The sequence below is a fragment of the Papaver somniferum genome, chromosome 3 (assembly GCF_003573695.1).
Source record: "Papaver somniferum cultivar HN1 chromosome 3, ASM357369v1, whole genome shotgun sequence".
Taxonomy (NCBI): domain Eukaryota; kingdom Viridiplantae; phylum Streptophyta; class Magnoliopsida; order Ranunculales; family Papaveraceae; genus Papaver; species Papaver somniferum.
In genome coordinates, this window is record NC_039360.1 from 187,722,397 (window position 1) to 187,866,575 (window position 144,179).

General features: G+C 37.0%; 3 protein-coding genes and 4 long non-coding RNA genes across 25 annotated transcripts; 3 read left to right on the forward strand and 4 right to left on the reverse strand.

Moving 5' to 3' along the window:
* Positions 1–23,819: 23,819 nt before the first annotated feature.
* LOC113360435 lies at positions 23,820–24,874 on the forward strand. Its single transcript, XM_026603944.1, has 2 exons — positions 23,820–24,140; positions 24,233–24,874. The coding sequence occupies exons 1-2, from the start codon at positions 23,820–23,822 to the stop codon at positions 24,872–24,874; spliced, it is 963 nt and encodes a 320-aa protein (XP_026459729.1).
* A 38,785-nt stretch (positions 24,875–63,659) lies between these two features.
* Positions 63,660–69,566, reverse strand: LOC113358286. 8 transcript variants are annotated; one of them, XR_003364424.1, is made up of 8 exons: positions 69,342–69,566; positions 68,954–69,036; positions 68,318–68,727; positions 68,076–68,228; positions 67,793–67,846; positions 67,048–67,642; positions 65,215–66,942; positions 63,660–64,250 (listed from the first exon to the last, which is right to left on the reverse strand). It is a non-coding gene; the product is annotated as an uncharacterized LOC113358286 (long non-coding RNA). The 8 variants fall into 8 exon arrangements; XR_003364421.1 differs by having other exon boundaries at positions 67,793–67,915; XR_003364419.1 differs by having other exon boundaries at positions 67,793–67,932.
* Positions 69,567–71,831: 2,265 nt separating this feature from the next.
* Positions 71,832–75,687, forward strand: LOC113358289. 7 transcript variants are annotated; one of them, XR_003364430.1, is made up of 5 exons: positions 71,832–71,878; positions 72,153–72,884; positions 73,123–73,641; positions 73,752–75,251; positions 75,428–75,687. It is a non-coding gene; the product is annotated as an uncharacterized LOC113358289 (long non-coding RNA). The 7 variants fall into 7 exon arrangements; XR_003364429.1 differs by having other exon boundaries at positions 71,834–71,878; positions 72,116–72,884; XR_003364427.1 differs by lacking the exon at positions 71,832–71,878 and having other exon boundaries at positions 71,968–72,884; positions 73,123–73,191; positions 73,279–73,641.
* A 3,695-nt stretch (positions 75,688–79,382) lies between these two features.
* Positions 79,383–80,309, reverse strand: LOC113360437. Its single transcript, XM_026603945.1, has one exon. The coding sequence runs from the start codon at positions 80,307–80,309 to the stop codon at positions 79,383–79,385; it is 927 nt and encodes a 308-aa protein (XP_026459730.1).
* Positions 80,310–85,942: 5,633 nt separating this feature from the next.
* Positions 85,943–101,481, reverse strand: LOC113358290 (dnaJ homolog subfamily C GRV2-like). Of its 2 annotated transcripts, XM_026601816.1 has the most exons (21): positions 100,470–101,481; positions 99,575–99,808; positions 99,315–99,402; positions 98,930–99,138; positions 98,302–98,403; positions 98,172–98,234; positions 95,779–98,019; positions 95,223–95,585; positions 94,463–94,603; positions 92,599–92,991; positions 92,010–92,504; positions 90,867–91,090; positions 90,437–90,781; positions 89,476–89,770; positions 88,534–89,332; positions 87,970–88,443; positions 87,623–87,834; positions 87,405–87,529; positions 87,190–87,313; positions 86,994–87,062; positions 85,943–86,627 (listed from the first exon to the last, which is right to left on the reverse strand). In XM_026601816.1, exons 1-21 carry the CDS (start codon positions 100,929–100,931, stop codon positions 86,418–86,420), a joined length of 7,668 nt encoding a protein of 2,555 aa, XP_026457601.1. In that variant the 5' UTR covers positions 100,932–101,481; the 3' UTR covers positions 85,943–86,417. The 2 variants fall into 2 exon arrangements, with proteins under 2 accessions (XP_026457601.1, XP_026457600.1); XM_026601815.1 differs by having other exon boundaries at positions 87,623–88,443; positions 100,470–101,480.
* A 10,524-nt stretch (positions 101,482–112,005) lies between these two features.
* Positions 112,006–113,588, forward strand: LOC113361970. Its single transcript, XR_003365459.1, has 3 exons — positions 112,006–112,201; positions 112,646–112,904; positions 113,338–113,588. It is a non-coding gene; the product is annotated as an uncharacterized LOC113361970 (long non-coding RNA).
* Positions 113,589–130,779: 17,191 nt separating this feature from the next.
* On the reverse strand, positions 130,780–134,178 carry LOC113361971. Of its 5 annotated transcripts, none has more exons than XR_003365461.1 (8): positions 134,042–134,178; positions 133,750–133,871; positions 133,543–133,660; positions 132,991–133,164; positions 132,145–132,236; positions 131,794–131,861; positions 131,466–131,673; positions 130,780–131,215 (listed from the first exon to the last, which is right to left on the reverse strand). It is a non-coding gene; the product is annotated as an uncharacterized LOC113361971 (long non-coding RNA). The 5 variants fall into 5 exon arrangements; XR_003365464.1 differs by having other exon boundaries at positions 130,851–131,106; positions 131,529–131,673; XR_003365463.1 differs by having other exon boundaries at positions 130,851–131,215; positions 131,529–131,673.
* Between the last annotated feature and the right edge of the window lie 10,001 nt (positions 134,179–144,179).

Sequence of the window (144,179 nt, forward strand, 5' to 3'; positions counted from 1 at the left end):
TCTCTAAGAAAGATGAAATGTTGCTGAATGATTTCCCTTGAATGCCTTTATTTCCTTCCCAGGACTTTTCCCTTTAGGTGTTTTGGAAAGACGAGACGTTCCTTTGTGGTTTGATTTGGTTTTGAACAGGTAGGCGGCTGCTCTTGAAGAATAGAGGTTTTTGTTTTGTGACAGAAATGGTGTTTCACTGAAATATTAACTATGAATGCAAATCGGTGCAAACATTTTGGATGAATTGTAAGTATTTGTAGATGGTGGATTTTCGACAAGGGTAAAATCGTAAACTCATAATTATACGAAGATCTGATCCAGCAATCATACGTGAGTATTGAGACACGAGTCTTTCATCGAATTCTCAACGGAGAGTACTTTATCTCAGAGTACATGTAGATATGTAGTCTCACGACTGGACAACGGCATATCTCATGAATACTGAACACTTTCAATGATTATTTCTATATAGTATCACGAGATGGACGGCTCCTAGATAGCTTGCTCTGCTAGTATAGAGCGATAACGTCTTCAGGAACAAACAACGAGTTTACCCTGACTATATAAAGGATATGACTTACCGACAAGCCCATATCGGGATAATTAATGCTCCTAGACAACTTGCTCTGCTAGTATAGAGCCACAAAGTTAATTATTCCTAATTAAGATTAATTATGTCGTGACATTCACTACTGAATTCCCAGAATAATCTATTATTGCTCTTATTCCATGGTCGAATCCACGACTGGTCCCATGGAATGGAAATAACAATTTCTCCAATTCCATGGTCGAATCCAAGACTGGTCCCATGGAATGGCAATAAACAATTGTTCTGGTTCTATGATCGAATCCACGGATTGATCTCATAGAATAGCAATAACTATATTATCTCATTACTCCAATCATGATCGAATCCATAACTGGTCTTATAAATGGTAATAGATAAATCTTAATTACTCTGATTCTATGGTCGAATCTACGATCCCATGGAATGGTAATGCTCACTTTATTATTCTGAATTCGTAGTCGAATCCTCAGCTGATCCTATGAATTAATTCCTAAGTTGTTTAGTTTACTTACTTCGTTGACAAGAATAGATTACAATCAGAACATAAACATCTTATTACTCAGTTTTGTGAATTATTCTCCACTGAATTCCACAATTAGTAATAAATAATCAACAACCGGGCGTATGAGCTACCTCTAAGTAAGCCCCGACTTATATGGTGAAAGTGTATTCAACGACAATGCACTAACAGTCACCGCACGAACGAGTATTTCAAAATACGACGAAACGATTAACCTATTGCAAAATAGGAAGAAAACAATAAATAATCAGAATATTTACTAAGGCGCCAAGGGATTGGACTCATTGACTGGCCGACCGTGCCATGACCAATCCCACGCCAGTTTTATATTTTATCATATTTTTATTATTTTCCTTCATCTGATGAAAATCCTTTCATTTGAACAAATCTCCTTCGTCTCGAGGAAACTCCTCGACTTCATGGTGTTTTCATAAACCCATGAAAATAATATAAAATTAAAGAAAAATAGTGTGGGGAGTGACCATTGGCCAACCAGACATGCCTTGGTCCCCAGCCGGCCCCACACCTTATGGTTCCTCATTATTTTATTATTATTATTATCATTTCTCTGATTTCATGAAAAAACTCCTTGATTTCATGGTATTTTGCAAAATCAAATAATATAATAAAATTATGAAAACTTGTGGGACCGGCCCTAGCCGGCCGGCCATGCCCTAGCGGTCCCACACGCCCTTTTTTTATTATTATTTCCTGAACTTTATCAAATTCCTTGATTCATGGTATTTCTCTCAAATTAGGAAAAATTCCCTCAAATCATGAAAAAATACCTAAAAAAAATATTAAAAATTATGAAAACTCGTGGGACCGGGCCCTAGCGGCCGCGCGCCTCCACGGTCCCACACGCCCTTGTTTTTATTATTTTAATATTTTTTGCTTCCTGAACTCATGAAAACTCCTTCAATTCATGGAAACTCCCTAAATTCATCAAATTTCTCAAAATTCATGAATTTTCATAAAATCATCAAAATATTATAAAATTAAGGAAAAGGCACCACGGGACCGTGGCCACGACCGGACGACCATGCCTTGGCCTCGGCGGTCCCACGCCTCCTTATTCCTTATTTTATAATTATTTTCCATCATCTCATGGTGTTTTCCTCAGTTTCGTCGAAACCCTAATTTTGGCATATTTTCTCGAATGGATGCTCAATTGCACGCCAGAAAATATCAAAATTCTCAGGACTGAGACACGGACCTTGGGGACACGAGCACGCTATCTTGACCGACCAAGATTGGCTCTTGGCTTACAGAAGCCGGTCCCATCAAGTTTCAGCAGTTTTGACCTAATTTGCACAATTGCACGTATTAGGTCCAAGACTCTTCCAAACACTTTGGATTTTCATGAAGTGATCATCAGGCGGTCACGTGACTACCCAGGGCCGGTTTCATGACCCCATGGTCGGTCCCTCACTCCGTCATAATTAATTAGGTTTTCTCACCTAAGGCTCAGACGAGCATTTTCGAATAAATGATTAAACCAGCATTTAATCATTCTTTCACCAAAAATCGTCAACTCTTCAGGAGTTCTTTGTATTTCTCACGTGAGCATATGGACACTACATGGTTGATCCACGGTCCCATGTAGTCGCTCCCTCCTTCGTCCCATGGTTAAATTCTGACGAACCATGAATTGATCATCAATTGATCAAATTAGGGTTTCTGAATCCAAGGATCATCATCATTCCATATTCCAACCTTAATAATTTTACGACGACCTCATGGTCATTAATTTTATTAATTATGCTCGGTTCAACGACCAGTATTCTAATTAATATTTTTGGTACGCTGCCAATAATCCATCAGATGAGCAACACATGCTCAGACGATCAAATATTCAATTCATCACATGAGCAACACTTGCTCAGATGATAAATATTTGCTCAAACCAAGGAATATTGGTTCAACAATCAATATTCAACGATCATCATCGAATGAGCAATACTTGCTCACTTCATCGTAAGAACTATACCTCTGTCTCATGACATGTTCAATCATGAGTTTCAGAACATCATATTCAACTCAGCAACTACATGGACTCATCGTCCCATCAAACCACGAAGTCATCAATTGACTAACATACCACGAGACGTCAATCGTGTCACTTTGGGGGATATCACTTAGGGTTTTGGTCTGGCGGTCTACGCACGTGTTTCAAACACACGATGGAATGTGAGCAAGTCGTGCAATCAGTTGAAGGAATTCACGAGGTAGTGGGTGGAAAATCGACCAAGTCTCCACACGTTGAGCAACTGGTTTCAAACACGATCTCCACTTCCCCACTCCTTGATTCCATCAACTGTCACACTTCATGGGTCATGGTGTCTAAATTCCAGCAATATAAATAAGTCTCTGAATCATGATTGAATCATCGCATCAACAGTATCATCAATCTCACGTCTCATCGACAACACGAGATCATCAACTCATCAATTGAGCAACTACTCTCAATTGAGCAATTTCAATCATTCAGAGCTTATCATATTCAGAATTCACACACCCACAATCTTTGATTACCATTGATTCCACACATTTCCCAGCTTCCCTCCTACAGATCAACCCATCCTCTCTTGTGACCGAATTTACTCTGGAACGGTCATTGTCTTGATTTAGGCCGGAGTACTACAGATTGATCTTCGAATCTAAAGCACCCCCTTTGCAGCGGTGCATCTGTGTGAGGTTTAACATTTCGCTCGGTTCGAGGAGTCTCCTCCGTACGGTCGTCTCCTCAATTCCTTAAAAACCAGCAAATCGTTTTTCCCATCTACAGATTGGCGACACAGTGGGAGATTAATCTCTCGGTTGCAATCTCAAGCTTTCAAAGATGGTTGATCTTAGGTCACGCACGATCGCAGATCCTAACATAAATGATGCTAACACAGCAACGACACTAATGATGATATTCCAGAAACCATTTCTGCTTCCAACAATGGCGGTGGCGTCACTCCTCATCAGACTGGAGCACATCCCCTGTTTGGTCGTTCCCCTGAGGAAATCAGAGAAAACCCACCTACCATTGCTAATCTCATCAAAGTGCAAGAGAATCTTGCAAAGAATCAAACCGATATTGCTACAACACAGAAGGAGCTATTTAATCAACTGAAGGCTCTCACTGATACAATGTCAGGGAAGACCCAAGGAAAAGGAAAAGAGAAGGAAAAATCCTCAGACGCTGATCCTGAGGTAAAATTCATACAGTAGATGATGATGAAGTCCGCAAAGCTGCAGACGATACATCGGCGAAGGAGTCATCAAACTTCATCACTCGGGAGGATTTGGAATGCCTTCTGAAGAACCGTGGAAAGGACAAGACCCCACATATCCATCGTCACCAGCCTCCATACACTGCTGCTATGCAGAGGATTCCTCTTGCAAAAGGTTATATCTCTCCAACCTTTACTTTGTATGACGGAACCGGCAATGCACGGGAACATGTTTATCGGTTCCTAGAATCTTTGGGTGAACATGAGCATAACCATGTTGTTCGCCTCAAAGAATTTTCAAAATCCTTGAAAGGGAGAGCATACACCTGGTACAACAACATCGCACCAGGAACTATCAACGGTTGGGGAGAAATGGTTAATGCTTTCTATAGGAATTATTTCTTCGTTTCATAGAAAATTACCCTCTCTGATCTCGGAAGGATGTTTCAAAGGAACAACGAACATCCTAACGATTATGTGAAAAGGTTCAGAGTTCAAGCGTTGGATTGCCATGATCCGAACGTCACGGAGCAGCAACTGGTAGACTTGTGTATCAACGGCATGATCCCGGTCTACAGAGCTTTATTGGAAAATATCCGTTTCCATACCTTCTCAGATCTTCATGAAGCGGTGAAGAGACCGGAAACTACTGCACCCGCTTTACTGGAAAGAACAAAAGCTATAAAGGCTGAAGAACCGCGGGACACTCGAGGTAGCAGACGTCTGATCAAGAAGCAGTAAAACCTCCAGCCTTCCACAAACACTGTTGCATAAGGGAGCAAACGGAAAGCCAAACCGCCGCGCAAGCATACCTCAGCTCCTTCAAAAGCACCAAGGAAGGATAAGCGAGACGCACAAGCCTCTGACCAACGCACAAGAGTTCCTGATCAAGAAGCACCTGACTTTCCTTTTTTCATTAAAGAGGTGATCGAACTCCTGGATGTCTGGGTACAAGATGGTGCAATCAAGTTTCCATATGTCAAGAAAGAACCAACTGAAGAAGACATGGAAAGTCCTCGTTACTGCCGCTTCCACAGGTTCGTCAATCATCCCACAAGCGACTGCGGAGTTTTGAAGCACATTTTCAAAGATAAGGTTGATCCACAATAGCTTCAACCGGGGACTGAAGGAGTACACAAGAATCCTCTCCCAGTCAAAACCTTACACTCTCTGAACAACCTATCAAAGAGGCCATCCTTGGTCGAACATGAATGCTTGGTTATCTGTCGAAGGCACAAAGGAGAGACATGTTCACAGTACTGAACCACATCGTTTTCAAGAAGTCCATCAAAAAAATACTTCTTGAGCCTCCAACCACAGACCAAGATATGTACGGACTGGGGATGCTTACCACAGTCAATCTCAGAAGAACGAATTTGGAAGAACGTTGATCGATGCTGACACCTCCATCAACAAAATTCCACTGAAAACCATCGGATCAATGCATCACTCGACAAGAAAATACTCATGCTCCATCTCAATCAGAGACCTTTAAGGAGCGCTCGGAAATACTTATGGCTACATCATTCTCAAAGTGAACATAAGTTCAACCTGGACAGAAACCAAGTTTCACCATAATCAATAAGAAGATCCAGGATATGACATGTCCTTCAGACGAGCGTGGATCCATGCTGAAAAGATGAGTACTTACAAAGCGCCTTTGGTTACACATCTCTCCCAACGAAGAAGTTCTAACCCAGAAGATTGAGATTTGACGGCATTCCTTCATCAGAGTACTTTGAGTAATTTCGACGAGGTTGAAGCAAGAACCTGCGCAAAATATGCATAGACATTCATCAAGAGGTTCGCGCTCAGGCAAGTCTCATTCCATGTCTATGTCATTTATTTCCCCACATGCTATCCTAGCATGGGGACTTAATTATGCTAGCAACTCTACAAGACGTTATGAATGGTAGCTTCACCGCTTAGTATTTACCAAGTGGTTGAATCTGACTTTCTCCGAATCAAGCACTGAAATATTCATTATTGACGTCCAAACATGGCAAAGAACACTTTGGGAGTTTCTCCAGCAAGTCCATGTGTTCCACAAAATCAGAAAGCTCTGATGTCTGCACAAGTGTCGAATCCCACTACTGCAACGAAAGGGATGCTGAATCAACAAAAGATACTCCAGGGCCGAGACGATCAAACCCCTAAGACATTCGATGATTAAGGAATATACGTTTCAACGCTCAAGCATCTAAAAAAGCCATCAAATTGTACTCCCAATCAAAGAGTACAGCTTCGGCACAAATATCTCGACGATGACACATTGATTCAACACCAACACGATTAAAGTGTAACTAAACGATAAGTCTTCATTATCCCATGATAAGACTTCTGAAGCATATGCAACATCATGGATGGCGCTAACTCCTTCAATATACACCGGGAAACCTGAGGTGATTCCGTGAAACTTCATCAACGGGTTTCCGCTATGTCACAACCCCCTGCATGATTGAGGAACTTTCTCTCTTCACCAATCACATCCAGTATGAAAACTCTTGATGTCATCTACCGCAACAATGTCAACTCACTGACAACGCTAGTTTGTGGTAAAGTTATGCTTTCAGGAGCATTCAGGTTGAACTCTCAGTACACCTTCATTTTACGGACGCTCAACTCATCAACTAGTTCGTGAATGTAAAAGGCTCACTGGATGAAGTAGCAAAGATTATATCTATAATCATGGTTCTAGCCTTTTCGGTTTTTGGAGCAACTTCATCCATCTTCTTCAACACGGCATCACTGGTGGTGAAAGGAGTGTCACCTTCCACTGCTTTCCTGATAGCATCAATCTTTTGACGAAGCCATTTCAGATTGAATCCAAGTTCTTCATCTTTCTTCAAGTTGTACTCCCAATCAAAGAGTACATCCCGGGTGACAGTATTTCCAGCTATGATGCGGATATCATTTATAACACGCAAGATGACTTCTACTTGCCTCGTCAAGAAATAACTATGCTCAAGATCCTTGGTAACGACGATGTGCCCATACGTCTTACACGGTTTCTTGTACATAGCAGCATATCTAATGGGAACGCTAAATCCACCAACAAACCTGCGATATGGGAGTATCTCACCAAATGAAGGAGTAAAAGCAGTCCATGCGTTGGGATACTCATGCACTATTATCCGGTTCTCAGTCGCTGGATTACCGTCAGCAATCATAGGAACAACTTCGGTTGAAGCAGCTTCTTCCATTCTCGATTCGGGTTCCACCATACCACACAAAATTGGAGTTTCAGTCACCTCCACGGCATCAACAACAAGATTTCCATGACCTTGAGGTACAGGGATGGAGGTCTCATTATCAACGGCTCCATAGTTTCTCAAGTCATCATTGTTGGATCCATTATTCCCAACTTCAGCATTTGGCACCTAATGTGAAGATTACATGGGATTAGACTGATTCAAGCGTGGAAACCCAACAAAACAATAAAATTCAGAATGAAAGTGAAATAACATCATCTAAGTTCCTTATTATGCACCCAATACATGCGCAAATAGTGTAGAAGTCATGAAACACGTTTTCAAACAAGCTCAGCTGAAGAGATTTTACACTTCCATGTATTCAACGGATAACTGTGAGCAATTAATAAGTAATTTAAGGTTGGGTCGTATACCATTATCTTCGTATGTATTTTGACTACAACATATCAAATTTTCATATCAATCGGATGAACGAGCTAACAGATGTGGTCAAAACATCGGACAACATGCAATCTGGAAAAGTTCTGAAGGTCTCCTGGAAGTTCACTATTTCGCCTTTTTCAGGCCCTAAACATGCTCAAACTTCAAAGATCTTCTTTTCTAAAACTTGGAAATTTCCTGGGATTGAATATACATATGCCAACCGAGAAAATCTGACTTCGGACGAGGTAACTACAACGTTTCTAGTAAAATCTGAAGTCTGAAATTTTCTGGTGACGTATTTCGGCAAAGTTATCCATAAATTCACATGGATTTTCATTCATTCATTCACGAATCAGCAATATCATACTTCTTTGAAGAAATTACAGGAGATATACTTACTAAGGGAGTCTCTAAATCATTTGAAGTCTCTAAATCATTTGAAGTCTCGACAATGCCAGAATCTCCGTTGACAACACCACTATCTCCATTCGATTCGGGATTTCGGGAATTCTCCATATTCCCATGTCCGAAAGAAGAGTGCGCTTCATCAACATGCTTCTTATCTACAATGGTTTCTTCCTGGATTCATCAACAAAATTTTTTATTATTTCATTCAAGGAGATGCCGTGATCACCTGCACGAAAGAGATATTTACATCGACTTCTTCATCAGTACTGGATTCCTGAATTGGTCGTCTGGGAACAAGTTGAAGACCGTCAATCGATAGAGAAAAGGTCTGAAAAGAAATAACAAAAACTTGGTCTCGTGATCCTAATTGCACGGGAAGGAAAAAGTCATGACACAGGGAGCGCTAACAACTCACCAAAGAAACGGCTGGGGACTGCAAGTCATTTGCTAACATCCTGTAGTCCTTACTTATGGGTGCTCCACCCCGAAGACTTTCTTCCATTTCCGAGGAGTCTACATTGATCTGAAACCTCACTACACGATCATCCTGTGGTATAGTTGATGAAATAACCAGGAGTACAACTCAGTATGAAGGATCTCTCACCATCACTTAGAGGTCCCAGAAGTACCATTTCTTGAAGTTGCACCGCGGAGATGTCATCCCTGGAAACATCGTCTTTGAAAGTGTCATCATGGGATTCAGTCATTCTTGCAAAGTGTCTGTGACAGATGCATAACATTCAGCGCATCATTCAAAGTGCAGGATTCAACAAAACAACGAATCATGGAATAAAGATGCTCACATCAGCGTCTGCAAAAATGGTAACTTTCAACTCTTACATGTTTACGATTCCACTAACAGTACATGAGTTAATACTTCAAATCTTGCTCGTTCCTTCAAACCTGCTAAGACGAGCAAAATTCTGACATGATTTTCATAAAACCGTGAACAACCCACATAAATTTTACAATGTGAACATTCACTGGTTTCTCATAATCTGGACAGACGTCCATTCTACGATTGTGAAAACTCACATATAGACATTATTTTACCAAGTATGATGGTCTACATTCAACAGTTGTTCAAAATCAAAACATGATTCTACAAACTATATAAATATTTAACGTGAAACTCACGTAAATTTGGAAAATATATCTATATATTTTTGCTCCCTCGCACGAGCATCTGTCTCTGAAGCGAGAGTATATTCTCAAAGATTTTTGAAAGATCGAGATAAAATTTTTTCATGAAAGCTCATAAACAAAATTTTATTACTAACAGACGCACATCTATTTAAAAAAAAAAAAACTTTTCTCTCGTATGAGCATCCACCTTTGAAATGAGAGTTTATTCCACTTTGTAAAATCTCACATATTTAAAAAATAAAATTTTGTTTTTCGTGAAAGCTTATAGACAAAATTTTTATCATTAGACTCAGGTCTATTTTGTTGTTTCTTAAACTAACGAACGAACGAGCGTCCGTGCTAAAACGGATTCCTTTCTTGGGACCGGCCCGCGAATCCTAAACAACCAAGGTTCCATCACCAAATCATCGGTGCTACCACTTTATGCTCATCAAACGATGCTCCAATCATGACATCAAACGATGTCTCAACTTACTACTAAGTTCAATTACTGGTATTATTAGTTATGGCCGGAAAATCACCATGCTGACTGAGGAACACCGCTTTCCTCAGTAAGCAGGAGACTTAATGTAGATGGTGGATTTTTGACAAGGGCTAAAATCGTAAACTCATAATTATACGAAGCTCTGATCCAGCAATCAGACGTGAGTATTGAAACACGGGTCTCTCATCGAATTCTAAACGGAGAGTACTTTCTCTCAGAGTACATGTAGATATGTAGTCTCACGACTGGACAACGGCATATCTCATGAATATTGAACACTTTCAGTGATTATTTCTATATAGTATCACGAGATGGACGGCTCCTAGACAGCTTGCTCTGCTAGTATAGAGCGATAACGTCTTTAGGAACAAACAACGAGTTTACCCTGACTATATAAAGGATATGACTTACCGACAAGCTCATATCGGGATAATTAATGTTCCTAGACAGCTTTCTCTGCTAGTATAGAGCCACAAAGTTAATTATTCCTAATTAAGATTAATTTTGCCGTGACATTCATTACTGAATTCCCAAAGTAATCTATTATTGCTCCTATTCCATGGTCGAATCCACGACTGGTCCCATGGAATGGCAATAACAATTGCTCCTATTCCATGGTCGAATCTACGACTGGTCCCATGGAATGGCAATAAACAATTGTTCTGATTCTATGATCGAATCCACGGCTTGATCTCATAGAATAGCAATAACTATATTATCTCATTACTCCGATTTCATGATCGAATCCACAACTGGTCTCATAAATGGTAATAGATAAATCTTAATGACTCTGATTCTATGGTCGAATATACAATCCCATGGAATGGTAATTCTCACTTTATTATTCAAAATTCGTAGTCGAATCCTCAGCTGATCCTATGAATTAATAATAAACATCTTATTACTCAGTTTTGTGAATTATTCTCCACTGAATTCCATAATTAGAAATAAATAATCAACAACCGGGCGTATGAGCTACCTCTAAGTAAGCCCCGACTTATATGGTGAAAGTGTATTCAACGACAATGCACTAACAGTCACCGGACGAACGAGTATTTCAAAATACGACGAAACGATTAACCTATTGCAAAATAGGAAGAAAATAATAAATAATCAAAATATTGACCAAGGCGCCAAGGGATTGGACTCATTGACTGGCCGACCGTGCCATGACCAATCCCACGCCAGTTTTATATTTTATCGTATTTTTATTATTTTCCTTCATCTGATGAAAATCCTTTCATTTGAACAAATCTCCTTCGTCTCGAGGAAACTCCTCGACTTCATGGTGTTTTCATAAACCCATGAAAATAATATAAAATTAAGGAAAAATAGTGTGGGGCGTGACCATTGGCCAACTGGCCATGCCTTGGTCCCAGCCGGCCCCACACCTTATGGTTCCTCATTATTTTATTATTATTATTATTATTTCTCTGATTTCATGAAAAACTCCTTGATTTCATGGTATTTTGCAAAAATTAGGAAATAAATAATATAAAATTATGAAAAACTTGTTGGACCGGGCCCTAGCCGGCCGGCCATGCCCTAGTGGGTCCCACACGCCTCTTTATTTTATTATTATTTTCCTTGAATTTATCAAATTCCTTGATTTCATGGTATTTCTCTCAAATTAGGAAAAATTCCCTCAAATCATGAAAATATACCTAAAAAAATATTAAAAATTATGAAAACTCGTGGGACCGGGCCCTAGCCGGCCGGCCGCGCCTCCAAGGTCCCACACGCCCTTGTTTTTATTATTTTAATATTTTTTGCTTCCCTAAACTCATGAAAACTCCTTCAATTCATGAAAACTCCCTAAATTCATCAAATTTCTCAAAATTCATGATTTTTTCATAAAATCATCAAAATATTATAAAGTTAAGGTAAAGGCACCACGGGACCGTGGACACGACCGGACGACCATGGCTTGGGCTCGGCGGTCCCACGCCTCCTTATTTCTTATTTTATAATTATTTTCCATCATCTCATGGTGTTTTCCTCAGTTTCGTCGAAACCCTAATTTTGGCATATTTTCTCGAATGGATGCTCAATTGCATGCCAGAAAATATCAAAATTCTCAGGACTGAGACATGGACGCCTTGGGGACACGAGCACGCTATCTTGACCGACCAAGATTGGCTCTTTGGCTTACAGAAGCCGGTCCCATCAAGTTTCACAGTTTTGACCTAATTTGCACAGTTGCACGTATTAGGTCCAAGACTCTTCCAAACACTTTGGATTTTCATGAAGTGGTCATCAGGCGGTCACGTGACTACCCAGGGCCGGTTTCATGGCAATGGTCGGTCCCTCACTCCGTCAAAATTAATTAGGTTTTCTCACCTAAGGCTCAGACGAGCATTTTCGAATAAATGATTAAACCAGCATTTAATCATTCTTTCACCAACAAATCGTCAACTCTTCAGGAGTTCTTTGTATTTGCTCATGTGAGCATATGGACACTACATGGTTGATCCACGGTCCCATGTAGTCGCCCCCTTCTTCGTCCTATGGTTGAAATTCTGACGAACCATGAATTGATCATCAATTGATCAAATTAGGGTTTCTGAATCCAAGGATCATCATCATTCCATATTCCAACCTTAATAATTTTACGACGTCCTCATGGTCATTAATTTTATTAATTATGCTCGGTTCAACGACCAGTATTCTAATTAATATTTATGGTACGCTGCCAATATCCCATCAGATGAGCAACAAATGCTCAGACGATCAAATATTCATTCATCACATGAGAAACACTTGCTCAGATGATAAATATTCGCTCAAACCAAGGAATATTGGTTCAACAATCAATATTCAACGATCCATCTAATGAGCAATACTTGCTCACTTCGTCGTAAGAACTATACCTCTGTCTCATGACATGTTCAACTCATGAGTTTCAAAACATCATATTCAACTCAGCAACTACATGGACTCATCGTCCCATCAAACCACGAAGTCATCAATTGACTAACATACCACGAGACGTCAATCGTGTCACTTTTGAGGGATATCACTTAGGGTTTTGGTCTGGCGGTCTATGGCACGTGTGTTCAAACACACGATGGAATATGAGCAAGTCGTGCAATCAGTTGAAGGAATTCATGAGGTAGTGGGTGGAAAATCGACCAAGTATCCACACGTTGAGCAACTGGTTTCAAACACGATCTCCACTTGCCCACTCCTTGATTCCATCAATTGTCACACTTCATGGAGTCATGGTGTCTAAAATTCCAGCAAATATAAATAAGTCTCTGAATCATGATTGAACCATCGGCATCAACAGTATCATCAATCTCACGTCTCATCAACAACACGAGATCATCAACTCATCAATTGAGCAACTACTCTCAATTGAGCAATTTCAATCATTCAGAGCTTATCATATTCAGAATTCACACACCCACAATCTTTGATTACCATTGATTCCACACATTTCCCAGCTTCCCTCCTACAGATCAACCCACCCTCTCTTGTGACCGAATTTACTCTGGAACAGTCATTGTCTTGATTTAGGCCGGAGTACTACAGATTGATCTCTCGAATCTAAAGCACCCCCTTTGCAGCGGTGCATCTGTGTGAGGTTTAACATTTCGCTCGGATCGAGGAGTCTCCTCCGTACTTTTGTCTCATCAATTCCTTAAGAACCAGCAAATTGTTTTTCCCCATCTACAGTATTGTATGAAAACAAGGGAGATACTAGGGAAATGGCAATATAATATTTCAGGAACTGACGGGAGCTATCTAGTGTGTATTGCTACTCCTCCCAGTTGTCAGTACCAAGGAGTTTGCAATAGTCACCTTGTTTAGTTTCAGAAACTAGGTAAGGCTCCTACTACTTGACCTCTGGACCTCTTATCCTCGATCGAGACTTCTTCTAAACATTTGAAAAAATATTGACAGGGACCAGCTTCCTCTTCACATCGCCTAGTCAAAGTTGGGTTGACGATCGGATCAAGTCCCCAGTTCTTGATGAGATGAGGATTAACAGACTTTAAAAGAGGTTGTTCGATAAGACTTACTAGTGCGTTTGAGCCTCTGGATATACGATATGGAGCTTCTGGACTTCCCTTCTGAAAAAGCGGGGGTCTAACAACACCACCCAATATTTCGATTAGCAATCTGTATGGACTAACTCCGAAATACTTTGCTAGAGAATCAACTAGACAGTCAGACTCAATCTAGATAAAAGTATCTCAAGGAGTTAATATATCTCTCTTGATTTGATTTTTACTCAAGATAAAAAACAATAGCGAGTCTTTATCAAATACAAGGAATACTTGGACGGTGCCAAAGACCAATGTCCAAGGATCAATCAATATCAATCAACAACCAAAGGTTGGATTTCCAATTGATGATCACGAACGCACAACATGTATTATTTCAATTATATAAAATATAATGCGGAAAAGAAATAACACAGACACCAGAAATTTTGTCAACGAGGAAACCGCAAATGCATAAAAACCCCGGGACCTAGTCCAGATTGAATACATATTGTATTAAGCCGCTACAGACACTAGCCTACTGCAAACTAACTTCTGACTGGACTATAGTTGAACCCCTATCAATCTCCCACTGATACAAGGTACAGTTGTACTCCTACGCCTCTAATCCCAGCAGGATACTGCGCACTTGATTCCCTTAGATGATCTCACCCACAACCAAGAGTTGTTGTAACCCAAAATCACAGACTTGATAATAAACAGATCTGTCTCACACAGAAAAGTCTATAAAAGGATAAATCTGTTTCCCACAGATAAACCCTAGGTTTTTTTCCGTCCTTAGATATAAAATCAAGGTAACAGGAACCAATTGATAATCCGGTCTTATATTCCCGAAGAACAACCTAGATTAAAAAATCACCTCTCTACAATCCTTCCTGACTACACAAGAGGATTGTCGAGGAATCACAAACAGTGAGACGAAGATGTTTGTGACTTCTTTATCTTGCCTATCGGAGAACTCTCAAGATCTCAAGACAATCAATCGATTGTACTCGTACGATAGAAGATGCAAGATCAGATAACACAACTACGATAAAGTAGTATCGGTCTGGCTTCACAATCCCAATGAAGTCTTTAAGTCGTTAATCTGATTTTAGAGAAGAAAATCAAAGGTTAATGGAGATCGACTCTAGCGGGCGCACTAGTAGCACACAAACGTGTGAGGATTAGTTTTGCACAATTCTATATGTCTCCTTTATATAGCCTTCAAATCAGGGTTTTGCCTTAGTTACAAAGCAATCCATATTCACCGTTAGATGAAAACCTGATTTAGATTCAAGCTAATATTTCTCAACCGTTAGATCGAAAACTTAGCTTGTCACACACACTTGGGTAGACGTTTACTGGGTTCGTGAAAACCATACCCAAACGTGTACGTGTATGTTGGTTCAACATAGTAACCCAAAAGGTTAACCATATGAGCATTTCATATTAACCTTGTTCTTCTTCACCACAACTAGTTCAATTGAATCAAATGAACTAGTTACAGAGTTGTTCAATTTCTATGAGATCTTATGTAACTACACAAGACACAATTGAAGCAAAGATGACTCGATTCCATTGAATCCGCTCATGAACATTATAGCCACGATTTGCATAAAGCATTCCTTAGTAATTTAATATTTCATGTTCAGAGCACATCTTTAGATTATAACATCTTAATCTCACAAACAAGTTCGCGGACTTAACCTAATCGGTTGAGTTTTCCAAACTCAGCAGAAATTCTCGGAAAGAGAACTTCCGCCAGTTCGCGGACTCATCACACAAACGAGTATTTGGAAAATTCCGGCAGAAATTTTCGGTCGAGAACTTCCGACAGTTCGCGGACTTGGCAAGCCAATTCCACAATACTCCCGATTTCTCTTGATCAACAAAGTTCGGAAACTTCGGTTCAAGGAATACATGGTTATGTAATCTAAACTCTCATTTCAATCATTGAGACATTCTCAGAGGACGCTATGTAGCCGTTATTCACAGACCGATTCACGTCAGAGCAATTCTAAAAGTGATTGAAACTTTTCATGACTTTCGTCTCTAGGTGGAGATAAACTTGATCAAAGCGAAATGCTTTACCAACACACGATTTCGAGATAAAAGATAAGCAATGAATGCTCAGCTCGAAATGTCAAATGTGTATGATGTAGTCTATATAGCATACAACTTTTGTCTCATAAGAAGTAGGAGATATAAGAGATAGACTTTTGAGTGATAGATAAGTTCAAGTCTCCACATACCTTTTTGTTGATGAAGTTCCACGGTTCCTTGTATAGATCTTCGTCGTTATATGATGAATCGCCATGAAGTCCTTGAGCTCAACTACACTTTTTTATCCCAGTCCGATACTTAGCTATGTAGGCTAGAAATCAAGACTTATAGTTTTGATCACTAACATTTACAAACATGCTTGAGATAGCAACGCATGCGAGGTTGACCGAGCTATGCTCTAAAAATCTCCCCCTTTGTCAATTTTAGTGACAAAACTATTAATACATATGGAATACAAAAAAGATAAAATTTAATGGCTCCTATTCCATAGTCTAATCTTCAACGTTCCTTGGAATCTTCGTCCTTCCAAGTACTCTAATAATCCCAAAGGTTGTAAGTTTAGCACCATCGTTGTTGAAGATCCGTAGCTATAACAATGAGAGAAATCGAGATTCTCGATCATTATTATACAGTGTCATAGTATTATTATATAACATCAAAGTCCAATTGTGTCACGACTTTAACAATAATACTACGGTGATATGTATCACTCCCCCTTAATCAATACTCCATCTAGATCATGGAAACCACTCCCCCTTACACAATGATCCGAAAACCATATGTATTTGTAGTGTGAACTACAATATTTCTCCCCCTTTTTGTCAATAAAATTGGCAAAGGTACAAGAATGGAACCATAATGAAATTTCCACAAGAGACATTTCATGACCAAAAGAAAAATACATACCAACTTAATTTAGATACAATCTAATAGCAGAAGCTAACATCATTCATCAAGGAGTTTTAAGATACAAGATAACCCCTATAAAATTCCACATCCGCACTCCCCGCAAGATATTACCATTAAGTACAATTTCAAAAGAACTCCCCCCATTTGATGTCATTCCCGAGAGAACAACAAGAGTGACCTTAATTTCGAAAGAAAAGAAGGATTTTTTATTGGACACCAAAAACCATAGGAATGATTTTCTATATCCAAAGCTCAACCAAATTAACCACAAGTAAACCCATGATTAATTCAACTGGAATACGCAACTAAATCACACCACAAAAGTGATCAATTTAATTGAAAGTGCTCAACAAGTAAACTCATGGAGCTACGACTAAGTCAATCACACGAAGATGACTAACTTAACCGTTCAAATACTCAACATAAGGAAAACCTTACGAAATATATGACTACATTAACCAAAGAACATGATAGTGTAGCTTTTCATATACTCAACACAAGAACTTGTGGAATATATGAAAACTCAACTAGATTAATTACAAGAGAACCAATAATTAATCTAATTGGAATACAAACAACCAAATTAATCATCGAAGTAATCAATTTAATTATTTTGGGATCAACATAAGAGAACTTATGGAACCCCGACTAAGTTCATCATAAAATATGACAACCTTAACCGTACATGTACTCGACATAAGAAAGAAGACTTATGGAGTACTAACCAAATAATCAAACTAGTTGATTAATTTAGTTCCTAATGCTCGACATATAGCATCTTATGGAACAACCAACAAAGCCAAGGTAAATCGACTTAGTTGTAAGGTGCTCAACATAAGACACACAATGGAGCCTTCGCGGTAAAACATAACAAAATGGATCAATGAAGATCAATATCGTGGATAACATACAAGGATCTATTCTATTTTCCATCATAACAACATAATAGACTTTATCCTTGTTGAACAAAAGATTTTATCCTATTTTCCATCAAATACATGATTACATAGGCTTAACTTTTGTATATGTCAAAAGTTCATTCGTCCTTTCATCAATAAGAATACCGATTCATGAACGACTTTACTTTTGACAAAATATGGGACCTTCAAGTTCACGGACGCAAACAATACATATCCCATAAAAATATTGCAATATCACAAACCATTAAAATACTGCAATAAACATCATCCTCCAAATATTTTTAAAATTTAAAACCAAAACCTAAAAAATAACATAAGAAGATGAAAACAAAAATAGCTATGTGTAGTCACAATCATCGCTATTCAAAGCACTAGTTATTCTTCCATCTAATCCAAAAAGAAGACATACTAGGCATATAAACTCAACAAAAACAGATGACAAGCTTAAAGGGAAATAGATCCTGGTGTATCCTTAACAGCGAACAGGGACACAGGAGGTACAGAATCCATATGAGACATGAATTCTATGAGCTTGTGATCGACAGCCTTCTCAGCATCAACGGAGAGATGATTCTCTTTTCGAATATCCTTGATTTGAGATTTTATGAGACCAAGGTCAGACACAACCTTTTCCAACTCAGTTTTCACCATATCAAGACCTTTAAGAGTATCAACAAGTTGTTGTTTTGCTTCCCCAAAGTACTTAAGAAAGTCATGAACAACTTCAGCAGAGATCATATCATCCTTTTCAGCATCTTCATGAGTATAAGCAAAGATGCATGAGGCATTGGGATGATCTTCATCTACAAGTGTTCTCTTCCTCTTAGATTCAACCTCAACACCTTTGTCAAGAAATCCTTTTGCAAAACCACCATAGCAAGAAAAGGAGGAAGACATTCTTGAAAATCCAAAAAACCACCAGGAGTACATGTACGTGACTTGTAACCCTAAGAGGTTGGATAATTCATCTTTGGGGACAACAATTTAGGGTTTTAAAAAAAACTGTTGACTCGGGCCAGAACGGAATCCGTTCGAGTACAACAAATACCCTAGAAATAAAGTCCTTCAAACATTTTGAAAACAGGACCTAAAAACAAAATTTAAGACAGTATGCAACAAATTCTTTTGACTTAACCAATACTTGATCTTAGCGAATCTGTCAATACAAGTTTAGCTATGGACGATAAGAAAATAGCTTAACTTAACAGATGCAAGCAACAAGTATACATGTTTTTAACACTACTTACTCAACAAGATTTTATATGAGTAAGTTCTCGAACCTTGTGATTAATTAGCACAAGTACGAGCCACAGGATCATTACGAGGTTTATGTCTTTGGTTAAGTTTGTTTTTCCTCTTAGACTTAGAGAGGGATCCTGTTTGACATGAGAAATTATCATAAAAATTATTGTCATCAAAATAAGAGACATAGTTAGAGTTCTTACCAGAAGTGTCTTGACATGAGGAAGAGGATAATCTGTCGACAATCTCTTTATATCTTCCAACTCTCTTTTTAATATCTTTTCTCATCTCATTGATTTTCCTTTCTTCTGGGATGACTCTCTCAACAGGATCAACGTTGCTTTCAGAAGCACAGCAGTTAACTTCCTTAGGATGATGTTTATTAAGACGTATATTCTGCCTTTGAACATTGAAGGAACTCACTGTACTGACATTCCTGGTAGCATTCACAGGATAGGTACGAAAACCAATTGGCTCAATCATACGTATGTCAGTCACACCTTTGAGAATCAAATCTAGGGTGTGTTGAAGTTGAACTAAGGAGTCTTTATTCAACTTAGGGTTTCTCTTTTGTCTAACAGAACTCTTGGTCTCACTGACGATACATACCTTTTTATCATAAGAATGATTGGAGGAGGTCGTCTTAATATCATCATCAGAATATTTGTGCTTTTTACAAAATGTCCTAAGTTTGGTGGAAATATTAGGAACACCTGTTTTTACTTCTGAATGTAAAGCATCAGAAGTTCTTGGTATATTAGATTGCTTTGAACAACCTTGAACGGAAAGTTTATTCAAACGACATTCAATATCCAAGGCATCCCTTTCGAGGCTGGCCTCAAGAGTTAAGCACGAAGAATGATCTTCAGCATTACCATGGACTTTGCAATCTCTTACAACACCAAGAAGAACATTGACATGGTGTTTTAGCTGATCCAATCTGACAGCTTGAATTCTAACAAGATTTAGAATCAAATTACTCTCTTCAGCTGTATCCCACTCATTAGAAGAGAAGGTCTCTTTCGAAGGGAGATCAACAACACACCTGCCATTGTTTGTCTATCTCGTCGAACCACAAGGTTTTTCTATATTCGAGATAGAATAGCTTTTCTCTTTAATAGAATTAGACGAGAGAGAATCTTTATTACTAGTGAAGCGTTTATCAGAGATAGTACTCTTTCCCATAGAGTCAGATTGCTACAAACACGGACTTGTTAGGTCTTAAACGTGTTTGCCTACTCTGATACCAATTGAAAAAGCGGGGGTCTAACAACACCACCCAATATTTCGATTAGCAATCTGTATGGACCAACTCCGAAATACTTTGCTAGAGAATCAACTAGACAGTCAGACTCAATCTAGATAAAAGTATCTCAATGAGTTAATATCTCTCTCTTGATTTGATTTTTACTCTATCTAAAAAACAATAGCGAGTCTTTATCAAATACAAGGAATACTTGTACGGTACCAAAGATTAATGTTAAAGGAGAATCGACTCTATATAATACAACTAGTACCACACAGGAGGTGTGGGGATTAGGTTTCCCAGTTGCTAGAGTTCTCCCTTATATAGTCTTTCAAATCAGGGTTTGCAATCAATGTTAGCTTAGTAACAAAGCATTCAATATTCACCGTTAGATGAAAACCTGATTAGATTCAAGATAATATCTTTCAATCGTTAGATCGAAACTTAGCTTGTTACACACAAATAAAATGCACGTTTATCTAGGTTTGTGTAACCGTACCCAAACACGTACATCTAGTTGGTTCAATAGTACTTAACCAAATGGTTAGCCATATGAGCACTTTCATATCAACCGTATTCTTCTTTACCACAACTAGTTCAAATGACTCAAATGAACTAGTTAGAGAGTTGTTCAATTGCTTAGATCTTTATAATAGACAAAATTGAAACAAAAACGATTGGATTCACTCGAATCGATTCATGAACTTTATAGCCACGGTTTGCAAACTTGCGTTCCTTAGTTTATATAAGTTTAAGTTCACAAATAATCGTTTTTAGAAAATAACCAACTTAAGTACGCGGACTTAAGCACCCGTAATAAGTTTGCTTTCAATTCACAAACTCCAGCAGAAATTCTCGGGATGAGAACCTCCGACAGTACGCGGACTTGGTACGCGGACTCTAGTTCTGGTTTTCCTGAGCAGCAAAGTACGCATACTTTGGTTCAAGGAATAAGGACTTATACATGTATGAGTTACCACACAATGGTTATATCCAACCATGGTTATATAATCTAAACTCTCATTTCAATCGTTGAAACATTCTTAGAGGACGTTATATAGTTGTTGTTCACAAACCATTTTTCGTCAAAGCCATTTTCAAGTGATTGAAACTTAACATGACTTTCGTCACTAGTAAAGATGAACTTGGACAAAGCGAAAGATTACCAACACATATTTCGAGAAATAGATAAGCGAGATAAAATCGTCTCGAAATAGCAAATGTGTATAATCAAAGTCTATATAGCAAAACGACTTTTATCTCAAGATAGGAGATAGAGTAGATAGACTTTTGAGTGATAGATAATTTCAAGTCTCCACATACCTTTTAGTCGATGAAGTTCCACCAGTTCCTTGAGTAGTTCTTCGTCTTGAGCTCAACCACACTTTCTATCCTAGTCCGAGACTTAGCTATAAGTAGACTAGAAATTAAGACTTATAGTTTTGATCACTAACATTGACAAACATGCTTGAGATATCAAAACATGCGAGTTCAACCGAGCAGTGCTCTAACATCAAGTCCTAGCATTTTCTACGTCGGGTGAATTAGGCGACAAAACGATTGCTTTCTTAAAGAGGTTACGAAACTGTCTCCTTAGTCGTGATGCTAATTACAAGTTTTGTAACTCCCTTTTTCATAGACTTGGTATCGTGATTCAAAAAGGTGTAGGTTCCCAGTTTGTTGCTAGGCTACCTACTACCGATGTGTAAGTGACCTTTGTTGTTGTATATATAATAAATAAAAATAATAAGATAAGTGTACAGCTTTGGTGTTATGGCCTTTTCGACCTTAGGTGAGCTTGGAGATGACTTCATTTTTCTGTTGAAGAGATTGAAGAATTTCTTAGCAAGCTACGATGTTAACAACAAAATAGGAGGTTCACTTTTCCATAGGGTTGGTTTGACTATCCAGAAAGGCGTAGGCACACAAATTATTGCCTGATTACCACTCATTCCTGTGTAAATAATACTCTTTGGTTTTTCAATAAAATCCCCGAGCGGCATCTTTTATAACAATAAGAAAAATAAAAACTAATAAGGGTAGTTGTCTCAGCTGGTCATCCCCGATCCTCAAAGGTTTGATGCATTCCAGGAGGTCCGAGGTTCAAGTACTCGATGGCGCAATACTGCAGAATTTGGCGTAGAAGGTAATGGTAGCTTGCCCCTCTTGCGACATAATCTGTCCCCCTATCCGCTTCGGCTCCCTTGGTTGGTTCCTCACGAGGCTCGCTGGTTATCTAGCACGGCAACCTTTTCAACTAATGTACCACGTTGTTGGAGGTCATCTTGTTGCTGGGCTTCCAACTAGTTTCTTGTAAAAATACTCTTTATCAAGTAATAAAACAAAGTAATAAGTTAAATTAATAAAAATAAATCTTAAAAAAGTAATAAAAAAACCAAAATAATATTAAATAAATAAAAACTGAACATTTAATAATTAGTAATTAAAACATGATATTTAAAAAGAATATAATGTAAATATATCTAATCTAATTATTTAATAATTAACTAAAAATACCAAAAAAATATATAATAATAACAATAATAAGTTAAAAACAATCTTAAAAAAATAATTTTAAAAAACAATAATAAAATAAACCAAAAATAAAATCATTTTAATTATTTAGTAAGGTGTTTTCTCCATCAATATCAGCAGACCATCATTGGGGGTTAAATTGCTAGGAGTTCATGTGAGCTTGGATTTACAGTTTTGCGATGACATGGTATAATGCAGGGTCGAGAAAACAAAAACAATCAGTTTAATGGATACCATCATGAAACTAAAGGATCCTCAAAGTGAACTTTTATTGTTAGCAACTGCACCGGAGTCTCCAGGTTGTATTTCACAATGCGCACAACACACCCACAATCCCTGCAACAAGCTAAAGTTAGGTATGATACTCACTTGTTGCAGTATCTAAGACAGCTAATTACTGGAGATGGTGCTGTATTTGGTTTTCTAAAGCAACGTATTGCTACCTTGCCGATCAAACACGGTGGCCTAGGTGTCTACACCATGTCTGATACTATCCATTATTGTTACTTGGCATCACAACTTCAGACTTTCAATCTGCAGAGAACTATCCTCATCAACACAATTTTCCCTGAAACAAGATTCATCTCACAACAAGTTCTACATGACTACTTGCAGGTATGTGGCTTACCCTCTTCTAACCATCACATTTATAAAATTGCCCCCTATTCTATGAAAACCCTGGCGGTATAATACTTTGATGATGTGGTGAAAGAGATACCGGAGAAGTTTGTGATGAGTAAAATACTCTAATCCAAGAGTTAAAGAGAATAACAATCAATCGGTCTTGACTCAGGCGAAAAATCGGTTTGACTCGGTAATTTTTTCTTCGTTCTTTTTGATTTTCGCAAGTTTATTCATTAATTCAGGTGTTCTTCTGGGTTGTATCAATGATTGGTGGTAATAAAAATCCATTTTACTATTAAATTCAATAAGTTTCAATGTCGGAAATAAGAGATAATCAATCAAGTGAAACTGATTCTAGATCTCAAACAAAATCAGATGATAAATCTGAAAAAAATCTAGAAGAATTCTTACCATTCATTCCTGATGAAGATATTGATGAGAGTTTAGATGAATGGAAATTCAGTCTAATAGGAAGATTAGATTTGGTTCACTTTAAATTCGCTATAGTTGAATCTTCTTTAAGAAGACAATGGGGTATTTCAGGAAAAGTTCAGTTAATACCAATTGGAAAAGGTTACTTCATTATCAAACTAGAGAATGAATCTGATATGAAATACATTTGGGATGGTGATTGGGTTGTGGAAAATCAGGATCTCAAAATTAGAAAATGGGAACCAAATTTCAATCCTGAATCGTTTAAAACATCAACGGCTTATGTATGGTTCAGTTTCCTGGTCTTAGTATTGAGTACTGGAAGGAGAAAATATTACTGCACATTGGAAAATCTTTAGGGAGACCTATCAAAGCTGACGAAAATACTCTCAAGAAGGATGTAGGATATTATGCAAGCATTTTGGTGGAAATGGATTTAGCAAAAGAAATTCCAAGCAAGATTTGTGTAGAATCCAAGTATGGAAAGTTTGAGCAAATAGTTAATATTCCAAATAGGCCTAAATTCTGTTACCATTGCAAGATTGTTGGTCATCTTACTGCAGAATGTAGAAACAAAAAAAGAGAACAAAACAAAGATGAAGTTACTGCAGATTTTCCTAAAGAGCAAAAGAAAGTTTGGAGGAAAGTTACTCCAAAGAGAAAGACTCAAATTCCTTTTGGTTTTGATATATGCTTCCCAACAAATGATGTTGGTGAACCAAGTACTCATGCAAGTCATTCTTCTAATACAAATCAAGAGTACAATCCCTCAATTATTAATTCCTCTGCAACAAATAAAGAACAAAATGCAAACTCTGGTAAATTTCATGTCTTACAGAATATGTCTGAAGAATCTATTAACTCTCATGTTGTGTTTCCTACTCTCTCATTGGAGAATATATTAAGTAATGCAGCAAGTGCACCTTCTGTTAGCTAGTACAATTGTTCCACCTGTGGTACAAGGTACTAAAAATGACAGTGGTCCAAAAGTAAAGAAGAAGTCCTCACAGGGTGTTAATGTTACAACAAGACAACAAGCATCAACTTTAATTTCTAATGGTGGGAAAAGGGAGATATTGAGAAGAAATACTTCTCATTCCTAAACTTCAAAATGAAAGTACTATTCTTGAATGTCAAAGGCCTGAGAAGAGTGAAGGCCAAAGACAAACTTAGGAATTTAGTACACTCTTTTAATCCTTCTTTAGTAATAATTACAGAACCAAAAGTATCTTATTCTGCAGATTTTTTCAAAAAATTGAAGTTACCAGGAATGCACTATGAGGTGATACATAATACAAGAGAATAAAGAAAGGGTAAAATTTGGTTTTTCTGGAATTCTTCATTACAGAGGCCTAATATCATATCCTTATCTGATCAAGCTATAACTGTGGAAGTGGGAGATTTACTAATTACTGGTATTCATGCTGCAAACTTAACAATACACAAAAGAAGCTTATAGGAGGAGCTGGTGGAGATTATCTTAATGAATAAACCATGGCTAGCACTGGGTGATTTCAACACTATAATGAGCGACGAAGAAAAACATGGTGGTTTAAGACCTCTGAGGATTGCTATGTTAGAGTTCAATAACTGCTTACATCAAAGTGGATTAATTCAGGCTCCTAAAACAGGTTTAGAGTATTCTTGGTGCAACAACAGAGCTGGTAAAAAAAGAATTTTGTGTAATCTTGACAGAGCAGTTTTTAATGAAAAATGGTTAGAGAGATTCCCAACTTGGGGATATAAGGTAGGAGCAAGAAACATCTCTGATCATAACACTTTATATGGGACAAATGCTGAAATTCCAAAACCAAGCAACACTCCTTTTAGAGCACTTAAAGTTTGGAAATCTCATCCTGCATTCTTAGAAGTTATTAAAAATTCTTGGGAACAAAATATGGAAGGAAAATCCTATTTTTGTTTTCATGAATAAAATGAAGAGAATGAAACGTGATCTTAAAGAATGGAATTGGTCAGTTTTTGGAGATGTAAATAAGAAGTTGAAGCTGGATGAGGAGGAAGTAATGAAAGCAACATTAGAATCAGATAAGGATCCAGAAAATATTTTGTTTTTGAACAATCTTGTAACTGCAAGGGGAAATCAGAAAATTCTTGAGCAGCAGAAGAGAGAAATAATACAGCAGAAATCAAGGGTTATGTGGCTGAAAGATGGAGCTTCAATTTCCAAGTTTTTTCATGTCAATATGAGGATAAGACAATCTCAAAATATGATTTCAGAAATGGAAGATACTTCTGGTAATATCATAACAGACCAAAAAGAAATTGCCAGAGAGCTGGTTAATCATTTTGAAGAAAAATTCAAGTATCAAGAGGTAACTATAGAAGATGGAATCATGGATAATATACCCAAAGTCATGACTGATGAAGACAATTTCATTATGGATTCTGTTCCTTCTGATGAAGAAATAAAAGGGGTTGTGTTTGATCTAAATCCAGAGAGTGCTCCTGGACCAGATGGTTTTGCAGGATGGTTTTACTCTTGTTCATTGGATATAATTGGAGCAGAGTTGATAAAAGCTATACAGTACTGTTGGAGGAGAGGATTTATACCATCAGGGTTAAATGCTAATTTTCTGAAGCTGCTTCCTAAAGTTAATAATGCAAAGAAAGCTAAACAGTTCAGGCCAATTGGTCTTATGAACTTTAGCTTTAAAATTTTCACAAAAATCCTAGCAACAAGACTTGGAAAAGTAATTCACAAGATAGTATCACCTCAGCAGGGAGCCTTTATCAAGGGGGGAACAATTCAGGAGCAAATTGCCTTAGCATCTGAGATGATAAATGAGATGGGAGTCAAACGAAGGGGAGGAAATTATGGATTGAAACTTGACATGACCCAAGCATATGACTCACCGAGCTGGAAATTCATGTTTCAGGTATTAAGAAAATTTGGTTTCACTGATAAATGGCTTCATTGGTTAAAGATTTTACTGCAATCAGCAAAAATCTCAGTGCTAGTTAATGGAGGGCCTGAAGGATATTTTCAAGTTGAGAGAGGATTGAGACAGGGTGATCCTCTTTCACCCTCTTATTTGTTATAACTGAAGATGTTCTTAGTAGAAATATATCTACAATGGTACATGATGGGAAAATAAAGTCAATGATAAACAGAGAAGGCATACAACCATCTCATATCTTTTTTACATATGACATTTTTCTTTTCATTAATGCAGGAAAAGGAATGTTAGGAAATTAATGAAGCTTCTGCAGTCTTATCAAAATGCTTCTGTCCAACTAGTAAATTTGGATAAGAGTAAATGCTTCATTGGAGGTACTAGTGAAGCTAGAAGGATACAGATTGCAGAGGAATGAAAAGTAACATTAGATAAATACTTGGAAGTAAATCTGGTACCAGGTAACATTAAATCATATCATGTATGGAATGTAGTATAAATGATGCATGAAAGATTGGTTGGATGGAAAGGAAAATTGCTATCATTTCAAGAGAGACTCATTCTAATCAAGTTTGTTCTTTGCAGTCTGCCAATATACTCAATGTCTGTATATAAAGGGCCAAAGAGGGTAATAAAAGAGTGTGAGAAAATAATAAGAAATTTTCTATGATCAGGTGATCCCTCAACCATAAAAGTAATAACACTGAAGTGGGATAACACTTGTGCTCCAAAGAGTGAGTGAGGACTTGGTTTGAGGAGATTGGAGGTTATAAATAAAGCTCTTTTAATGAAGCTATTCTAGAAAATGAAAAATGGATCAGATGACTGGTCTATATTCTTTCAATCTAAATTCAAGAATAAAAAGGGTGAATGGATCACATACTACAAGAAATCTTCAATTTGGTCAGGCATGAAATGGGTGATGAATGAAGTAGAAGAACATACAAGATGGATAGTTGGTAATGGAAAAGACATATCTGCATGGAATGATAAATGGGTGGTGGAGAAATCATTGAAGGAAACATTCCCTGAAAACAATTATATCAAGCAATTCCCTGACATGAAAGCTGCATATTTTCTTTTGGATGGAGAGTGGATTATTCCTATAGAACTTCTAAAGATGATTGGATTAAATGAATTGCCTGTTACGAATGGTGATAAAGACAGAAGGATATTGACTGGTACAATAACATGTGATTTCACAGTATCTTCTGCAGTTGAAGTCATTAGAGAGAAATTTCCTAAAATTCATTGGACTACAAAGGTATGGAATAACTCAGTTCACCCAAGTATAGCTAGTAATGTGTAGAAATTAGCTAGTAATATAACTGCAACTAATGATAATATGAAGAAAAGGAATTTTAACATGGTTTCAAGATGCATTTTCTGCAAAAATGAAGAGGAAACTAGAAAACACATCCTTTGGTTCTACAATTTTAGTGAAATAATCTGGAAATGGCTTGGAGACATGTTTAGTTTCAAAAATCCCAGATCTTTTGAATTGCAATTTGCAAACCAGAAAAGTCTTGCAATTAAATAAATATGGAGATTGGTTTCATTTATAACAATGAAAGAGATCTGGTTCCTAAGAAATGAATGCTTATATGATAAAGGAAAATATGATATTATGGTCATTAAAAGAAAAGTATTGAAGACTATCTCTGACAATGAAGTAAGAATGAAGGCAATGATGTGGAACAATCAATATGATCTGCAGGTGCTAAAAAGTCTTGGTTTAAAATCAAGAAGAGTTAAAAGACTGACTGTCAAGGAAGTTTTCTTTACACTTCCAATGCAGGGACAAATACTATTATGTTGTGATGGGGCCTCTATAGGAAACCCAGGTATATCTGGATATGGAATAGTTGGGAGAAACATCAATGGTGCATTCATCATAGCAATATCAGGTGGCCTGGGGATATCAACTAACTATTATGCAGAGATCTATGCAGTTATCATTGCAGGAGAGTGGGCTATTCAGAACAATTTCCTTAATATTGTTTTCAGAACAGATTCAAAGGCAGTGATCCAAGCATTTGCATCACAGAAACTTCCTTGGTTTGCAGAGACAAGATGGAGAAAAATATGCTCATCTGTGACAGATTGGAGTTTTATACACAGCTACAGGGAGGTGAATTTCTCAGCTGACAAAGTAGCAAAGAAGGGTGCAACCTTAAACAGGGGAGAAAAACACATTTTTGATAGAAAACCAAATTTCTTAAGTTGTCTGGAAAATCCATATCAGACTTATTATAGAATTAGCTAAACTTCCATTTTAATGGCTTCTTTTTTGTTTTTTCATCTTTTGTATTCTTTGATTTCCTTGGTTGTTCTTTTGTAAACTTCTTTGGTTTTTAATAAAATTGGTTATTAAGAAAAAAAAGGAGAAGTTTGTGATGACTGAGAGAGATTCAATACTATGGAAATGTAATAAACCTGCTCATGCTCAGGATTATATAATGGTTATACCTATTGGTGGGTTAAATAAGTGCATGTGGCCGAGACAATTTGGATCTGTTTTGTGTTACCGGCTGGGTATACCGCTTTTCGAAGAAAATAATCCTTGTCCCGGTTACGGCACTTTAATGGATGCTTTTGAAGACCATGCACTGTATTATGAAAGCGATGTTGGTCTCAATTTCAGTCACGACTTAGTTCGAGACGTACTAGCCGACATCTGTTTCAGATCTGGAGTAGCAGCCCGTAAAGAAATTGCCTAGGGGTTCCAGTCAAAAAATGATCATAATTTGAGACCGACGGATATTCTAGTATATAATTGAGAGAATGGCCGAGACACGTGCTTTGACATTACAGGATATATCCGTTCTCAGGTGGTGGCGCCCATAATTTTATACTAGGTCAAGCCATCTCCAGAGCAATTACTCGCAAATGTAAGAAATACTTGGATAAATGCACGACTTTAGGTTATGGCTTCTGTGTGTTTGCTTTTACCACATTAGGTGAACTTAGTGGTGATGCGGTGGTCTTTATGAAGTAACTTAATAATTGTTTGTCAAACCATGATATTAATGACAAGGTAGGAAGGTCTCTTTTTCACAAGTTAGGTATTGTTATTCGAAAGTGTGTGGGAGCTCAGCTTGTTGCGCGACTCCCAACCAGTTTCTTGTAAAACTTCATTATTTATTTTAAATGTCATAATTACATTTGAGGATAATAATAATAATATAAATAAAGGCGTGGGAGCTCATATTGTTGCTAGACTCCCAGCCAATCCTGTATAATTACTCTTTGAGTTTTTCTAATAAAGGCCGAAAAAGCGGGGGGTCTAACAACACCACCCAATATTTCTCTTAGAAACCTGTATGGACTAACTCCGAAACACTTTCTAGAGAATCAACTAGACAGTCAGACTCAATCTAGGTAAAAGTATCTCAAGGAGTTAATATCTCTCTCTTGTTTTGATTCACTCAAGCTAATAGAAATCAGCGAGTCTATAATCAAATACAAGGAACAAGTTGGACGGTACCAAAGACCAATGTCCAAGGATCAATCAATATCAATAAACAACCAAAGGTCGGATTTCCAATTGATTGATTCAAACACACAACCTGTATTATTTCAATTATATAAACAAATATAATGCGAAAATAGACACAGACACCAGAATTTTATTAAAGAGGAAACCGCAAATGCAGAAAAACCCCGGGACCTAGTCGAGATTGAATACACACTGTATTAAGCCGCTACAGACACTAGCCTACTCCAAGCTAACTTCGGAATGGACTATAGTTGAACCCCAATCAATCTCCACTGATCCAAGGTACAGTTGTACTCCTTACGCCTCTGATCCCAGCAGGATACTGTGCACTTGATTCCCTTAGATGATCTCACCCACAACTAAGAGTTGCTACAACCCAAAATCGCAGGCTTTAACAATAAACAAATCTGTCTCACACAGACAAGTCTATCAAAGGATCAATCTGTCTCCCACAGAAAAAACCCTAAAAGTTTTTGTTCTGTCTTTTGATAATAATCAAGGTGAACATGAACCAATTGATAATCCGATCTTATATTACCGAAGAACAGCCTAGATTAATCAATCACCTCACAACAATATTAATCGTATGGTAGCGAAATAAGATGTCGTGGAATCAAAAACGATGAGAAGAAGGTGCTTGTGATTACTTTTTATATCTTGCCTATCAGAGAACTCTCACGATCTCAAGCCAATCAATATGATTGTACTGTTACGATAGAAGATGCAAGATCAGATCACACAACTACGATAAAAGTAGTATCGGTCTGGCTTCACAATCCCAATGAAGTCTTTAAGTCGTTATGGTTTTAGAAGAAGAAAACCAAAGGTTAAAGGAGAAACGACTCTAGCACGCAAATTAGTATCACACGTAAGTTGTGGGGATTAGTTTTGCACAATACTAGATGTCTCCTTTATATAGCCTTTCAAATCAGGGTCTTGCCTTAGTTACAAAGAAATAAATATTCACCGTTAGATGATAACCTGATTTAGATTCAAGCTTATATTTCTCAACCGTTAGATCGAAAACTTAGCTTGTCATACACAAATGACTGTACGCTTCTAGGTTTGTTAACCACACCCAAACGTGTACATTGTTGGTTCAACAATAGTCTACCCAAAGAGGTTAACCATATGAGCGATTTATACCAACCATGTTCTCCTTCACCATAACTAGTTCAACTGAATCAAATGAACTAGTTAGGAGAGTTGTTAAATTGCAAGGAAACCTTATGTAACTACACAAGATACAATTGAAGCAAAGATGATTTGATTCACTCGAATCGATTCATGAAATTTAACAGCCACGGTTTGCAAATGCATTCCTTAGTCTTTTAAGATTAAGTTCAGAAATCATCTTTAAATATATAACCTTCTCAAGTTCGCAGACTAGGTTCGCGGACTTAAGATACCGGATAGAGTTTACAAACTCCAGCAGAAATTCTCGGGTTCGAGAACTACGCCGGTTCGCGGACTGGGTTCGCGGACTTGGATCACACAAGTAGTTTGTCAACTCCAGCAGAAATTCTCGAGTTTGAGAACTTCGGCAGTTCGCGGACTGAGTTCGCGGACTTGGAACTTGCCATACTTCCGGTTCTCTGGATCAACAAAGTTCGAAAAGTTCGGTTCAAGGGATCCATTGGTTATGTAATCTATACTCTCATTCCAACCATTGAAACATTCTTAGAGGACGTTATATAGTTGCTACACTATTTCTCGTCAAAGCAATTTTCAAAGTGATTGAAATATTCATGACTTTCGTCACTAGGTAAAGATAATCTTGGTCGAAGCGAAAAGCTTACCAACACATATTTCAAGATATAGATAGGCGAGGTTGAAAAAGCGGGGGTCTAACAACACCACCCAATATTTCGCTTAGCAATCTGTATGGACTAACTCCGAAATACTTTGCTAGAGAATCAACTAGACAGTCAGACTCAATCTAGATAAAAGTATATCAAGGAGTTAATATCTCTCTCTTGATTTGATTTTTACTCAAGATAAAAACAATAGCGAGTCTTTATCAAATACAAGGAATAACTTGGATGGTACCAAAGACCAATATCCAAGTGTTAATCAATGAAATCGACAACCACAAGGTCGGGTCTCCAATCGATTAACCTTTAACGCACAACCTGTACTATTTCAATTCTAAAGATAAACAACATAATGCGGAAAATGAAATAACACAGACACCAGAAATTTTGTTAACGAGGAAACCGCAAATGTATAAAAACCCCGGTACCTAGTCCAGATTGAATACACATTGTATTAAGCCGCTAAAGACACTAGCCTACTCCAAGATAACTTCGGACTGGACTATAGTTGAACCCCAATCAGTCTCCCACTAATTCAAGGTACAGTTGTACTCCTACGCCTCTGATCCCAGCAGGATACTGCGCACTTGATTCCCTTAGCTGACCTCACCTACAACCAAGAGTTGCTGCAACCCAAAATCACAGACTTGATAATAAACAAATCCGTCTCACACAGAAAAGTCTATCAAAGGATAAATCTGTCTCCCACGGAAAAACCCTAGGTTTTTGTTCCGTCTTAAGATATGAAATCAAGGTGAACATGAACCAATTGATATTCCGGTCTTATATTCCCGAAGAACGGCCTAGATTAATCAATCACCTCTCAACAGTCTTACTTGAATACACAAGGGGACGTAGAGGAATAACAAACAGTGAGACGAAGATGTTTGTGACTTCTTTATCTTGCCTATCGGAGAACTCTCACGATCTCAATCCAATCAAATATTGTACTCGTACGATAGAAGATGCAAGATCAGATCACACAACTATGATAAAAGTAGTATCGGTCTGGCTTCACAATCCCCATGAAGTCTTTAAGTTTTTAACCTGGTTTTAGAGAAGAAAACTAAAGGTTAGAGGAGAATCGACTGTAGCGAGCACACTAGTATCACACAGACGTGTGGGGATTAGTTTTGCCCAATGCTAGATGTCTCCTATATATAGTCTTCAAATCAGGGTTTTTCCTTAGTTACAAAGCAATCAATATTCACCGTTAGATGAAAACATGATTTAGATTCAAGCTAATATTTCTAAACCGTTAGATCGAAAACTTAGCTTGTCACACACACTTGAGATATACGTTTACTGGGTTTGTGAAAACCGTGCCCAAACGTGTACGTGTATGTTGGTTCAACATAGTAACCCAAAAGGTCAACCATATGAGAATTTCATATTAACCTTGTTCTTCTTCACCATAACTAGTTCGATTGACTCAAATGAACTAGTTAGAGATTTGTTCAATTGCTATGTGATCTTATGTAACTACACAAGACACAATTCAAACAAAGATGATTCGATTCGATTGAATCGGTTCATAAACTTTATGGCCACGGTTTGCATACTGCATTCCTTAGTAATTTAAGTTTCATGTTCAGAGCACATCTTTAGATCATAACCCACTCAAGTACGCAAATAAGTTCGCGGACTTAAGACAACCGGCAGAGTTTTCCAAACTCAGCAGAAAATCTCGGCAAGGAGACTTCCGCCAGTTCGCGGACTAAACACGCAAACGAATTTGTAGAAAATCCCAGCAGAAATTCTCGGCAAGAGAACTTCCGTGCAAACTGAGCTAGCGGACTTGGCAAAGCCAATTCCTCTTGTTTCTCTCAATCAACAAAGTTCGCAAACTTCGGATTAAGGAATAGGACCTATGCACATATGTGTTCCCACACAATGATTATATCCATCATTGGTTATATAGACCTAAACTCTCATTCCAACCATTGAAACATTCTTAGAGGACGTTATATAGTTGTTACACTATTTCTCGTCAAAGCGATTTTCAAAGTGATTGAAACATTATGACTTTCGTCATTAGGTGAAGATAAACCCGATCAAAGCGAGGCGCTTTACCAACACATGATTTCGATATATAGATAGGTGAGATATACTCGGCTCGAAATATCAAATATGTATGATCCAGTCTATATAGCATACGGCTTTTGTCTCATAAGAAGTATGAGATAGAAGAGATAGACTTTTGAGTGATAGATAAGTTCAAGTCTCCACATACCTTTTTGTTGATGAAATTCCACGGTTCCTTGAGTAGATATTCGTCGTTGTATGATGAATCGCCATGAAGTCCTTGAGCTCAACTACACTTTTCTATCCTAGTCCGAGACTTAGCTATGTAGACTAGAAATCAAGACTTATAGTTTTGATCACTAACATGTACAAACATGCTTGAGATAGCAACGCATGCGAGGTTGACCGAGCTATGCTCTAAAAATCTCCCCCCTTTGTCAATTTTAGTGACAAAACTATTAATACATATGGAATACAAAAAAGATAAACTTTACTGGATCCTATTCCATATTCTAATCTTCAACGTTTCCTGAAATCTTCGTCCTTCCAAGTACTCCAATAATCCCAAAGGTTGTAAGTTTAGCATCACCGTTGTTGAAGATCCGTAGCTATAACAATGAGAGAAATCGAGATTCTCGATCATCGGTATACAGTGACATAATATTATTATGTAACATCAAAGTCCAATTGCATCACGACTTTAACAATAATACTACGGTGATATGTATCACTCCCCCTTAGTCAATACTCCATCTCACATGGAAACCACTCCCACTTACACAATGATCTGAAAACCATATGTATTTGTAGTATAACTACACATTAATTCTCCCCCTTTTTGTCAATAAAATTGGCAAAGGTACAAGAACGGGGTCCTAATGAAATTTCCGAGAAGAGACGTTTCATAGACTAAAAGAAGAAATACATACCAACTTAATTTAGATGAAATCATAAAGCCGAAGCTAAATGCATTCATCAAGGAGTTTTATGATACAAGATAACCCCTATAAAATTCCACAGACGCACACCCTGCAAGATATTACCATTAAGCACAAGTTCAAAAGAACTCTTCCCCATTTGATGTCATTCCCGAGAGAACAACAAGAGCGACCTTAATTTCGAAAGAAAATAAGGATTTGGAAACACAAAAGAGATACTAAAAAGATAACAACAATCCTACAGAAACTGAACTCGAAAGTACCTACTGGAGTTTTAGACTCAATTGCCCAAAAGATAAGGATAAGCATAGGGGCAAGAGTCATCGAAACGGTTTAATGAACCAAAACAACACCAATAGACTGCTGCAAGTGTTGAAAAGTTGTAGTGTCTAAGGGTTTGGTGAGAATATCATCCAATTGTTGCTCGGAAGGCACAAATTCCATACCAATGATACCATTTTCATAAAGATCACGAATAAAATGGTACCTTATGTCAATGTGCTTTGTTCTTGAGTGCTCAACAGGATTCTCAGTAATTCGAATCGCACTGGAGTTATCACAAAAGATCTTCATTATTCCAGTATCAACTCCATAATCAGCAAACATTTGTTTCATCCATAGGAGTTGAGTACAACATGATCCGGCAACAATATATTCTGCTTCACATGTAGACAGGGATTGAGAGTTTTGCTTCTTGCTATTCCACGCTACAAGATTGAGACCCACATAGTGGAAGCCTCCTGATGTATTTTTTCTGTCTTCTACACATCCTGCCCAATCAGCATCAGAATAAGCATAAAGGTCAGTATTAGTATCAAAAGTGTACGAGAGACCATACCCAACAGTGTGATTTATATATCGTATGATTCTTTTTGCAGCTGCAAGATGAGATTCTTTTGGATCTGCCTGAAACCTGGCACAACAACCAACGCTGAAGGAAATATCAGGTCTAGTAGCTGTAAGATACAAAAAGCTACCTATAATGGATCGATATAGTTTTTGATCCTTTTTTGCTCCTTTCTCATCCATGTGCCATTTACCAGTAGTAGGCATGGGAGTCATCTTAGGAGATGACTTATCCAGACCGAATCTTGACACAAGATTACGTGCGTACTTCTCTTGGGATAAGTAAATCCCCTCCTTATATTGTTGAATCTGTAATCCTAAGAAGTATCTTAATTCACCAACATTGCTCATTTCAAATTCTTTAGCAAGAGAGACTTGAAAGTCTTTTGAGAATTTTTCAGAAGTTGATCCATAGATGATATCATCTGCATAGATTTGAGCAATGACAACATATTTCCCACTCCATTTGGTAAATAATGTTTTATCAGCTCCTCCTCTTGAAAATCCTTTTCTAATAATAGAGGTAGTAAGTTTCTCAAACCAGGCTCTTGGTGCTTGCTTCAATCCATACAATGCCTTTTTGAGCTTCAACACATGATCTGGGAAATCAAGATTTTCAAATCCCTTAGGTTGAGCGATATAGACTTCCTCTTTTAGAATTCCATTTAGGAACGCTGATTTTATGTCTATCTGAAACAACTTAACCTTGAGAAAGCAGGCATGGGCCAATAAAAGTCGAATGGACTCAAGACGTGCCACAGGTGCAAAGGTTTCGTCAAAATCGATTCCTTCAATCTGTGAATATCCTTGATCGACAAGTCTAGCTTTATTTCTGACAATTGTGCCAAATTCATCAGACTTGTTATTGAATATCCATTTGGTACCGACAATATTGACATTTGGAGGACAAGGTACACGTTCCCAGACATCTTGTCTTTCAAATTGATTTAACTCTTCATGCATCGTATTTACCCAAAAAGGATCTTTCAGAGATTCATCAATATTCCTTGGTTCCACCTGCGAAAGATAACACCCAAAATTGCATATATTCTGAAGTTGACCCCTTGTTTTGGATGTATAATACCTTCCCCTAATGATACTATTGGGGTCATGATTCCTTTGAACCATAGATGTCGTGGAGGGACACGTTCTTGTTCATCAGGAATGGCTTGATCAGTTCTTTTCTCCTCGTCACTAGAAATGTCAGGATCAATAACAGTTGGGATAACTTCAACTGATTCTGGAATTTCTTTGGCTTTCTCAATTGTCTCTGTTAGAGGAAACTCAGCAGGAGAACTATCTTGACGAAAATTACTAATGTCGTCGATGATAACATTAGCAGATTCCATCATGACTTGTGTTCTGAGATTAAAAACTCGAAACCACGACTATCAGACGCATAGCCAAGAAAGATACCTTCGTCACTTTTTGTGTCGAATTTCCCTCTCTTTTCTCGATCTTTCAAAATATATCACTTACTTCCAAACACCCTGAGATAGTGTAGGTTGGGTTTCCTTCCATACCATAACTCATAAGGAGTGTTAAGGGTTTTAGACCGCAAATACACACGGTTGATCAAGTAACATGTTGTAAAGACAACTTCTCCCCCAAATCTTAAAGGTAAGTTTTTGTTGTGGAGCATTACCCTGGACATTTCCTGGATGTTCCTATTCTTTCTTTCAGCAACTCCATTAGCTTGAGGAGTAATCGGTGGTGAGTATTGTTGAATAATTCCAAGTTCGTCACAGAACTCAAATACTTTGGTGTCTTTGAATTCAGTTCCACGATCGCTTCTAATTTTCTTTAGTTTGCGACCTTGTTCGTTCTGGATCCTTTTAACAATAATCTTGAATTCACCAAGGGTTTCATTCTTATGGGATAGGAATGCAACCCAAGTAAATCTGGTGTAATCATCTACCATAACTAAAGCATACTTCTTACCGGCAACCGTGGGTTGTTGAATTGGTCCGAAGAGATCCATATGAATTAAATCAAGTGGAGCTTTAGTAAGAATATCTCGAGATGATTTGTGGTGAACTTTTGTTTGCTTACCCTTTTGACAGGAACCACACACACCTTCAATCTTTGCATTGATTTTGGGAATGCCTCTAACAAGTTCTTTGTTAATGATCTTAGTTAGAAGGCGATAATTGATGTGACCAAAACGCTCATGCCAAAGATGTGTAGATTCCACTTTAGTCAAATTGCAGCGGTTGCTAAACTGAGTATCAAGAAGATAACAGTTGTTTTTACCACAAGTTCCTTGGAAAATCACTTTCCCAGATTTGTCAACAATGTCACATCCATTTGCATTGAAGATAACTCGATGGCCCTTGTCGCAAATTTGACTAATAGAAATAAGATTAGCAGTCATACCTTTAACATATACCACATCATGGATTTCTGGAACACCGGGTAGCTTGATCGTTCCCTTTTTGCTAATGTAGCAACAACTTCCATCTCCGAACATTACAGGGCCTCCTTCATAGTCAACTGACGAAACAAACCATGTGAGGTCTCCTGTCATATGTCGACTACATCCACTATCACGAAACCATTGAAAGGGAGATGTAGATCTTAAAACAAAGGCACCCATACTACTAGTACTTCTCGATTTAGAGTTTCCTAGTAGTGTTGTATGAACTTTTAGAGAATCATACAGTTGTTTAGCTTTCTTACAAAAATTACTTGCAATGTTAAGACTCTTTTGAAAAGACATACATGCTTGTTGTACATGATCGGATGGATCACAACACGAGCCTATGCTTTGAAGATTGTCTGACTGGTTCCTTGTCATATCAGTTTTCTCAACAACTTGTCGTTGATTACTATCTGACTTATGACATTTCTTGAGAGAGGAACAACTGAGATTTTTCAAATTCTCAAAGGGAGTATTTCCAGATATCAAATCCTTAAGAACTGCAATTTCTGCAACAAGACCATGGTTGATCCGGATTTGTTCATCCAACCATTTTTGAAGAGACATCAGTTTGTCAGACCTTTTCTTGCGGTTGTTTTTTACACCTGGTGAAGCATCAATTGAGACTTTATGGTCCATATAGTCAAATCGCTACAAACACAGACTTTTGAGGTCTTTAGTGTGTTTGCCTGCTCTGATACCAATTAAAAAAGCGTGGGTCTAACAACACCACCCAATATTTCGCTTAGCAATCTGTATGGACTAACTCCGAAATACTTTGCTAGAGAATCAACTAGACAGTCAGACTCAATCTAGATAAAAGTATCTCAAGGAGTTAATATCTCTCTCTTGATTTGATTTTTACTCAAGCTAAAAACAATAGCGAGTCTTTATCAAATACAAGGAATAACTTGGACGGTACCAAAGACCAATGTCCAAGTGTTAATCAATGAAATCGACAACCATAAGGTCGGATCCCCAATCGATTAACATTTAACGCACAACATGTATTATTTCAATTATAAAGATAAACAATATAATGCAGAAAATGAAATAACACAGACACCAGAAATTTTGTTAACGAGGAAACCGCAAATGCAGAAAACCCCCGAGACCTAGTCCAGATTGAATACACACTGTATTAAGCCTCTACAGACACTAGCCTACTCCAAGCTAACTTCGGACTGGACTATAGTTGAACCCCAATCAGTCTCCCACTAATTCAAGGTACATTTGTACTCCTACGCCTCTGATCCCAGCAGGATACTGCGCACTTGATTCTCTTAGTTGATCTCACCCACAACCAAGAGTTGTTGCAGCCCAAAATCGCAGACTTGATAATAAACAAATCTGTCTCACACATAAAAAGTCTATCAAAGGTAAATCTGTCTCCCACAGAAAAACCCTAGGTTTTTGTTCCGTTTTAAGATATGAAATCAAGGTGAACATGAACCAATTGATAATCCGGTCTTATATTCCCGAAGAACAACCTAGATTAATCAATCACCTATCAACATTCTTACTTGAATACACAAGAGGAAGTCGAGGAATCACAAACAGTGAGACGAAGATGTTTGTGAATTCTTTATCTTGCCTATCGGAGAACTCTCACGATCTCAAGACAATCAAATATTGTACTCGTACGATAGAAGATGCAATATCAGATCACACAACTACGATAAAAGTAGTATCGGTCTGGCTTCACAATCCCAATGAAGTCTTTAAGTCGTTAACCTGGTTGTAGAGAAGAAAACCAAAGGTTAGAGGAGAATCAACTCTAGCGAGCGCACTAGTATCACATAGATGTGTGGGGATTAGTTTTTCCCAATGCTAGATGTCTCCTATATATAGTCTTCAAATCAGGGTTGTGCCTTAGTTACAAAGCAATCAATATTCACCGTTAGATGAAAACCTGATTTAGATTCAAGCTAATATTTCTCAACCGTTAGACCTAAACTCGCATTCCAACCATTGAAACATTCTTAGAGGACGTTATATAGTTGTTACACTATTTCTCGTCAAAGCGATTTTCAAAGTGATTGAAACATTATGACTTTCGTCATTAGGTGAAGATAAACCCGATCAAAGCGAGGCGCTTTACCAACACATGATTTCGAGATATAGATATGCGAGATATACTCGGCTCGAAATATCAAATGTGTATGATCTAGTCTAAATAGTATACGAATTTTGTCTCATAAGAAGTAGGAGATAGAAGAGATAGACTTTTGAGTGATAGATAAGTTCAAGTCTCCACATACCTTTTTGTTGATGAAGTTCCACGGTTCCTTGAGTAGATATTCTTCGTTGTATGATGAATCTCCATGAAGTCCTTGAGCTCAACTACACTTTTATATCCTAGTCCGAGACTTAGCTATGTAGACTAGAAATCAAGACTTATAGTTTTGATTACTAACATTGACAAACATGATTGAGATAGCAACGCATGCGAGGTATACCGATTTATGCTCTAACAGAGGTATACTCGGCTCGAAATACCAAATGTGTATGATCTAGTCTATATATATAGCATACGACTTTTGTCTCAAAGAGTAGGAGATAGAATAGATAGAATTTTGAGTGACAGATAAGTTCAAGTCTCCATATACCTTTTTGTCGCCCGGTTCCTTGAGTAGATCTTCTTCTTGTATGATGAATCGCCATGAAGTCCTTGAGCTCAACTACACTTACTATCCTAGTCCGGGACTTAGCTATAAGAGACTAGAAATCAAGACTTATAGTTTTGATCACTAACATTGACAAACATGCTTGAGATAGCAACGCATGCGAGTTTGACCGAGCAGTGCTCTAACGAAGGCCATTTGAGGTGTTGTTTTATAATAACAGTAATAATAATAATAATAACAAAGAGGTCCCCTATGGGTTTTTTTATCTGCATCGTCTCACGTTATCAGACCCACAGATTTGCTGGTTTATAATTGGGACAACGGCCGCGACGCTTGCTATGATGTCACAGGTACTTCTCCATTCACTAGTGCCCGAACCACTTCCTTTACCCCAGGCCAAGTCATTTCTGATGCAGTCACTAGCAAGCGCAATAAGTACTCGGGCAAGTGCCTAGCACACGGGTATGAGTTCGGGGTGCTGGTTTTTCAACCCTTGGTGAGTTAAATGATGATACTTGTGTTTTTTTCTGAGAAGGTTGAGGAACTATCTTGCTAGTCAAGATGTCAATCGTAAAATAGGAGGGTCTCTTTTTCATAGAATAGGTATTATTATTCAAAAGGGAGTCGGTGCCCAGATTGTTGATAGGATACCAACACCCTCTGCTGATGATGTGTAAGGATCTTGTTTCTACTTCTTAATAAACTACCCCTGGCGGTCCCCTTTTTATTAAAAATAAATAAAAAAAAGATCTAATTCACATATAAATAATAACAATAAATAAATAAATGTAATAGTAAAAAAATGATATTTAAAAAGAATAAAATTAAAATATATATGATTTTATAATAATAAAACTAAAAAGACCAAAAATTATGTTATAATAATAATAACAATATTTTCTCAGAAGCATATTAATAATAATACCAATACCAATAACACTTGTCCAATAATAGTATTTGGACAAGTGTTCGACACATGGTTATGAGTTTGGCGTTCTATCTTTCACAACCCTAGGCGAACTAGGCGAAGACACGTGTGCTTTTTTTAAAGAGGTTAAAGAATTGTCTCGCCAGCCAAGATGCAAATTGCAAAATCGGAGGTTCCCTTTTCCATATATAAGGTGTTATTATTCAAAAAGTTGTTGGTCCCCAGCTTGTCGCTCGGGTACCTTTTGTCAATGTGTATTAGTATTATTATTTGTATAAATATACTTTAATAAAAAGATAATTTTAAAAAAAGTTGCAATAAAAGAAAACCAAAAAAAAAAAAACGAGATAAAAATACATATTTTATGAAGTAGAGAAAGAGAGAAGGGGACACAAAGTATAGGGAAGAAGAGAGAGATATTTCTTATTCATGTGTATAGAATTACAAGGATTTATGTCTCTATTTATAGGGATAGAAGAAACCATAATCTTAGACACAAGGGCATCATAGTAAATAAACATTTATTTATAACACTCCCCCTGATAAGTCATTATAAACATACCAGGAAAACTCAAAAGAGAAAAATCTGAAATTGCATAAGCACGTAAAGACTTGAAACAGTGTTGGACATGTAAATGTTGTCTCGTTAAAACCTTGTTGATGGTGGATTTTGGACAAAGGCTAAAATCGTAAAATCATGATCTTGCATATTTCTGACACGGCTCAGACGCGTATGTGAAACTCATATTTTAGGATTCATGAAAGCTCATTTCACAATCTCTGATTAAGTGTACACCCTCTAAGAGCACGCATGAATATGTGATTCGTAAAGCCTCTCAACTGAGCTTTTAACACTTCGTATATTTCATCAATACTTTTGTATAGAAATCGATAATGATTGGACGGCTCCTAGACATATTTCATGCTAGTATAGAGCGTTAACGTCTTCAGGATGTCTCAATGTTCCCTGACTATAAATAATTAATATTCAGAACGAGTGTGATGTCTCTACCATCTCATACCTCGATTCTCGAATAAACACTCCTAGACATATTTCATGCTAGTATATAGCCATTCATAGATTAATTCTAACGCAACATTCATCAATTGAATTCCTAGAAAATAATTTGTTTTATCTCATTACCATGTTTCATGGCTTATTCTCAACTGGATTCCATGAATTAGTAATCAATATTCACTTTCCAGGCATTTAGGCCACCACCGAGTAAACCCCGAGAAAATGGTGTGAGTGCACTTAACAATAATGCACGAACGAGCACCCAAATATGCATAATTGAGCATCCAAATGCATAAACGAGCATTCAAAAATATGGACGAACGAGGAAACCTATGCATAATATGAAAATAAAATAAAATAAAATAAACAAGAGGCGCATGGGACCGGGCCATCGTCCGGCCGGTGTGGCCAGTTTCGCCTTTCCCTTTATTTTAGTTTAGCCTATTTTGTTATTTTTCTTGTATTATGAAAACTCCCTTATTTGAGCAAACTTCCTCGTTTGAGAAAAAGTCCTAGTTTCCCCATATTTCCTCACATGATGAAAAATAATAATATAAAATAGGAAAGAGCATGGGACCGGGCACAATGTCCGTTCGGACATGCCTTTGACGTGGCCGGTCCCACACCTCCCTAATTCTTTATTTTATTATTATTATTTCTTCTTTCATCTCATGAAACTCCCTCGTTTGATCAAAAACCTGGTTTTTCCATATTTCTCAAATATTACTCAAACTACCAAAAAGCAAAAAGTCAAATGGTCACACGACCATCCTGGCTTCTCACAGCAAATATTAAAATATCATTATTTTAATATTCTCAAAATATTGGTTGCACGAGCAAATTTTTACTTGCTCATTCAAGCAAAATCGAGAGTTTCGTCAAGATCAAACTCTTCTGAAAATCCAAAATATTGCTCGAACGCGCACCAGAAAAATATCAAAATTCTCAGAATTGAGTCACTAGAAATATGGTGACACGGGCATACTACCTTGGTCGACCAAGGTCGGCCCTTTGGCATGCATAAGCCGGTCTCACACCCTAGTATGATTTTGACCTAATTAATCTTCCATAATTCAAATTGGCTTCAAACTCTTTCCAAACAACTTAGAATTTGATCAATCGACCATCAGTTGGTCCCACGACCACCAAGGTCCGGTTTCATACCCCTTGGTCGGTCCCCCGCTCTCTTCATAATTAGGTTTTACCACCTAACGCTCATATGAACAGTATTTTAATAATGATTAAACGAACAATTAATCATCCTTTCACCAACTGGTCTACAAAGGACTTTGGTGCATGCTCATTAGAGCACCTGGGCGTTACATGGTCCGCTCATCATACCATGTATCTGGTCTCTCTCTCACTCATTGGTTGATTTTCAGTAAATCATCAATTGATCAACAATCGATCAAAATTAGGGTTTCAAACCAAACGCTCTTCAAACCATAATTCTGAGCAAGTTAAAACACTAATAATTTTATGTTGATCCAGCAATCAACATCCTAATTAATTATATAATATTCGGTCCAGCTACCAGTATTTTTAATTAATATTTTATTTGGTCCCGTTACCAATAATTCATGAATCAAGCAATATTGCTCAAACGAATATTTTATTAAACTATCAATATTTATTTTTCTTATCTATCAACACTAAATTGCTTAAATTAGCAAAATACACGATCAACTGGGTTCAGAACTCATTGATTCAACTATCAATTGCTCGACCGAGCAATATTCTGCATGTTGATTCAACTATCGACATTCGAGATTTCTATTGATCCAACTATTCTAATTTATATTTAATGTTTGGTCCTTCTACCAACAATTTTGCTCGACTGAGCAACATGGTTCGAACGGACGACCATCCAATATTTCAGATTCCTTTGTCATTCGATCATTCAAGATATATTAGATCAGAAATGAGCATTATGTATAATTCAACAATATCTTTGATTTCATGTTGAATACTTGACATATCAAAATAAGTCCTTGATCGAGCAATCTCATCGGACGCTTGATCCAAATTATCAAAATATCATTATTACCTCGACTGGTAAAATGATATATCACAATTCATCAAAACTCAACGTATTTTCATTATTCTGTCTCAACAGACACCTGATGCTCAATACTTGAGTCTCAGAGCATACTACATTCGTGCATTATGATTGAATCATCAAGTCTAAGACTCGTCGTCTAATCAAGTCAACAACTGACTAATTAAATACAGGTATGCTTTGCAGACTCTACATTCATGAGAAATCAATCACGTCACATGGCGGGATATTCACTAGAGTTTTAGTCTGGCGGCCCACGGCACGTGTGTACACCCACGATGATAAATGTGAGTAAGTCGTGCAAGCATTTGAGAGAGTTCGCAAAGTAGTGGATGGACAATCAACCAAGTCTTCGCACGATATGGAACTGGTTTAACCACAGTTTCCCACTTTCCCACTCTTTCGCTCCAACAACCGTCATACTTATTGGGATCAATGTGTCTACTATTCTTGCAATATAAATTAAGTTTCCGAATCCACGATTGAACAACAACAATTTCGATCCACGGGAAATTATCACTCAATCGATCATAACTTATCTCATATGAACTCAATAATTCACAAATTTGCAGAAATCATCAACATATTCACAATCCTTGATCATCATTGATCTGACACACACTTCTCAGCTTCCCTCCTACAGATCGACCCTCATCCCTCTTTGTGACAGAATTGACTCCGGAACGACCATTTTCTTAGTTTAGGCCGGAGTCCTATAGATTGATCTATCGAACTCAAAGCAGTCCCGTGTAGTGCATCTGTTTGAAAAAAGTTTAGGAAATTTGCTCGTTCAAGAAGTCTCCGCCCGCACGCTCGAGTCTCCACTTTCCTAAAAAATCAGCAAATCGTTTTCACTCATCAACAAACCTTGACAAGGAAAACCCGGTGGGACAAAATATTGAAGAAGGGAAAAGAGTACAACGCGATAAGTCCAGCAAATGCACCTTTGATGATGGCGCTCCCCCTGGTGAATACTTCAGTCAAATCTTGGCTTGCATATTGAGTCGAGACTTTCCAATTTGAAGAACGAATTTACTGTGCTTTCATGAAGATGTTGGATAGTTGATGAAGTCTTATTTTGTGTTGCACAAGCAATATTGTCTTCGATTAATACTTTTGCGAATTCTACATTCTTCTTCAATACATTGAGAACTTGTGTCATGGTTATTGCTAGATTCCCGAGATGATTTGCAAAAATTGTTAATGTAGTTTCTTCAACATAGAGCCAAGATGTAAATAAATTACATAAGTGAACAAAAATGTTTTTGTAGTCATACTTTATGTGGTTCAGAAGAACATCCAAATACCTAGCAAAAAAAAGAAGAACATCCAAATATCTAAGAGATTGTTATGTTGATTTGGTCTAATAAAATAACCTAGTTAATGATGGGAATCCACCAAATAACCAAAATTGATACAACTCCCCCTTGGATGACCACCATGTTGAATTAAATTTCCTCACTAAAACTTTCCCAGTAAAACCCAGTGGGAAAAAATATGGACGAAGGAAAAAGAGCACAAATATCAACGTTAAAATAAAATTTAAACGTCAGAGATGTTGCCTCGTTAAAACTATGTCAGGAAAACCACATGGGACAAAGCCTGAAACGAAGGAAAAAGAGTACAACTTTTGACATATTTATCGATGTTGACCCAACTATATGAGTCTTTCAACAAAACAAAAAGCATCAAAAGAATAACTCTAGTCTATCTTAAACACGAGTTTATGCTAGCATAATTCTAACTGCAGATTTAAGAAAGGAAAGAAAATAGAGTTTATGCTGCTAAAGCGTGGATTTTGTGTTTTTAAGGACTCCTCAAGAGACCTATAAAGCTGATATCATCAACTAATTAATCCGGTCTTGGTTTTGTACCATGTTTCTATAAAAAAAACACATAAAGGATTGTTAACACTGACACAGTCAGGTAGCTGTCTGAATATAATTTGAATCCTAAAAGGATTACAAATTTGAATATGTTCCCAACCATATTTATTTGAATCTTTCAAGGACTACCACGCCAAAAACATCATACATGGGGAACAAAAATTTATTGAATCAATCCTAAGGTTTGAGAAATAAAAATAGAACACTCAAATCGTTTTACAACGATCGTATTTCTTATATAACGCATGAAGACTACACCAACCTGTAATTTTTAGAATTCAGGCTTGCACGAATAAGGTGTTAAGTTTTGGATCCAAATATTGCGTTATTCAAGAGATTTTAATCCAATATAATTTGGATTTTGTGCCTACCAATCGCATATGTCGATATTCCTCTGCAGAGGGTTCACAACCACCATTATTTATTCAGTAGCTACTGTAAATGAATAAACAACAATATCCACGATCCCATAAAATTCTCAAGTGTATGTATATCTTGAAAAAGAAAATTCATTGAAATACTGGTACCGATGCCCATGGGCGTTATAATCTCCTCATCATCAAGTGAAGAGATATTAACAGTGAAAATGTGAATCGTGTCTTTGTAGTCTCAATTGGAACACTACTTGTATTCTCTTATACAACACTACATGTTGCTAGATGTCATGGATTTACCTCATTAAGAGGCAGAAACTTATATCAAAGCAAAATGAGACATTCACGCCAATCTTATAATGACAGCCTTTATCAATTTGATTATGATGAGAGATAATAGATATAAATATTAAGTAATTAACATAACCCGTCTAACAGTATATAGTCTCACCCTGATTACAGCGAAAATATTTCATCTCATGTACCAAAACAGGTCTCGTAGAGTACTATCTGATTAATAGAGAATATATACTCATAATAATTTATGGATGTTAACAATACCTGGTTGGACAGTAGATACTGACTCCAAGAGCCATAAAACAGTTGTCCAAATTGTAATTTGCTTGAAATAAAAATTGAATATCGACCATGGATTTTATTGGTTACAACCAAAATATACAAATTAAATCTCCAATGATTTTGTGACCTATAGGGCCAATGAGATGATCATTTAAAAATTAAATTATAGATACATTCTTTGTCAAAGAAAATTATATCAAGATCGATATAGTCACTTTAAGGACTAAGGAATGGCCTAACAAGTCGGGTGCGCACCCACTGACCTTGAGTGTGCTACTGCATTCCAACTACAAGTGGAACGGTCCAATATTTCAGAGATTATTATCAGGAAGAAAAATTTAAAATTGCTCGATATCCCTCGAGAATGCAACAATTTTTTCATTCATTGGTATTTGAAATTGGCTTAAACCATAATAATGACATTTTGTCCCTCTAAGATTGATAGGGAAAGACAAATTAGTTGGCTTATATGTTTCTTTTTAGGGATAATTGGAGTTTAGTACTCAGGTTTTGACCAATATTGGGTTTTGGTCTAATATTTATCCAACGTTAGGGCTTGGTATCTGGACTGGACGTTGACTCGCGTTGACTAGGTTATGTCTTAACTTCCGTTGAGTAATAATTAAAAAATGATAATTATTAAAAAATTACTACTATATCCTTCACTTTTCTTAATATTTACAAAAATCTTAGCCAAATGACGAAGAGAGTTTATCTTTTCTTATTCTCTTCCTTCTCCAAACATTCACCACCACTTCTCTGTCTCCATCTATCTCTCCGGCACTTCCAGTTCAATCACCAAAACAATCACGATCCAACTGTATATGTGTATTTATTTTTCTTACCAACCCATCTTCTCTTTCTTGATATTACTAAAATCATCCCCTTTGCCTGTATTCATCCAAGGTTCTCAAGAACAAACCATAAATTCTACTGAAACACCAATTCTACACTTTAGAGTCAATCCCAGCTATACTTTCAACCTAATTCGTTTAATTGACTCAACACCCATCTCCAATTTCTGGAAACACTTCAATTATAACCAAGAACCCTAACTTATGATTTCTTTATTTTATTAACCATACCCTAATTCTTCAATTCTCTTTACAGTTTCAGAATCAGTTGTTGATTCTACTCTCAGCAACGAACTACTTATCCAATTAATCGATCAATAACAAACAATTTCACATAATATGATTAGTTCAAGAGACCCTAGATTGGACTATGTGATATACCGTTCCTTTTGAGTTTGAATCCTTTAGTTGAATCAACACCTCTGCTATCACTTAATCATTTTCATCCTCTTTCGATCTAAAAATCTTCGTTTTTCATTCTTAAATCTTTACTTGGATGAATTTGTTGATGGGTTTTAAGCAAGAACAGTCGGCGAATCTGTTAATGGGTTTTATGCGATGCGGGTTTTAGATGATTTGTAACATTTTCTCTTTTTGATTTCAGATGCTTTCAAATATATAACAACACTATGTCAAGAATTTGGTTAATTTGGTGTTGTTTTTTCTTGGGTTATTGAATTTGCTCAAATTATTGGCGCTGATTTTAGATGATTGTTGAATTTGCTTTGTTTGATGTTGATTGGAGTCTGAGATGATTGTTTGGTGGAATTAAAAGATGAGAGGAATAATGAAGTCTAGGGTTCTATTATGACTGAAGAATTGATTGATGAAGTTGTCGAGAAGAACAATGGATTTGGTTCTGTTGTGGTCAGTGAAGATTTGGGGACTCGTGGTTTCTTTCATGAATAATATTCAGGGAAAGAAAAGAAGTGGATGCTGCTGCAAGATGAATGAGAGATAAGAAGAATAAGAGAATGGTTCTTGTCATGGGTATGAGAATGGATTTGAGCAGAGTTTGAAGTGAACAGAGCTGCTGGTGAAGACTCCTTTGCTTCTTTAATCCCAAAATGATGTTAATTCTTTCTGATTCAATCTTTCAGTGACTTCAATTGAGTAGGAATTGTTAAGGTTTGATTTCAATTAAAATGTTTTCTGTAATAGCTGGATCATAGATCCACAACATGGGGTATATTTGTAAACTCATAATTTTACAGTATTTTTATTTTATAAAACTAATTAAAGTCTGGTCATAAACAGTCAACACAAATTAACGTCCATTCCAGTCCATTCCAGGTAACAAGTCCTAACATTGGACAAATGTTAGACCAAAGCCTAGTGTTGGTGAAAACCTGAGTGCTAAACTCCAATTATCCCTTCTTTTTAAGAAAAATAAAAAAAAATCATTATCATTATTCTTTGAAGAGAAAAAATCCACTTTGTGGTTAATAAATGGTTTCTTGGAATGAATCGAAAACAATGATTTATTATCTGATAAAATCATATATACAACTTCGTTTTCGAAATCATACCATATTGGCAAAAAATTAGGAAATATGCCAATATATTTTCCCCAGTTTTAAGGAAAAAATGGAGAAAATAGTGGTTTTTACGATATACCAAAATAGTGTCGACAAAAGATTATTTTTTTTTTTTTTTGTCGTTCTAGTCGTCGTAAAAGAAAAATCCTCTATACGGTAGATTAATGGTTTCTTGTAAAAGAACATAGATACCATAGGGGAAAATCACATAATCCTTATATGAGGGACAAGAACACCAAATTTAATTGGTCGTAGGTTTCTCAACCATGCATGTGATTAAATATCGTAAAGTTAATTAAATCGCGTAGACACCGATTTTTGGTGATTACAGTTTCACAAAACGAATAAAAATTGTAAACCATTTTTAATGGATTTTTTTTCTCAATTAAAAGGATTAGATAAGAAAAGAAATCAAAATTGTTTGCGAGAAATTGACTACCCTCATTCCATGAAATATAGACATATAGACAGCCTGTTTAGTATTCACCAGTGGATATCGGTTGCTCCAAAGAAAAAAAAATGGTTAATAACCTTACAGGGGATTAGTCCTCGAGTGATTTCGGGGGAGTTGAGTGTATTTTAAATCTCGGGGATTTTGAGAGAGTTTGAGAGAGTGTAGGGAGTTTGAGAGAGTTTTGTGTTTTTGAGTTCAAGGAGTTTGGGGGAGTGTAGGGAGTTTGAGAGAGTTTATTAGAGGAAGTTTGGGGGAGTTTGAGAGAGTTCACTCCTAACTCATTCTCTTTTAAGAAACAATAAACCCTTATTTACAAATAACATTGATCTTTAATCAAAAGAAAAAAATAAATGAAAATGATCATATCTCTGTATCAATAGTATGTTATTTTGTGCAACGAGATAATTTTTTTTCCCTTCAATTTAACGGTCTCCATACAATTCTAACTCCCTTTGTTCACGAACATTTTCCCACATATCATCCGCTATACTCTTTCTCCATGCATTAGCTTCTTGACGTTGTTGTTCTTGAGTTTGTTGTGTCAAAATTTCATCGTAATTTACAAGCGTTGATGGATGGATATCTTCCTCTTCCTCGACCGGGATTTTAAACTCAGCAGACCATAGTCATATGTTGTGCAAGCTTTGTAGTAGCAAACGTGACCTGATCCGCGTGAAAATTTTACTGTACTTCTATAACAAGGTAAACTACGACATACTCAAATTTCATCATATTCCAACGTTTGAATTTAAAGATATCATTATAATCAAATCATGCAATTTCTTACCAAGATCTTTTGAACCACAAATTAGGGTTTTGACAGAGAGAGAGTACCCACAAAAAAACTATACACACAATCAAAATAAACAATCATGGAGATCAAAGATATGAAAAACAATCAAAATAGTACACAAATCAAACTATTATAAACAATCATGGAGATCAAAGAAGAAAAAAAACATACCTGGAAAAAAACGTTTCCTCTTCTTTCTCCTATGGTTTTCTACGCACCAAACTCCTTCCCAAATCTCTATTCTTTTGAGAGATTTGTTGTGAGACCAAAATACACTAAAAACTCCTTCGAACTCCCCAAAACAACCAACTCCCTAGTATTGTAGGGTTTTATGACTAACAGGGAGTTCAAAAGCTTTTTTTAAACTCCCCAGCGACTAACAGGTGTTTTCTAGAGAGTTTAGGAGACTCCTATAAACTCCCACACGACTAACGGAGATTTGGAGAGACTCCCTCAAACTCCCTCAGGACTAACAGGAGAAAACCTAAATACATTAAAATCTATCGAACTCTCCCACGACTAACCCCCTAATAGAGTTGTAAGATGAGGAAAAAAAATCCAAATAATAAAACTTGAAGAATTTAATGAAGTTACGATATGGTACCAAACTGTTTATAGCATATGGTCGGCCATAATTAACATTTGAGTCTAAAGTCAAATCTCCACCCGAATAAGAAGAGGATACATCCACCATCTATGTATTAATCCCATGTATCCGCCAAAATTGAGTTCAGTACAAGATCAATACAGAAAATCTAACTCCTTTAAAATGCGAGCCCCACGTTGAATGGTGAGCATCCTTCGCTTAGGTAAGAGTTTCAATATGGGAAAAATATTGTTTGGTCCTTTTTTAGGTGGTCCCATGTTTGTTTAGTCCTCTGGGAAAACACCTTTACTGTTTGGTCCATAATTATTTAAAAATATTAAATGGACAAAAGTACCCTTCTGTGTTAATTTCTACTTTTTTTTTTGTAGCAGTTCATTCTTCAAAATGAACTCCTGTTAATTTCTACTTATTTTTTCAGAAATCACCTAAAAAAACCAGAGTTCATTCCAGAAATGAACTCCATATAAAAAAGCTAAAAAAACAGAGTTCATTCAGAAAATGAACTCCATATAAAAACCTAAAAACACAATTTCCAATACCATTAAACAATTATTTATTAAACCTGAACATGTATACGGGTATACAAGTTAACAAAACCCTTTTTAGAAAGAGGAAAAATGAAGAACAGGTTGAAATTGAAGCAGATTCATAGAGAAAATCAAATAAAGGTATAAGTTATGTTGATTTCTCTTTCTATTTGATTAAGTTATGTTGATTTTTATTTCTATGTTTTTGTAGGAGCATCGAACAAAAAAATCAGATCTACATCAAAGAAACCTAATACTACAGAATACATGATGAGAAGAGGAAACAGGTTGAACTAGAAATTGAAGCAGAAAAAGCAAATAAAGGTATAAGTTATGTTGATTTCTCTTTCTATTTGATTGCGTGAATGTTACATGCACACACTATTTTTTCAATTTGATGTAAATACTACAGGAATCGATCGTGATGAAGAAGAAGGTACTACATAAATGCTTTCAGAAAATTCAATTTGATGTGAATGACCTGTCAGTGAATATTAACTGCACACATTAAAATTTCACTGTATTTGTAGGAGGATCAAGCCATGAGGATCAAACAGATATCGATATCGATGAAATGGAAGGCACTACCCTAGTTATCATTATAACTGAATGTTTATTTGCATACAATAATCCATAATTTAGAACTGAATGTTTATTAGAATAGATTATTGCACTTGTCCATTCTGTTGAAAAGAAAAACCAGAGTAGAAGATGTTCTTTTTCGGGTTCAAACAAGTGGGTTGACAATGAATGTTGGTTTGCATATGGCGATCCATATATCTTTAGAACTAATTTATAAGGTCATGACACTGTATTATTCGAAGGATCATTAAAATTTGGTGGCTGGATTACCTAGTTCATTAACTGTTGTGGATGGGGAAAAACGATTTGTTTGTTTTCACGGAATTGAAGAGGCGACCGTGTGGAGACTCCTTGAGCCGAACGAAATGTTGAACCTTACACAGATGCACTGCAAGAAGGGAGTGCTTTAAGTTCCAGAGATCAATCTGTAAGACCCCGGCCTAAACCAAGAAAAATGGTCGTTCCAAATTCAATTCGGTCACAAGAGAGGATGTGTTGATATGTAGGAGGGAAGCTGAGAAATGCGTGAGATCAATGGTGATCTGAGATTGTAGGTGTGTTGTGAATTCAGCGTGAAAATGCTCTGAATGATTGAATTTTGCTCAATTGAGAGTAATTTCTATGAGTTCGTGTAGACGAAAGATTTTCTATATGAACTTTGATAAGAAATTGCTCGTCTTGGCGAATGTTGTTCGAGTGTTCGAAAACTTCCCTCTCTTCAATCAGGATTCAGAGACATTTTATAATGCCGGAGTTGAAAACACCATGATCCCATGAAGTGTGACAGTTGCTGGAATCAGAGAGTGGGAAATGGGGAAATCGTGTTAAAACCAATTACTCATCGTGCGGAGACTTGGTTAACTTTACACCCACTACTTTGTTGACTCTTCCAACTGATTACACGACTTGCTCACATTCTTGTCGTGGGTGAACACACGTGTCGTAGACCGCCAGACCAAAACCCTAGTTAATATCCCCCCATGTGGCACGATTGAAATCTCGTGATTGTGGAGTCAGTTGCTGACTTTATGGGACGATGAGTCCATGTAGCGCTGAGTTGAACATGAATAACAAATGCTTCGAAACTCATGAATTTAATGTGTCTGCTGAGACGAGGTATCATTATAACCTAAGACGAGCAAAATTGTGTTGCTAAATTGTTGAATATTGGTAGTTGAACCAATATTCTTTGATTTGAGAAAATATTGCTAGTCTGAGCGAATATTTCTAATTGAATAAATATTGCCTGTTCGAGCGAATATTGCTAGTTCGAGCAAATATTGTTCTTTTGATGAATTGTTGGTAGCTGGACCAAATAAAATATTAATTTAAGTTACTGACTGCTGGGTCGAGCAAAATAAATATGAATATCAATCATGGAATCAACATAAAATTATCAGAGTGTTCGAATATGCACAGAATCACGTTTCTGCAGAGCTCTGGATTCAAAACCCTAATTTTACCGAAATGATGATTTATTGCAAATCAACACGGGACCGGCTACATGGTATGACGGGTTCACCATATAACGCCCAGATGCTCGAATGAGCAAAAAATACCAAAGTCACTCGAGAACCAGTCGGCGAAAGAATGACTAAATGCTGGTTTAATCATTTACTGAAATAATGCTCGTGTGAGCGACAAATAATAAAACTTGACTTATGGAAAAACCTGAGGGACCGACCAAGAGGTCATGGGACCAGCTCTTGGTGGCCGTGGGACCAATGGATGGTCGTTTGAGAAAATTTCCAATTGTTTGGAAATAGTTTGAACCTAATATGAGCAGTTGAGCAAATTAGGTTAAAATCATTAAAGCACGCGGGACCAGCTGTTTGCAAGCCTCAAGGTCACCCTTGGTAGGTCAAGGGGATGTGCCCATGTCACCATAGTGTTCATGCTTCTGTCCTGAGAATTTTGATATTTTCTGGTGCACGTTTGAGCAACATTTGGAGAAAATATGCAAAATCCATGGTTTTGCTGAAACCGGAAAAAATACATGAGATGATGTAAATAATAAATAAAACATGGAATTACAAGGTGTGGGACCGACCACGGCTAGAGCACGGCCGGCCGGCTAACAAGCACGGTCCCACATATTTCCCAGCTTTATGTGATTTTATGTATTTTCTCTGATTTGAGGGAAGTTTCATGAAACTGAAGAGTTTGGTGAAATTAGGGAACTTCCTTGAGATGAGAGACATAAATTAAATATAAAATAGGGAATGGGAGTGTGGGACCGGCAATGGACACGGCATGGCCGGCCGGCCAATGGCGCGGGTCCCAAGGCACTCTTCCCAATTTTATGTAATTTTGATGATTTTAGATAATTTTCATAAAATCAAAAGGATTTGTTAAAACCAAGATATTTTGTTGAAATCAGGGAGTTTTCATGAAATCAGGAAACAAAACATCAAATAATAATAAAATAATGACGTGTGGGACCGGCTAGGGCATGGCCGGCCGGCTAGAGCCGGTCCCACAAGTTTTCCCTAATTTTTAATATTTTCCATGATTTTAGAGAAAATACATGAAATTAGGTAATTTTAAGAAAATTCATGAAATCAAGGAATTTTCATAATTTGAGAGGAAATAATAAAATAATGGCGTGTGGGACCCGCTAGGGCATAGCCGGCCGGCTAGAGCCCGGTCCCACAAATTTTCCCCAATTTTTGGTATTTTCTATGATTTTAGAGAAAATACATGAAATTAGGTAATTTTAGGAAAATTCATGAAATCAAGGAATTTTCATAATTTGAGAGGAAGTAATAAAATAATGGGACGTGAGGTGTGGGACCGGCCACGGCCAAGGCATGGCCGGATGGTGCTCGGTCCCGCGACACCTTTCCCTAATTTTATTATTTTTGATAAAATCATGTGATTTAGATAACTTCTTTGAAATAAAGGAAATTTGCTCGAACAAGAGAATTTTCGTGAGATTAGCGAAAAATAATAAAATGTGATAAAATATAAAATTAGTCGTGGGACTGGTCACGACATGACCGGCCGGATGATGAGCCTAGTCCCCTAACTCCTTTGCTAATATATTATTATTATTATTATTCCTATTTTGCATAGGTTCCTCGTTCATTCATATTTTTTGAAATGCTCGTTTGTGCATTCAAAATGCTAGTATGTGCATTATTTGTTAAGTACACTTGCACCATTTTTGTCAGGGCTTATTCGATGCTCAGATGCCTGTTTCATTGAATATTTATCACTAACCCGTGGAATTATGCTGGGAAGAACCATGAATTGAAGTGACGAAATATAACGAAGAATCGTAGAATATTGTTGGATATTCAGACGATGGTTCGTATAATATTGCTGGATATTCAGACGATTAACTGATGGCTCGTAGAATATTACTGGATATTCAGACGATTTAAGACAATTAATTGATGGCTCTATACTAGAAGGGATTCATGTCTAGGAGCATTAATTATCTGAGGGTTGAGCAATATCAACTTGCTGGAGTGTCATATTCCTCTTGCATAGTCGTGGAAAACCTGGTTACATCCCGAAGACGTTGTCGCTCTATACTAGCAGGCATGTTGTCTATGAGCCGCCCAATCTTTCGATTCTATACAGTATGAGATGTGTCGTGGCCTCAGCTGAGAGACTACACATCTACATCTTCTCTGAGATACTTTCTCCATCAGAGGTGGCATGAGCTTTCATGCATAGAGACATGAGTCTCGATACTCATCCGAGTGCCGGATCTGGAGTATTTACTGAAATTGCCCAGTTTTCGTGAGATATGTCGTGGTCTCAGCTGAGAGAATACACATCTGCACGTACTCTGAGAGACAGCCTTCTCAGTCAGAGATTTATGGCATGAGCTTTCATGCTTTAATGATAGACATGAGCCTCAATACTCATCCGGTTGCCGAATCCGGAGTAATTACTGAAATTGCTCAGTATTCATGAGATGTGTCGTGGCCTCAGCCGGGAGACTACACATCTACACCTTCCCTGAGAGACTTTCTCGATCAGAGGTTTTATGGCATGAACTTTCATGCTTTATTGAGAGACATGAGCATCAATACTCATCTGATTGTCGGATCCGGAGTAATTACTGAAATTGCTCAGTATTCATGATATGTTCTGTGGTCTCAGCTGAGAGACTACACATCCACACGTACTCTGAGAGACGACCTTCTCAGTCAGAGATTTTATGATATTTAACTCTTTAATGAGAGACGTGGGTCTCAATACTCATCCGATTGCCGGATCCGGAGTAAACTTTTACAATTTTACCCTTTGTCGAAAATCCACCATCTATATTAAGTCCCCTTCTTAGTGAGGAACAGTCATGTTCCTCAGTCAGCATTGAATGGTGATTTTCCAGGTACAGACAAAAATAAGTAATTGAACTTAGTCATAAGATAAGACATTACCGGATTTCGACTGAATGAGCAAACCATGGTTTCAACTGAACCCCAGTGGCATAATAGAGCATCATCCAGTGAGCATAAATTGGTGTAGAACCGTTGATTCGATGGTGGAACCTTGGTCGATTTAGGATTCACGGGTCCGGGACCGAGAAAGGGAATCTGCGGACGTTTGATCGTTAGTTTAAGAAACAAACAAGATAGACCTGAGTCTAATGATAAAATTTTGTCTATGAGCTTTCACGAAAAATAAAATTTTATTCTTTTTTAAATATGTGAGATTTCACAAAGTGGAATAAACTCTTGTTTCAAAGGTGAATGCTCGTACGAGAGAAAAGTTTTTTTTTTTAATAGACTTGCGTCTGTTAGTAATAAAATTTTGTTTATGAGCTTTCATGAAAATTTTATCTTCGAGCTTTCAGAAATCTTCGAAAATATACTCTCGCTTCAAAGACAGATGCTCGTGCAAGGGAGCAAAATATATAGACATCTTTTTTCAAATTTACGTGAGTTTCACGTTAAATATTTATATATTTTGTAACATCATGTTTTGATTTTGAACAACTGTTGAAAGTAGACAATTATATATGATGAAATAATGTCTGTATGTGAGTTTTCACAATTGTAAAATGGACGTCTGTCCAATATTTGAAAAACCAGTGAATGTTAAAATTCACGTGGGTTGTTCAGGGTTTGATGAAAATCAAGTCATGATTTTGAATAATGAATTTTGCTCGACTTTGCAGGTTTGAAGGAACGAGCAAATTTTCGAAATTTTGACGTTATAATCACTACAGCAAGTGAAATTGTAAATAGGTAAAAGTTGGATTGTTACCGTTTCAGCGCGTTCGAAAACTTCCCTCTCTTCAATCAGGATTCAGAGACATTTTATAATGCCGGAGTTGAAAACACCATGATCCCATGAAGTGTGACAGTTGCTGGAATCAGAGAGTGGGAAATGGGGAAATCGTGTTAAAACCAATTACTCGTCGTGCGGAGACTTGGTTAACTTTCCACCCACTACTTTGCTGACTCTTCCAACTGATTGCACGACTTGCTCACATTCTTGTCGTGGGTGAACACACGTGCCGTAGACCGCCAGACCAAAATCCTAGTTAATATCCCCCCATGTGACACGATTGAAATCTCGTGATTGTGGAGTCAGTTGCTGACTTTATGGGACGATGAGTCCATGTAGCGCTGAGTTGAACATGAATAACAAATGTTTCGAAACTCATGAATTTAATGTGTCTGATGAGACGAGGTATCATTATAACCTAAGACGAGCAAAATTGTGTTGCTAAATTGTTGAATATTGGTAGTTGAACCAATATTCTTTGATTTGAGCAAATATTGCTAGTCTGAGCGAATATTGCTAATTGAATAAATATTGCCTGTTCGAGCGAATATTGCTAGTTCGAGCAAATATTGTTCTTTTGATGAATTGTTGGTAGCTGGACCAAATAAAATATTAATTTAAGTTACTGACTGCTGGGTCGAGAAAAATAAATATGAATATCAATCATGGAATCAACATAAAATTATCAGAGTGTTCGAATATGCACAGAATCACGTTTCTGCAGAGCTCTGGATTCAAAACCCTAATTTTACCGAAATGATGATTTATTGAAAATCAACACGGAACCGGCTACATGGTATGACGGGTTCACCATATAACGCTCAGATGCTCGAATGAGCAAAAAATACCAAAGTCTCTCGATAACCAGTCGGCGAAAGAATGACTAAATGCTGGTTTAATCATTTACTGAAATAATGCTCGTGTGAGCGACAAATAATAAAACTTGACTTATGGAAAAACCTGAGGGACCGACCAAGAGGTCATGGGACCGGCTCTTGGTGGCCGTGGGACCAATGGATGGTCGTTTGAGAAAATTTCCAATTGTTTGGAAATAGTTTGAACCTAATATGAGCAGCTGAGCAAATTAGGTTAAAATCATTAAAGCACGCGGGACCAGCTCTTTGCAAGCCTCAGGGTCACCCTTGGTCGGTCAAGGGGATGTGCCCATGTCACCATAGTGTTCTCGCTTCAGTCCTGAGAATTTTGATATTTTCTGGTGCACGTTTGAGCAACATTTGGAGAAAATATGCAAAACCATGGTTTTGCTGAAACCGGCAAAAATACATGAGATGATGTAAATAATAAATAAAACAGGGAATTACAAGGTGTGGGACCGACCACGGCTAGGGCACGGCCGGCCGACTAACAAGCACGGTCCCAAATATTTCCCAGTTTTATGTGATTTTATGTATTTTCTCTGATTTGAGAGAAGTTTCATGAAACTGAAGAGTTTGGTGAAATTAGGGAACTTCCGTGAGATGAGAGACATAAATTAAATATAAAATAGGGAATGGGAGTGTGGGACCGGCAATGGACACGGCATGGCCGGCCAGCCAATGGGTGCGGGTCCCAAGGCACTCTTCCCAATTTTATGTAATTTTGATGATTTTAGATAATTTTCATAAAATCAAAGGGATTTGTTGAAAACCAAGATATTTTGTTGAAATCAGGGAGTTTTCATGAAATCGGGAAACAAAACATCAAATAATAACAAAATAATGACGTGTGGGACCGGGTAGGGCATGGCCGGTAGGCTAGAGCCCGGTCCCACAAGTTTTCCCTAATTTTTAATATTTTCCATGATTTTAGAGAAAATACATGAAATTAGGTAATTTTAGGAAAATTCATAAAATCAAGGAATTTTCATAATTTGAGAGGAAATAATAAAATAATGGCGTGTGGGACCGACTAGGGCATAACCGGCCGGCTAGAGCCCGGTCCCACAAATTTTATCCAATTTTTGGTATTTTCTATGATTTTAGAAAAAATACATGAAATTAGGTAATTTTAGGAAAATTCATGAAATCAAGGAATTTTCATAATTTAAGAGGAAGTAATAAAATAATGGGACGTGAGGTGTGGGACCGGCCATGGCCAAGGCATGCCCGACTGGTGCTCGGTCCCGCGACACCTTTCCCTAATTTTATTATTTTTGATAAAATCATGTGATTTAGATAACTTCTTTGAAATAAAGGAAATTTGCTCGAACAAGAGAATTTTCGTGAGGTTAGCGAAAAATAATAAAATGTGATAAAATATAAATTGGGCGCGGGACTGGTCACGGCATGACCGGCCGGCTGATGAGCCCAGTCCCCTAGTGCCTTTGCTAATATATTATTATTATTTTTCTTCCTATTTTGCATAGGTTCCTCGTTCATTCATATTTTTTGAAATGCTCGTTTGTGCATTCAAAATGCTGGTATGTGCGTTATTTGTTAAGTACACTTGCACCATTTTTTTCAGGGCTTATTTGATGCTCAGATGCCTGTTTCATTGAATATTTATCACTAACCCGTGGAATTCTGCTGGGAAGAACCATGAATTGAAGTGACGAAATATAACGAAGAATCGTAGAATACTGTTGGATATTCAGACGATGCTTCGTAGAATATTGCTGGATATTCAGACGACTAACTGATGGCTCGTAGAATATTACTGGATATTCAGACCATTTTAAGACAATTAATTGATGGCTCTATACTAGAAGGGATTCATGTCTAGGAGCATTAATTATCTGAGAGTTGAGCAATATCAACTTGCTGGAGTGTCATATTCCTCTTGCATAGTCGGGGAAAACCTGGTTACATCCCGAAGACGTTGTCGCTCTATACTAGCAGGCATGCTGTCTAGGAGCCGCCCAATCTTTCGATTCTATACAATATGAGATGTGTCGCGGCCTCAGCTGAGAGACTACACATCTACATCTTCTCTGAGAGAATTTCTCCATCAGAGGTGGCATGATCTTTCATGCATAAAGACATGAGTCTCGATACTCATCTGATTGTCGGAATATGTCGTGGTCTCAGCTGAGAGACTACACATCTACACGTACTCTGAGAGACAGCCTTCTCAGTCAGAGATTTATGGCATGAGCTTTCATGATTTAATGAGATACATGAGCCTCAATACTCATCCGGAGTAATTATTGAAATTGCTCAGTATTCATGAGATGTGATGTGGCCTCAGCCGGGAGACTACACATCTACACCTTCCCTGAGAGAATTTCTCGATCAGAGGTTTTATGGCATGAGCTTTCATGCTTTATTGAGAGACATGAGCCTCAATACTCATCCGATTTCCGGATCCGGAGTAATTACTGAAATTGCTCAGTATTCATGAGATGTGTCGTGGTCTCAGCTGAGAGACTACACATCCACACGTACTCTGAGAGACAGCCTTCTCATTCAGAGATTTTATGAGCTTTCATGCTTTAATGAGAGACGTGGGTCTCAATACTCATCCGATTGCCGGATCCGGAGTATACTTTTACAATTTTACCCTTTGTCGAAAATCCACCATCTACAACTGTATGTTGTACTAGTCACATTTTAGGTTTCATTCTGTTTCGTGAGGTCTATCTTTTTTTTTTCTTTGTGCAACATAAATGAGAGTGTTCTTTGACAAGTTGCTTCAGTGCTGTCTTTTTCTTGTAGCAAACTGACATAAGAAGTATGTATGGAAATTGTCAGCAATTTTGTTCACCGTTTTGACACTGCGCGATTCCTTTTGCCTTCATATCTATCTGTTTAGTTTATATCTATTTGTGTGTATATGAAATTTGGTCGTTTGGGGGTTACATTTACTATTGGTCAGAAGATATTGCGAGTTTCTGCATTAGGAAACAGCAGTCCAAGACTGGTCTTATGATTGATGATAACATTGGCCTTTATAATTGTTTTGCTTTAATTCTTGAATTTGGCATCTGAATTTCGTGTTCTTTTCATTATGTTGTAGCAAAAATGAAATAGTTTGTTTTAAGGTAACAGATCATTGAATTTTTTGTTCTCTTTTTTGACATTGAAATCTCTTGATCATTTATGCCTGGATGTATGCATGGGTGGATAAGTCAATATTGCTCCCAATTAGTACATACATTAATAAAATTTTAACATAACGAGCGGATAGTGTTTGTAGTTGTTGATATTCGTGACTTTTTAAACTTGTAATTCACATTACTACTAGCTAAAAGTACCACTGGCGAGCAGCAGAAATATTCACAATTAGAATATGTGAGTAATATCTTCACAGAATGAATATTAGGTTATTTGTACTTGAAAATGTGTAAAAAAAAGTTTTGTGAATAGTATCTATACAAAAATATGTTGTGAGTAATATCTTCACATAATGAATTTTCAAAATGTGTATATTTTTTGCACATCTTCACGGTTTTCAGTTTTGTATATCATCACAGTTGGTAAACTTAAGTTTGTCACTCATTATAGGTTTGGAAACTGGAATGCAAGATTATGGTGAATTCTTGTCAAGGTTGTAACAATAATCATCACTCGAGACTTCTTCTAGCTCCAACTACTATGATGGTTGAGATAATGTTGTTTACAACCGAGGTTGAGCTGTTAACTTCTCAACTTTAAGGGTAGTAGTAGTAGTAGTGGTTGTTGTTGTGAAGTGTAATATTGTTAATGAAGAGATGGAGATATTATTTTCGCTCAATCTTCATGATAAGAAATTTCAGTTCATTCATCTACCAGCTAAAAATACCACTGGCGAGCAACATAAATATTCACAGCTTGAATATGTGGGTAATATATTCAAAGAATGAATTTTATGTAATTTGTACTAGAAAATCTGCGAAAATAGTTGTGTGAATATTATCTACACAAAGAAAATGGTGAGAGTAATATCTTCACAAAATGAATTTTAGGTAATTTGTACGTGTTGTTTAATTGGTACTTTTTATGCGGATACATGTGCTTTAGCTCATGTAGAATTGTGTTAAACTTCATGTTGATATGTGAAAAATCTGCAGAGAAACAAATGTATGAATAGTTACTGCAAATAATAAAACGTGTGGATAAATTGTTCACAAAGTAAATTTCTGCACATTATATAAGCAAGTTAAAAAGAGTTGTAGATACATTTCAAGTTTGTTTAAGATGTTACGTTCAATTTTTATTTTTGATCCCAATAATTTCTCGATAACTATTAAAAAATAAACAGAGAAGAATAAAGTTGTGCATAATCCCTCCATATAAAAGCTCTATGAATAATTTCTTCACATAGTACCTTGACATAAAAACCCATGCAATTTAAAAAAAAAAAGAAAGATTATTCCTTACGAAGTAAACAGAAAAGTAACATGAAAAAAATGTGCAAAAAGCTAAATTTAACATCTCAGAAAAAATAAAAAAAACTATATAAAAATGTAGTCCATGTCCTCTTTTTCGACCAGTTGTGATTGGAGCTTCACCAGGAGGATCTGGACAGGTTCTCTTGTTGTGAAAAGTTAGCTTTCTGCAGTTATCACACATCCATTTCTTCCTTGGGCTTCACCAAGAGGATCTGGACAGGTTCTCTTGTTGTGAAAAGTTAGCTTTCTGCAGTTATCACACATCCGTTTCTTCCTTGGGCTTCTCATAACGAGGTATATACCTATTTTTTCTGTCTCCCAAGTCCTTTAACAACAAAAGACCTTAGTGCTTTCATCAACTTAATTCAGTTTCTTCACATCAGGAATAAGAGAAATTGAATGTGAATAGACATCACGATAACACTCGGTTGTAAAACCAGGATCAAAGTAATCGTATACAGTGTGTATTGTACCTATAAAAAATAAAAAGGACTCATTAGTTACTAACATTCTAAAAAAACATGAGCCAAAAACAAAATCTCCATTTACAAGCTTTCATGGCGAACGAAACACACTATAAACAACACAAAAACCAAAAAAGAAGATACAAAATAACATCAGAAGTGTGTATATTTCCTCGACAGGAAAAAACTGTGCATACTACCTCGACAAGAAAAAAACTTAACAGTGTGACGGTAAGGAGCACTCTTTACGATTGCATATGGATAACCGGTGTAGATGCAGTGCTTATCTACAGCTGCACGAACTACATTTACTCTTCCTAGAAACTGTTGGCCAACATCACCAAGAACATTCTCCCACTCCTTTAATCTCCTAGAAAATGGAGTGATTAATCTCTTAACAGAATGAATTTTAGTTAATTTTAGTCGATAATGGAAGTACTTCAAAGAAAATTATCTGCTTATGTCTTCAATTACTGAAAGACATGGATGCGTCAAATTATGAGGTATGGAAAATAGTTGATATGCATGTTTAAGCTCATATCTTTGTATGCATGTTTATGTTGATATGTCTATATGTTCTGCAGAAAATTAGTTGTGTGAATAGTATATACACAAAAAAAAAGGTGTGATTAATGTCTTCACGGAATGAAAATCATATATACCTTCAGAAAGTTTCACAAATTACCAAAATTGCTTCAATAATCTAATTAATCTCACCAACACCAATCACCACATTTTACATCTTCATCACCTTATTATCACAAATCCATACCAACAACAATTCGAACTGGCCAACATCTCTAAATATGAAAACAAAGACCACGAAAAATAAAAGAAAATCATGAAAAATACCTGAATACGACGCACTATCTACAAATTCATTTTGTGCAGAAAATATCAGAAAAATCAGTTTAATGCATACTCAAGCATTTTCGCACAGTTTGAATAGTATGATAATAAGTTTTATACTTACTAGTTAATTTGACCGTGTATAAAGCCTGCATGCAAATTCTTTGGTACATAAAGCATGCACGTAATATTCAGTGTATGAAGCCTGCACCCAAATTCAATCGTGGATAAATCCTGCACACAAATTATTTGGTGCATAAGGCTGCACATAATATCATTTAATGATAATGGAAACATTGTGGGCTAAAGTGGAGATCTAGTAAAAATATTGTCAATAGAGCTTTGAGTATGGAAACAGGTATCAGATATGGAATAACTGACGCATATTTTTAATGCTTGGAGAATATGAACTTTTTTTTACCGAAAACGGATGCATATCAAAAGTGGATCTTGTATCGCTAACGAAAAATGATTCAAAACCGATTCAGTTGGAATGGTGAAGGACTCTTCTTTAGGACAGTATAGCAACCACTGATTAAATCCATAGCATCATGCAAGACACAAAATTCTTATACACAGTGCTTATCCATTTATTATACACAGTGCTTCATTTATCTTATTATTTTTCATATTTTTTTGGGGTGCAGGTATTATACACAGTATTATTTTTTGATTATATTTTTTGTGTTGCTTGCTTATATTTAGGAAAGAATATGAAAGCCAATTGTCAACATAAGGAAGTCAAATGTATGCATACACATGGACAAATTTATTAGCATCATGTGCAGGAATTAGTCACACAATATCATGTGCAGGAATTCATCACTTAAGGAATTCATCACATATTTATCCCACACAAAGATATGGACAAAACTATTAGCATCATGTGCAGGAATTCATCATTTAAGGAACTCATCACATATACATATTTATCCCAGTCACAAAGATATGGACAAATTATCATCATGTGCGGGAATTCATCACTTAATATCATGTAAAAATTATTAGCATATGAAAGTCAATTGTCAACATAAGGAAGTCAAATGTATGCATACACATAACATCTTAAACATTGGATCGTGTTTCTTAGCAATGGATCGTGTTTCTTCATCCTATCTTCACGAGTTAATCTCATTTATTAGCATCATGTGCAGGAATTCGTCACACAATACCATGTGCAGGAATTCGTCACACAATATCATGTGCAGGAATTCATCACTTAAGGAATTCATCACATATTTATCCTAGTCACAAAAGATATGGACAAATTTATTTGCATCATCTGCAGGAATTTATCACTCAAGGAACTCATGACATATACATATTTTATCCCAATTACAAAGATATGGACAAATTTATTAGCATCATGTGCAGGAATGCATCACTCAATATCATGTGCACGAATTCATCACTCAATATCATGTAAAAATTATTAGCATATGAAAGTCAATTGTCAACATAAGGAAGTCAAATGTATGCATGCACATAACAACTTAAACATATGGACAAATTTATTAGCATCATGTGCAGGAATTCATCACTCTTCTTTAAGACAGTATAGCAACCACTGATTAAATCCATAGCATCATGCAAGACACAGAATTCCTAAAAAGTTCAAGCACCAAAAAAAGATAGACTTGCAGTCCTATCCATACTAATTGTACATCAGGATTCATGTTGCATCCCTAGTTGTATAGAAAGAAGTTAAATGTGTATATCTATTTACGTAATTGGTTGGAAGAGATAATAGGATCATGCCTGTCTAATGCTGTCGTGAAAATTATTCAAATAATAACTTGAAAGAGAACTCATTCTTTCCTTGATCAGTCTCACTAGAGTCAATTTTCCTAACCTGCATAAGTCAATTATAATTACTTATTAATACAGTATGAGTTGAGATATACTAAAAAATGGTGTTTAAATACAGGATAATAAAGAGCTTATCATTACAAGTTACCTGACAAGATCACGTTTCAGTGCATTAGTCCCACAGTACTCCAGGCTTATCTCATGCCCTTTCTCAACCCATACTGTCGCACATGAAAAAGAGGCCAATAATGCAGTTGCTCTTCCAACTTCTGTGGATATTAGCTACACTTAAATACACACATTCTGCACAGGTAAAAGTATAAACAATAAGAAAACAAATTTTAGAATGAGTGTATAGTATCTGCACAGGTAAAAGTTTAAATTAAAAAAAAAAACAAAAACAATTGATAAAAATGATCTATGAGTGTATATCTTCGGCAATAACTTAATGAATCGTAAATTGATACTCTAGAATCTAAACTTAATGAATCGAAAATTGATACTCTAGAATCTTAACTTAATGAATCGAAACACAATTATCTTGAATGAAATACTAATTTTTTTATCAAAATCAAACTCCACTTCCGAATCGGGCATACGAGCTCTGAATTCATTTTACAGCCTTTTATGGTTAACAATCTTGAGGTAGCATACGTCAACGACACCCCAAGATTCATAAATTATTTCACACAATTGCTTCACCCAAAGCTTCAAAGTTGCATCTGACTTAGCCGCTTTATCAGCTGAAAAAGCCATAAAAATCTGGGTGAATAGGGGAAAAATATGCATATTTCTTGAACAGGAAAACGTTTGCATATTTGCTGCACAGGAAAAAAAACCGTTTTCATATTTTCTTCACAGAAAAGAAATGTCCACGGCGTGTGAAAAATTACCTTAACAGTGTATCGGTTAACTTGTGCTCCTCGGGCGAGAAACTTGTGCTCTATCTTCAATAAAAGCAGTTGTGCTATCTTCAGCCAAATTATCATCTATAACACCATCACAATCTGCTGATTCTACCATAAAAGAAAAACTATCCCCGCCAAATTCATTTTCCACACAGATTGAGTGTGTGAAGATTTTCCACACAGATTGAACATTTAACGATGCTTGTAGAAATATGAACGAAAATTAAAGATTTTTTTTTTTTTTTTTGTAAAGATATTCATTTCTTACCATCTGGGCAATCCTCTTGTAGCACCAGTGCCCATGAACAACAAGAAGTTTCTCCAAGAACCGAAACTAAGAAATGGAGAAGTAGTTTTCCAAACGTCATTTGCTTCATCACCAAAGTAGTTTCCCAGTTCCTTCTTTCACTAACCTTGCTACCTATTTGACACCAAAACTAGAAGGCAGATTAAGACATTATCTTGATGTATTTTTATTTACTTAAAAAAATTGAACAACAGCAACCCTACCATTGCCTTTTGCTTTGCAGAGACCCGATAATATATGAAAGATGAATAATCAACTGCTAAACTCAAGAATTGATGCTTCATATCCTCCAAACCATAGCCAAAAGTCTTCCCGTCGATAATTAATCAAGGCAATAGCAGCGTGGGGGTTTTCTTCTAGCTTGATCATTTGGGATCCATTACCAGCTTGTTTTCTCTAATAGTCTTCTCAAAAACATAGATCAATGTACCCTCGTAACTAGGAAAGTTACAGCGGTTTCATCATCACCTTGCGTGTTAGTACTACTCTGTCATTTCATTTGTCCATCATGGCTAAGTTTTCAGAAATTGAACCTTTATAGAGCTTATCAGTACCTTGCTGGTATCTTGGGCTAACATATTAGTGTTCAATGGCTAAACAGTTTGCATATTGCCTGTACAAAAAATACAGTGTGAATATTTTCCACACAGCTAAAAATGTGTGCATATTACTGCATAGATAAAACCACAAAAAAAAGAGCCTGAAAGATAACACTATCCCCCAGAGAAAATATGTTGATCTAAAGTTCATCGTCAATTACAGTAGTAAACATCAATTTCCAACAAGAGATATAAACAAAAATAAATCAATTGAATAAAATCATATTTTCTCTTACGAACCTCAACTTTCTTCTCTTTTCTTTCATGCTTTTGTCTCATCTTCTTCTTCCCAGCTTCAAGTAATTGTAACTTTCCAATACTACCTGTTCTCAATCAACAAACAAAAATCATTATTAACTACTCAATATCAATATCTGAATACTTCAAATAACAAATTGAATATAAATTCAGCAAAAATTAACTTCAAATCTAAGAATTTAAGCTGATAAATTCAAGTGATTTCTTACTTCTTTGTTAGAAATAGAGATCTCATTAGCTTTTTGACTCTCTCATTTACAAACCCTAAAAATTTTCTCTTCGTTATTATCGTAGCAAAATCTCTAGTTGATTTTTTACCAAATGAAGAAATCAGAAGGAAAAACTCACGAGAATCGTTATCAAAAATTACCTTAAACACGAGTACAAGGCGAATCAAAATCACCTGGAGCAACTTTGGTAATTCAATTGTTAAGATTGTTTAACTGAATCTGGAACATAATGTCTCTTAATTGATTTAGATCGGACTGAGGAAAATCCTAAAATCAAATTGCGACTATTCTCTCATTCTCTATCTCGATCGACATATTCTCTCTCGATCCGTCTGTATCTCTCATCTCTGTCTCTAAATCAGCTTCTCTGAAATGAAAAATGAGAAGGCTATTTTAGGTATATTTCTTTTTGTTTAAATGACGTCAGCTATTGGCTTTATTTTGATGACCCTGACGATTTTTCTTTGTAGTAATTACCTGTAATTACCTATAGATCCTATTATAGTGGTATTAGTTAGTGGCAGGTCCATCCATTAAAGCCCAATAACCAGAGGTCCATAATTAAAAGAAAAATGAAAAATGGACCCAATTTTTTAAGTCAAGGTCCTGTACACGTGCGGGATCAGGTGTGTGAAATTTAAAAATAACACAAATAACCTTTCCTATTTAACAGGTCTATAAACACGAGAAGAACATTGATATTTCATATTCGTTTTCTTCTTCTCTTTCTTCTCACTGCTGCTGCGAATGGATTATGAACAAATCTAAATTTTATTCTTCAATCTTTCTCGTTTTTATCAAATCATATGGAGATTTTTCTCTTACAATGTTTATTTTAGGGTTTCACGATCTAATCCTTGTTGTGTTTGATTACGCTTTTTTATCTCCATGTTTGATTCGTTGATTATTTACTAGATCTAGACGAATAATCATATTTTTTGTTCATTTCGTTATTAGATTTACTTATACCACTTCTATTTTGTTGGTTTTAGATGTGTTTCAGTTTGTTTTTGCATATGAAGCAGCAGTATGTATATCCTGTACTGACAGAAACCTAGAAGAAGAAGAAGAAGAAGAAGATGCATCGTTATGATTTACGACGAGAAGATTTGTTTGTGTTTCCAGGTATGTTTTCTAATCATCTTCTTTGATTATTTTGTTCGTTTTTCTTCTTTTGATTTGTTTTTCGATTGTATTATGAAGATCAAATTGATTTTCATGACGTTTTTAGGTTTTTAGGTTCGTTACAGTTTGCTACTGTGTACGAACCGATAGTACGTATACGACGTACCGATATGAAATATTTCTGATTTTGTTTTATTCAAAATTTTGCCACTTTTTTTGGGTTGATCCATTAGTACGTATGTGTAGTACTGAAATATGTGCTTTGATTCGACTATATTCATGGATTCATCACTTTTTCTTTACATGCATTTGATTTTTTAGTTCATGAATACGCAGTACGTACATGGCGTACTGATAGAAACTTCTTTTGATTTTGTTTTATTCAAAGTTTTGCCACTGTTTTTGGGTTCGATCCATGAGTATGTATGTGTAATACTGAAACGTGTGCTTTGATTCGGTTATATTCATGGATTCATCACTTCTTCTTTACATGTGGTTGATTTTCTAGTTTATGAATACGCAGTACGTATATGGTGTACTGATAGGAACCTCTTCTGATTTTGTTTTATTCATACTTTTGCCATTGTCTTTGGATTCGATCTATGAGTACGTACGTGTAATCCTGAAATATGTGCTTTGATTATGTTATATTCATCAATTCATCAATTCTTCTTTACATGAAGTTGATTTTTAGTTCATGAATACGCAGTACGTATATGGTGTACTGATAGAAACTTCTCATGATTCTGTTGTATTCAGAGTTTTGCCACATTTTTATTTCTTTGATCCATGAGTACGTGTGTGAAATACTGAAATATGTGCTAATTTTGTATAACTTTTTCAGTGTTTACGGTGCATATAAAGGTTTTCCTTTATTTTTCCTATGATTTAATACTGTATTAAAGAAAGGTTAGAGATTAATTGGTATGATCCTACAATATATGTGATGTAAAACATTTTCTAATCCATTTATCATTGATTCTAACAAACATGTACTTTTCCTGTAAGCAGTGCAGCAAATACATACTCGAATTCGTAAGCAGCAGATATATACTTGAATTTGTAAGCAGTATAGCGGATACGTGTTCTATTTGTAAGCAGCGCGACAGATATTTACTCAGATTTGTAAGTAGTGTAGCAGATATGTACTCGAATTTATAAGCAGTGCAGCAGATATGTACTCAAATTTATAATCAGTGTAACAAATATGTACTCGATATAATGGACGTGTAAATACACATGTCTGGTAATAGTGGACATTAAAGTCATTTCCATATTTTAATTAATTTTGGACTTTTAAATAAAAAAAAATCCGATTGGACCCTACTATAACTAATTTTGTGAGCTTAGGACCAAACAACAAAGTTTCCTTTTTCTTTTGGCCCTCTCTCTCAGCTGGGCTTGAAAAATCCGGATCCATTTCAAGGCCAAGAGAGTAAGAAAGAAGAGAGGGTCGATTACTTAATTTCCACTTTGATTATTCATTATCGTTTTGTTATAATTATTTTTTGTTTAGTTTTATTTTGCTGGAATGGAACGATTTCTACTATTGGTAAATCCTAATCCTTTTTTTCTGGAAAAAATAACCCCCAACCCTTTTGTTTTAGTTTTCCCTAAAAAAGAAAACAAATAAATTATTTATTCTGTTCATATTGATTTTACTGTTGCCTCTTCTTCTCAACATTACATGTGTTTATTTTAGGTCTGATGTATTTAGCTTTGAAGTTATACTATGAGAGCTTCGTTTTTATACTGATAGATTGTTAACTAAATGGCTGTTGAATTTTAGGAGGGCTTACTTGGTCTGATTTGTTTGTACTCTGAAGGAATGTGACAATTGAATTTTCCGCCCCAAAATGGTGTTGCTGCGAAGTCAAGTCTTTATCTCGATCGGACAGGCGAACCTGATTGTGTATGTTATTTAAGAACACGAGTATGTGGATATGGGAGCAGTTTCCAATTAATCATCATTCTTATATATCCAGGACAGGTACCAGTAGCAGTTTCATATCCCACTCTATTGAAGTAAAAAACCATATTTAGATGACTTTCACGTTCTTTCATATTTTGTGGGTTGTATTTTTGTTTGTTTTAGGTTTTGGGAATCTATATAGTGCAACAAATTTAACCCATCGAATGTTCCATCGTCCTGAGAATCTAACTATAGCTTTTCTGTGCATTAGTATTATGTACATGAACTTTCACTGTTTTATGCTCTATAGATTAGTCGTTTAATTTACAGTTATTGGGGTGAGCCTAGACTTTCTAAACCAGGTTGATAAGACTGACTATGAGAGGAAGAATAGTGGGTTTATAATACTGGAATACCATTCTATTTAAGGATAATATAGCAACCAACCAAAGACAAATTTAACACCAGGGCTGGATCGTTTGCATTTTCACTACTGAAGTCTTTTGTCCCACGTGACACATGGGTGGTTAGAAAGTTGTCAAAATCTGGAGCATTGATCACGGGCAAGGCCAGCCTTAGCGAATGGTCCAATTCTTATGGTACGGGTGTTCCCTTGGGATGGCGTGGAAAAGGTGGACATGGCTGGGTAAGTTAATTTGAAGTCCTTTCTCATTTACTTTGATTAATTATGAATTTATGGTTCTGTAAACTAAGTGTTCTTGGTAGATCATTTAGTACTAACACCTATTTGCTGCGAAATTGCTTTGATTATTCATCAAACACTTACCTACACATTTATTTGAGATTATTTTTGTTTTATTTTGGTTTTCATTCAAAAGTTTCTAAATTTTTTTCATATATTCTGCTTTTAATTTGATGCTCAGCTACAGTTCTTCTACGATGCCTCCACATGGCTGCCTCACTCAGAAACGTTGAAGTTGTTGAGTCTAAAAGTGAAGAAAAATTGTAAATTGATCGCAAATTGATTATTTGTAGAATTCTTTTGTTACTTTTAATGAATCTCATCTCTTGCCATATAGGTTTTCCAAGGATTCATAAAGGAGGAAAATGACATCAACATGAAGTTCACTGGATATATGAGAGGAAAATCTTTTGTACTTGGAGGAACTTCAAGCCACTAAGGCCGTCTTGAATTTGGGTACTACTTAGGAAGTGTTTTTGGAAGTTTGGGAGAAGTTCATAAAAAATGCCTTCATCTTTGTAGGTTTGCATAATGATAATGCTGAACACCATAAATCCTTTTAAGTGGGTTTCTTTGGGGGAAAATATCAAGTCATGGTTACTGCTGGTCACCAGAAATGAAGCGGTGTGTTGTCGACTCAAAGCTAAAGAAGGTTGAGTTGCATAGAGTGAGACATTTACCAGAGAGGCCACTAAACCAGGTATCTACAGATATACCTATGTACATATTAAGTTTGTGTTTGTTAAAAATTAATAATGGTGCTTTTGGTTCGAGAAATTAATAAAAGATTTTTATGTTTATGTGTCATAGTGCTTAGGGAGAAGATTGTTGTCCCCTTCGCAAAGCCTTTCATAACTTCCATGGGGGGTTTCTCAAAACCCACATACCATAAACGACAATGCATCATCCATGAACCGAGACGACGGGAGAGCATTAATGACCACACTTTGTAGTAAGTAAATATGACTATTTGGTGGCCTTCAACTCAATATTGGAGGTAACAATTCACACTTACTGGATATATATTTTTTAAATTTTTAGTTGAAGTTAAAATGTTTCCTATATAAGATAACTTGATGTAGAATTGTAGATATTCTGTGACTAAATATAAGAAAAACAATCAGAAGCCTAGCATTGTCTTACGCAAATTCTATTCGCAGATGTTAACTCTCATATATAAATTGTTATTTGCATCTGAATTGCAAATTCATTAGGAACTGATAACTTACCTATATTGAGTTTTAATTAGTCAATATTGTTTACGAAATTAAGGATTTGAAAAGCAAAAAACTCAATGCTGTTTTATCATCACTATGGCATACTCAATGTCTTGATGTACATGGTATTTATGTCTCCACTTCATGGCCTCGACACTGTATATCAACACTGTCATATTGATTTTTGCCAGAACTTACTATTAAGTGCAAAATGTTAAGGCTTTTGTATACTGTTGAGCATTCTACCTATTTATGGTCTGACCCATGCCATCATCTGCAGTAACTTGGATGCCTATAAGACGTTTATAAGTTCATATTTTGTTGTTTCCAGAATTTGGCAGTAGTATTATTCCATGACATGCTTCCTGGGTTTGAGAAATGTGTTTCATTTGTTTCCATTATGTTGATGTGAGATAGCAAATTGTTCATGCTCCTTCTATAATGTGTGCATAATACCAACTAATTTGTAGGTTTATAAGGTACACAGATACACCATGACCTTAGCATGGAAGTAAAGTAACTCTTTATTTTACTTTTTGACACTTAGCATTTTGAAGATATTACAGTGATGTTGCTTTGGTGAGTATTTATTATTATGACTTATTTTGACTTGGTACCCAGAAATGTTATCTGTTTAGTCATCATGTTTGTGGTGTTTCCAGCTGAGACTTCCTTCACTAGCTAAACTAACAGTCAGCCTTTGTTTGAACATGTTGGATTCCAAAGAAGAATTACTAATTTAGCCATGCAGGAGATTGAAAGACACTTGGTAATCTCATTGAACATGTATCTTGCAGTAGTTGCAATGCTAATGTTAGAGATTGGGTTGCAGTAATTAGTGATGCCGGGTTAAGGCCTCCTTAAGGTTGGTGCCATCATTATCATTTTGGTTCTTTAGATCAACCAAGGGGCTTGATTGAACACGGAAGCCAGGCTCATTGGTTTGTTGATGGACAAGCAACATTTCAAGCAATTGAATCAGCCGTTTGAGGAACAATGTCAAGAGGCCAATTTCTCATCTTGAAATTGATAAGAAAAAATCATAAAGGGATTGTTACTTCTATGTATGTATTCACTACATAAAGGGTATCAGGTACTTTCCCCCTCGCACCTATATAAATACGTTTTATTGTTGATGTTTTATTTGTTTCAAAGTTTGGCAGTAGTACTATCCTTTGGCGTCCTTAATGGGAAGAAATAACATATTCTGCTCATTTCCTTTATACTCATAATATATGAAAAACTTAAAGAATCTGTCACTTTCTCCAGGATAGCAAAGAGGCATTCGTATTTTTTATTTGATGGGGCATAAGTGGAGTTTGGCTCTGGCATCAAAATGAGGAAACAACTCCGGATAAATTTATGACGAAAATGGTAAAATAGCTTTAGTTCTTGAAACCATTTTGTAAAGATACTAATTTATATGCTCCGATTTTGTTTTCTTCGGCTTGATGGCGCATAATACATTTAATGTCGATATAAATAATAAAATTCAAATTCTTTGTGAGAAATACCAGACTTCATAAGGATGTCACAGGCTTGCTAGGAAGCTACGCCTTCTCTTTTGCTCCATAAGCTTATGTACAGTTGCATTGATTTTTTGTGAAAGCCCTTTGATAAGAGAGAAATTCGGATAAATTTGATGTAATTTATTTTTTCCTCACAAATTGGAAGTCTCTGAAGGTATTCCCTGTACCGTACTATTGAGTTCATTGGATGTGGTAATGGACTAATTAAGTTTCCCGGCTTAGGACGGCCTGCGAAAGAGTGTAGATGATATTTGAAGTAAGCTTTTTAACCTGGTATTTTTAGGGACGACCCAAAAGGAATTAGGGGCGACACTAAAAGACAAAAAGAGTCACCCAAACGTAATTCTAAGCTACCCCTTATCTCTGATTTTTCGAAATGGCCAATATGCCCTTATATAATCGGGAGCCTACACCATAATCGGTAGGTTAGAGGTGAATCGGTAGGTTAAATTGAAACTGTACCTACCGATTATAGTGTAGATACTTCGGCTAATAATCCCTTCTATAATCTGTAGGTTATCCAATATATATGACTACCGATTATAAGTTGCCCCAAAATAAGTTTTTTTTCTAAAATCCTTCATGTATTGAATTTTGAAACCTGGTATAATCGGAAGGGAATACAACTTAACAACCTACCGATTATAAGGAGTCCCAGATCGAACCCTTGCCATATTCCATAGATTTTGAGTGTACGCAGCCAGCTTTAACCACTTGGTTCGTGTTTTGGATGCAGCGTTAATCGAGAGTTAAATATATTACAAAACCTACCGATTATAAGTTGCCCCAAAATGAGTTTTTTCTAAAATCCTTCATGTATTGAATTTTGAAACCTGTTATAATCGGAAGGGAATACAACTTAACAACCTTCGATTATAATGAGCCACAAATCGAACCCTTGCCATATTCCATAGGTTTTGAGTGCACACAGCCAGCCATAACCACTTGGTTCGTGTTTTGGATGCAACATTAATCGGGAGTTAAATATATTACAAAACCTACCGATTATAAGTTGCCCCAAAATGAGCTTTTTCTAAAATCCTTCATGTATTGAATTTTGAAACCTGCTATAATCGGAAGGGAATACAACTTAACAACCTACCGATTATAAGGAGTCTCAGACCGAACCCTTACCATATTCCATAGGTTTTGAGTGTACACATCCAGCCATAACCACTTGGTTCGTGTTTTGGATGCAGCGTTAATCTGGAGTTAAATATATTACAAAACCTACCGATTATAAGTTGCCCAAATTCAAATTTTGAAAGCTACCATAATCGGTAGATATGCTAAATACAATACCTACCGATTATTGGTTTCTTCACATTCAACTTTCGTCAAATTAGTCGTTGGAGTTTTTGGGAAAAACAAAAAGAGCCGTTGGACCCTAAACCTATATAAATAAACTCATATCTATCACCCCAATTGCACCAAACTCTTTCATCTCTTCAGTTTTAATTTTCATAACAAAAAACATGGATATTGCTTTTGTCGAAGAAGAAGATTGTGCTATTTATAGAGCGTGGGTTGTGATAACTGCTCATGATCGTGTTCACAAGCTCCACAAATCGGAATCCGAAGAGCATATATGGAACCGTATCTTAATGGTATTTGAGGCCTTATATGGTAATCGAATTCGAAGATCATCCAATGACATTAAGATGAGAAAGAATGCGCTCGATAAGGAGATTGACAAACTTGAAGATGAGGAACGGTTTGTTAGGAACGCTTTTCCTTGGTGGACGTATGAAAAACGAGTAAGTATCTCTGTAACTCCAACTCACATTAACAAAAGTTAGTACTAACTTGTTACTCACTCGTAATTTCAGAGAAATCTTGCGGATCGCCGATATGTGGACCTCCACGGGAAACGATTTGAACATGAAGGATGCTACAAAATCAAGAGGGACAATTTCTATGGTCACTGGAAGTTATGATCTGTTTTAATACTTTTATGGTCAATTAGGAGTATGGATTTAGGTGCTTTTGAGGAAATTGTAAGGTTAAGGTCGTTTGAACTTTATGTAATGGATGTAATCTGAGTATTATGAATATAAAAACTAGCCGATTATACGAAATCGGTAGATTATTTTGTTAAACAACCTACCGATTGTAATATTTGGTTATGTTATGAGTCAACTTTCTTTCCGATTATGGTGTTGTTTGGTTCCAGGAAACAGTTTTTTTACATAGAATAATCGAGAGGGTAATAAAAACTAAACCTACCGATTATTATTATTCGAAAGTCAAGGTGCACATTTACATTCCGATTGTGGTGTTGTTTGGTTCCAGGAAACAAAGTTTTTTTACATATAATAATCGATAGGTTAATAAAAACTAAACCTACCGATTATTACTATTCGAAAGTCAAGGTGCACATATACCTCCCGATTATGGTGTTGTTTGGTTACATGAAACAAAGTATTTTTACACTGAAAAATCGGAAGGCCCAAATCGTTAGCTTAGGCAGGTTTTAATTTTTCCGATTATATAGTTACCCCAAATTTCACCATTGCAAAAATCTAAAGATTTCTAATTTTTATACTTTAACAATCGGTAGTCTCTTGAGGATCTTGTTACTCCCGATTGTTATAAAAGCCAGATACGAGTTTGGCACATAAACGAACTTAATTGGTAGTGTAATCTAGTTAATAACCTTCCGATTAGGTATTTACAATCGGGTACAGTATAGCTTCTGATTATGTAAGGGTATTAACGTATTCTCCGCGTTTTTGAACATCCCTTAACGTAGTGTATAGGTTGGGAATAAAAAAATCGCCCTAATTCCTTTTGGATCTCCCCGAAAAATGCCAGGATTTTTAATCAATCTCAATTTCAAAGAACATCTCTATTTTAGGGAATCAATATTTTTAGTGACTATATTATTTAGAATGTCAGCGTCTTTGGTTGTGGGCAAAGCTAAAAGACTACATATTGTCCAAACCGGCCATTGACACATCAGGAGGAAACTCAATCGGTAAATACTTTTTCGCTGTATGACCTTTGTAAAACATTTTTATATGATATTACATAATCTATGATATTGATTTGTCTAAAAGTCAATTTAGGTTTCTGTAATTTATACGAAAGTTGGAATTTTGATGCATCGTAACTAAAGTCACACAATCGAGATTGTGATGTCCAACGAGAAGTTGTTACTGGCATTATCGATTACTAGGTTCATCAAAAGCATTGGGACATGGCGAGGCGAAGCCGGGCCACACCAAATCAAATTGGGACAGGGCGAAGCAAAGCTACTCTTAATAAAAAAGGATCGCGACGGGCAGGGCGAAGCCGTGTAACACCAAATCAAAAATGCATCGGGGAGGGGCGAAGACGAATCCAAGCCACACCTAATCAAAAATATATCGTGATGGGGAGCCCGCGACACCTAATAAAAAATATGGCTAAAAGAACAAAAATGTCCGAGCGTAGCACGGGCACAAAATCTAGTATCATAGAATATCACAGTTTGGTATGTACTATTAAAAGTCCAAAACGAACGAGAATACGACATCAACCCTCACCTCCCGCTGTCTCGCATAGGAAGTACTCCCTCCGTACCACATATATAGGCGGAGGGGGTCAATTCTCATGGATTAAGAAAAGTGCCTTGAACTCATAAATTTTTATGTTTTTTCATGTTTTACCCTTTTTATTTTTATTCTTTTGAAAATGAAAAATTGAATTGAAGTTTAAATAGCGGTTACATTATGTGCATCCTTATTCAGTTGATCCATGATTTCAACCGGAGGAGCTATAATCCAAACACTACTTATACATTGAGTTCTAGCTAATTTAGAAAGAGTGTCTGCAATTTTATTTTTCTCTTTTGGCACATAGCAGCATTTCCAAAAGGAATGTGAACTTAATAAGCTTTTTATTTCTAAGATCAAATTATGTAATCTCCAGTCAATGTTTATAGAAACTCCCAAGACTGCATCCACCACAAGCTTTGCATCCAGCTCAAAAATGACTTTCTCCAGATTTTTCTCCAATGCCCATTGCATTGCCTCCCATAAAGCTTTACTCTCAGCTTGTACTGGACTATGCGCCTTGGTTAAGTAGAAGCATTTTGATCCATGATGCGTACCTGCAAAATCACGACAAATTAGACCAATTCCTCCAGTATTAGTAGTAGAACTAAAAGAACCATCAGAATTAATTTTAAAGTAATTCATCAAAGGTGGCTTCCAGTGAAGATTTATTCTATTTTGTGGTTCTAGAGTTTTGTGGTTTTTCATGGGCTGATAATCTAAGACTGCAAATTCTCTTTTGCATCTCTGAATGATATTTTCCACAGAAGGTGCAATTCCTTTGAAGACAACATCACACCTAGAAATCCAGATGCACCAAGCTATGATTGCTATCTTGCACAGATCATATTCCTGTAATTGTTTGACAAATAATTTATCAAACATTGCACATATCCAATCTGCAAGCAAGGTACCTTGTTCAATGTGAAGACCCATAAGAGCAAACCAGATGGCTTTGGAGAAGGGACAATCCAAAATAATATGAGCTGCAGTTTCCAGTTCATGAGAACAAAATGGACAGTTGTAGTTCTCATCTTGAATTATTCCTTGAAGCTTATCTCTTGTAGGGAGGATTTTTTTACACATTTCCACAGGAATTGTTTAGTTCTTGGCAGAACTGATAATCTCCATAATTTCTTAAAGATATTTTGCATTCTTGTTCCAACTGAAGTATTTCCATTTCTATCTCTGAGCATTTTGTTGTAGGATGACTTGACTGAGAATTTTCCACTTTTTTCAAGTGTCCATATTAGTTTGTCTTCTTGAGAAGTATATATGGAGATATTCAGTATTAGAGCAACAACTTGAGCATCAAATAGAGAAAATATTAGATCTGAATTCCAACCCACTGAATCTGCAGAGAATAATTGATGAAGATATATAAGTGTAATCTTGAGCATGGGAGGCACCACCTTTTGGTTCTGGAGGGAGAGTCAGTTGCATCCATCTATGCCTCCATATTAAGATTTTTTGGCCATTGCCTACACACCAGCAGCTGTGAGTTTTGATAAAAGGCAATTCTAAGCCGATACTCTTCCAAGACCATGTTGAGTTGTCCTTTTCTGCAGCATTGAAAATGTTGTCATCCTGAAAATATTTAGCTTGTAGAGAAATGGAGCAAATAGAATTAGTGTCAGAACACAGTTTCCATGCAGATTTAGCTAGGAGGGCTCTATTGAATAAGTGTAGATCTCTGAAACCAAGACCTCCTTCTTCCTTAGAATTATTCACATTCCTCCAAGTTATCAGATGTCTGCCTTTATTAGACTTTTTGTTCCTCCAAAAGTTTTGTTGTATTGAATTTAGTTGATCAACTGTGTTATCTGGCAGCTTAAAAAGTAGTCATGTGGTGAACTGGCACTGTATTAGTAACATTTTTGATCATAACTCCTCTTCCAGCTTCAGACATGTTTGAGCCATTCCATCTTGATAATCTGTTTTCCATCTTAGTGACAAGGCTTGAAAAAGGAATTTTCTTGTTTCTTCTAACAAAAAAGGGGAGTCCTAAATACTTATCTTCTTCAATATTCAATTCCCTGACTTGGAGAAGTCCTATAATGAGCCGACAAGAATGAGGATTCATGTTACTGCTGAAATAGACTGCAGACTTGTGGAAGTTAATAATTTGTCCAGAGCATGCACTGAAATCCTGTATTAGCTTGAGAAGATTGTTAGTCTGCAACTGATATGCTTTACGAAAGAGTAAGCAATCATCTGCAAACAACAAGTGGTTAAGTTTTGGAGCACTTCTTGAAATCTTCATACCTGTCAACTTATTTGTATTCTCAAAATGGTTCAACTGCCTTGAGAATGCTTCCATAGCTAGAATAAAAAGATAAGGAGATAGGGGATCTCCTTGTCTTATTCCTCTTAAAGGTTTGAATGCTTTTGAGGGAGATCCATTCACCATGATTTCCACCTGTGTAGTACTGATGCATTGCATTATGAGATGAAAATTTTTTTCACAAAAACCAAATTTTTTAAGCACATCCATGAGGAAAGACCATTCAAGTCTGTCAAATGCCTTTGAGGAAAGACCATCTTGAGGGAAATATGGCATGTTCTACTTTTTTTCCTTCTCATTGCCTTCACAAGCTCTTGAACTAGACATGCATTCTCAGAAATGAGGCTACCAGGAACATAGGAAGATTGCATTGGAGAAATAATTTTCTCCATGTGTTTCTTGAGTCTTAAGGAAATTATTTTGGAGATAAGCTTGTAAATTGTGTTACATAGAGCAATGGGTATGAAATCTTCAGGCTTGTTAGCTGAAGAACTCTTAGGAATTAGAGTTATTCTAGTGTTGTTGAGTTTCTTTAGGATGAAGCCTGGACTGAAGAAGGATTGAACTGTTCTACAAACATCATCTTGAACTGTTGAGTTTCATTAGACTTAAACTCATTGTCGTTTGTATTTTGAGGAGAAAATGGCGCAAATCATGTCTGGCATTGTCGTTTGGTATATATCAAGTTATTTTATTTAAATAACTTGACAGTCTTAGATGGACAAGGCAGACATGATTTCCGCCATTTTCTCCGCAAAATCCAAACGACAGTGAATTTAAGTCTAATACTTTGATGATATGTTCCTCTTATAAGACTCTAGATTCCTACAAAAAAATGAACGGAATTCTAGATGTATAAAACCTCCATCTACCCCTTTCAATATCACCCGTTCAAAGTTAACGGTTGAAATTAAGACCGATAGATGGTAAGGTTTGCTATCTTGAATTGCGTTCATTTTTTTTGTAGGAATGTAGACTCTTATAAGAAGAACATAGTTTCGAAATATTAGACTTAAATTTATTATCATTTGGATTTTCCGGAGAAAATGACGCAAATCATGTCTGACCTTGTCCATCTAAACGACAATGACCTTGTTCATCTAAGAGTACCAAGTTATTTAAATAGAATAACTTGATATATACCAAACAACAATGTCAGACATGATTTGCGCCATTTTCTCCTCAAAATCCAAACGACAGTGAGTTTAAGTCTAATACTTTGATGATATGTTCCTCTTATAAGACTCTACATTCCTACAAAAAAATGAACGGAATTTGAGATGTATAAAACCTCCATCTACCCCTTTGAATATCAGTCGTTCAAAGTTAACGGTTGAAATTAAGATCGATAGATGGTAAGGTTTGCTATCTTGAATTGCGTTTATTTTTTTTGTAGGAATGTAGAGTCTTATAAGAAGAACATGTCATCAAAATATTAGACTTAAATTCATTATCGTTTGGGTTTTGCGAGAATTTGACGCAAATCATGTCTGACCTTGTCCATCTAAGAGTGTCCATGGATCCTCCCTCCTATCGAAATATGCAAATAAAATTAAGTGGTGAACATTTATCAACACTGTAATTGTAGGATGTAATACAGGGTCACACTCAATGCACACCTCAGAAGGTGAGTATTTAATGTAGCCCTTTGGAAGTAGTGGGAACTACATGTAATTGTTATGTCGTGTAGTTAAGTTTGTGCCAAATACTCATAATTTTAATGCAGGCTTTGATTACTCGCTTTGATTGTATTATAGTACCCTCCTATTACCTCTGATTTAAGGTGCCAAATAGACTAACAGAGAGTGAGTGGTGTGGTGGGGGGGGGGGGGGGGGGGGGGGGGGGAGAGTGGTGTTAACGGGTTAGTTGTCCACGAGTGTTTTGTGAGAATGTCTGGAGATTGTTAGCACCAAGAAGAGATTTTGTAACTGATCTTTTGGTATGGTAACAAAGCTATTGAGCCGCAACTCTAGCTACAAAATCTCTATGGGATTTGTTTTTAGAGCTTCTGAGCGAGAACTCATCAAGTGGCATCACAAATTCTAAATTTGAACGACTGATTGGGGGATGCCGATATTAATTTGGGGATATTTTTATTGTTCATGCTGGCACTAAAAAATCCTGAAAAACCATGCTGAGTTGAATTGTTGGCGTTGAAAAATCATGCCTGCATGAACAAGAAAAGATCCCCCAATTGCTCGTTCCTAAATTTGCTTCGGAAAAAAAAAAAAAAAAAACTTCTAAATTTCTTATAATAATCTAACAAAAAAATAGCTTCTAAAAGAAACTGATATGAAAATATTTCATATCATGATTCAGGTCTTTCATTTGTTTGTCTACTTCGTAAGTTATATTTTTATTGCCCCTGCTTACATAATCTAACTTTATTATACTTGAACAAGAAGTTTTTACTGCTTCGCGTAGAACTGTAAAGGATAACTCTGTGATGTGGTATTTTCGATTATATCGTGTATCCACATTTTATCAATAACAGAGGAGTTCCTCGATAATAGAAATATGTGTATAAGTTGGAACATCTAACTAGAATTTTAAGTTTTGACAAAAAAAAAAAAAACTACCCAGATCTTTTGTGGCTCAACTCGGGACTAAAGCTAGGAGAAATATAACTCATACGTAACAAAAGTCTGAAACAGTTAAAAATAACTGGTAGTCTTGTAAGACTTCCTCCGAACTTTAAAGAACAAAGACGTCTTTTAATGTATATCTATAGAAGTGGATGAATACCACTAAAGTTGCAGTACAACAATACCTGCAAATATAGTTTTGGAAACCTAATATAGGGGTTTCACATTCAATAAAGGGGCTTCACTTGGAGTCTTAGTCACTAAAAAGTTGGCTACACGATGGTGTCTTGATGCAATAGCAAATGTCTAAGTTACCATCCATCTAAAATAAAAACTTAATTCTAATTTAAAAATCCGCTCATCTTATTCTTCTAAACTTCCTCTCCTTCATTAACTGTAAATCATTCCTTTTCTTTTCTGCCAATTCATGAAAGTTAACTATTTCATCTCTTCTTTTGTTTTATGAAAGTTGAGCTATTTTATTTTTATATGCTATATTTCCAAACAAATTATTACAACTAGTGTTTTTTTTTTTTTTTGAAAATTACTTATATTGAAGCAAAAGAAAGTTACACAGGATTTTCCAAACTGTTGGTTTCCCTTATCTCTTCTAATTGGGTAGAGATATTGGTGTCTACCAACAGATTGTTACACCTACAATTAAAAACTGAATTTGAAAAACATAAATCCTTCGATAAAGCAGAGTGTAAGAATTGAGGCATTATCAACCATTGTTGTTTATGTATTCCTCGTGTGCGCCCTTCTTTTGCCAGCTTGTCAGCCACTTCATTGCCTTTCTTATTCTTAAACAGAAAACCCAAAAAAAATTCACGAGTCCTCAGAACTTTCACTGCTTCTGGACTAAGCCTTTGTTACTCCAAAAAATGTTACTTTGCTTGTCTTGAGCATAATAGATCAACCTCTGACGATCACCTTCCACCCAGAAGTTCTTTAAGTCCATGCTCTTTTCCCAAGTTGTTGTTTCCAGCAGACTCAGAGCCTCTGCTTCTTCTGCTGAGGTTGCACTGAAAGTCCCAGTTATAGCTTGTATGGCATCACCTGTATCACAACGAAGGATTATACCATATCCAGCAGGAGTGCAGGAATCAATCCAAGATGCATCAAAGTTAACTTTTAGTTGATTTGCTTGAGGTTTTGACCATCCTCTATTATGTGTGTCATTATGGTTTTGAACTACAAATGAAGAGATATAAGTTACTTCCTGGTTTAAGTGTCTCAGGGGAGCCCAAAAAGCCAGGTGCCTCTAAACAGCAAGCGAGAGTTGTAAACTAGTAGTTGATTTGGATTGGAAGATTCGTAGGCATCTTTCCTTCCAAATCAACCAACATTTTGTGGCCATAACTTCTATTCAGAATTTTCATATACCCCCACTATCCAGTTAGAGTACAACCAGTGTTGGCCATAACTTCTATTTAACAACTAGTGTTGTTAAATTTCTTTAGGAAGTATAAAGAATTTGTCAAACATATTTATATTTGTTGCGTAGGTCTTTTCGGAAATATTTCTAACAATAAATAATGTTTGCAAATATCCGCTATTTAATATATGAAATATAATAATTCAAAATTTTAGCACAAAAGGATAAATAAACAAAATACTGGAAAACAACTCTTTTGTGGGTTCCAAGTTGTGCAAACTTGAAATAGCTAACCTTTCATGAGAAATAGCAAAAATTTCATGAAACGGGGGAGTATTTAAATTTTTTTTCTATCAGACGTGTGAATTGAATTATGCTTCAAAAGAAAGAAAAAAAAAGTGAACTAAATTTTAATAATGTTTTGAAATTAACATACCCTCCTCAATCTAAGACCAACAAGGTGATCCGCGGTTTTTCTAGATCTTTCTAAACATATATTAAATGTGAGCTCTGAAAATCAGTCTTTCTACAAGATCAATAGCACAATTGTAGAAATGAACTCGGCCCAAACCAAGCATTCAAAGAAAAGGAAATGCCAAAACTGGCTCACTTACTAGGGAAATTTATATTAGGGTGACACGAGGGGATACACAATCTTTGGACTTGGAAACTTTACACCAAAAGGATATTATATCTCTATAAGCTTTGTTGTATTTTCACTATCTTAAATTGTTCATATGGGCAGCCATTTATGTAAACACAACATAAGAGGAGAGAAAGAATGTAGAAAAGAGGAAAAGAACCAGAAGAAAAAAAATGTGAAAGAGAGGAAAAGACACGACGAAACTGTACAGTATACTTGACAACTATACAAAGTGGCGTTATGTGTGAGTTACAGGACCTCCTGGGAGTGACTTCTTTATATCTCCAGTGGTGGCAGTTGGCCCTATAATTTCCAGTCTGCCTCAAAATTAGTAGTAGTAGCACTACTGCTACTGGGGAGTCTTGCCGAAGTAGACTGCGGCGGTGGTGCTGGGAGTGAGTATGTGATTCTTGATGATGAGTTCTCAATAAGACCTGCCACTCCAGCAGCAGCTGATTGCGCATTTGAAGGAAGAAAAAGGTCATGCTTTTGGTCTTTATAAGCACTCCAAACCTGCAAGTGGAAGCAAAACAATATTAAACCTACAGCAGCTTAGCAATTTGTAAGAGATAGAAGACCAGTGACGTAACCTTTTATCTGTTTCAGCTCAAGCATTGAAGCCTATATCTATATACATAGATCACTAGAATCATCTACCTTAGGGATTCTGTTGGTACTTGGTACCACATGGAGAAGGTCCTAGCATACTTAGATGTGGAAAAGATCCAAGCATACTTGGACATGGAAAAGATCCAAGCATACTTAAAGAGAAGATCCAAGCATGAATTCAATTGATGTTGTAAGAGAGGTTGGGCAGACAACACACCAGGTGATGCTTTCAGGAATAAAACATTAGATGGAGGAAAGCCAAGAACTTACATCAGAAAAGTTCAATATCTCACGAACTTTAGTACAATGGGCTCCTTCTGTTGCAAATGCATGCAAGACCTGCATATATAACATGAAGGTTAAAGAGGCCACAAAGCTGAAACGACCATGCATGAATCTTATTCTTGATTTTTTATGTAGCCTAAATCACATATAAGTCACAAAAAAACAGGCTAACTAGAACTACCTCAATTGCAAGGACCCGTCCAACAGAAGCCTCAGACTCATTCCACTTCATCTGAGAGCAAAGCCCACTCCTTCCTCCAGCCCTCCAGTCAAGAAGACCAAGAAGCACTTCAACAAGACCAACCCTACAGTATGCAAGTAAATACACCAACATCGTTAACTAAAAAGTGCAGAGGCTTCAACATATGGGTGATTCTACCATAGAAAACTACTAACTTCAGTCCTTGAGCAACAAGTGCATCTCGAGCTCGATTTCCAGCAACGACTACACGTTTTAGAGTCTCAAGGGCTAGTATACTGCCACCTTGCCATCCAATTGCTTTCATTAGCAAGGGAACAACCTGTAAGCAAGATAGTTGAAACACAAGAAAATATGTCAATAACTTAGGTCCGTGGATAGAACATGACTTATATCACAAGATTCACTAATATACCTGAGGAGTGCCCACACTTGTTGCAGCCATGGCTTCTGCACAAGTTGTACTTGCTGCAAGTTGATGTAAAACACGCAGACAACTAAGACGAACACGTTCTTGTGGAGTTGGCACAGTGGACTGATTTTGTTCATCATCGGCCTCATACACGTCCTCCACGCTGACATGATCTCCTTTTCTCATATCCCCAGAAGACATGGACTCTCGTCTGCCTTCATAAGCCATTGCAGCGACAAGTTTTGGAACATATCCAAGAAATCCAACATGATCAGCAAGTGCAGGATGCACTCGGAGCAAGGAAACTAGTGTAGCAGAGAGAAGCAAAGGGAGCTCGGGGTCAACAACACCTTGCATGTCATAATGAGTGGCAGCAACAGATGAAACATATTGATCTAGAAGCCCTTCCAGGAATCTTTTTGGATTTCTTAATGGAAACTTGGGGTCTTTGAGGAATAGCCTTACATAAATCCCGCCAACCTGCGGCTCATCTCTCATTTCTTGCTGCCCTGATGGTTGTTCAGGTACATCCCAATCAACAACACGGCCTTTCATCTGCTCCCGATACAGATCTGAAGCCATTGTTGCAATTTGCGCAGATAAAGAAGCTGCCATTGCGGATGTCCAAACAAGTTCAGGTGTTTCTGTTGTTTGTTCAAGAGAAGCTATCACCGCTTCACCAGGCCCATCCCTAATAACAGATACCAAACCATCTGGAAGAAACCTTGCCAGAGTTATTGACACTCTAGGCCCATGCATCGGCTGGACAACAAGCTTTCCTAACAATGATGCGGCTGCAGCTCTCTGTTGTAAAGGAATTTCTTCTGCAGATACAACAGTTCAGTATGCACATCACTTTAATTATTTATATATTTTAACAAATTGGTACTATTTATTAAGGCATAAATGTTTACCTTGCGAAGGCAAAAGTAGTTGAAGAATATATACAACACCACCATGCTTAGCAGCAGCCCATGCAAGTTCAGGGGTACTTGCCAACGCGTAAAGGACATGGAGAGCCCCTTCTCGACAACTGGGAGCACCATGTAGCATCTGTAGTAGAAGGAGAAGACTTGTACGGTCTGCAACCATAGTCTCCAGGCAAGGAGCATACATGGTCAAGAGTGAGAGTATACTTAGACAAAGTTGAGGAATGCTGCTTTTTGATGCAACAGGCACAGAAAAGCATTCAAAGAGAGGTACTAGCTGCTCTTTACTAGAGAATATAGCAGCCAGACTTGGGGCGCTTGTCAGTAGATTCTTAAGAGAAGTTAAACCGATTTGAAGGTTATTAATCAATTCTAAGTCCTCCTCGCTAGTTACTTCCCCTTCACCAACAGCCGAAATGTCAATGTCTTGTGTATGAACTGTTTCATCAACCGTGCCGTTCTGAGGATCAGATGGCTCTAAGGATGAATTACTAGGACTCATTTTATTCTCAAGATTAACATCTACTACACAGTGATTATGCACAAGTTCTGAGATATAATCAATAAGAGCGGCACCAAAAGCTTCTGCATTACTGATATCATAATCAGGTTGGTCGTTGTATACCCTCAAGTAAACATTTCCAACATGTAGCTCTTTTGACAGCGCTTCATATGTGAAGGCATACGACTCTTGCAAGTCATAGGAACCATCCGGACCTTGGCTTGCTCGCTGCTTATCCACAAACTTAAGCAATTCCGCCCGGGTTGTTGAGTTCCAAATAATCTGTGCAGTTAACATCCAAAGTGAACTATAGATTTAGACTCTAATGAGGCTCCGTACCAGTGTTGATATTATTATAGCACATAAAGTAAACCACAAATACGTGACTAAAATGCATTGTACAAACAGAGGTGACCACAAATTACCTCTGGGGTCTCCAAGTTTGAATTTAAGCAAGACAGGAGATCCTTAGGCGCCTGGTCTTTCAACATATCGGCAAGCTTAGGTGTAAGCAAAGATTTGATAGTTTCAACTGCAGCCTGATTATAAGGAGTTGAAATCCCGTCAGCAGAATAACCACCAAGTCTTGATAAAGCCTGCGATGCTCGAACAGCATGCAAGTTCTTAGCAATCTGAACACTTGCACCAACACCATGTGCCTCTGTTGCATCAGCTTCATCTGCAGTTGAGTCATACTGAAACAGCAGAGGTAAGAGATACCTGAAAAACAGGTTTAGATCCTGATGTTAGTTACAATTATATTAATACAAGATAATAGGTCAGTTTATATCGACAATATTGCCTTTTTGGTGAAGACATTCAAACAAATGCCCACCGCCATTGGAAAACCTGATCATAAGCTTCTAACTCTCTCAAACCTTGTGCAAGTTAAGAGTCCCCAGCATCAACCCCTTCAGCAGTATCTTCAAGCTACTGTTTGCTTCTAGATATTTGGGATGATACAATTGTTTCAAAAATGAGGAGGTTACAAAATAAATCAGATCAAGCACCACCACTTGACTTGAAGCATGTATATAACCCATGCATAAGATCCTCCTAAAATTATGATACTAAAGGTATCTTAACATTTATACCAAACGACAATGATAACTACTATACCAAACGACAATGATAACTACTATTTCTGATATAATTATTGAACACAGAAAAGTATATGTGGCAAGAAAAAATGGATCGAAACATGTCAGACTTTTCTAGATGCCGCTATGATTCATGAATGAAAATACTTGAAAATCGTACGACTCCAAAGCATAATCAACAGGCTAAAGAACCAACTAACGCTACTATGCTTGCAAAACTAGATATGTTAAAAGATGAAATGCAACTGTGAAGGAGTTTCTCAGCCAATAATATATTAGCACATACCATAACACGCCAGCTTTCAGTAAAGCATCCTGCAATTCAGATGATACCGAAACATGAGCTGCCGTCTGTAAGGCAGCATCAACAGCAGCAGGCACAAGTTCAAGTTCTGTGGAGTGCACAATATCCTCAATTAGGCCACCAAACCTCAGCAACTCAACTCTGGCGTTCTCAAACTGACTCAAGACTGCATAAGTCCGGATAACATTTGTAACAATGATAGCAGAAGATTCATTGGAAGGAGTAGTTGGCTGAACCACACACATGCATCGTGATAGAAGCGTGGCAAGAAGTGGTATTCCACCATCCCTCACAAGCTCTTCTCCATTTAAGGAAGAGGATGCACATCTGAAATAAGAGAAGCAAAGGTCATATTAAGAACCATAGCACTCACTAGAACAAAGAGCACGCTGCTTGCTGGTGGGACACTTACGTCAGCCATATGAGCTCTGATGCTGCGACAAGAAGAGGTGCTCTATCTGATGTAAGGAAATTGCTTTCATCCTTGTCCACGGTGACTGCATTTAGCAACATTGGATAACCAGCATACTTAAAAGGCTCCAAAACACTCCCATATCGGCGGTATAATATACATTGTCCCTTCAGTAAAAGCAACAACCTCCATGGTTGCGGGCCTTGCAATCCTTGCATTGTAGCCTGAAATTGAATCATAGAATGTTTTCAGAAGAATTACTTTAACAAAAAACAAAAGTAGTTTCCTGGACTATGCTTCCTGTGAAAGTATTGAAACAAAATAAGTTGGATTCAACTAGTACACAACACGCAACTTCGATCAGAACTCTCTAAAACATAAGGATATGAACAATTGTACTATATATTACTAACAGATTTGTATAAACTGATAATGCAGCACAAGCCTACAATCCCATCTTTAAGGTGGGTCGTTAAGGTGCAAGGAGGCGCACAATGCGTTTGTATCATAACTTATATGCATGGGTGATAAAGTACTATAACTACAAATGGAAAATACAATTTACATAACTTTACTCTCCTAGAAACAACACAGTGACCATTTGTGAGGTCATTATGATAAGATGCATTACATTGATCAAACCATAACATGTCTAGATTATTTGACAATAAACAGACATTTATAATTTTAACTTTTCCAGTCAAACTAGGAATTTAAAGATAAGATACATCTACTTAGATATCAAGATGTGCAGGTCAATCTATTCTACAAACCCTGAATCTCTAGAACAATCCAACAAAGATGGTTAACCTTATCGCATTGTTTTTGGATCACTCAGTTAGCCTGGATATCATGATGTATAGGCTAAAGTCTGTAACTATAGTGCCGGAATTCGTAAGGGTGTTAATCTTGGGTCACTCAGACGCATCCCCCAACAGACTTTTTGTATGTAGTCAGGTACCCCTGTTATAGATAGAGATATGCTGCATCTAAATCTTGATCCACTACTTCAAAATTTCTTAGCGTTCTCGTACTGACTGACTGACTAACCAGATTTCTATATTAGGCTAGGAACATCACTCATGATACCTACCTTAAACTATACAGTCTATGCCAAGAGGTTCAAGACAAACTAATGTATACCTGTAGTCGCTCATATGCTTTCTGTACAGCAAGAAATTTCTCCCTCCCTTCAGGATTTTTATCAGGATGGTATCTCATGGCAAGTTTCCGGTATTGGCGCTTCAGCTTTTCCTCGTCAATATTCTCAAACTGCTTGGATGCGTTACTTATATCCCCATTAACTTCAGCGGGCTGCCTTTTGTCAGCAGTCTCACCAGACACATCTTCCAAGGATATCTCCAGTATTTTGCAAGCTTCTTCCTCAGAAAGATCCATGGGCCTTCTGGTTAATTCTTCTCGCCACATTGCTAACAATGACTGTAAGAACTCAACATGTTCAACAATCGGCCAATTAGGGAAACGAATCTCATCGCATAAGTTGCGGAGGTAGTAGCGGTGGCACCACATTTCATCCCTCAACTCAGGATAAGTCACCGGTGGCATAGGAGCATAATCGTACAATGAATGGCAATGCTGCGACAATTTCTGAGGAAAATCTCCAAGATGCTGCAGAACCTGTTAAAAGATGCATTCATATGAGCTCCGATTAAATGAGATCTTTGTATTTAAATATAACCTGTTATAAGCAATTATCCCATTCTTGTGGTACCTGGCAAATCAAATGTTCAGCTCGCATTTTGTGTGTCCAGATGATCTCTGGGGTATCAGAGTCGGAAACCATTGCTGCGGCAAAAGCCGCCGGACCACTACGCTCCAATACATACAACAGGGATTCTGGAAGATGCCCTCCCAGTACACTACGCTTTGCCAAAGGCAGGGAAGAGGAAACTGCCGCCTCTTCACCACCATGGAATGCTTGATGGACATGCGTTGCGGAAAAAAGTTGAGCAATTGAGAGAAGATTGGATCCAGGATACGCCAACGCAAAGTAAAATGCACCTGTGCTATAAAGTCGTACCATTGCCTTCGGATTTCTTGTGACAACAGCCCTTAGCAAAGCAGCAGCAACCTCAACAACACTTGGTTCTCCAGTAAGCAGAGCCTAAACATTGTCGCACACAAGGATTCATAAAGAATACAGTTCAGCATATATTTCACAAAGGCATTTTAAATAAGCAAGATGGGCTCGGATATGAAATTTCACTGAGAACCTCGATAAGTGCTTTGAGATCATAGGGCTTTTACATTTACGTACTTGCACAGGAGATTGAAATTATATCAGGAATCGAATTACCATACCATGAACAAACATGCAAGAAATACTACGTAACAATGACACTGTCCCAAAAATCCCCGTTGGGACATTTATCAACGCTGGTACTCGTGTCAGACATGGATACCTCAACAGCTTTGCTAGCTGTTAAGTTCAATATTTTCACAACATAGTTCCATAAGGTACGAAACATTAGAAGAGAGCATGGAAGAGAACAAGAATACACATGGCTGTTTTTTCCCTTCAATATAAGCACAGATGTGACCATTTTATTTCCTAAGAAGAATGAAAGCAGCTGACCTGTGTCATTGTTATATAGATGGTACCATGTATAACCATCAGTTATAATTTTACTCATAAATGAGTTGTATGCTGATCAAACAACATGACACCATCTATATAACAATGATACAGCATGGAGATCACATATAACTAATACAGTGGATCTCATGTCCACGCTTTCTAGTTTTTCTCAAGCCTTGACGAAGAACCCGTGTCAATACTCGTACCATATCATTGTTACACAGAAGAACTACTTTTTACCCTGACATAACTTTCACAAGTAAACTTGTATTCACCATTCTTTGGCATTACTCAAAACAAAATAAATCCATGTTGCTCGATTAATAAGTAGAAACAGTCAGATGTCAATTTTCCAACTCTCCAGTATAGTCATCTAATAGACCAAAGCTAGTCCGGGTAAAAATCTCAACCTGGATCTATGCTTTTCAGTTTAGGATCATAACCCGTGATAAGTCATGTAACAGTCGGTACATCAGTAGGTACGACGAAATATCACTCTAGGCAGAACTAAGATTTACAAACAAAACAGGGTCTAACTTCATGTATGGTCTGTGGTATCCTTCTTATGCCTCATACAGTCACGTGTCACCTGCATCCGAAGATCTAACTTTTCTAAGCATCCAGAGGTTGGCTTAAGTCCATAATGTCAACAAGTCAGACAGGTCCCAGGATCACAACTGACTCGCTGAAGATGAATGTAAATCTAGCTCTAGGCGAACGACATCCACATGTTTCATGCTGCCCTGGCTATCGAAGGCATTCCACTGAACAGACATGAATTGTGTTAAAAGTGCATCTCTATGAAGTGGTATGCACTGGTTCATCTAAACTACCAAGTCAAGGAGTAGCTAAAAATTGAGTAAATTTGGTACAAAAACCATCAAGGCATCAACCCACCGAAAACTTTATGGTCTTTTTCTACTCCATTAACAAGGTTTGCAGTTTTTCATTAGCACAAGTTTTCGAAAAAACCCACTAGTTTAGTTACACATCTTACCTGTGCAACATGAGGAATGCACCGTGGACTTGACAGTATACGTTTCACTCTTGGTGTTGGAGTTACGATCTCACCGGCATCATCAAGATCAGAATGTGCAGAAACCATGCTGTGTAATATGGATAAAGCAGCCTCCCCCACCTAAACGCACAATACATCTATTTTCAGGTCTTACAAAGAAATATCAAGAGAAAACTATCACAAACCAGCAAATTATCAGATGCTACAGAAAAACATAACTAACAACCCTAAACATTATAAAAAATAATAAAAGTGACAGTAATAATAAACACTAACATAGATACTAGCATTATACATAATAGTAGCAACAATTGACTAATAACCATAAAGAAAAAAGAATGCAGAAGACACAGCAACTTTTCATACATAAAAAAAAAAAAAAAATTAACTGCAGCATCACCAGAAGTAACAACGGAAACCGTTTTTACAGGAGGACCTAAAAGGAGGAAATCCCAACAATCTATTGTTGTTCTACTGCCAACTTACTAATTTTGGAAAACACCATTTTGGTACTAAAGCTGTTTTCAGATTCATGTAAACAGAGGAAACAGTTGACTTATAATACAAAAAAGCTCATGAATTTATTTCCAACTTTAGATTTTGTGCTGTTTTATAGTTGTATTGCATAACCATTCCAATGAGCAAGGCAGACGTTTCAATATTTTTCTCCCTCTAGTTTCGGAAACAATGGAGGACACCCAGACACAAACTAAAATTGTCTCAAAGTTTCATCCAATACCTGAGTCGAAGTGAGAACAGGAACACGAATGGCCAAGGCCCAGCGCAATTCACGAATATCACGTAATTTCTTCCAGTCAGGCATTCCTGATGCCCGACACCTGGTTGTCCAATCAATGGCTTTTTTTGACCAGAACCTTCTAATGGCATCCTTCTCCATGGGGCCAACTTGTGCTCCGTCTTTATCTATAAACGTCCACTCCTTAAGAGGCTCCATGAAAGCAGTTGCTGCTATGAGATTAGACTGCAAAGGAATAGCTGTCCTTTCAGAAGCTTCATGAGCCACCGTCAGAAGATCTACAGCTAACACACAACCTCCAACCAGAACACAAGCCTCGACATTTGACAAAACCTTCATTAACACCTACATTTACAGATTAAAACAAACAAAAGAAGAAGAAAAAGAGACTGATTATTAATAAAAAAACAAAAATAAAAACAGACTGAATATCTTTGAAGCTGAAACTGCTAACACTAAGTACGACTATGAACATGGAGTTCCTGCTTCAAGGTAACAAGGTATAACGTCTCATTCAGAAGTACTTTAGAAAGAATACCTTCAGAAGAAGAAGTAGGCGATGCCTCAAAGCCCGGTCATCGCTCCTATCTAACAGAACTGTAATGTGAGCAGTACCATCAAATGGGCCAATAGTTTTATAATGCTGCTCATATACGATCGCCATTGCTCTCGCACAAAGCTCTCTAACTGAAGAACCTCCACCTCCTCCAAATCCATCTAATCTTCCCATATCACACCAATCATCAGATGAGCCTAATTCATCAGGAACAGCACCATCTACAGTCAGACCAATGTCTGCATCACATAAGAAGCGATGATACAGTGCTCTAAAGAATGCAACTGGATCACGTAATGGAAAATCTTGTGCACGGCCACTGCTACCACTCTCAAGCAGCAACCGCAGATAATATTGACCAACACAGACTTCTTTAGATAAGCTGGAGTAACCAGCTGAGAATTCAGTGTAGTTCCACGAAATCTGAGGTACACTTTCTTGCCCAGTCACATCAGCTGTTGCGCCGCCAGAACCAATGTCTTCAGTACGTTCCTTCTCTATATCTAGCTTATGAACCTCGGCTTGCAAAGCCTCTCTTAATTCTTGCCTGGTACGCTCATTCCAAATTAAGTCTGCACGGTTATGATCAAGACTAAAAGCTCGCCAAAATTCAGGCCAGTTGCAAAGTAACCTGCCAGATCCCACAGGTGTGTTCTCCACAACAACCTGAGCAGGGGCAGGGAGACCTGGAGATCCAACCATGTTGACATCAGATTCAACGGGACCATATGCATTTATTTCATGTGCTTCAGATACAGACACATAGGGAGCATCCCCAGAAACCGCAACGAACGAATGGTCAGTTTGAGAAACAGCTGCTGAAGAAGTTTCATCTGCCAAGTTAACAGGTGTCGTGGTAACCACAAATTGATCGGAAACCGGTCCAGAACTAGAATCTACAGCAGATCTCTGATAGTTGTCTGGTCCTCTAAGAGCATCAGTTCCGAATTCCCTGTCTTCAGCATTACTAACAGGTGAAAGTTGTTCTTGAAATGCTATAGGTCTCATAGGCCGACCTCTCCTCTGCTGAAGTATACGTCTTTGTCTTCTCCTCATCGAAGTAGCTTCTTGGTTAGGTGGACTTTGGTCATCTTCAGGCAAATTTCCATCGAATTTTGTGTGTAAATACGCAACAAGCCCAGGAGGAAGAACTCTGGATAACAAATCAAGAGCTGGCTGATAAGAATCCGCCCAAAGAGCAACAAGCTGACGGCTAACTTCACGACGTTCGCCAGCAGGAAGGAAAAAGGCGTGCAGTAAGTGTCTTAAGAGAGCACCATCACGTAAAGCAGCATCCCGCATAGATTCAGCTGCAATCGCATCTTCTTCAGCAATCGTACGCATGATCACAGCCACTGTTTCTCTTACACTTTCAGCAGGGTGTCCAAACAATGAGAACAAGCGACGCCGCAAACCAGCCACTTGACGTAGTAGTTCAACAAAGGTAGTATATTGTGTAGTTTCCCCGTGGGGTTCACATAGCATAGCCTCGAGAACTTCCACAACAGACATTGACAATAAAGGTGATACTGACATAGGTCTCAATCTATTGACAAGGATTGTCACATAGTTGTTATGTGCAAACAATACAGACTTGGTATGCATAATTGTAGCATGTTGCTCCCCTTTTGAGTCCGTCAGTATATTGCTATCACCAGGACCCCCACCAATAAGCACAGCTATCAGTCCTGCTATTTCAGCTGCTACACCTTCTGAACCGTTCCTTAGTAAACCCATTATTCTTCCAACAGCAGCAGGAAACGACATCACATGTGAAGCTGCACTTCTTGATGCGAGCAACCTACGTAAGCATGCAATGAAGCCCATAATTGTTGCAGCCGCTTTAGGTGATGGTGATGGCGGGGGAGGTGATTCGGGAGGAAGATTTGGGGTTGCTGGAAGCATCGTAATTAAGGCCATCAAAGTCACTTCGACTACTTCAATAGTCGGAGGCACTCCACTATAAGGTATGCATGCATTGAATTCCCTTATTCTACGCCATAATTTAGCTCTTGAACCGGGAATAGACCCCCCCTCAGCAACAGCATCTTTGGCAGCTGCAGCTAGATGTTTCAGATGCATGGATGCACTCTCCATATCAGCTACAGCACGTTGTGGTTCACCAGGAAGATGTTGAAGTTGCAGATAGACTCTACCACATGGTGGATCAATATGATGACCGGGCATAGTCAACCTCGGCAGTACAGGAACAGCGCACTGACCCTACACAAAATGAATCCAAACAAGAACAAATTTAACGAGCTATAAGGATGGCAAACACAGAAGTGGGAACAAGAGAGGCTGACAGCATGAGACACGAATCATAGCCTTAAGTAATTAATTTATAAAGAACGAAAGAGAACACGTCTACCTACTTCCGTTTGTAAAACATCCCGAACTGCTGCGAGCAAGCTATCACGAGATGTGCACGTATAAACCTGAAAATTAAGGTACACATCAGCCACTATTTCCTGGAAAGAAATCATTAAGGGATAGTCCACATACATGAACGGGGCAGCCATCATTGAATTCAATGGCAAACATTTGCGGCTCCTCGGCAAAACGAACAAGAGCGCTTACTGCAGATAAAGGTCGAACAATAACAGACTGCAAAAATCCAATAGAGATGCTCAGCCAAAATTCAAAGAAATTACATCAACATTTATATACTGCGAGGCAAATATCCTTTTCTTGATCTTTATTTACTCATTTATAACCGCTGGTAAAGGTACCAAAGTATAGACCATGTCTCGCTGGTTATACATCTTAGTTTTATTTTTTAGTGGTGAAGCCACTTAAGAAGTAGAAAAGATAAAGGGCAAGCGAGGATGATAAACCTAAAAATAAATCATTAGAGCTACCTAGTTGGTTATTAGATTCGATTACAGTTGAAGTTTTCTGGTTTACTGAGAGTGGCTGGATCTAGGGTGGATGATGGTCAACCTGGCAAGCATTAGACTCAGTAGTTCAAGCTAGCCAAGTATACCTGAACCCAACTGATCAAATGATATATTTACAAGTTAAAGATAACTATCTATATTTACAGAAGTGTGTACACAACAACGTCCAAGCACAAACTATTGAACCATTGCATCAACGGACCAATACTTATAAAACAGTACAAAATGTTTACCTCATAATTCTCAGGGCGTCTTTCAACAAGTGATGCCTTTGTAAGAATGAGTTGACGATATACAAAATCACCTTGCTCACCAAGTCCTCCTTTAGGCCCAATTCCCAAACTTAATCCAATTATATTAGCTGTCCCATGAGCAGCAGATCGCAACCTTGTAACAGACCATCCCCCACATGGAGTTTCTTCCGCTCCAACAGCCTCCTTGGCTACATGTTGTACAAGAGGGTTTGAGATTAACTGATGCATAAAAGAGGTGAATTCTGCAGGATATCGAAAGCCTCACTTCTAAGCAAGTTTAAGACATGTGAGGAAAGCAAACTAGCTACCATTTGGCATTGAAGAGTCCATGCGAGTTGATGATGGGAAATTCGGAATAGCATACCTCTTTGCTTAACATACTCTGCAGCCGTAAGGGATTGAGAATTTTCCACGGATAATGACACCCCAACAGAAGACTTTGCAGTTTTAGTCTACAAAGAACGTCATAAGTAAAAGAAGTCAAAAAATGTCTAGACACTCCAAACAGAAAGTACTGGATAAAAACAGAAATGCATTTGAAATCACGGATTCCAAGAGAACAATGAGATACCGAGATTCACGACAAACACAGGACGTTACAAGGGCAAAAAAGGTTAATCATACCAAGGCTGATATTATAGCTGTGTTTGTGGTTCCTGGTGCAGCTTGAAATGCTTTAGACTTTCTTCCATATAAAGGACAAAGAACAAAGCCTCCGTGATCAATGCTTTTCTTCCCATAACCATCACTTAGAAGAATAATGGCAGGTGACTTCATGTCTCTAAAATCTAAGCACCAGCGAAGATCTCCAGACTGTGTTTCGATGAGTTCAACTCCAACAGCGGTAATTTTCAGTTTCTGCACACAAGAAAATGTCTGTAAAGAAGTCCTACACCAAATACGTTTGAAGTTTCAACAATGAAATAAAGACAAAAGAAAGCGCAAAAAGAGCTAAAGCTCAAAGGATCTGACCCTAACAATAGCTATTTCAATTTTGGGTCCATGATGTAATTTTTCCTTTCTGATTTCTTTTATATTATAGAATTATGATTCATTAATAATGATTCATATTTGCTAATTAGTGGGAAGTCTAAAACAGACAATCCTTATTAAAGTTGAAGATTGGTGTGTGTTCTTTCTACTGTATTCTTAGACCCAAATAATGATATGCTAATTTGGAGTATTTAGGCCTAAGAATCCTAAAACAACACGCAAAGTACAAACTTGCGATTCGCAGCGAGAAGTAAAGAATCCTGCAAGTTTGTCCGATCATGCTCTCCACTTGTGGGTGTACCTGCTTCTATTTCTAAACGCTTGCTGTTCATTTCACACTCCGAGAAATGTGGTTCAGCATCCTAATCTTAAGCAGAAAACTCTGGTCGCAAGTAGCGCATATTCAGTGGACAACCTGTTATTATGTTTTAATACTGAAGAGTTCCATCTGATGGAATCTAAGTTTGAGGCAAAATAATAGTAAAAGAATTTGGAACAGAACTAATCAGAGGAGTAAGTAACTTACAAATGGTGCCCACTGTGTGTTTCTCCTCCGAAGGTGAAGTACAGGAAATTCAACAGCAGCATTAACTCTGTTCAACCTAATTCTGTACAATTCAGTCAATATACTTGCTCTAAACCTGGACGAAAACTTCATCCCTTTAAATTTCCCACGCCCATCAGTTCTAACGTTAATGGTAAACTCTTGAGAATTGTCATCCCTTCCTAATATTGGAAGTGCCCCCTCAAAATCATTTTCAACATCATACGAATTAGTAACATTTAGTGTACCTGGATCCAAAGTTACAATCGAAACATTGGATATGCAAAGAATTCTCTTGTATCGTCCACGCCAAGAATGTTTAACAATTAAATACCTAGCCAAGTACTCCAGTTCCTCTGTAGGATGTGTTGTTGGAGCTGAAGAAGATTCATTAGAAGATGATTGATCCGATGAAGTTGTTGTATGCCGACTTACGAAATCCATTTGTGGTAAATATTCAAGTTTATGATAATTTCGCGCATTAGGGCGAGAAAAGAACCAGAATCCCAAGCCCTCTACAGGACTCTGACGGGACTGATTCCCCCCCAGCGCTTCTAAAAATTGATCAAATTCTTTCGACTTCCCCACCACCCAATTTACCAAACCCTAAACAAACACTTGATCATTCATCCAGATGAATAAAACTTAAGAATTACCTCTGAAAATCTCCCCAAACACTGAATCTCGCCGAAAATTTTACAATTTATCCAAACTATGTATACTGCATTTAGCTAAAACAAAGATGGGATTTCACAAAATTGACCAAATTCAACACTGTTTGAACTTTTCAACCGATCAAATACAACGAAGTGTTATTTCTTTCAGATACTAATGGAACCACGTTGAGAAGAAGCAGATATGATCAGATCTTTAACAGTTTTATCCAACAGATTTTCAGATCAAAAGACATCTCAGAGAAATACTGTCGACAGCGGTGGAATGAGAGAAAGAGAAATGAGAGAGAGAGAGAACTACAACACAGGCATACAGCTAATACAGAGAGAAAAACACAAAGTTGTTGCTGATCATTGGATCTCTCATATGTCTTTCTTCGAGATTTGTGTGGGTGTTTAAGACTCTCCAACTCCTCTTGGCAGGAACGGTCTGTACTTTAGGTCCACGAATACCAAAAGACTCGGCTTCGGGTGCAAATTGGACGAGGCCTTTCCAAGTCCAGGCCAGACAGGGCTTATATTCAACTACCCAAAAAGCTTTTCAGGCCGCCGGGTAAAGACACTTATTTTGAGATCCAAAATCTGCCCAAACCTCATTCTATTGACCAGGCCAGGCAGGCCAAATAGGTTGACGGTTTTTTGTACTTTTATTTAAAGTTTTGTAATAACTGATTTGGAGTTTGGAGACTAAAATAACTACAATTTGGATTAAGTAATTAATTTTTTAAATGTAGAATAGAAAAGAAAATGAAAATTTCGATCCAAAATATAACCAAACACACACAACAATTTACTCCAACATAAAACTAAAATTCTTAAGAAAATTCAAACAAGTAGTGAGCCCGGTTATTTGGGCAAGTACCAGACCAGACTATTAAATTTTAGGAAAATCTCGAGCCTGCCCATTTAAGCTAACCAGGCCACGCGTCTCATGACGGACTACTAAGGGTACAGGCCGGGTGGATACATGAAAACTGAGTATTTTCGGGTACTATTTATAGCCCTACACCAAGCTTGACATAAAGCAGCGTCACGAATGCCAGTAGTTATAGCCAAGTCCTTTTACATGGTGCACCCTAGCCAGATTGGATTGAGATTTGGCCAATATGGATTGGGAAAGTATATTCTCTGATTCTATTTTATTTCACTTGGAAGCTATCAACTCCGATGATTCACTGTTCCCTCATGTTGGTAATTATTCCTGACTAGAATTATGGGTTTAAACTAGGGTGTCAACGGGTCCGGGTCCTCCCGGGTATCACTAGACCCGGACCCAGACCCTACTTATAAAGATCGGATCCGGGTCCTAACGGTTTCGGATCCATTTCCTACACTTGTAGACCCAGAACCGGACCCGTTTACATATCCGGGTACCCACCGGTCCCAGGTACGAGGTACCCATTGGGTCTTAAGAAAACTATTAAAAAAACCTCAAAAACTTAATATTTGTCTCTTTTTGGCTTGGATTTAAATAACTTTTATAAAATTTGTTATTTTTTCTTATTAATGTACTAAATAAAGATTAAATGTAAGAGAAAAATTTAAAACGAGTAAAATATCAAAGCTAAAACTAGCAAAAACATGAATAAATGTATGAATAAACGGGTACCCGATACCCGCGGGTACCCAACGGGTATTACCCGTTTGGACCCGTTTAGATTCGGGTCCAATCGGGTAATTACCCGTCGGGTCCTAAGTTGCTAATGGGTCCAACTTTAGGACCCGGAACCGGACCCAAGTCTACCGGATCCGATTCCGGTTCCGGGTAATGGGTACCCATTGACAACCCTAGTTTAAACCTTCATAGATTATGGATATTTGGGTGAGTCATCCTGAATGTAATCCATCCATAATATAAAGAAAACTGGGTGTAATAATATGCAAGGTTCTCATATATATTGCTTAGTCGATCCTAGGTCCCATAGGCCCCGTGGTAACTTAAGTATAGGGTTGCTTCAAAAAAAAAATTATAGGGCCCTTTATGACACCGATTTATTTTTGAAAATAATCTTTTTTTTTCTTGACTAGTAAAAACAAGTATTTAGTTAAAAAGATAAAAAAAAAAAACATAACTAAACAATACACTACAATTATAACTCATTTCATTATATTGAATCGTGAATCAGAAAATTTAATGAGGAAAATTTTTAGACAAGATTTTGACGAGAAAAAATCTAAAAAACGTAGCCAAGGGATATACTAAAATTGTAACCCAATTCGTTACGTTGAATCGTGAAATAAAAAATTTGATGAGGAAAATTCTTAGTTGTTGGACAAAAATGAGATTTTTCTAATCTAATTATAGACACATTGTGTTCATGAAATGTCAGTTAAAAGTCCGCATCTCAATGATTGAGCTTTATTTCTACACATAGGAGATTTGAATGGAGGTTCGAACCTCTCCCGACAAAAAAGGTTATTTTATTTTATTTTTCTTGGACAAGGCGATGGGTTTAAGTTAAGAGACTTATAAGGGGGCATCTAATTCGAGCAAAAACACGGCCTCGCCATAGTCGGGCCCTGTGTGGTCGCACCTGCCTCAGGCTCGCTCTGAATGCTCGACTAAACACCGAAAGAATGTTAGTCTTAAGTTTAAAGGTGTGGCACAAATAAGTGTTGGAGATATCCAAACCAACCTCAACAACATGAGAATGGCCACTTCCATTATTTCCATGCTACTTTGAAAGGCCTAGAGGTGATAGACGCATTTATGTGTCTATTTTGTTCTCAATATTCTGTATTGTTAGACTCGATTAAGTACTTATTGTGTTATTTTGTGTTTTTGTAGATGTTTTTAGAGAAATAAGCCTTTGCTGCGAAATGAGCTCGAAAAGTAGTGTTTTACACCACAGGATAATGTACCGGTGGCACCTCAGAAATGCACCGGAAGTGTCCCAGAAATGTACCGGAGGAACCCAGAAAAATTACTATTTCAACCCCAATTGCTAAAGGGACACCCGTACAGGATTAGGGGGAGGACATTTTTCTTCTCATAATTCAAATTTCATTTTTGGCGGGAAAATATATTCTCTCCCTGGCAGATTTTCAAATTGATTTTCGATGGATTTGTGGAGAAACTAAATGGCTGGAATTAATTGGGTCATATCTATTGAGTATAACAAGATTATTATGAGCGTTGGAATGAGTTAAATTTGGCTAGAATCCGCTAACTTTCAATCGAGAGTTAAACAGGGAAGATACGCTCGAGTTCTCTGTGAGAGGAATTTTTGGGAAGTTTTGTGGACTAAATGGGGAAGATATCTGATCTTCTTAAGTGTTTATGCAACTATGGAAGTATTACAGCTCATATGCGCAGGCAGAGGGGATGGAGAAGATCATATCTCGGCTGACAGTGAAGAAAATGGAAAAAAATATTTTCCGAGTAATGAAGAATTATATGGAGTGAATGAGCGAGATTCGATGGGTATGTTGGCTATAAATAGGTTGCTGGGGTTGAGCAGAGAGGGTGTCGAGAGTCTGGGGGGCTGAGGAGAGCCAGAGAAGAAGAAATTCGAGTTTTCCCAAACTCGGTTTCTGCTGCTGCTGATGATGATGAACATGAAGAACACGAAGAACGGACCTGCAACATCAGTCGTTTTTCTACAGTAGTAACGACTAACATCTGTGGGTCGTAATCAGGCAGTCTTATTTTACACAGCGTTTGCGACAGAGGTTCAACAGTCTTATTTTATCAATGAGGGTCGTAGTTCTCTGGTTTTATTGTATTTCTCATATTCTCATCATTTGTAAACAATTTTTGAGCCATAGTAAATTATTTTGAGAGCATTTTTACTATGATGAGTTAAACCCCAACACTGGGACGACGGAGGAGGCCGAGCTTCATACATGGGTAATTTTATTAATTCTTTTTAAGACTTTTGCATTAAAAATTAATTGAAATATGATTTGATTAAATTGGGTGTTATTTGATTAGATGGGTCATGCTTAGTTTAGGTGATTTGATGTTCCATGCTTAACATTTACAATCAATGTTTTGAGAATTTACTTTGGCAAAATAAGAGTCCATATATGTTTTGAGCGATTATTGATGAGAATAAATCATTGAGCCCTATGTTATGAAGATTGGCCGAATCATTAGTCCCAGTACCTCTCTACCAATTTGTCAATATTTTTGTATATAATTTTTATAAATCTAAAAATCCTTCACCTTCACAAGTCTTAGAGTTCGAACCTTCATTACTACAACCATCAAAAAATCTTTAATCATTTTGGCGCCGCCGACGCGGATTTGTGCTTAGGTAGAATTTTTAGGTTTTTTTTTTTATTATTATTCCATTTGTTCTTTTTTACGTCTCTTTGGTTGTGTCTTTGTATTACAGGTTCGAAGTGGAGCACTAAGGACTTGGAGAGGAAAAAGCTTAAAGCGAAAAGCGAAAAGAGAAGAAAAAAAGGACAATTTTAGGATTTAATTTTTAATTTTTAATTTTTTTTTTAGAGTGTGTGAGGAAAACTGTAATTTTTTATTTATTTATTTTGGAGTTTGGACTTTAAACAATTAGACTTTATTTATTTTTTACCCTACGGAAGGGTATTATTAAAAAAAAATTATATAAACTGTGTGCAGGTAAGGACGACGATTACTATATCGTCTCGGCCCTTCGAGTTCGTACATGACATAGGAGTCGTGGACCGAGTCGACTTCAACGGTTCATCCCCCGTCTGGTACGAGAGGTAAGTCCATCGAAACACTCGCGAATCTCCTGTAAGCGAGTTACTGTATTCCTTAAGGTGATTCATTGATTGAGGACGAATTTGGACTGTTTTTAAATTCCTAGTATATGGCAAGGCCTGGCCAATACAAGATAAGGGTTTGGATTTCATCACCGCTCCCTTCTTGCCCGCCTTAGGAAAACGAAACCTAACGCGAACCCAAGCTTTAAAATTTGGAATAGAACGAGACCGATAGGGTAACGAGCTTAATAGGAAACTCGTTCGAAAAACATTGGTTCCTCTTTAAGCACACTTCAAAGTTCATGATGGTTTATGTGAGTTGAATGCGTGACTGCGCCGCCTTCTAATGCGGTGAGGCCTTGGGTATCAAAGCTCTACTAAGCTTCCCTTGCCTCGATTCAACTTACATTAGCTCGGATTGATTCCAGAGGGGTGTGCTCAAATTGTAACGAATTCCTTTTCGAAGGAATAAAAGCTGGTCTAGAAAAAAATCTAAGTGGAGCCATCATGCTTTTTGTTTGCTAGAAATCTTTAGGTTTGCTTTGGTGGAGTCGAGTCGGCCTTGTTTGTGGTTGTGTAGAATTCCCTTGCATTTAAGAATGTCGAGCTGGTATGATAGAAGCCAATACAATGAATATCGACCTGAATTTGAATATGGACATCATCCTTTCTATGACCATGTTGGGAATAGTGGTTGGGAACGCCATCATTTGGAAGGATATGGGTCATACCCTGGTGAGCCCAATTACTATCCACACATGCATCAGTCTTACGAGCAAGAAGACTATAGTACTAGTTCTTCGTCTCTAGAGGATACAATCAAACTATTGAAAAGTAGTCCTTTTTATGATCCCTCTGTTCCTATTCCTCCTTTAGAAGAGTCCCTCAGGGAGTTAGCTGAGTCGACGTGTAAGTTAGCTGAGATGAATAGTGTAATTCTAGACGAAAGAACTACAATAATGAGTGAACTTTCTATAGAGGAATCCCTCAAGCTGATGGCTGAGACGAATGAAAGACTTGCTCGAAATAATCTTACATTCCAAAATAGTGTTTCCAATTTTACCCTTGATGTAAATAGTGAATATTTGCCTAATTTAGAGGACGAGGTTAGAATAAAAGACACTACTTATTTAGATAAGGTTCGATCATCTTCGTACTATGATGATGAGGATAGCAGTAATGAAGAATCTGAAATATGTAGGCATAATGATCAGGAGTCTAGTAATCCAATTGAGTTGTATAGTGATTATATTATTTCTAGTTTAAATCCAAATAATTTTTACGATTATTCACTTATTCAAAAGGACGAGGATTTGATTAGGGGTACCACCGTTTTAGACGATGTAGATTTTCCTTTTGATTACGAAGCCGATAGTGGTTTAGAGGAACGAGTTCATTTCGAAAATACTATTTTAGAGTCTAGCGACTTAGAAACAATAGTCTTGGAAGAAGAAGATAGACCCGTAGAGATGAGTAAAGATGCACTACCTGATAATAACTTAGAAGAATCTCTTGAATATTTTAAGGACTCTGAATATACGGAAATTCAAGAAATAATTAGAGGTCTATCTAGAGACACTGAAAACTCTAAGTTTGGGGGTGATTATCACTTCCCTAGTGCCTTACCTTTAACTCTCAGAAAGTCCCCACACTTAGGACTTGATATCTGTGCCTCGACCATTTTACAAGATTACCTTCATACTCGTTTTCCCGAGCCTAATGATGTCCATGAAGGAGTTCAATTATTAGAAACCCATCCTCTGGTTGATGTGGTTTGCGCAGGCTATGATACCCAGATTGACTTTGTTTTCCCACCAAATAGTTTTCTTCTAACTGTGGGAACGTTTCAAATGAGTCGAATATTAAGTTCTGAGACTAAGCCTAAGTACTTTAGGTTAATAGAATCAACACATTTTCCTAAGAATGACCACTACTCTCACTGTGGTCAACTATGTAAGTCATATCTGATTGACTTAGAGGATCCGCAATTATTTAGGTTATTACTTCGTGATTCTAAGTTCGTATTTGAGTTTTTACAGACTCTAAGACCTAGTGATTCGGATCCCATCTATGAAGAAACGCAGCCAATGAAAATATTCTATTTAGACCCTTTCATAGAACCTGAACTTGAACCGCAATTAGCGATAGTTTTCAGGAAACTAGGTAAGGGCATGCTATTCTTGTCCACTTTCTTGGTTCATTGCAGTTTCCTTTGGTCAGCTCTATTTAGTTTTGAAGACCCACAGTTATTTCGACTGTTACTTTATTGTTCGAGTTGACTAATCCTTTACTAAGTCTGGCTGAAGACTTTAAACTTAGCACTTCTTGGGAGGTAACCCAATCTCATGCAACACGGTAATATCTTTCCTTAACTCTTTTGCTTAAAATGGTAATAGTTTCTCCTTGTTCGTGCTTTTAATTTTATCTTTAGAACATTGAGGACAATGTTAGATTTAAGTTTGGGGGTATGGGATAAACTTTTTAGTTGAAATAAATAAACTCCAGAGCCTAGAAATTTATGCGTATTTAGGATGGCACTAACCGATCTAAGTGGATGGAATCATTTTGGTTGTAGGAGTTGAGGAACCAATCTGATTAGATGGAAACATCTAAAGAGTCTATTCATAAAAGCACAGAGCTCAGGTGTTAGAAATAACATGATAGTTTCACCATATCTCGTTGAGTCCTTTTCACTTCTATTTTTATTTTATTTTGTTTTTAAACTATGTACTCTAAGTGATTAGGTGGGGCACACGATTCAAGTTGTTACCACTGCTAGCGTGAATTAGAGTGACTGAGTTACTAAAAAAAAAAACGGACCAGTTAGACCAATCGGAATAAGTATTAACACTTGGATAACAATATGCGTGTGTTCTCCCTGTTTCCGTCGCCTAAGCAAGCGTGGAATGCAGGACCCGTGGAAACTATCGTGTAATCTGCTGACAAGAAGCAAGCGCTTGGATCAAAATGATCTATTCATGCCGTTAAGTTTTAAAAAAATGGTTATTGTTCTGTGTAGTCAACTGCTGGTTCCCTTGTATTTGCCAGTTTGTTGATCTAGATTTAAGTTATTGACCACTGGTTCCCTTGTATATGCCAGTTGTGTTGATATTAGTCAGACCGGTATCTCAGTCCATTAGGATAGGTTCATTCTGGCAGTGGCCTTCAGACAGATATGGGAAACGCCGTTCACTTAGTAAACATCAAAACCATCTATGTTTTTCTATATCCATCTCTTAATCTTTCCATGTGATTAGTTTGACTCCGAATATGATGTCCATAGTGCAACTATCTGAGTAGAGCTCTGTCACTTATATATGAATTTTAGTATGCTTGAGTGCAAACTCGTGTACATCAATTGGAATTTCGCATCAGGGTACTTCCTCATGTAGTCAATAAGTATGCCAACCAAGGAGATTCTTTAGTGCCTTCCAAGGTTCGTTGTAGATAGCTAGGGTCTGGAGTATTAAGGTTTTGTGGGTATATCTCTTGAAAGCCCTCCCGAGATTAACTCGGTTTTATTTTTTTATTTTTGCTCGAGGACTAGCAAATAATAAGTTTGGGGGTATTTGATAGACGCATTTATGTGTCTATTTTGTTCTCAATATTCTGTATTGTTAGACTCGATTAAGTACTTATTGTACTATTTTGTGTTTTTGTAGATGTTTTTAGAGAAACAAGCCTTTGCGGCGAAATGAGCTCGAAAAATAGTGTTTTACACCCCAGGATAATGTACCGGTGGCACCTCAGAAATGCACCAGAAGCGTCCCAGAAATGTATCGGAGGAACCCAGAAAAATTACTATTTCCACCCCAAAATTACTATTTCCACCCCAATCGCTAAAGGGACACCCGTACAGGATTAGGGGGAGGACATTTTTCTTCTCATAATTCAAATTTCATTTTTGGCGGGAAAATATATTCTCTCCCTGGCAGATTTTCAAATTGATTTTCGATGGATTTGTGGAGAAACTAAATGGCTGGAATTAATTGGGTCATATCTATTGAGTATAACAAGATTATTCAGAGCGTTGGAATGAGTTAAATTTGGCTAGAATCCGCTAACTTTCAATCGAGAGTTAAACAGGGAAGATACGCTCGAGTTCTCTGTGAGAGGAATTTTTGGGAAGTTTTGTGGACTAAATGGGGAAGATATCTGATCTTCTTAAGTGTTTATGCAACTATGGAAGTATTACAGCTCATATGCGCAGGCAGAGGGGATGAAGAAGATCATATCTCGGTTGACAGTGAAGAAAATGGAAAAAAATATTTTCCGAGTAATGGAGAATTATATGGAGTGAATGAGCGAGATTCGATGGGTATGTTGGCTATAAATAGGTTGCTGGGGTCGAGCAGAGAGGGTGTCGAAAGTCTGGGGGCTGAGGAGAGCCAGAGAAGAAGAAATTCGAGTTTTCCAAACTCGGTTTCTGCTGCTGCTGATGATGATGAACATGAAGAACACGAAGAACGGACCTGCAACAACAGTCGTTTTTCTACAGTAGTAACGACTAACACCTGTGGGTCGTAATCAGGCAGTCTTATTTTACACAGCGTTTGCGACAGAGGTTCAACAGTCTTATTTTATCACTGAGGGTCGTAGTTCTCTGGTTTTATTGTATTTCTCATATTCTCATCATTTGTAAACCATTTTTGAGCCATAATAAATTATTTTGAGAGCATTTTTACTATGATGAGTTAAACCCCAACACTGGGACGACGGAGGAGGCCGAGCTTCATACATGGGTAATTTTATTAATTCTTTTTAAGACTTTTGCATTAAAAATTAATTGAAATATGATTTGATTAAATTGAGTGTTATTTGATTAGATGGGTCATGCTTAACTTAGGTGATTTGATGTTCCATGCTTAACATTTACAATCAATGTTTTGAGAATCTACTTTGGCAAAATAAGAGTCCATATATGTTTTGAGCGATTATTGTTGAGAATAAATCATTGAGCCCTATGTTATGAAGATTGGCCGAATCATTAGTCCCAGTACCTCTCTAACAATTTGTCAATATTTTTGTATATAATTTTTATAAATCTAAAAATCCTTCACCTTCACAAGTCTTAGAGTTCGAACCTTCATTACTACAACTATCAAAAAATCTTTAATCAAGAGGTCATTAACACTTAAAAGAAATATAGATTATTGGGTTATAGTAGAAGAGAAATTTTGGAGCCTAAAAGTAGAGACAATCATATCAAACAGGGAGACAAAATACTAATTACTTCCTTAACATTCTTAAAAAGATGTATCATAGGAATATGGTTGATGCTACTCTTGACATAATTGTTCACCAAATATCCAACAGATTTGAAGTTGATAACATTTTTTTAATCCTCCTCATATTCAAATCATTCCAACTGCTTTAAATTCCACTTTAAATCTGAACATGATCAAGTTTATTAATCATATTTTTGATAGTGGTAAATAAAAGATTCATTGCTTAAACTTATTAAGATTCGATGTTAGACTTAAAAAATAATTTAATCTAGCAAATATATAAAAAAAAAAGGTAGCAATATTAAGAGTAACTGGGACATAGGATTCTACCATAAAAATATTCAAGTGATGCATATATTTATTCCAAGCGATTTTATCCTATATTGTTGACTCTGTTTCTTTGCCATATGTAGATTTCTAAAATATTAATTGCAAGTTATAAGCATGGCATATTAAAGTTCTTAGTCTAACTATACACCATCAAACAAAATAGCAACCAATTAATGAAATTCATAATTTCAACTAATTGTAAAAATACATTAGAATTAATTATAGTTACCACTTGAGTGTGAAATATGCCTTCCTCCATTATCCCAGTGATGGGGTTTAGCTACTCATAACGGTACCAGCCACAATAATCAGAAGGAAATTTTTTATCTTTATTACCACACAATTTGAGTTTGCACAATGGATATGACTTCCTTTCCCAAAAGATTAAAAAATAATAAACAATCTAGAATACATATAGCACAGTTTGGACAACTTTGCCTGTGTAAGTGGTGGTCCAGATTTACTCTCCCAAGAGATAAATCTACGGCTTTGGTTCTTCAAAAGATGTCTTTTGTATTTTGAATCCTATGGCTCAAAAGAGAGTGTAAACATGCTCTAAACTTCTGTTCACACGCTTAACTCAATGGTGATGTTTCCACTCCCTCTGTGGAACAAACGAAAATCAGTAACAACACGGGGAAGGAGAGATAGAGGAAGAAATAGGATGAGAAAATCTCGAGTTTATCCAATACACTATGTAAATCTGGAAAAGTCAATTTTAGATCTCCGATTGAAGAACCCATGTCTACATCTGAAACATTAATTCGTTTACTATCGTTTTTACACAGAAGTAAGTTTTTTCCCCTTCATTTTTCTGTGTAAAATTGTGACATTTTATGAATCTGGTTTTGAAGTTTGAGAGAAGTTATAAAATGGGTCTTGATGATTCCATCCAATTCTAGAGAAAAAACTTAGGGTTTTGACAGGTTTGTTCTTCTCTTTTTAAGGGGTTTGTTTCTGCCATTTCTCTGTGTATCATATAATTAATTCTGGATTTTAATTCGTTTTTGGTTACGTTAATTTGAGTATATTGCATGCGACTGTTTGACGTCTGCTTGATCGTTCAATCTGATTTTTAGAGATTCCAATTAGATTTTCATAACCCAGAGTAGTCCAGAGTTAGGCTTAGGAAAAAATCTTTCATCGAACAGCAGTCTGTGGTAAGATTGAATTGATAATCTAAATTTGTGTTTGATCCTGACATGATGAATTTTGGTTTGTTTCTTTGTTGTAGGTTGTTCGCAATATAGCCTATTTCGTTTAAGCTTGTACATCATGTATTTCTGAGAAGGTTATTGACGTGCTTAGTAAAATGATGCAGTAGGGATTCCCGTTTGATGTTATCTTTCTTGCTATCATCTATGGTATGTGAAATAGGAAAGGAATCAAACAAGGGGTTCTCATGTATGAGAGTTCTTATTTTTGAAGAAAATGGGAGGATTGATGTTGTCCAGCTGGAAGTTTTTTGCTTTGCAATAAAAATTGAAGTTAAGGTAACACACTTATAACAGTTAAACAAGATTCTTTACTGTTTTTCGAGGAGATTAAATTTCAATTTGTTGCAGTAAAAAAGGAGTTAGGAATATGAAGAAAAAGTTTGCTAATGAACCAGATGTGAAAAACCTTGACTAAAAACGCTTAGTTCAATGAGATTGATATGGTTCTTTTATTTTCAACAACCTTTGTTTGCTGACCATACTTTTTGGTAGATGTATTCATTATTGCGACCATACTTTTTTGCGGATGTAATCATTATCATCGTCATCATCATGGATCTCTTTTGCTTCTTTTAACATTTTTTTGCTCGAGGAACTTAGATTTCTGAATTTTCGATATATATATATATATGTCTGCAACCGAGTATTATTTTGTTTATTTTTAGTCTTTCGAGATATCAAAATTTATATCTATCCATGAATCTTGCAGGTTAGTTTTGATGGAAACATTTTCATGATTCAAAGTTGCAGTTGTTAATTTTTTTTCTTTTAAATGTATGACTCATGGTACAAATTGAAGCAGGACATGGTACTCTAGGTGAATCTGAAGCATCGTAAGGTACTAAAGTGTTTACATTTCTTTTTAAGTGGTTTTCATATGCTTTCATGACAATTAATCAAATTTAAATATATATGGATGTTTTGGGGTAAAAACTGATTCTGTTTTTTTTTTTTGTAATTTGGGGTGTTTTGATGAGAAACGAGTTCAAACCCTAAACAAATGCACTGCACGGGAATGCTTTTAGGTTCGAGAAATCAATCTGTAAGACTCTGGCCTAAACTAAGAAATGGTCGTTCCATATTCAATTGGGTCACAAGGTGGAGGAGAAGGGTTGATCTTAGGGAGGGAAGCGGAGAAGATGTTTGAGATCAGAGTGTTGAATTATGAAGGTGTGGCTGTTTATGACTTGTGTATCAGAAAATGGTTTCTGGCTACTTGTGTTGATAACACTTGTGTTCTGTTTTTCGAAATAAATGAAATTCTATTTATACAAGTTATTGAGCGCACCCTGATCTCTTAGAAAGTGGAGGAAGTGAAGTAGTGGAGAAGTGGATTTGTGCGGAAGGTAGTGGTTATCGTGTTTCAATTATGAGGGAAAACTGATCACACGTTCTTCCACCACTCTCATTGTTGTTAACCGTCCGTCTTTCCTTTCACGTTCTTGTAATGGACGCGTTGCACGCTGCACGTTGTAAACCGCCAAACCAATACCCTAGTGAGCATCCCCCAGTTTGTGACATGTTTCATGTCTCGAATAAGTGGGTCAAGTCGTGGGACCTGCCGCGGAGAATAGCATGGTTCTATTAGGTGAAACAACTAAGTTGTTTATGAGGCCAATATAAAATACGTGTGTATTCGATGCATGTGAAGCATCGCTTTTAAGCAGCTCAAACTAATCGATGTGTATGAAGCCTCGTTGTTTTAGAGCTTGATTGAGTAAGTCGCGAATAAGCGTCTTAAAGGAGGTGGCATGACCGGTCATCTTCGGGTGATCGCTTGAAGGTTGCATGGGCGAGCCATCACTTGGTCGATCGCTCCCCATGAAAGAGAGACGACCGGTGATCGTCATGCTGGTTTGTTGGTTTGTTGGAAATCTACATCATCCAACTAGGCTGGCAAAGTTGGATGGACGAGATGAATTGCGGCAGTTATATATTGCCATTGATGTAACTTAGGGTTTAAAAAACATGTGGTCCACCCCTCTTTGGGCGAGCGTTTCGAGGACTCGAGCCCTAGTTTGAGTAGGTTGGTCGGTCATGTGGAAAGGTGGGTCGACGGTGATCACATTAACATCTTCGAGATCGCCTGAATCTAGATCTATGTCGTTCGTTTAGGCTGATGAAGATGGACGGTTGTGATCACTTTGCGACAGAAGTGTGTTACCGTAAACCCCAATTAGGGTTTTAAAACGACCACATCCAGGGTTGTTCGATCAAACGATTTGGCGTGTCATTGACTTCCCTCGAGCAAGTCGATCAAGTGAGGATAAAGTTCGATCGGTGGTGGGCCCATGCGCACTCCCTTGATTGTCTGAAACACGATCTAAGCCGTCTAATTAGGCTAGCCAAGTTGGACGAACACGATCGATTCGTGACAGTTGTAAACTGCCGCAACCAAATTTAGGGTTTCGAATACAGCGTGCCTGCTCGAGTTTGGGTAAGCGTTTGAGCACTCTATAGGATTGCCGCAGGCAAGTCGATCGACTAGGGCATTAGTGGGGCCGCCAATGATCATGCTGGCACTTTATTAATCGTTCGTGGGAGGATCTAAGCCGTCCAACCAGGCTGGAAAAGTTGGACGTTCGTGATGCTTCTAAGACCGTTTTGAACAGTCTAGCTCGTTTGAGCTTTCTTTCGACAGCATGATCACTCACGCTCGGGTTGGCATTTGACAACTCTGGGATGCGTTTAGGCATGGTTTGATCGGTTGGAGAGTTGGTGGGCCCGCCAATGGTCATCATGATAGTTTCCTATTTCCGCCAGGGCTTGGCTAGGCTTGTTGAATTGCGCGGTCAAATTGCGTGGCCGTGATCGTTTCTGAGACTGGTATGAACAGTCTAGATTTCCCTTAAGGGAATTACCCATGCTCGATCGAGCTGTCTTTATTTAAAGTGCGTCGATACGAGATTCTCTTCGTCGGAGAGTGATGTAGCCATTGTGGGTATTTTCATGCAGATCTCAACATTGGCACTTCGGGAGATTCATGCTACTCGGCTGGGAGTGAACACTTATCGTCATGTCATGTCAATGATGAGAGTTCAGCTGAGAACATAGCATAGGAAAATATTCGGCGGGCCAATGCATTAGTGATTAATGCGCGATAGGTTAAATTTTATAGAATATCTGGGATCGAAGCGCCATTCTGATAAATTTCATAAATATATCGAATTACTCAATACATATATAAGTAAAGAGGTTTGAAGACTCATCACTTTTAAATAGCTTTTATTCCTTTACAGGATGACGACGCATTGAATACAGGGTTTTGCAATTTCGACCCTGCACTAAAAACCACCATCAACAATGGGATAAGTTAAATGATAAATGCACAAATGTAATCAAATTTAAATGTATATGTGTCATGTTAGTGTCTAAATGAACTGAAGCTAAAGTGCGCAAGCTTTCGATGATTTCATTGTCACTAACTCAGAGCATGCCGTCCAATTTTTTATGTTGTTGTATGTACTTTGTTAGTGACTATAGATTCTTTCCACATTTCTCATTAGTAGTTTACAAATAAACGGTCATATTATTTGCGTGAAAGCACTCAGATGTTTGAAGTGAAGACTTTCCAGTGGATTATAAGTCCCAGAGGTTGTTGGATCTAAAATTCCACCTCTCCTTCAAATCAATACAAACCAGTTTAATTAGCTATCCTTGGGCATCTAATCATCTTTAAGGAAGAAAATAAGGTCATTTCATCTATTTTCCTGTGTTTAATCTGAGTAGCAGCAACCAATATTGAATAATTCCAATCTGAATATGTTTTTCAGGTTTAGATGATGGCTGCTCAAATTAAATACATGGCTACAAAGTATGTACATTCGCACGTCGATACATAGGAGTCGCACCAAATCAGCTTTCTTAATTGCAGGTATGACTCAATCCTTCGAAAGGACATTTGATTTGCCTGCACAAGATATTAATGAAATCCAACCATGTTGACCCAAGTAAAAACATACAAACCCGGACTACTTAGCAGGTAGTCGCGCTCTAACACACCCCCATATCTCTGTGAGGGAAGAATACGCGAGCCAAGTAGAGAATTGGACACCAAAAAAGAGACGTTAAACATGACCTGAACTTATCTAAAAAATTACAGTTACGAAGTAAGTGATGGGGATTACCAGTATAAAAGGAATGAGATTACTCATGCAGTGTATCCTATATGATACATATATATGTTTTCTGTGAGCTCTTGAGTGTAATGTGTTGTATGAGTAGGTACTAAAGTAAGAAGGGAAGTTCGGGATAGTAATAAAGTTAGGTTCCGTTTTATATTTGGGGAGTATACAGCGAGAACTTACTCTACAAGTTCATGCTTATTAAGACGTGGTGACAGTAGTGAGCATTTACTCTACATTGAACTTTTTTTATTTGTCTTATTTTTTTATGTCGTATGCAGTGTAACTGATTACCAGTCATTTGGTATTACTTTTAATGCAGGCATGTGCATAATGCTGACCCGTATTTGCCAGACCAAAAATCATGCTTTCATGAAATAAGAGATCTTTAGTAAGTGTTTTGCAAATTGTCTAGACAAGAAAACTATTCTTATAAAACAACAAATATATATATATTTTTACGGTAGATTGATTTTTACATGATTAAAATTTTAGAGACCTATATCTGGTTTCAATGGCGGGAGAGAACTTTGAGCTCAATAAGAGCACTATGGTGCGGATACAACGTTTTTTAAGCATTGTTCATCCCCTTGTTTTTTTAGCTAATTTAAATTTTAACTAAAATTAAGGTTCCTGTATTACTCGATGTGTACTTGAACTGTGTCCTAATGTGTATCTCAACTAACAGGATTCATAACCCACGTCTTTAGTTTCAATCTGACAGTACTTCACAAGTCATATGACATAGAGAGACGACATGAAGAGACTCAGGTATTTTTTTAGTTTATTATCATCCCTGATTTTTAAATGTTGCGGTAATGCTTGGTACTGGCGATTCTTAGTACTGATAATTTTTTATGAGTGGGAATATGGTACCGCGCGAGTGATAAAGACGCGAAGAATTTGGAGTAGTGGATTGACTTTCATATATATTCATCTGGCTTCTTAAAATCTTCTTATTTTTGTGTTTCGAATGCCAAGTTACATGATTAAACAATCCGTGTGAAATGCATGCAAAAAGAATCAAAATCACTAAGGGTGAAAATATATAATCTACATACTTTAGTTGCTTGACACCATTTGGGTACAAAAGTTATCAAAGCCTAGACCATTTTCAATGCACTTGGCACATCATCATTGCTTGATAAAGGAAATAACTTTCTCATTGTTTTTGATTGATGGGCAGCATCATTAGTTGTTGTTTTTTTTTGATCGGCAGTATCATTTGTTGTTAGGTTACTTAACTGTTTTGTTGATTAATTAATCATGATTTTGAATTTTTTTATGCAGCCAATAACCTACCTTTCGGATGTCAAGATCATAAAAGACTGCATGGTGAGGAACCTAATTAGATGCCTCATGTGGAGCAGAATGGGTTCTCATACTAGGTTGTTCACTGCTGATTCAGTAAGCATCTAGAGGGTTGTTGATTCAGTAAGCATCCAGAGGGTAGCGACGATGGTTTATCATTCGCTGACAAGTGCGATACTTGGTTTGGATACAAAAGTTTTTATATTTTTTGAGATCCCAATTATATTTAGCTCCCCAGAAGTTTTTTTTTTTTCTTTTTTGCCATAATGAAAAGTTGCACATTTGTTATATTGTATTTCATATATGTTGCATCTTCAACCCTTCAGTTTTGGACTAAATTTTATGCCGGGAGTATTTCACCAAATTTAAATTCCAGATTTACTGTTTGTTGCATGTTTATAATCTAATATTTGATTTTGGGTGTTTATTTCAGTTTTACCGATTAAAAAATGATGTTACTTATCCATGAGTGCTAATAGGGGTGCCAAATTATTAAGGAGTGTACCAAATTCCATATAAGACAAGGTAAAAATATTTTGTTTTATATGAAATTTGGTACACTTCCAAGTAATTTAGCACCCCCATTAACAACGTTGTACCGTGCAACATTTTAGGTATAAGGCAATGACTAATGATATTGTGTACATTATGTGAAGTAAAGAAAAGGTTTGTGCCGTTACGCATGGGTTAAGCCCTAGTAGATATATAAATGAAAGTAAAATTAAATTCAAAGAGAAATATGATATGGCTCTGTTAGAGCACAGCTCGGTCGAACTCGCAAGCGTTGCTATGTCAAGCTTGTTTGTCAAGTTTAGGTGATCAAAACTATAAGTCTTGACTTTTAATCTATTTATAGCTATGTCTCGGATTAGGATAGAATGTGTAGTTGAGCTTTAGACTTCACGGCGTTCATCGATTGAAGACGAAGATCTATTGAGGAGATCTTGGAGGAACTTCATCAACAAAAGGTATGTGGAGATTAAAACTTATCTATCACTCAAAAGTCTATTTTATTCTATCTCGTATTGAGACTAAGTGGTATAGCTATATAGACTTTTACATTATACACATTTGATATTTCGAGCTGAGTTGAACTCGGTTATATCTTTCTCGAAATATGTGTTGGAAGCTTTTTGCTTTAGCTACATTCATCATTATTCTTGACAAGTTTAGTTGGAAATAATTTATTTGTTGGAAACTTAATAATAAGTCAAAAGATGATCATTGAAAATTGTCTTGAGATATCTTACATGATTTGTGATACACAGTCATTTGATGTAGACTCGGAATGTTTCGTATTGGTCATTCAATCACTTGTAGTTTGTGTGAGACAACTATTGTCGTCTTCTAAGGATGTTTCAATGATTGAAATGGGAGTTTAGAACAATTAACCATTGTCTGGATATAGCATAGTATGCATACTAGTATGCAAACTGTTGTGGTATGATTCAGGTCTGAAAACCAAGTTTGCATACCAGTATGCAAACGGTTTTAAATGTTAAAGTCCGAAAACCAAGTTTGCATATCAGTATGCGAACGGTTCTACCTGAGTTAGGTCAGGAACGACAATATGCATATTGTTTTGCGAACTATCGGACAAGACCAAAGTCCGGAACTTAACTTTGCGTACCCGTTTGCAAAATGAGTTGGTTTATGTTCTAAAATCGATTAAGTATGATTTCATACTCATGAACAAATACATTAATTAATTAAGAAATGCAATCTTTGCAAACCGTGGCTTAATGTTCATGAATTGATTCTCTTAAATCAATCTGATTCTGTTTCAATTTGTCTTGTATACTTCTATGAGAATATAAACAATTGAACAACTCTATGAGTAACAAAATTAGATTCATTTGATCTAGAAGTGTTAGATGAATGTGGTTAATACAAAAATGTTCATATGGCTAACTTCGGTTAACTATTGTTGAGCCAACTCAATATACACGTTTAGGTACGTTCACCCATATCTAAATGAAGGTATATTTCATTTGTGTGTAACAAGCTAAGACCATCTAACGGTGGAAAGATATTGCTTTGGTTTTAAGCAAACTTAGCTTGAATCTTAAATCAGGATTTCATCTAACGGTGAATATCGATTGCTTTGTTTCAAAGATATCAAACCCTGATTTGAAGACTATATAAAGAAGAACTCTAGCAACTAGGAAACCTAATCCACACACCTCATGTGTGATACTAGTTGCGTACAAGAGTCGATTCTCCTTTAACCTAGGTTTTTCCTAAAAAACATTATAGGTTAACGACTTAAAGACTTCATTGGGATTTTGAAGCCAAACCCAACTATTTTCTTTGTAGTTGCATGTTCTGATCTTACTTGTTCTATCGTATTGAGTACTATCTTCTCTAAGATTGTCTCAAGATTTATATCTGGTAGGTAAGATATAAAAATTAATCACAAAGCTTTTCATCTCATTCTTTGTGATTCTACAATAACTTGTTCAACTACCATATAGTTAAGTTATTGTGAGGTGATTGATATTTTAGGTTGTTCTTCGGGAATATAAGACCGGATTATCAATTGGTTCCTGCTCACCTTGATTTATCAAAAGACGGGACAAAAAATTTGTAGGTATTTCTGTGGGAGACAAATTTATCTATCAGAATAGACTTTTCTGTAGGAGACAGATTTGTTTATACCGTCTTTGACTTTGGGTCATAGAAACTCTTAGTTGTGGGTAAGATCAGCTAAGGGAATCAAGTGCGTAGAGTCCTACGGGGATTCAGAGGCGTATGGAACCGACTGTACCTTAATCGGTGTGAGACTTGGTTAGGGCTCAACTACATTCCAGTCCAAAGTTAACTTATAGTAGGATAGTGTCTGCAGCGACTTAATGCAGTGTGGTGTTCAAATCTGGACTAGGTCCCGGGGTTTTTCTGCATTTGCGGTTTCCTCGTTAACAAAACTTCTGGTGTCTATGTTATTTCTTTTTCGCATTATATTTGTTTATATAATTGAAACATCACAGGTTGTGCGTAGTTCAATCAATTTGTGGATCCAACCTTTGGTTGTTGATTGAAATTGATTGACACTTGAACATTGGTTTTTGATACCGTTCAAGTTATTTCTCATATCAATCGGGCTCACTGATTTCTATCTGTTCGATTCTAGATTGTATTGAGAAATAGAGATACAACTCTTGGACATATCTCCTTGATTGAGTCTGACTGTCTAGTTGATTCTCACAGAATTATATTGGAGTTGTCCATAAATATTGCCGAACGAAATATTGGGTGTGGTTGTTAAACCCCGCTTTTTTAGGCTCTGTCTCTCCCTAATCACTCTCTACCCATTTTTGTGACTCCAACAACTATTTATATACTCAAAACTACCCAAAAATCTTTGATAACTACTCCAATAAATATCTTCTCTAATTCTAGGGAATAATTTCCTTTTTCTTCTCTTTTTTTGATTCCCACATGTTTACTTGCAGTTGACACACTCCAACACGTTGAATACATGTTCTGGATAGATCAAAACACTTGCAAGCCACACACATCTTCCAAAAGTAACACAAAAAATCCCGAGAAATATTATTTCCTCCCTATTTAATGAAACAATATATTCTCAATCAATCAGTCCAATTTTGTGCACACTCCTTTAAAGAGTGTGCACGTAACAAACCAATCAGATTCATTCTTCACAACTGACAGTTATCTATATAATGAAATCAATTTTTTTTTGTTAATTATAATTCATAAAGGGAAACAAATATATACATAATATCTAATCTAGCTAAAATCTAGGTATTATAAAAAACGGAAACTCGTATTTTGATACAACAACCTAATCATCATCTTGCTAGCTAATCTTTTCTCCAAATATCATCATCATTCATAAAAACGGAATATATATTTAAGATAGCAAAACAAAAACAAAAAAAACCAAGAATAGTGAATTGATACTGACTCACTGGAGCCACCCCATTGATAAGTACTATAAAAGATATCACAAACAATATGAAAACAGACTATATAACAGTAACTGTGAAGAATGAATCGAATTTGACATGCAAACTGCTATTGAAAACTTATGTTTAATTTATTAAGTTGCAGTTTGATCTTAATTTGTTTTGATCATCACGTTACTTTAATCTGTTTTTATCATCACGTAATTAATTTTATTAAGTTGCATATATTTTATTAACCCCATCAGCTATAATTAATCTTGACTTGTTTTGATGATCACATCGGTCATTTTTTGGAAAAGGAAAGCAAACTTGATTAGTTGGATTTTTTTCCCGTTTTTATGAGGGGGGGGGGGGGGGGGGGGGATTATTGTTTGTTATTAACTTCTAGAATTTAGTCTAGATTAGATATTACGTATATTTTTGTTTCCATTTATGACTCTCCGGCGATGAACTCCGGCGATGAACTCTAGCGATTGAAAGATGGGGTTTTTCACTGGATTGTTCTAATCTCCGAGTTTCTTTTGCTTTAATTCCTTTGTTGTTTCTTTTCCTTTTTATTTTTGTTTGATTCACGTTATTTTTTTAGGGTTTTGTTTTTCGAATTTTATTTTCTCAGTTCGTGTTTTGTTCTCGACCTAGGTTTTTTCTTTTGGGGTTTTCAGATAAATCTTTTTCATGCGTGTATCAACTCTATCTTCGACTTCTCGCACCTCTCAGCTTCCTACTCTCTCACCCCATATACCTCCATCACCTCAGCTTGCATAGTTTCAGTCTCCTCTCACAGAAGATGTTGCTTTGCAGAACGAATACTGTCACTGCCTATTCAAAAATTTCGATGGCTGCCATGATGGGATGAATGGCAGAGGACATGCAAGAGGTTCTATTTTCCGTCATTTGCAGGACATACATTTCTTCTCCGAGGATAATAAGAACGTCTGCAGAGCTTTAATCTCTCACGACATGCATGTCTAATGTGCTTGGGAAACAGTCTTCCGTCACCTTCGTATGTGGTTATGTAGTAGCTGCATGAACCTGCATGCTTGGAGAACTCTGTGCAAAGGCCATGAAGGAAGTCACAATGACATTATTGCTGGTCCTATCAATGGAACCTCTGCAGATTTTCTTATACATGGGGTGAACAAGCCGCCCAGTGCAGACATACTTGGAATCATGTTTTCTGATACAGTGGTGGTTGTGTCCATAAAGAGAGTTGTTGATAATGCAGTGGACGAGTCTTTCTCCCTATCTCCTAATCTGATCAATGTTGTTTTCCAACGACAGTTCACTACTGTGTCCAGCATACCTCATCAGTGAAGGTTGGTTTTCTCTCGGACTTTGAAAGCTTGTCTTGACAGAGTGTTGTGTAACCCAGCCGACCTGACTGCTTGGATACAACTACTTATTCCTCCCATCTCCACCTTAACGCTTTACAGGCCTAAGCACTCAGCTGAGGAGAAGTCGAGCAATCGAAAAAGACTCTGAGTCGCTATTGTACATCGGGCTCTATCGGCTTGGAAAGAACCCAGTGGTTGCTATGCGTTAATCTCCAAGTTGTTGCAACTGCAAGTGCACCAGCGTTCCACTAAACATGCTAATAAAAATAAGCCAGAAGCTGCCAATTTGTGTGCCCGCCGGAAGAAAATTAGTTATGGACATTATGCTGCTGCAATTCGCGTTTTGTCATCGAATGGTGTTGCTCCTCGCAACGAGAATACATTGAATGATTTGAAAGCTAAACATCCAGCTGCTCCTCCACCCTTTATTCTGAATGAAGATATCAGCAGTGAACTTGTCACGGTTGATTCAAGGGTTGTCTACAGCGCCATCAAGAGTTTCCCCAAAGGAACTTCTTGTGCCCGTGATGGTTTGCCACCAGAACATCTAATTGATGCGTTAAGTGGGGCAGCGGAGGTTACGGATGAGTTATTGGCTTCGATTACTGGTGTTTTCAACCTTTGGTTGGCAGGCAAATGCCCTAATGTTTTAGGCGAGATGATTGCTAGTGCACCCATTACGCCATTACTCAAACCCGGGGGAGGGATTAGGCCTATTGCGGTTGGTATTATTTGGCACCGATTGGTCTCTAAGGTGGCTGCCTTTTCCGTCAGTAAGGCTATGACATCTTATTTAAGGGATCATCAATTTGGTGTTGGTGTGCCGGTCGGGGGGGGGGGGGGGGGGGGAGTATTTTACATGTTGTAAATAGTCTGTTGGAGTTCAAAGTACATTCAGATAGGATGTCAATGTTGCTTATTGACTTCTCTAATGCGTTCAACATGATTTGCAGATCACATCTCATTGAGGAAGTCCAACTTCATTGTCCAGGTATTTCTCGGTGGGTAGAATTTTATTATGCCAGGCCTGCTAGACTTTACTATGACTAATACACTTTTGTCTTCCGCACTTGGTGTTCAACAAGGTGATCATGTTGGTCCCCTTCTTTTTTCTCCGACACTCCACCCTCTTGTGAAGTCTACTGATTCCTGTTGTAAGCTTGATTTGCACGCTTGGTACCTTGATTGAATTAACCACAAGAAGACCTTATTGATTAATTTAATCAGAAACGCTCAACATAAGAAAACTTACGGATCCATACAGTACTTTCACATAAAAGTGGATCAGGGAAATATCAATAATGCGAAATACTTTCAAAAGCTCATTCTATCTTTCATCAATATTTGCATAATGACATGATAAACATAGCTTTTGAACATATATGAGATAAGCATAGTTCACGGACGTAAGCACATATATATCTCATAAGCAATTGCAATATATGAAATCAAATAAATTAAATACTGCAAAAATCATCTTTCAAATAACTTTAGAATTTAAATAAATAAATCTAAAAACATTGCAAGATGAAAATCGTTGAAATAGCTATGTGTAATCACAAATAATGCTATTCCAAACTCTAGTTATCCTTCTTAAACATAAGAATAAATTCTCATAAGAAGTTTCCTAGACATTAAGATTCTTGAAAAATTCTTTATCTTTCTCGAAATCCTTGTCGTCAACAAACATTGGAACATAAGGTTCATAAAGAAAGGAGTCCATTCCATCGAACCTTCTTGACTGTTGTCAAACCAGGGCCTTCCGAATTTCAAGAGTTCTTAGAACAATAGCCTTTATTTGTTGAATCTCCATCCTTGTTTCTTTCAACTCTTCAAGAACAACAAAAAACTTCTGAAGATTTGAGGTGTTAGCCCTTGGTTTCTTCATATTTTTCATTTTTCTCCTCAAAGTTGTAGAGCAATGAGATTTTTCTTTTTCCTTCATGATTAATGGCTCAACAATCGTATTAACATCTTTTCCATCAGAAGAGATGATGCTTTGAGTCTCCATTAAAATATGGGGTTTGTGAAAAAGCACACAAAAGCAATAGCTCAACAAGCAACCTTTTGATGAAAAGAGTTTCACAGAAGGAAAAGACTGTAGGGTTACGGAACTTATATACAGAGTAATAGGGTTCACGTAAGATCAACACACACAACCCTAAAAAGGATAAGAATGTCGATTTTGACCCTCCTTTTTTTTATATTACTGAGAAATCTTTTCAATATCATTAGTTGTTGATATGAAAAGAATAATCATAAAATTAGAAAACAAAATTCAAGAAAATAAAACAACCTAGAATAGCTTCTGATCCTATAGCCCAACTGTGCTCAACTCTTGTCTCTTTTTGAAAAGTAGGCATATGAGACAAGATGCACTTTCAACACAACTAGACTGTGTTGGGGTGAACAATAATCTGTCCACTACATGGTTTCTACACTGGATTTTCTATACTCCTTTTCATAGGTCGTTTGGACCTAGTTTTTCTCTGTAGAGATTTAACTTTATCCTTAGAAATCAACTTCTTAGGAGATGAACTAAAAAGACATACCTCAGATGAATTTGACTTTAGAACAAGTTTGAGCTTGTTTGCTAATCAATTAGCTCTAAGCTGCAGTTTATTGACGTATCTTACTTTATGTTTGTACTTGAAACAATTAGAGAGTTCATGACCCTTAATAGTACAATAAGAACATGTCAAAGTGGAGGATGATTCACGCACCATAGCCGAACATGCTGCTAAACAAAGTGAAGTACCTGAAACATGTGAGGTAGAGTTTTCATTAGTCATAGAAAAATCCATTTCATCCTCCAATGTGGTCGAAGAGATTGCTCCAGGAAAAATATCAAGGTTGATGTGAGTATTTCTACAATTATCAAAATTAATATTTTCGCCAAGGAGTGGTACATTTGATTTTCCATCTTCTTTTGAATCATAGTGATCAGATGTTTCATCGAGGGTTGCAGCAAGATCCTTGTTCCCAGTGTATTTTCTCCGAATTGGACATTCATTGGCAAAATGAAAAAAGCCCCTACACTTGAAGTATTGTGGCATATCCTCATCATCAGTATCGACAATATCCCTGTTTTTAAGAGAGGCACGATCATGGGGTTTAACTGATGATCTAGGTTTATCTCTGGTGAATCGTTTACTTCGCTTCAAAAGAAGACCTTTAAACTGTCTTGAGAAAATGAAACTGAGTTATCAAGATCTTCATCTAATGATTCAGTCTCAATAGGAATATCTACTGAGTTTCCAACACTTTTACTTTTATCGAGTAGTTTAGTGTTCTTTTGTGCTTTGAAAGCAACATCCTTTCCATCTTTGGATGAATGCACGTGATCAAAGATCTTTAACTTTCCAACAAGTGTATTTCTGGAAAGTGTTTCAAGGTTATTTCCCTCAACGATGGCACGTTTCTTAGAATCGTATCTGGCTGGTAGCGATCTGAGAATTTTCATCACAATGTCCTTTTCAGGAATAGCCTTACCCAATGGAAAAGATGCATTAACAATTTCAGACAGTTTGTGATTAAACTAATCAAATGACTCTTCATCAGCCATACAAAGGTTTTCCCAATCAGAATTTAGGTTTTGAAGCCTAGCTTCTTTCTCAGAGGTATTCCCTTCAAATACAGTTTCTAAGATATCTCAAGCATCATTAGACCGAGTGCACGTAGTCATATGGTGCTGAAGATATGGGGTAATGGCATGGATGATAGCATTTAATCCGTCATAATTTTTCTTTGCAGCGAGAATCTCGACAGGATCATACCCACCAACATCCTTTGCAACAGTTACACCATCTATTGTAACTAATGGAGGATTATAGCCATTAACAACACGAACCTATGATGGGAAATCACGTGCTTGAAGAAATGCACGCACAAAAAATTTCCACCATAAGTAATTCGAGCCATCAAAGACTGGCGGCACATTTATAGAGATATCAATTCTGTCCATAGAGTCATATTGCTACAAACACAAACTTATGAGTTCTTAGCGTGTTTGACTGCTCTGATACCAATTGAAAAGGCGGGGGTATAACAACCACACCCAATAATTCGCACGACAATATGTATGGACTAAACTCCAATATAATCCCGAGAGCACCAACTTAAAAGTGAGCTTAATCAAGAGATATATCAAAGAGCTTTATCTCTATTTCTCAATGAAATCAGCAAGCCAAACAGATAGAAACCTGCGATCCTGATTGATGTGAGAAATAACTTGGACGGTACCAAAGACCAATACCCAAGTGTCAATCAAGTTCTATCCAACAAACAAGGTTGGATTTATAGACTGATTGAACTACGCACGACCCGTGATATTTTAATTATATAAAAATATATTGCGGAAAAGAAATAACACAGACACCAGAAGTTTGTTAACAAAGAAACCACAAATGCAGAAAAACCCCGGGACCTAGTCCAGATTGAACACCATACTGTATTAAGCCGCTACAGACTCTAGCCTACTAAAAGTTAACTTCAGACTGGAATGTAGTTGAGCCCTTAACCAAGTCTCACACCGATTATGGTACAGTCGCGTTCTTTACGCCTCAAGAACCACGCCGGATTCCGCGCACTTGATTCCCTTAGCTGATCTCACCCACAACTAAGAGTTGCTACGACCCAAAGTCGAAGACTTATAAACAAATATGTCTCCCACAGATATGTTTATTCTTTATTCGGTTTTTGTTCCGTATTTTGATAAAATCAAGGTGAACAAGAACCAATTGATAATCCGGTCTTATACTCCCGAAGAGCAGCCTAGAAATATCAATCACCTCACATAAAAAGTTATTGCGGAATCACAAGAGTCTAAGACGAAGAACTGTTGTGATTACTTTTTATATCTTGCATATCAGAGATAAATCTCGAGTAAATTATAGAGAATATAAAAATAAATACGATAAAACAAGTAAGATCAGAATGCGCCAACTACAGAGAAAATAGTTGGATCTGGCTTCACGAATCCCAATGAAGTCTTCAAGTCGTTAACCTATAATGGTTTAAGGAAAAACCTAGGTTAAAGGAGAATCAACTCTAGTAGGCAACAAGGAACACACAGAAGTGTGGGGATTAGGTTTTCCCATTGCTAGAGTTCTCCCTTATATAATCTTTTAAATCAGGATTGCTTTCAATCAAAGCTAAGATAGCTTAATACCAAAGCATTCAATATTCACCGTTAGATGAAAACCTAATTTTCATGCTAAGTTGCTTAAAAATAAAGCAATCAATCTGCACCATTAGATGGTCTTAAATTGTTACACACAAATGAAATATACCTTCATTTAGATATATGTTACCGTACCTAAACGTGTATATTGAGTTGGCTCGATAATAGTTAACTGAAGTTAGCTATATGAAAATTTTTGTCTTAGCCGTATTCATCTAACACTTCTAGATCAAATATGAAGATTAGTCAATCATGAAAGATAATCAAATGAATCTATTTTTTTTTCCAAATAGAGTTGTTCAATTGTTCATTACCTCATAGAAAAATATATGAACAAATTGAATCGAAATCGGTTTGACTCGTAATCGTACAAAGTACTTATACAAGAATCAATTCATGAACATCAAGCCACGGTTTGCAAAGATTGCATTCCTTAGATCATAAATGTTTTAGTTCATGAGTATGAGAATCATACATGACCGATTCTAGAACTTTACCACTGTGTTCGCCAACCAAGTACGCGAACATCAGCTCCGAACCTTGGCCTGTCAAGCCGTTTGCAAACCCTGTTCGCAAACAGCCATCCCGGACCCAACTTAGGTAAAACCGTTCGCATACTAGGTACGCAAACAAGGTTCCCGGACCTTCTCAGGTAAAACCGTTCGCATACTAGGTACGCAAACAAGGTTCCCGGACCTGAATCATTACAAAACAGTTCGCATACTAGGCATGCATACCATGTTGCATCCAGACATAGGTAATTGTTCTAAACTCTCATTTCAATCATTGAAACATCCTTGGAAGACAACAACGATTGTATCATATAAACCATTAACTTAAAGTAATTTCCAAGTGATCAAATGATCAATATGAAACTTCCCAAGCTAACATCAAATGACTGTCTCACACAAATCATATAAGATGTTGAAAAAGCAGGGGTCTAACAACCACACCCAATCGTTTCGACAATCTGTATGAAATAACTCTAATATAATTCCAAGAGAATCAACTAGACAGTCAGACTCAATCAAGGAAAATATATCCAAGAGTTATATCTATGTTTCTCAATGTAATCAATAAATCAAACAGATATAAATCCGCGAGCCTGATTATTATGAGAAACAACTTGGATGTTACCAAAGACCAATATCCAAGCTCAATCAATTTCAATCAATAACCAAAGGTTGGATTTACCAATTGATTGAACTACGCACAACCTGTGATATTTCAATTATATAAAAATATAATGCGGAAAATAAATAACAGACAACCGAAATTTTGTTAACGAGGAAACCGCAAATGCAGAAAAACCCCGGGACCTAGTTCAGATTTGAACAACACATTGTATTAAGCCGCTACAGACTCTAGCCTACTACAAGTTAACTTCGGACTGGAATGTATTTGAGCCCTAACCAATCTCACACTAATTAAGGTACAGTCGCGTTCCTTACGCCTCTGAATCCCAACAGGACTCTATGCACTTGATTCCCTTAGCTGATCTCACCCACAACTAAGAGTTGCTACGACCCAAAGTCGAAGACTTGATAAACAAATCTGTCTCACACAGAAAAGTCTATTGAATGGATAAATCTGTCTCCCACAAAAATACCTACGAGTTTTTGTTCTGTTTTTTGATAAATCAAGGTGAATAGGAACCAATTGATACACCAGACTTATTCCCGAAGAACAACCTAATAATATCAATCACCTCATAATAATCTTAACGGTATGGTAGCGGAGCAAGATATTGTGGAATCACAAAGAATAAGACGAAGAGCTTTCTGATTACTTTTTATCTTACCTATCGGAGATTAAATCTCGAGCAAATCTTAGAGAAGATAGTACTCAATACGATAGAACAAAGTAAGATCAGAACACACAACTACAAAGAAAATAGTTGGGTCTGGCTCACTACAAAAATTATCACCTTTAGCTACGCCGAGAGTTTGTGGCAATTGCTCAAAAATCCGTGGCAAAAGATACTTTGCCACGGCTAGCAGGGCGTAACAAATAATCCAGTGGCTAATGGTATTAGTCACGATCTCAGCCACGACCGGACAGTGTGGCAATTGGCTCATGATCATTTGCCACGACTGGCAGCCGTCTCTATTGATTACACATGTTTGCTATGTTTTTCGTACTTGCCACATATTTGGCCGTGGTAAAAGGTCACTCCTCATTTCTTATATATTCTGTCTATGAGCCATAGGTAGGTTTTTAGCAAGTATTGACAGTGCATACTAAGCTCATTCACCGAAAATACAAATAGGAAAATATTAAAAGCTTTCATTCATTTATTAATGAAAATAAAATACATAAATTTAAAACACAAGTAAGCTACTAAGTCAAATTATACAATCGCCAATTCTTGATATTGAAACGAAACAAAATCATGATTGACAAGAGGTACTAGAAAAGGAACAACTTTAGGGGTAAATTTATTTAATCAAGATTACGTGGGTAAATTTACTTTAATCAAGATTGCGTTTGCCCGAGTTCTCCATACGTACTTGCTTCATTTACTTTATAGTCAAGAGGTGCATCCTAGGATTTTCTACTGCCACCACTAGACCTCCCAGCAGCTTTAAGGGTATTTTCCTGAATTTCACCGCAAATAATACTTAGTTATTGCCCCTTCAGATTTATCGAGTGAAATTCTTTTTCGCCTAACATAAATTTAATGAAATTAGAGAGCCTTGAGCATCAGCTGCCATAAACACCATAAGATGAGGTCACAAACACAAAAATGGTAAAAGATATTTCCCATTAAAAAATGATGTGTCATGAATTTTAAAGAATCTAGTTTCATGTGCAAACAAAAAATCAAACATTCAATGGACAAGGAAGCATCTTCCATTTATAAAAAAGGAAATACAAGGTTGTAGTGAATTATAGGGTTGTGTCCAAGCCCAAGCTATCAGGGTAAAATAAATGCAATTGCAAATATAGAATTCTACCTCACTGGAGATTTGGCAAGTAATTCGTCACATCAGTACCGACGCCAAGGAGTATGAACTTACTGAATCTATAAGTAGCTTCAAGCTTCATTTTCCACTGCAATCTGTCGTTTCCAGTCATAAGCTCTAGGGCCACCACTTCGAAGTTGTATACATCATTTTGTTAGTGGATGTTCCTCGTATAATATACTCCGGGTCCATGCCTCCACTGCCAATAAAGTAACAAACAAATTAGAACGTGTATTCTACTATTGAGATCCATTAAGATCCTAGTTACAATCCAAAATATGTTAGGAAACAAAATTATACATCTTCTTGTTTTTCTTACATTGTTCCTGCAACTGCAAGTCTGGTGTTGATATGTGTACAAGAAATTTAGAGAGCCTTGAGAATCAGCTGTCAATAACCAACATAAGATGAGGTCACCAAACATAAAACATAAAAATGGTAAAAGATATTTCCAATTAAAAAAATGAGTTGTCATGAATTTTAAGAAGAATGCATATTCACATGTATACAGAAGCAAACATTCATTAGATAACTAAGCATCTTCCATTTATAAACAAGAAAGATCGGTATAAGAAAGTACCAAACTCACGTTTCAGAAGAACCAAAGGGTTCAAACGCTTCATACTTTTAGAAAGATGGAAATGGATTGTATTTTTGGAACTCTACTTACGATTGTATTTTTGGAACTCTAAGCTCTTTAACTAATTCCCATTGTTCTTCCTCGGGGTTTAATCTCTCTATGTCGCCACCAACATATAAGACCTGTATTTACCAAAAAATAAATGCACTAAGAAACCTCAAACCAAAATTTCACTATAAATACAAAGCACAATAATTGCATTAACATAATATTCACCTTATGCTTTTTTTTTGGCAGGTACAAAAGAATCAATCATTCAATAAAATCTTCATGAAATATGCGGAGGATCAGGTATAATGTAACTTATGTAAGAAATGTACTTATAATAGTGGAAAAAATTAAAAAAAAAAAACGAATATACGATGCACGAGAAAAACACAACGCAATAATAATTCTTAACTTGTATATGATTATGGATCAGCACACCAACTCCCTAAATGATTATGTAAGCAATGTACTTATAGTAGTATCATATAGTATTATAGTCCACATACTTCAGTGCCAGTGGTAACCTGTGAGAAGTTGTGACCTTACCCTGTATAAACTGTGATCGAAATTAAAAAATGCACAACACACATTTGTACTCTATAATCATAATTTATATTCACGTTCGATTATCAGGCAACCAAATCTTGATCTTCTTACCGACCATTTTCTTGTCAGCATCGTTTTGATAAATAACTAGAACTCAAAAAGACATTAGCTTGTCACAAGTAACAATGACCTAAAAAAATGGTTAAATGCACCACATATGCAATAAGATACATTTTCAACTTAACGTCATACCAACTAAGAGAACCGAAATTGGATGAAGGATATCAGATCATTAAGCAGATAAGTTTAAGACTAGAGATAACTATGAGAAAGATGTTATACCAGCTCCATCTCATCGGCCTGTGGTTATTATGCTCATCCTCCCAGGCTTCTGATCATCTGCCACCTGAGATTACCTTGGATGTAGGCGTGATCTAGGAATGCATTCAACCCTTTCTAATACCATTGCATCATCCTTGATAAATGGTTTATCGCTCCATCCGAATCCCAATAACTCTACCACATACATTTCGTAAATATTTGTTTATACATTATAAGAATATATAACCAAAATCAATCCTTAAATAATAAATATTACTATCATTCAATCACTGACCAAAATTTATTCCATTTAGTTGAGGAAAATAATGTGAAGTTAAGTAAAACTTCAAAACAAACACTAAAAGTTGCAATTCTCGAATTTATAGTGCTACAACAAAATAAAATTGAACTCACAGATGACATTTGATCTCATAATTGATTGAAATATTTTGAACAACGGTATACACATACGTTTCTAAGTTCATACAATCTACTTATCTTTACTCCATCAGCATGAAAAATAGAAAGGAAAAATTTAAACCTCTAATGAAATTGAAATGTAGAAGTACCGACCATGGATTAACACAATCAGAATTCTTTGTCCTTGTTCTATGTAATGAACTGGATTGATTTACCACAAAATATAATCCGAATTTCAGTTTGTAATTTCCTCAAACACAGATCACGCGCTCTAGTATAATAATACAGAAACTTATAAGTAAATAAATAGCGAATTCGGGTGAATCACAAAGAAAAACTGAAATTAAAGGATAATCGTACCAGAAAATTAAAGGAACAAGTAGAAAATTTTATTTCCATCTTGTCGGACATACAACCCGAGGTATAGGTCAATGAAGCATTCCAGCAAAATAAAGAAATTGTTTGATTTCTTCAATTCGAACCTATACAAGTATGAAAGAAATAGTTTAAATTGAAGAAGATAAACTACTATATGACAAAAAAAATTATGAACGAACTAAAATTAAGTACAAAACAAACTAAAATACTACTTCAAAGCCCTAAGTTCAGAAAATAAAAAGAAAGAACTAAATCTACACAAACCCTAACTTACCTGCAACATTTATTTTACGTCTAGAGAGGTTTAAAGTATCGGTGTTTGTTTTTCTGAGATACATGGTCGAAGAAAAAGAGAAGAAGACAGTTGAGGGGGACTAAGGAGTGGGGAGTTATTTTGATTCTCGGGTGAAACATGGGCTGTTCGTGTGAATGTTTTTACGGATTAGCTACGACGGTACCTTTTATGCCGTGACAAAAATCCCACAGTACCCACGGACCCACTGTGTCTTGACTAGAGGCCATTCGACAGATTCCCTCCTTATAAAACTGGACTCGTGGCAAATTAACATTTGGTCGTAGCAAATGAGTGATCTATTTACTATGACTACCGATCAGGTGTGGAAAAATGTGATCACTAGCCACGGATCCATGAATCCGTGGTAATAGGGTCGTGGCTAAAACTCAATAATTTTGTAGTGGCTTCAGAATCCCAATGAAGTCTTTAAGTCGCTAACCTATAATGGTTTTAGAAAAACCTAGGTTAAAGGAGAATCGACTCTAGTCGCAACTAGTATATAACAAGATGTGTGGGGATATGTTTCCCAATTGCTAGAGTTCTCCCTTATATAGTCTTCAAATCAGGGTTTGCAATCAATGCTATCTTGGTAACAAAGCATTTTATATTCACCATTAGATGTCGGTGCGCTTAGTTCTTGAGTGCTCAATAGGATTCTCAGTGATGCGAATTTCCCTAGAGTTATCACAAAAGATTTTCATTATTCCAGTGTCAATTCCATAATCAGCAAACATTTGTTTCATCCATAGAAGTTGAGTACAACATGATCCTGCAACAACGTATTCTCCTTCACATGTTGAGAGAGATTGTGAATTTTGTTTCTTGCTATGCCAAGCCACAAGATTCCATCCTACATACTGGAAACCTCTAGATGTACTCTTTTTGTCTTCCACACATCCTGCCCAATCAACATCTGAATAGGCAGTAAGATTAGTGTTAGTATCAAGAGTATAAGAAAGACCATACCCGATAGCGTGTTGAATGTATCGCATGATCCTTTTTGCAACTGCAAGATGAGACTCCTTTGGATTAGCCTGAAATCTAGCACAACAACCAACACTAAAAGCAATATTAGGTCTAGTAGTTGTGCGATAGAAAAGGCTTCCAATGATAGATCGATAAAGTTTTTGATACACACTTACTCCTTTCTCATCTCGATGTAATTTACCAGTGATGGGCATAGCAGTCAGTTTTGGAGTTGACTTATCAAGACCGAACCTTGTCACAAATTCCTTAGCATATTTTTCTTGAGATAAGTAAATTCCATCCTTATGTTGTTGAATCTGTAATCCTAAAAAAAATTTAATTCACCAACATTGCTCATTTCAAACTTCTTACCAAGAGAGACTTGAAAATCTTTTGCAAGTTTCTCAGATGTTGATCCATAGATGATATCATCTACATAAACTTGATAAATAACAACATCTTTCCCACTTCATTTGGTAAACAATGTTTTATCAGCTCCACCTCTCGAAAAACCTTTCATAAGAAAAGAAGTAGTTAGTTTTTCGAACCAGGCACGAGGTGCTTGTTTTAACCCATATAATCCCTTTTTAAGATTAAGGACATGATTTGGGAAATCGGGATTTTCAAATCCCTTAGGTTGAGCGACATAGACCTCTTCCTTTAAATTTCCGTTTAGGAACGCGGATTTTAAGTCCATTTGAAACTGCTTAATATTAAGAAAACAAGTATGAGTTAATAAGAAACGAATGGACTTATGCGTGCCACATGAGCAAAGGTTTCTTCAAAGTCGATACCTTCAATCTGTGAATATCCTTGAGCGACAAGTCTGGATTTATTTCTGATAATGGTTCCATATTCATCAGACTTGTTCTTGAATATCCATTTGGTACCAACAATATTGATATTGGAGAGACAAGGTACAAGCTCCCATACATCTTGTCTTTGAAATTGATTTAACTCTTCATGTATTGCATTCACCCGAAAGGGATCACTAAGAGATTCATCAATATTTTTCGGTTCTACTTGCGATAGATAATAGCAAAAATTGCAAATATTTTGAAGATGTCATCTCGTCTTAGCTGTAGAATCATTTCCTCCAATAATACTGTTAATATCATGATTGCTTTGAACCCAGAGGTGCCGAGTAGGATCACATTCTTGTTCAACAAGAATAGCCTGGTTAGGGCTTTTCTCCTCGTCACTAGAAATGTTAGGATCAACAACTATTGGAACAACTTCTACTGATTCTTGAATTTCCTTGAATTTCTCAATTGTCTCAGTTGGAGGAAATTTAGCATGAGATCTATCATGACGAAAATTGCTCAGATAATCGATGATGACGTTTGCAGATTCCATCATACCTTGGGTTATGAAATTATAAACTCGAAAACCACGACTATCAGATGCATAGCCAATAAAGATACCTTCATCGCTTTCGGAATCAAATTTCCTTTTCTATTCTCGATCTTTCAGAATGTAGCACTTACTTCCAAACACTCTGAGATAGTGTAGGTTGGGTTTCTTACCGTACCACAACTCATAAGGAGTATTTAGGGTTCTTGACCGTCGGAAGACACGGTTGATCAAATAGCATGTTGTGAAAACAGCTTCTTCCCAAAACTTCAACGGTAAGTTTTTGTTATGGAGCATTACCCTTGCCATTTCCTGAATGTTCCTATTTCTCCTTTCTGAAACTCCATTTGCTCGTGGAGTAATGGGTGGTGAGTATTGTTGAATAATCCCCAGTTTGTCACAAAATTCAAACACCTTAGTGTCTTTGAATTCAGTTTCACGATCACTTCTAATTTTCTTTAACTTGCGACCTTATTCGTTCTGGATTCTATTAACAACAATTTTGAATTCATCAAGGATTTCATTCTTATGAGCTAAAAAATCTACCCAGGTGAATCTGGTGTAATCATCTACCATAACTAAATCATACTTCTTCCCAGCAATAGTAGGTTGTTGAATAGGGCCGAAGAGATCCATATGAATTAAATCATGTGGAGCTTTAGTGAGAATATCTCGAGATGATTTATGTGGAACTTTCGTTTGTTTACCCATTTGACAGGCACCACAGACACCCTCAATGTTGGCATTGATTTTGGGAACACCTCTAACAAGTTCTTTGTTGATGATCTTAGTTAGAAGGCGATAATTGATGTGACCAAAATGTTCATGCCAAAGATGAGTAGATTCCACCTTAGTCAAATTGCAACAATTTCTAAACTGAGTATCTAAAAGATAACAGTTATTTTTACCACGAGTTCCCTGAAAAATTACTTTTCCAGTGTTGTCTACAATGTCACATCCATTCGCATTGAAGACAACTTTATGGCCTTTGTCACAAATTTGACTAACAAAAAGAAATTAGCAGTCATACCTTTAACGTATACTATCATGAATTTTAGGATCCCCAGGCAGTTTGATCGTCCCCTTCTTGCTTATGTAGCAACAACTACCATCTCCGAATGTTACTGGTCCTCCTTCAAAGTCGTTTTAGTTCACAAACCACGAAAGATCTCCAGTCATATATCGGATACATCCACTATCAAGGAATTATTTAAAGGGTGAAGTTGATTGTAGAGCAAAATCTCCCATACTAACACTACTGATTGGGCTTTCTAGTTAGATTTGTACACTTTAGAGAGAAGAAAACAAATTTTTATCTTTCTTGTGAAGATTAGTAGCAACCATTAAACGTTTCTTGAAAGATATACATGTATGTTGAAAATGATTATGAGAACCACAAAACATACATAAACCAACACCTTTAAACTCATCTGAGAGGTTCTGAGTCGCATCAGGTTTCACAAAGCCTAAACCTCGCTTATCTCCTGACTTTCGATAATTCTTCATGGAAGAATTAAAGGAGTTATTCATATCCATAGAAGTAACTTTGACTGACTTCAAGTCCTTATAATTTGCATTAGCTGCAACAAGATCAGAATTGATCCGGATTTGTTCATCCAACTTCTTCTGGAGATTAACTAGCTCTTTAGAACATTCTCAAAGAGATTTTACTATCCATAGAGTCATATTGATACAAACACACACTTATGAGGTCTTAAACGTGTTTGCCTGCTCTGATCCCAAATGAAAAATCGGTGGTCTAACAACCACACCCAATATTTCGTTTCGGCAATCTGTATGGACTAACTCCAATATAATTCCAAGAGAATCAACTAGACAGTCAGACTCAATCAAGGTTAATATATCCAAGAGTTATATCTCTGTTACTCAATGTAATCAACAAATCCAACAGATAGAAATCCGCGAGCCTGATTATTATGAGAAACAACTTGGATAGTACCAAAGACCAATATCCAAGCGTCAATCAATTTCAATCAACAACCAAAGGTTGGATTTATCAATTAATTGAACTACGCACAACCTGTGATATTTCAATTATATAAAAATATAATGCGGAAAAGAAATAACACAGACACCAGAAATTTTGTTAACGAGGAAACCGCAAATGCAAAAAACCCCGAGACCTAGTCCAGATTTGAACACCACACTGTATTAAGTCGCTACAGACTCTAGCCTACTATAAGTTAACTTCAGACTGGAATGTAGTTGAGCCTTAAACAATCTCACACTGATTAAGGTACAGTCGCGTTCTTTATGCCTGTGAGTCCCAACAGGACTCTACGTACTTGATTCCCTTAGCTGATCTCAGCCAACAACTACAAGTTTCTAAGACCCAAAGTCGAAGACTTGATAACCAAATCTGTCTCACACAGAAAAGTCAATTAAATAGATAAACCTGTCTCCCACAGAAATACCTACGAGTTTTTGTTCCGTCTTTTGATAAATCAAGGTGAACAGGAACCAATTAATATATCGGACTTATATTCCCGAAGAACAGCCTAATAATATTAATCACCTCACAATAATCTTAACCGTATGGTAGCAGAATAAGATATTGTGGAATCACAAAGATTGAGACGAAGAGCTTTCTAATTACTTTTTATCTTACCTATCAGAGATTAAATCTCGAGCAAATCTTAGAGGAGATAATACTCAATACGATAGAATAAAGTAAGATCAGAACACGCAACTACAGAGAAAATAGTTGGGGTTGTCTTCAGAATCCCAACGAAGTCTTTAAGTCGTTAACCTATAATGGTTTTTGGAAAAACCTAGGTTAAAGGAGAATCGACTCTAGTCGCAACTAGTATCACACAGGAGGTGTGGGGATTAGTTTTCCCAATTTCTATATTTCTCCCTTATATAGTCTTCAAATCAGGGTTTGCAATCAATGCTACCTTGGTAACAAAGCATTCAATATTCACCATTAGATGAAAACCTGATTAAATTCAAGCTAATATCTTTCAACCGTTAGATTGAACTTAGCTTGTTATAGACAAATGAAATTTGCCTTCATTTAGATTATGGGTAACCGTACCTAAACGTGTACACTTGGTTGGCTCAACAATAGTTAACCGAAATTATCCATATGAACACTTTCATATCAACCTTGTTCATATTTATCACAACTAGTTCAAATGACTCAAATGAAATGATAGAGTTGTTAAATTGTTTATATTCTCATAGAAGTATACAAGACACAATTGAAGCAAAATCGATTTTGGTTCACTCGAATCAATTCATGAACATTATAGCCACGGCTTGCGAAGATTGCATTCCTTAATATATAAATGTATTGGTTCATGAACATACCGATTTTAGAACTTCACTCACTCAAGTATGCAAACGGGTACGCATGATTAGAGTTTCGGACTTGGAATGTCCGTCAGTATGCGAACGGGTACGCATACTGTCGTTCATGACCGAACTTAGTTAATTTAGTATGCAAACAGGTACGCATACTAAATTCCCGGACTTGAACTGTTAAGCGAATACGCATATGGGTATGCATACTAAGTTCCCGGACTTCAACTGTTAAACCAGTACGTATACGAGTATGCATACTATGGTTCTCAGACTTGGAGTAACTTGCCACAGTTAGCATACAAGTATGCATATTGTGCTATTTCCAATCTATGGTTAATCGCTCTGTAGTGATCTACACTACAAGGGAAGATGAATTGAGATATTTAGAGAGGATAAGGGAGGATTTAGATGAGATCTAGAAGAGGAGGAAGAACTGAGAAGCAGAGAGAGATTTAGAGAATATAAGCAATTGGATAATAATTCAATAATGGTATCCAATGACCATCATATTACAGATATAAGGCCATTGGCCATGGCTACTGCTAAGGGGACTACTCCCTTGCTAGGATAAGGGTGCCTACTACAACTATGGGCTAAGACTAAGACTTACATTGACAACTATGGGCTTACACAGACTAGGCCCATGACAAATACCCCCTACTCAAACTGATTCTTGTCCTCAAGAATCATCTTTGGAAACTGCTTTCTGATAAAGGATGTGTCTTCCCAAGTAGCATCAGCAGATGTTGAGTGAGTCCAGTGCACCAATACCTGTTCCACTATTTGTTGGTGCTTCTTAATTGTTCTGGTGGACAAAATCTGGAGTGGGGTAACCTTCAAGCATCCATTGGAGTCCAATGTTGGTAAAGTAGTCTGTGGTAGCAGTCATGTTCCTATCTTTGTCTTCAATTGAGAGACATGGAATACTGGGTGAATCCTTGAAGTGGCAGGAAGATTGAGTTTGTAGTCCACCTTACCCATTCTGGAAGTAATTTGGTATGGACCAAAAAATTTGGTTGACAACTTTAAACTCCTTCTTAGTTGCACTGATGTTTGTCTGTAGGGTTGCAACCTTAAATACACCCAGTCTCCAACCTGAAATTCCCTCTTAGTCCTTTTTTTGTCATCCTGTTGTTTGATTCTATGTTGTGCCTCTTCAAGTGTGGATTTCAGTAGGATTCCCATAACCTGTCTTCTTTGCAAGTAATCTTCTACAAAAGTATTGGTGGACTGCTGGTGAGAGAAGAGACCAAATTGTTCTGGATTGTAACCATAAAGAGCTTGAAATGGTGTAGTCTTGAGGATTGTATGATATGTAGTATTAAACCACCATTCAACTAAAGACAACCAGCTAACCCATTTGGTTGGTCTGTAGCTGGTCATGCATCTTAAATAAGATTCTAAGCAAACATTGACTCTTTAATTCTACCCATCTGTTTGTGGATGGTAGGCAGAACTCATGTGCAAAGCTGTTCCCATTTTAGTAAATAACTCTTGTCAGAAATTGTTAAGGAATATGCTATCTCTATCTGACACTATGGTAGCAGGCAACCCATGCAATTTAAAGATGTTGTCAAGAAATACCTTAGCCACAGAGGCTGCTATGAAGGGACGACTGAGTGGTAGGAAATGGCTGTATATACAAAACCTATCCACCACCACCATAATTACCTTTCTGCCCTCTGACTTTGGAAGTCCAGTAATGAAATCCATGGAAATGTGTTTCCATGCTTTGTCTGGAATTGGTAGAGGTTGCAACAATCCTCCAGGGGAAGTGTGTGAAATCTTGTGTTGCTGACAAATGTCACATTCCTTGATATACTGGAATAAGTCTCTCTTCATTCCCACCCAATAAAAGTAGTCTTTTTGTACTCTGATAGCTAGCTTGAGTGCCTGAGTCCTCATACAGATGAGGATGGGTTGCAGCCATCACTTGTTTCCTTAAGGTTCTATTGGATCCAATGTATACCCTGTCATTGTACCTCGGAATCCCTTGTAGAAGGGTGTATGGAGGTCTGCTGGAGGGAGAAATTGTTAGTTGTGGAATCAGCTCAGCAGCCAAAGTGTCTGAATTGTAGTTAGCTTGCACCTCACCAAACCAAGTAGGTTGCAGTTGAGAAATTAGCTGACATTGATGTGAAGAAGTTTGGGGCACCCTGGATAATGCATCAGCCACTTTACTTTCAATTCCTCTTTTGTAAACAACAACATAATCATAACCCAACATCTTTGAGAGCCATTTTTGTTGCACCATAGTGTGAAGTCTTTGCTCCATGAAATATTTCAGACTTTGATGGTCTATGTAGATAGTGAAATGATTCCCCATCAAATATGGTCTCTACTTAGTAATTGCCATCACTATAGCAAGTAATTCCTTCTCATAGGTGGACATAGAAAGAAACCTTGTTCCCATGACTTTGCTGAAATAAGCAATTGGCTTCTTGTTCTGCATAATAACTGCTCCTACCTCTGTATCACATGCATCAGTTTCTACTTCAAATGGGAGAGTGAAATCAGGAAGAACTAGTACTGGGGTGGTGGTGACAACTTGCTTGAGGGCTTCAAATGCAATCTGAGCAGCATCAGTCCAACTGAAGTTATCTTTCTTTAGCAATTCTGTTAGTGGCTTACAAATGATTTCATAGCCTTTCACAAATTTTCTATAGTATCCTGTAAGGCCTAAGAATCCTCTCAGTTCCTTCAAAGTAGTGGGTACTGGCCAATTGAGCATACAAGAAATTTTTGTTGGGTCAGCTGTGACTCATTCTCCAGTGATGATGTGACCCAGATATTATACTTTGGGATGACCAAAAGAACATTTACTGAGCTTGGCATACAATGTGTGTTCTTGTAGAGTCTTAAGAGTAATTTCCAGATGCTCCAAGTGGGATGCCATATCAGGGTTGTACACCATATGTCGTCAAAGAACACCAATATAAACTTCCTCAAATGTGGCTGGAAAACATCATTCATTAATGCTTGGAAGGAGGCCGGAGCATTGGTTAAGCCAAATGGCATTACCATGAATTCATAATGTCCTTGATGTGTCTTGAAAGCAGTCTTGTATGTATCTGGAGGAAAAATTCTAATTTGGTGATACCCAGCTCTTAAGTCTATCTTAGAGAACACCTTTTCACCAAATAGTTCATTTAGTAGCTCTTCTATAATAGGAATAAGGTACTTGTCTTTAACAGTAGCTTCATTTAGCTTTCTACAGTCGACACATAATCGCCAACTGCCATATTTCTTTTTGACAAGTAATATTGGGGAAGAAAATGGACTTCTACTAGGTTGTATCATACCAGTTTAAAGCATTTGTTGCACCAGTTGTTCCACTACCTCCTTCTGAATGTAGGGAATACGATAGGGTCTTTGATTTGGGGGTGTAGTGAGTGGTTTTAAGGGAATATGATGATCATGTGCCCTAGATGGGGGAAGTGTTGTGGGTTCATGAAAAACGGTTTCATATTTTTGCAGTAAGGGTAAAATAGGAGTAGGTGTTAAGGGTTGTTCTTCACAAGCAGTAATAGCAAATAATCTACCTACCTACCATTCCATTTTTGTTTTTTTAATCCATTTATGTAAAGCCTTACCAGTCATCATTGATAGTTAAGCTGTTGGTGTGTTACCTTGAAGTTTGATGTTCTGTCCCTCCATAGAGAATTCTACAGTAAGCTTGTTGAAGTCTAAAACCATTGGACTCATTCCCCTCATCCAATCAACTCCAATAACCATGTCACAGCCCCCTAAGGATAAGAGTCTCATATCAAACTGGAAATTGTGTCCTTGCATCTGCCATTTAAAAGATGGACACTTAGCATCACTAACCATTTTATTTCCATTTGCCACTGCTACTAATAATGAGGTTGTAGGAATAATATTCCCTCCACATCTAGCTGCTGCTGCTGGGTCGGAAAACTATGAGTGCTGCCGCTATCTATCAGGATTGTCAGTGACTGCTTCTTAGAAGATCCCTCTATCCGAATGGTGTTGTGGGAGACATTGCCAGCTAAAGCATGAACTGAAATTTCGACTTCTTCTTCTTGAGTAGGAGACAATGGGTTTTCGAGAGGCGAGTCTTCACCAGATTGTGTCAACTCATCATCATCAGCAGCTAACATATAGATCTGTTGCTTAATATACTTGTGGCCTGCTTGAAAAACTTCATCACAATTATAGTAGAGACCTTTCTCTCTTCTTTTGCGCATCTCTGCATATGAGAGCTTCTTGATAGGTGGTGAAGAAGATACAACAGAGGGTGAAAAATTTTTGGTGAAAGTTTTAGGACTTGTAACTGGTGAAGTATTTTGTCTTTGAGAAAAGCTGTTTGGAACATATAATGGAGGTGGTCTATAATGGAATTTCTGTTTCTTGGCCGCATTCTCCAGGAGTGCCTCTTGCATTCTAGCCAAGTATATTGCATTTGAAAGTGACTTGGGTGAAAACATCTGAACGTGCAACCTGAGTTCAT

What these genes read in the sequence shown, in the direction of transcription:
- LOC113358290 (XM_026601815.1), bottom strand. Translation starts at nt 100,931, where the DNA reads ATGGATTTCGTAAGTCGGCATACAACAACTTCATCGGATCAATCATCT. An exon ending in ATGATGGCTGCCCCGTTCAT is followed by an intron (nt 98,235 to 98,301) that starts GTATGTGGACTA and finishes CTTAATTTTCAG; the next exon opens with GTTTATACGTGCACATCTCG. An exon ending in AAGCATATGAGCGACTACAG is followed by an intron (nt 91,091 to 92,009) that starts GTATACATTAGT and finishes ATTCAATTTCAG; the next exon opens with GCTACAATGCAAGGATTGCA.
- LOC113360435 (XM_026603944.1), top strand. Translation starts at nt 23,820, where the DNA reads ATGTCGGAAATAAGAGATAATCAATCAAGTGAAACTGATTCTAGATCT. An exon ending in ACATTTGGGATGGTGATTGG is followed by an intron (nt 24,141 to 24,232) that starts GTTGTGGAAAAT and finishes TGTATGGTTCAG; the next exon opens with TTTCCTGGTCTTAGTATTGA.
- LOC113360437 (XM_026603945.1), bottom strand. Translation starts at nt 80,309, where the DNA reads ATGTGTAAAAAAATCCTCCCTACAAGAGATAAGCTTCAAGGAATAATT.